The following is a 121,896-nucleotide window of genomic DNA, read 5'->3' on the forward strand; positions in this document are numbered from 1 at the left end:
ACTCCAGCATCCCAAATGAGTGCCAGCTCCAGTCCCAGCTGCTCCTGTTCTGATCCAGCTCCTTGCTAATGCTCCTTGGAAAGCAGTGGAAGATGGCCCAGATAGTTGGTCCCCTGCTATCTCCATCAGAGACCTGGATTGAGTTCCTGGCTCCTGGCTTCAGCTTAGCTCAGACCCAGCTGTTACAGGCACTGGGGGAGTGAACTAGCAGATAAATTTTCTTTTCTTTTTCTTTTTCTTTTTCGTTTCGTTTCGTTTCTTTTCCTTTTTTCTTTCCTTCCTTCCTTCCTTCCTTCCTTCCTCCCTCCCTCCCTCCCTCCCTTCCCTTCTTTTCTTTCTTCCTTCCTTTCCTTCTTTTCCTTCCTTCCTTCCTTCCTTCCTTCCTTCCTTCCTTCCTTCCTTCCTTCCTTCCTTCCTTCCTTCCTCCTTTCCTTTCCTTTCCTTTCCTTTCCTTTCCTTTCCTTTCCTTCCTTCCTCCTTTCCTTTCCTTTCCTTTCCTTCCTTCCTCCTTTCCCTTCCTTCCTTCCTTCCTTCCTTCCTTCCCTTTCCTTTCCTTCCTTCCTCCTTTCCTTTCCCTTCCTTCCTTCCTTCTTTCCTTCCTTCCTTCCTTCCTCCTTTCCTTTCCTTCCTTCCTTCCTTCCTTCCTCCTTTCCTTTCCTTTCCTTTCCTTTCCTTTCCTTTCCTTTCCTTTCCTTTCCTTTCCTTTCCTTTCCTTTCCTTTCCTTTCCTTTCCTTCCTTTCTTTCCTTTCCTTCCTTTCCTTTCTTTCCTTTCCTTTCTTTCCTTTCTTTCCCTTTCTCTCTCTCTCTCTTTCTCTCCTCTCTTTCTCCTTTCACATTTTAAATACATAAATAAGTCTTTTTTTAAAAAGCCAAAAAAAAAAAAACAAAAACCCAGATACAGACACTATAGGAGTGGCGGGTATTTGGTGCAGTGGTCACAATGCCAGCGGGGACATCTCTGTCCCCATCAGTGTCCTAGGGTGTGATGCCCAGCTCTGCTCTTCACTCCAGCTTCGTGCCAGTGCAGACCATGGGAGGCAGCAGTGATGGAGCAAGGGTTGGGTACCTGCCACCCATGTGGGAGACCTGGGAGACAAGTGGATGAGATATCTCTCTCGTCCTCCCCTTCCCCCTCTCAAATAAATAAATGTAAATTTTTAATGAAACCATAGGGTGTTCAGTCAAGCACGGAAGACTCCCATGTCCTGGATTCCATTGCAGGAATTTCATTCCAGCTCTTAATGGAGGAAGGCAGTGTAATGGATCAAGTAACTGGGTTCATTCCATCCCCCACGAGACACCTGCATTATTTTCCAGCTCCCAGGTCCAATCCCAGTCCAGCTTTGCCCATTGCAGGCATCTGGGGAATGAACCATTGGATAGGAATGCTGGCTGTCTCTCTCTCTCTTCCCCTGTCTCTCTGCCTCTCAAATCAATTTTAAAAAATAAAAAGATGACATAGCTCTTACAATAAGAAAAACCAATTCATAGAATGCTAAAGGCTTATAAAGTGAGCAAGGCTACTTTAAGAAATTCATGGAAAATGCCACTGAGGTAAGTTGATTTGGGTGCAAAAATTTTGAAATCTATGCATAGTGTTTTCATAATGCATGTTTCTAATGAATGTTTTGAAGACCCTCTGATATGCATGAATTTCAAAATATTTTTTCCAGAAAATCAATGATTTATAATTCTATTTGCCACAAACTTATATTTTGCTAAAATTTGACAAATGCACAGATATTCCTAACAAGGCAAATTCTTCTTAGTATTTATGCTGTTGATATAATGGGCAAGACGGTGATATGAAGAAATAATTTTTTATCAGTTTTCCAGAAACCCAACTCACCCTGAACTTCATAACTTCTGACGTAGTCCATCACAAACAGATGTGATCTAGATTTTGTATTTTGGGTAGAAAGATGTTCCTTGCAGTATTATGGCACGGTCAGATTATGGAGCTTGTATCAGAATGCAAATCAATTCATTGCTTTCTTCACTGGCAAACTTTTCAGTAACAAAAAGAAAGCAGCTGAACTAAACACCATGTTTAGTTAGAGTGAAAATTGTGACTTTGGTAAGGGTCAATATGTTAAATTATCTCTTTATTATGTGATAATATAGAAGCTGATTATAAATGATTGTTGCTGCAGGTAGAGGTAATTTTTGAGAAGAAAAATTTTAGGAAGAATATTTGAATTCTGGAATAAACTTCATTTTTCTGCAAGACAAGCAGCCATTTTGATCACCCAGACTTGTTTATTTGTCTGAAAGTTTGGTAATTTGGATGATCACAAGACTCCCCTGTGAAGAGGGAATCAGCACATTGTTTTCCATGACAGATAAGAGCTGAAGGCACAAAAGAGTTGGAAGCCTGGAAAGAGTAAGTTCCCGTGGATTGCTGGGACAAGTTCCCCAATGTGAGAACAATTATCATGAAGCAATGATCTTGTTTCTGCGTGTCTGTGAAATGCTATCACTGAACACTTACCACATTTGAAAGTATGCTTTAAAATTTTATTTCCACCAAGTGAAGACCTGTGCGAAGGCAATTCCTAAATTTAGAATCCGTTTCTTTTTATCGAGAGATCGATGAAGTTTAACCACAAGTCTACAGGTTACGTTGTTCTGCTGGCAGCTATCGGAGGACTGAAGATGAATTTTAAAAACACAGAATCACCTCACTTATTTTGTAGAAAAGGGAAAAAGGAATACGCATCCTTCCTGCAATTGCTTTACATCGTTTCCTTTTTCTGCTGCAGACACCTGGGAGGGTCTATACTATGAGTGTCAGGAAAACAAAATACAGAGCTTGGGTATAAATTGTTCTTTCTCGGTTGTGTGTTATCAACCTAATCTCGATTAAATAAGCTAATAAGGAATAAGCAGGCCTTTCTTTTTCACATTAAAAATTTCAGATATAATGGGGCTAGTGGTGTGGCACAGTGGGCTAAGCCACACCTGCAATACCAGCATTCATATGCGTGCTGAGTCCTGGCTGCTCCACTTGCAATCCAGCTCTCTGCTGTGGCCTGGGAAAGCAACAGAAGATGGCTCAAGTCCTTGGACCCCTGCATGCACAAGGACCAAGCTCCTGGTCCTGACTTCAGGTTGGCCTATCTCCAAGGATATTTGGGGAATGAACCAGTGGATGGAAGATGTGTGTGTGTGTGTGTGTGTGTGTGTGTGTCTCCTTCTCTCTATAACTCTGTCTTCCAAATAAATAAATTTTTTAAAAAATTCAGATATTTATATGGTTATATTGTTCATTCTAAGTGTGAGTGTAAGAATTGTTACAATTTTACTCATACTTCAACAGTTGCAATTATAGAACAAAAGTTACAAGAATATAATGATTTTTTTATAAATCACATTTATGCACCATTCCATCAACTGTAAGGTTTATGCAATTTTTCTTATTTCCTATGTCATGCTGGCTCTGATTATGTTGATTAAAATGTAACTGTGGAATCCAATCATAAAAATTGGACTTGTATCACATGCATTATTAAGTTTCTTTTTCTACTTAACTCACTTTTGGCGCATTTTATCAAAAGCATCATAAACACTCCTGGCCCTTCAGTGCAGAGGGTTTGAGAAGCACCCTTGGGGTCCTCAAAAGGGAGTGCAGTTGAGCTTTCGAGTGATCAAGGCTTTGAGGAGGGTGGTTCTCTTTTCCATAAGACATCTTGCTGGAAGAGCCTGCCAGCAGTGGGTTCATGATTCCACACACGGATGTCCTAACCTTGCACTTCACAATGCATTTGAGATGTGGCAGGCTAAGCAGAGGTCGGTATGCCTAAGCTATAGCCAAGAAAGACTAACAAGCAAGCAGAACTCTCCTCGGATTCTGCGCCTTCCCCAGGTCACCAGCCCCAGCCACTTCGCAGCCAGAAGCCTCAGCATCTCTCGAAAACTCTGTCTGACACTTGCTGCTTTCTCTCAGGTTTGCTCGGGGTTGTCCTGTCCCGCCAGCCTCACCCTCCCGCTGTACATCTCTGACGGCCGAGTCCTCCATGCACGAAGAGGCTGCTCCCTCTCCCTGCCCTGTGGTCTCACTGATTGCTTCCCTCTGTGGCCTTCCGTCACCCTCCCTTGGTTCTTCCCCGCATCTCTGATTGCTCATCTTGAGTATCCCTTGCTCTATGCCTCTTTTCTCTCCACCCTCTAGGAAGGTGTTGCTCAACCCTCTTCCTTTCTACCCCCTTGGGGACCTCATTCAGATTCCCAGGTAGTGCTCATCTCTCACATTGGTACCACTCATGCACCTGTGGACACAAGTTGTCTAAAATTCGCATTCTCATTTGACAGCTCAAATGTTGATGTTGAACCCCACCCCCACTCCCACCCCCCAAAAACAGGCATTTGTTTCTTTCAATGTGGCAGACTCACTTAATTCCCTTTCAAGAGGACCTCTGCCAAATGCCCAAGCCTGGGTAACTGTAGTTTGTTCACCTTTCAAAGAAAGCAGCTCCCCATGAAGACAGCATTCAGCAGCACTCATGACTCAGCCAGCGTGCATGAGATTTTCCGTGAGGTGTGGCCTCCTCAGGGGCCTTATTGGCATTTATCACGGCTGGAAAACGGTGCTTTCCTTCTCAGCTATTGCTAGACTTTGGGCCTTACACTGTGGCGACTTTATTTTCTGGATCTCATATCAGAAAACATAGCTTGAAAAAGTATTTTTACGCCATTTCAGGGTACAAGAGACAGGCTGAAAAGCACAATTCAAAGGCTTTGATAGTTTGTGTATTGATCAAGAGAATGCTTGAAACTGGAACAATCTCAAAAAACAAAACCAAACCCTGATGTATGCCACCATGTGGGTGTACCACTTAGAAACATCTAGACGTGACCGGGGGTGTTAGACTTAGTGGTGTCTAATTTATGTTGACAGTTCACTATGGGCCTCATCAACTCTATGAACAGCCTCAGACTCTGACATGTCAAGTCAAAGAACAGTCTGGTAAGTTGAAAACCACACCTGCCCCTTTGCACTCCCCACCGATGAGCATTTATACCAGACATTCTGGCCTGAATGTTTGTCTGATTTTGGAGGTGGATCTGATAGGGTCATGTGATCACAGGTACCACCTGTTGGGGAGACACGGCTCATAATTAATCCATGACTGTTGGATGGGTTAAAAAAAATGGGGCATTGTTACGGGAGGGAACTGATTATGGTCTAAGCTTCTCCCAGCTGGCTGCTTGTGGTGACATATGGTCACTAGCAGGAGAGAAGGGAGGGAATTACAAGTTCCAAACCATGAATGGACACCACCGATCCCTATGTGGGCAGTGTGCGAGGGTTTGAAATGAATTTTATTTTAAAATTCTTACTCAGTCCAAATTCTGTCTTTGAAACACTTTGGGGTTCTGGCCAAGCTTGCTAATTCTCCTTCCTCTCAAATAGATCTCTGGAACATTTCTACTCAGTTACCTTAGAGCAGTGCATGATTATTAATTGATGTTTGGTGATAGTTGGGAGATTGATAGAAGAGCTATCATGTATTTGAGCTATTATTATGGGATTGTTAGAATTTCTATCACGTTACTTATTTGGTGTAAGGGCAACATCTAATGTCAGCTGATGCAGAGCTGTGTTGTGCATCATTTCAAGTACAATTCACGTGTTAAGTCGTGTGACTCAATGAAATTCCGTAAGACGGAAACTACTATCATTCCCATCCTACAGAAGAGGAAAGTGAGGCACAAGTCCTTAAGGGACTCATCTAGGGGTGTGGGCACACAGCTAATGCATGGTGGAGCTGAGCCTGTTTCAACTCCGAAGCCAGTGTGCTTCACCATTTTGCTTCAGGGTGAGAGAAATGGAATGAACCTAAGGCAAGGAAAAGACCCAGTTCTACTGCCAGCCTCATGGTGAACAGTGTGACCTGGACAACTCACTCAATCCTTCAGTTCTCAGTTTTCTCATTTATAAAATGGGGATGGGGGCGGGGGGGCTGGTGCTGTGGCATAGCGGGTAAAGCTGCTGCCTGCAGTGGCAGCATTCCATATAGTTGCTGGTCCGAGACCTGGCTGCTCCACTTCCCATCCAGCTCTCTGCTATGGCCTGGGAAAGCAGGAGAAGATGGCCCAAGTGCTTGGGGCCTGTTAGGGAAATAGTGCAGTTTTATCTATGGTGCGATCTACACCCTGATTTACATCCTGGGCTCTGGACCCCGCTGCCATTGCTGGAAGCCAGGTGGCCACAGGGCCCAACCTCTGTTGTCAAGCTCCACCCCCATCCTAATGGGATTTGCTGCTCCTGCTTCCCTGCCCGCCCTCCGGCAACGTTTTAAAAGGACCTGTTCCTGAACAAGTGGCTTTCTCTTGCTCTCTGTCTCGCCATCTGTCTGCTCTCTCTTGGCTTCTCTCTTGCTCCCCTCTCTCGGCTCCTATCTGCTCTCTCTCTTCTCTCCTCGCTAGCTCCTCTCCTCTCTGTCTCTCTCTCTTACACTCTCCTTCTCTCTCTTTTTCCTTCTTTGCCCCCTCCCTCTGGTCTGCTGGGTTTTCCCTTCCCCTTACTCCAGTGTTTGGTGTGTTTTGTGACAACCTTACAGGGCCCTGCACCAGTGTGGGAGACTCAGAAGAAGCTCCTGGCTCCTGGCTCCTGATTGGTGCAGCTTTGGCCATTGTGGCTTTCTGGGGAGGGAACCAGCAGATGGAAGATCTCTCTCTCTCTCTCTCTCTCTCTCTGTGTGTGTGTGTGTGTGTGTGTGTGTGTGTCTTTGTAACTCTGCCTTTCAAATAAATAAATAAATAAGTCTTTAAAGAATATAGTTGAAGATGCTAGGGTTTCCATCTGGGAGAAGGGAGGAGGGAATGTGAGGAGTCAGATGAGTAAACAGGTAGTCAGGGGATCCCAGTGGAATTTGGGGTGTAAAATATTTGCTTCCTTCTCCAAAACCTTATCTTTAGCAAGAACAAACAGGCTCCCTCCTTCCTTCAGAATCTCCAAATTTACTATGAGAAGAGCAAGGGAGCTCTTACTGAGCTCACAGCTTATGGTGAAAACCTATCCCACCCTTAGCTGGCCGGACTGGATGGAGAATTGTAGATGAGATCTTTTTGTTTCCTCCTGGTAACTGAATGCTAATCTGATTTTTTTTTTACTTAAAGCCAATTGTCACCAGTGCCCTCTTTGGGTTTTCCTCTCCTGGAAGCCCCCTCCATGCCACTTTGGCTGGAGGTCCTTGATTTTAATAAATATTTTTAAATCTCAAAAAAAATTTAGTTGCCCATATTTGTATAGGTCTGAGTTTTCTATTCAATTGATTATGTCTTCCCCTTTGCCAATACCACACAGTCTTTACTGTATTATACATAGTATTGACTACGTATAGCTGTACATGAAGGAGCTTCAAAAAGTTTGGAAAGTGTAATTAAAGATGTCCACTTTCGGGGCTGGCGCCATGGCATAGTAGGCTAAGCCTCTGCCCGCAGCACCAGCATCCCATATAGATACCAGTTCATGTCCCAGCTGCCTCTCTTCTGATCCAGTTCTCTGTTAATGGCCTGGAAAAGCAGCAGAAAATGGGTCAAGTCCTTGGGCCCTTGTACCTGTGTGGGAGATCCAGAAGAAACTCCTGCCTCCTGGATTCAGATCGGCCCAGCTCCAGCAGTTGTGGCCATTTGGGGAGTGAACCAGTGGATGAAAGACCTTTCTCTTTGTCTCTCCCTCGTCTATAACTCTACCTCTCAAATAAGTGAATAAAACTTATTTTTAAAGGGCCGGTGCCATGGCTCATTTGGTAAATCCTCTGCCTGCGGCGCCAGCATCCCATATGGGCACCGGGTTCTAGTTCCGGTTGCTCCTCTTCCAGTCCAGCTCCCTGGAAGACAGTGGAGGATGGCCCAAGTGCTTTGGCCCTGCACCGGCATAGGAGATGAGGAGGAAGTACCTGGCTCCTGGCTTTGGATCAATACAGCGCCAACCATAGCAGCCATTTGGGGAGTGAACCAATGGAAGGAAGACTTTTCTCTCTCACTGTCTATAACTCTACCTGTCAAATAAAAAAATTTTTTTTTAAAAAGATGTACATGTTCCATTAACTTTTAAAAGACTATTTATTAATTTATTTGTTTACATGAAAGGCAGAGTGAGAGTGAGTGAGAAAGAGATAAGGAGTGAGAGACTGACCTTCCATCTCCTGGTTCAATCCCCAAATGGCCGCAACAGCTAGGTCTGGGCCAGACTGAACCCAGGAGCCAGAAACTCCATCCTGGCCTCCCACCTAGGTGGCAGGGACCCAAGTACTTGGGCCATCTTCTACTGGCTGCCCAGGCACATTAGTAGGGAGCTGGATTGGAAGCAGAGCAGCCAGGATAGAACCAAGACTAGAAACGGGATCCTCGTGTTGCAAGCTGCAGCTTAACCTGTTGTGCCATGATGCCAATTCCTTCCACGAACTTTTTGAAGACTGTGTAGTAAGTCTTGAGTTGGGATAGACTGGTTCATCCTACTTCATTTTTCTTTTTCAAAATTATTTGAATCGTTCTGGTTCCTTGGCTTTTTCTCATTTATTTGAGAATAATTTTATCTATAAAACATCTTGCAGAGATTTTGATAGGAATTGCATTAAACCTGAATACTAATTTAGGGGAATTAACATCTTCACTATGTTGAGTTTTCTACCCATGAAAAGAGTATATTTCTTCATTATTTAGGTCTTTGATTTCTTTCATTAGTGCTTTATAAGTTTTAACATATCAGTCCTGTACATGTTTTGTTAGTTTTTTTAGCAATTATAAATGGTATATTTTTATTTTAGTGTTCATTTCATACACATAGAAATATGATTGTCATGAGTGCCTACTGTCATGCAGCTCAACAGGGCTTAAGGGTGATGTGTTGGAGCACGGGGAAGAAGGAACACACAGACACAAGACTGTCTTTCCAATGGAAGGTTTTTATTGCCCACACAATTTCACACTAGGGCTTCACCACTCTGCATACCAACCTCTATAGTTATTATATTATAGTTCATTAAGCGCAGACCATAACACACATCTAGCATCAAAGCAGTCTCAAAGATAATCCAACTACAGTAGTATAAGCATAGCAAAGCATATAGCATTATTCTTAACATAGGGTTGAGGCACATTCCTTCATATTACACGTGGATAATATCATTATAAATGCTGCGTTCTCAAGGTTCGTATCATAGTCACAAAAAGTCAAAGTCCAGGGTCCAAACTCTCTGTTACCACTTGGAGAGATGGATCTCAGAACAGTCACTTATAGGCCAGATGTCATGCGATAACTGTCACTCTGGGCAGTGGGCTTGCAGTTCCCAGGCGGACGGCAAGGCCGGGAGTTGGAGAGGTCCCCTGCTGAGAGGTCTGGGTCTGGCTCTGCAGTCGGGTCGGGCAGTAGGCTGGTAAGAGGTCCAGGCGAGGTGGCGAGGCGTTGGCTCCACTGGAGTTGGTCCCGTGGTTGTCTTATGCCTCCACAGAGTAAAGGGCTGGCTCTTCAGCTCCAAGTATGAGGAGATACAGAGGTTCACACGTACTGGGCCATGATCCTGAAGAGGATGGAGAGCGGTGGAAAAGGCTCTCCTTTCATCCTTGCCCCTCTGAAGGGGGAGTCTCCAGTAGGGGTCCAGGCATCACCAATCAGTTGCGTTCCCTCTCAGAGTTTCCTGGGGCACCACCAATCCGCTGTCTAGGACAGGGTGTATCTAGAGTGTTCCTTGGGTGCAGCCAATCACTGTGCGAGTAAGAAGGTAACCTGAGGTTATCGTCCGTAGCACACACGTTATCAGACTGCCCAGGGATGTCTGTTCAGTCTGATGAGGAACATCTTTCTGGCACGTGCTGAGCTTGGCATAAGTGATGTCATCGGCTTCTGGCTTAGCATAAGTAACTCCATTTTTATTTCTTATTTTTACTTGTGTGTGGGCAGTGGTAAGCTATAGCTCTTTTTGGGGGCTACCAGTGGATTTCTCCACAGCCCACCTCCTTTTGATCTTTGGGTAAGCGGTGGTCCATGACTCGTTTTTAGGACTCCTGTGGGATTCCCCACAATGATAACTTGTACATTTCCCCCTGTATCTTATATCTTTACTGAACTCACTTATTAGTTCTAAGGTTTTATTTTATTTTGTAAATTCCATGGTGTTTTCTTCATAGGCAGGAAAATAAGGTTCAAACTCTGTGCTTTTGCTCTTTGCTGGCCTGGCTAGAAGTTCCAGTTCTCTGTTGACTATGAGTGGTGAGAGGGACATTCATGCCTTGCTCCCAGCCTTGGGGGAAGGCATTCAATCTTTCATCACTAACTTGTTGGCTACAGGGTTTTGGTAGTTCTTTATAAGTTGAGGACTTTCCCCCACCTTTGTTTTAGATTTATTTTTCATTTATTTGAAAGGCAGAATTACAGAAAGAAGAGGAGAAACACAGATATCTATCTATCTATCTATCTATCTATCTATTGAGAGAGAAAAGAGAGAGAGAGAGTGCGAGCCTGAGAGCTCTATATAGAGAAATATGCCATCTGCTGGTTCACTCCCCAGTTGACCACAAAATAGCCAGCATTGGGCCAGGCTGAAGCCAGGAGTTTGGATCTTCTTTCAGGACTCAGGTCTCCTATGTGGGTGCAGGGGCCCAAGGACTTGGGCCATCTTCTGCTGCTTTCCCAGGTACATTAGCAGGAGACCTGGAATGGAAATGGAGCAGCTGGGACTTGACCCAGTGCCCATATGGGATGCCAGCATATGGCAGAGGCTTAATCTGTTATGCCACAGTGCCCACAAGGAGGACTTTCCCTTCTAATCCAATTTTCTAAGCATTTAAAAAATTATGAATAAATGCTGAATTTCATCAACTTGTTTCCTGTGTTAATTGACATTATCCTTTGATTTTTACTTTTTAACCCACTTACATGGTGTATTCATTGAATTTTGAATATTGCACCAAAGCTGTATCTCTGGAATAAATTATACTCAGTCATGCTGTATATGCCTTTTTATATATTGGTGAATTCTCTTTGTTAATATTTTGTTAAGGATTTTTGCATCTATATTTATGAGATACTGGTCTATAGTTTTCTGTTTTGTACCGTCTCTATATAATTTGGGTATCAAATCTTGTTTCTGGAAGAAATTTTGTGGAATTGGTGTTCGTTTTTCTTTAAATGTTTGGTAGAATTCTCCATGAAGCCATCTGGGAAACTATATTTCTTCAGGTGGGAAATCTTTATATTAAAAAGCATCCTTGATAGTTGCAGTGCTATTCAAACAAGCAGTTTCCTATTGTGTGAGTTGTGATGGTTTGTGCTCTTCAAGGAGTTGGTCCATTTCACTTACATTGTCAAATCTATTTGTGTAGAATTGTGTACAGTATGCCCTTTCCATGATTTTGATGTTGAGTAGCCTGTAGTGATATTATCTGCTCATTCCTATTATTAATTTGTTTCTCTTCTTTTTCTTTGTCAGTCTTAATGGAAATTTGTAAATTTTATCAGTCTTTTTGGATACAAAGCCCTGTTTTATTGATTTCCTCTATTAGTTTTCTGTTTTCAACTTCACTTTTTTAACTTTATTATGTACTTCCTTCTATTTGCTCTGTTCCTTTTTTCCCTCTATGTTCTTGAGGCAGGAGCTTAGATTACTGATCCAAGACTTTATTTCTTCTAATGTATACATTTAGTGCTATAGATCTCCCTTCCAGTTCTGCTGTCCCACAAAGTTTGTGTCACAGATTTTGACATGTTGCATTTTAACTTTTCTTTCATTTTTTGACTTTCCTTAAGACTTCCTCTTGACTCACATATAAGAAGCGTGTTGTTTAGTTTCTTAATGTTTAGAGATTTTCCTGTTATCTTCCTGTTACTTATTTCAACTTCAGTTTCATTGTGGTCTGGGAATACAACACTCTGTTGTCGCTCCCCCTCTTCGTGGAGGAATGACACTAAACCCTGCACTGTTCTTTTGTCGGCTCGGCCCTTCCCGGGTTTGCTGCTGGTTCTTCCCGGGTTGGCTTCCAATCCTTCCACCTCCGTGGAAGGGCGGTTCCCCCTGCCACTTTCCCCACTTCCGTGGGGGAGCGGCACACCACCGGCCGGCTCTCTCGGGGGCTGCTCAGATGTTATTCGGATGTTCCCCTTAGATGTTCCTGGTGCATGTTGTCTCTCTCCTCCTTTATAGTCCTCTTCCACCAATCCCAACTCTGCTACCCACACGTCGAGTACGCTGCTCTCCTCCAATCAGAGCAGGATCAGCTCCTGCAGGTCATCACTCAAGTTGGCGAGAGGCAGCTGCGTAAAAGTTGTTTACTCCTCTCCAAGCACCATATTGTGGGAGAGCAGATGCATAGAATAAGTCTTAATTCCAGTAACTTAGTCTAGTCTGAGTTGCTTCCCACACTCTGTATGGTTCACTTTTTAAAAATATGTTGAGGTTTATTTTAGGACCCTGAATATGGTCTATCTGCCTTTGTTTCAGGCACATGTGAGAATATACAGAACATATATTCTGCTGTTGTTGGGTAGAGAGTGTTGTTCAAATATCAATTAAATCACGTTGGCTGATGATGTTGATGAGTTCTTCTATACTCTCATTGAGTTTCTGCCCAACAGTTCTTTAGTTACCGAATGAGAAGGTTGACTTCTCTCTAGCTATAATTGTGGATCTCTTTCTTTTTTTAGTACTATCGGTTTTTGCTTCACATATTTTTCAGTTCTGTGGTATGGTGCCTGCACACTTAGGATTACTCTTTCTGTTTAGTAGTACATTGACTCTCCTATCATTACATAATTTCCTGTCTCTATAAAAATCATTACCACGAAGTTCACTTTGTCTGATATTAATATAGCCATACCTTCTTTATTTCAATGTTTACCCATTTCTTTGTAGTACGCAAAACTACATTCCTCAAAGATGTTCATGTTCTGATTCTCAGAACCTGTGAATATGTAACCTTCTTCAGCAAAAGAGACTTTATAGATGTGATTAAGCTTGGGGCTTGGGAATGGAGAGATTATCCCAATAGAGTCAAGGCAATTACAAGATCCTTAAAAGCGGAAAGGGAGTCAGAAGTGGAGGTCATGTTGATGTGACATGATGTGAGTTAATGTCACATGATGTGATGCGACATGACTTGATATGACATGACATGATGTGATGTGACATGACGTGATGTGACATGACGTGATGTGATATGACGTGATGTGATGTGACATGATGTGATGTGATGTGACATGTGATGTGATGTGACATGACGTGATGTGATATGACGTGATGTGATGTGACATGATGTGACATGTGATGTGACATGACGAGTTATGATGAGACGTGGTGTGACGTGACATGTGGGAGAGCCCTCCATTGATGGCTTTGAAGGTGGAGGAAGGGAACCATGAGACAAAACCATGGAGTGCCTTCAGAAGCTACAAAGTTGGAGCAGACAAGGAAACCAAGTCTTTCCTAAGGGTCCAGAACTGAATGTGTCCCTGCCAACTCCTTGATTGTAGCCTAATAAGGCCTGGGTCAGAGTTTTGACCTACAGAACAGTGGAATAATAAATTTGTGCTGTTTTAAGACATGTAGTTTGTAGTATTTTTTCACAGCATCAACAGAAAACTAGTATAACATTCTTCATCCTTTTACTTTCAACTTGCCTATATTATTGTCTTTGAAGCGTTTCTTATACCTAGCATATAGTTGAGGCATTTTTAAAAATATACTCTGCCAATCTTTTTAATTGGTGTATTTAGACTATTACAGTTAATGTCAATGAGGTGTTATGGCTTAAATCTGCCACTTTATTTTTGTTTGTTTGTTTTCTGCTTGTTCTCTTTTGTTCACTTTTCTGTCTTCTTTTCCCTGTCTTCTGTGGATCACTTGAGCATTTCTTAGAATCTCATTTTGATTTATCCATACTGCTTTTAAGTATGTCTCTTTCTAGTAGTTGATCTAGGCATTATGTTATATATACAAAACCTACAATAGTCTACTGTGTCTTTATTGTATCAGTTCAAGTGAAATATGGAAACTTAGTTCCTTTCATATTCTTCCACCCTTCCTGATTATAATATAATCACTTTAAATATTTCCTCTAGTACACTTATTACTTTTTTTCCAGAAGGTAGAAAAGTGAGAGAGAGAGAGTGAGAGAGCAAACAAGTACATTTACTTTTTTTTTCAGAAGGCAGGGAGAGAGAGAGAGAGAGAGAGGGAGAGAGAGATCAACAGCTGGGGCTAGGGCAGGCTGAAGCCAGGAGCCCAGAACCCAATCCAGGTCTCTTACATGGATGGCAGGGACCCAAGCACTTGAGCCACAATCTACTTCCTTCAAAGGTGAAAATTAGCAGGAAGCTGGAATTGAGAGCAGAGCTGGGCCTTAAACTCAGGTACTCTGGTATGTGCTGCTGCTGTCTCAAGCATCTTCATCCCTGCACCAAGCACCCACCCTGGTCACAGCCGCTTCACTTCCTCATTCCTCAGGTAGGTCACTTCAGCAGCATCGCAAATGACGAGCTTACTAGGTCCATTTCGACTGTGAGTGCCCATGATTCTGTGAGCATCCCCCTGTTTTCCTCCTCTCCAGAGAGCAGTGAGGGAGGGGAGAAAGAATTTGTTCTGGATTAGGTGATCTGGGTCTGAGCTGTGCTTATGCCCATCTAGGTTCCCCTCACTGGCCTTCAGTGTCTTTGGGAATGAAGACCCCACCCTTCACAGGATGACTGCAGGAACTAAATGAGATGGTGTGTGACTAGCTCTTTGCAAACTATAAAATCCTTTGCCACTTTAGTGATAATTAACTTTGCTATACTCTAAGAACTCTAACTCAACCACTCCTGGGTTCCTTTCCCATAAAGTTAACCTGTGTGGCAGGAAGGCTGGCACTCAGGAAGGCACCAAAGACCCAATGTCATTATACCCAAGGAGAAAAGAGAATTGTTCTTGAGCGCTAATACGTAATTAGTAGTTGAAAATTAGATTAATTGTGTGGGCCTTTGTTCTGCTAAATGATACCTCTGTAGCTTTCCAACTTACTGCTGCGACGATGTAGTCAAAGGGCAAACAATCGACTTCTCTCCTGTCGAGCTACGTTCAGACAGACAACTGCCTGCTAAATAAGAGTCAGCAATGGAAAGAAAGCTGACTTTGAGGTGAGGCTATAAGGCTGTATGAACCATGTCAGCTGCTGCTTGTCACTATGGGCTGAGACCTCGAGCAGAATTCGATTCCATTCAGTGCAGTTTAGTCTGTGGTTTGGTTTCTTCTAGGAGAGAACACCACATAGCAGATGACTCCAGTGCAGCAGGAGGGCCTGGAGGCCAGGGGCCCTAGCCTTGGAGGCAAGGCTGATGACGGTGAGTGGCTCCCAGTCACCAAGCTGGGCCGCCTGGTCAAGGACATGAAGATCAAGTCCCTGGAGGAGACATCTCCCTGCCCGACAAGGAGCCTGAGGTCATGGGCTTTTCCCTGGGGATGTCTTTTGAGGATGAAGATTGTACCAGTGCAAAAGCAGTTGCACGCTGGCCAGAGGACCAGGTTCAAAGTGTTTATGACCATTGGCAACTATAATAGTCACGTCACCTGGCTGTGAAGTGTTCCAAACAGATAGCCCCTGCCATCTAAGGGGCCATTAGCCAGGCCAAGCTCTCCATTGTGCCCGTGTGGGGAAACTACTGGGGGAACAAGATCAACAAGTGCCACACTGTGCCTTGCAAAGTGACCAGACACTGTGGCTCTGTGCTGGTGCCTCATCCCTGCTCCCAGAGCCAGTGACAATGTCTCTGCTCCTGTCCCCAAGAAGCTGTTGCTGACAGCTGGCACTGATGACTACTACCTCTCAGCCATGGGCTGCACCACCACCCTGGACAACTTTGATGCCATCTCTAAGCTACCTATTGTATCTGACCACCGACCGCTGCAAAGAGACTGTGCTTTCCAAGTCTCCCTCCCAGGAATTCATGAACTATCTTGTAAAGACCCTTGAGCAGAGGACCCAGGCTCTGGCTATCACTACAACATAAGGTTTTACACAAGAACACTAAAGTGAAATCAGCCTGTTTTAAGACATAATAAACTGAGGTTTGCTACGTGCTGGATGTTGTGCCAGATGCAAGGGATCCAGAAAAGACCATGAGTCAGCTTCTGCTCTTCTAGAACTCAAGGTTGCCTGAGTGAGACAGACGCCAAGTCCAAGTTACAGTGTGGGAGGAGCTGGGCTGGAAGACATCCTAGAAGGGAACACACAAGGTTTCTACTTTATGGGCTTGCTCTCACTTGGGGTTCAAGGGAGGGGAGGAATCTGTAAGGACCGTGACATATAAAGTTGTTTTTCTGCTGTCTTTGATTTTCCTAGGGGAGGGTTATTACCAGTAGGGACCCCATCAGTCCCAATGTTATGTTCTTATCTTTTGATTTTTAAATTTTATTTATTTCCTTGAAGGGAGAGAGAGAGAAAGGGAGAGGGAGGCAGAGGGAGAGGGAGAGGGAGGGAGGAGGAGAAGGGAAGAGGGGGAGGAGGAGAAGGAGAGGGAGAGCAAGTGAGTGAGTGCTTCCATCCACTGATTCACTCTCCAAATGCCTGCAATAGCTGAGGCCTCAATCCAGGTCCCACATGGGCAACAGGAACCCAATTCCTTGAACCTAACTGCTGCCTCTCAGGGGCCACATTAGCAGGAAGTTGGAATCAGGAGTGGAACTGGGACTCCAGTCCAGGCACTCTAATATGGGCTGTGGGTGTTCCAAGAGGCATCTTCACCACTGGGCTAAATGCCTGTCTCTCCACCCCTCTACGTTAATAACTACTTTTTCCTTCAAATTGTGATGATGGCCTGATTTAAAAACATTTATTTTTAACAGCTTCATAAATGGGAACTTTATGAGTTTAGTGTTCATCACTTCTGTGTTTGAAAAATAGGAGAGCATAAGAAGGTTTCCTTGCTCAAGATCTACTTCTGTCAAGAAAAATTGTTGAAATGAAAAAGCAGGTTGTGGAGTGACCTGTCCAGTGAGTCCTTGCAGTATTTTCCTTTGTATCTGAGTCAATTTAAAAACTTTTTAAGTTATTGAAAAGGTAATAAAATGCTTCCTACCTCTAAAATGCAAATGAATTGTGTGGATAAATTTTGCATGTATTTGTAAATTTATTTCAATAATATTCCTATTGCCTATATACCTGTGGGTTTTTAAAATTCTCTTTTGAGCCATGTGTAACATCTTATTGGTTCCCTCATCAGTTAATTAATTAATAAAGTTAAATGTTAATTTTATATTTGCATGAGTAATGATTTTATCTGTTTTAATGGAAATTATTGTGCAACACTTCTCATTGGAAGAAGAATTGGCTGGTGATATGGAAGAATAGGAACAGAAGCTAAAATGTGTGGCATACCCATTAAACATCAAACCTTTGGTATATAATCTTATTTAATACACAACCTTGTACTTTTGTGTACCACTGCTCCCCAATGGCTTACACATTTTTTAATGTTGAGAGAATTATATTGGTATGGTTATAGGCCATGTCATAGGGTGAATTATGTTCCCCTCGATCAATGTTAAAATCCTAACTCCCAGTACCTTACAATGTGACCTTCTTTGGAAATAGAATTTTGATGGGGTGATCAAGTTAAAATGAGATAATTAAGGTGGGTTCTAATCCAATATGATTTGTGTCTTTATAGAGAAGGGAAATTTGGAGACAAACCTGTGGGAAGAATATCATGTGAACCCCAAGGCAGAGACAGAAGATACATCTAGAAGCTATGGAATACCAAAGATTGCCAGAAAATAACCTGCCATGGGCTGAATGCTTCTGTTCCCTCAAAATTTGTAAGTTGGAGCAGGTGTGTTCATGTGGTTCAGGTATTAAGCTGATGCTTGGGACACCTGCATCCTGTTTTGGAGTACCAGTTGAGTCCTAATACCTCCACTTCTGATTCAGCTTCCTGCTAATATGCTGGGAAAAGCAGCAGATGATGGCTCAGGTACTTAGATCCCTGTCAGCCATGTGGAGTTGCTGGCTTCTGGCTTCCCCCTGGCCCAACTCACACTGTTGCAGGTATTCAAGTAGTAAATCAAACGGAGGATCTCTCTCTGTCTCTGTCTGTCTGTCTCTCTCCTTCTCCCTCTCTTTCTTCCTCACTCTCTGTCCCTCTGCCTTTCAAATAATTAAAATATTTTTTGTAAGCTTTCATATGTTGAGATTTTAACCTCCAATGTGTCAGTATTAGGAAGACTTTTTGGAGGGGATTAGGTCATAAGGGTAGAGCATTCATGAATGGGATGAGTGCCTGAAAAGAGGAACCCCACAGCTCCCTAGCACTTAGCCCCTGTGAAGACACAGCAAGCAAATGACTGGCTGTGAACCAGGAGAAGGGCCCTCATCAGACAGCGACTCTTCCAGTGCTTTGATTTGTGAGAAGTGAGAATCTGTTTCACAGCCCGTCTAGTTCATAGTGGTTTTGTTAAAGCAGCTCTAATGGACCAAGACACCACCAGGAGCTAGAAATATCATGGCTCTCAGAAGAGACCACCCCTGCTGGTCTCTTGACCTTGGACTTTCAGCCTCCAGAACTGTGAGACAATACATTTCTGTGACTTAAGTCACCAAATCTGCAGAACTTTGTTACAACAGCCCTAGCAAACCAATACAGGCTATTACAAATTCTCTGTGTTTGTCTACTTTAAAGTACCATTTATATTTAATAGTACGTATTTAAATGATAAGTATTTAATAAGTATTTAAATTTAAATTTATTTAGTAAGAAGTGCAAGGGACTATTCCATCTAATGAATATAGGCAGGAGGACCCCCCCCCCCTTTTTAGGCTGATTTGATGGCCAGCTCACCGGTGCACAGTAAGAGCTTGGTCAAAAGGCCTAAGCAACCAACAGACATATTGATCTAAGACCAAGAGACTTCAGGAGGTGTTTACTGCCTAGCAGGACCAACAGTTGGGAGGCATTCAGGTAGCAAGAAAACCACCCATCTGCTGGTTGTCACCACCCTTCATGGAATACACTAGACTGCTGTTAAATCCAGTGGCACCTGCCTCATCAGAATGAAATAGTGTGGCCTTTTCCCTCTGGAGTGACTCAAAGGAACCAATTTCTTGGACAGGAGTCAAGATTGTATTCTAGGTGCACTAGGGAGGTGATGGAGGGTTTGAGCAGAGTTCCCTGGGCTAGCCCTGCTGTGTGGAGAGCAGAGGATGGAGGTGGATGGGAGGAGAGGGTGGAATCAGGGAGATGAGAACAGAGGCTGTGACCACACTGTAACAGAAAGGGCACTGGCTTGGGTCTGGAGGCAGTGGGAGAGATGATAAGAAATGATCAGGTTGAAGACATTTGGAGGTAGAATGGGGAGGCCTTGCAGAACTGAATGTGGCATGTGAGGGAAAGAGAAAAGTCAAGGCAGGTCCCTTTGTTGGGTTTTCTCTTTCTGCTGAAAAACTGCAAGGGTAGTGGACTAACCAAGAAGACAACTTGGAGGCTCAGAGTTTCTGCCCACCATGGAGGTGAATGTGCCCAGGTCTTTAGGAAAGGAGTTTCGAGCTGTTTGTAGAAGACAAAGAACTCTTTCTTCCCTTGGACAAGAAAGCTTGGGAAGACTAGGTGCTGTGTGGAGATCCAGGGCTCCCAGACACCTGCCTCCTGCCCTCAAGGAGCTGTCAGTCTCTTTGACAGAGATGGCAGAGGCAGGGGCAGTAGAGGCTAGAAAAGAGTGCCCTGAGTTCTGAGTAGGTGTGCAGGGGAGCCTTCAGCACAGCAGAAGAGAGGCAGGCTGGAAGGAAGTATTTTATTTTATTTTTAAAGATTTATTTTATTTATTTGAAAGACAGGGGTTGGGGGAGAAGTGTCTTCTATCCGCTGGTTCACTCCCCAATTGGCCGCAATGGCTGGAGCTGTGCCAATCTGAAGCCAGGAGCCAGGAGCTTCCTCTGGGTCTCCCATGTGGGTGCAGGGGCCCAAGCACTTGGACCAACTTTCCCAGGCCATAGCAGAGAGATGGATCGGAAGTGGAGCAACCAGGACTAGAACTGGCACCCATTTGGGATGCTGGCGTTTCAGGCCAGTCTTTAACCCACTGCACCACAGCGCCGACACCAAGGAAGGAAGCATTTTAGGCAGAGGGAGTTACTGGGCCAAGAGAAGCTGTCTCTGGTTCAGGAAGCTGGGTCCCTGGGATCTAATCCCACCTCTCCTTGCTGGAGGGAGTCCAGTTCCCAACTAGATTTCTTGCTTCCACCCCGTTCCACCTTGGATTTGGTATCACAAACTTCCTCCTTCTCTCACACAATGCTTCAAATAAGGAGGCACTCAACAAAGTTTGCTGAATAAATGACTGAATATATGCTATGGATATAATTATTTCTTTTTCTAAGGAGGCTAAAATAAGTGGATACTGTAGAGAAGGTAAATAGTACATTTAATACATTTGAAATAACTCTCCCAATACTTTGAGATTAGTGCAGAAATATCCAGAAATAAAAATGGCTTAGATGATGAGACACTTAGAGGATTCACTAAGTGTCAGCTTACTGTACAAAAGGAAGGCTCAGATTTAAATGATCCCACATGGGGCTACTGAGTGTCCTTCACGTGGCTCCATGCTAATTCTGATCCAGGATACTTCTAGCAGTGATTTGGGTGAACATGGAGAATGTTCAAAATCACTCAATTTGCAGCTATTTTTTTTTTTAATTTGACAGAGTTAGACAGTGAGAGAGAGAGACAGAGAGAGAGCTCTTCCTTCCACTGGTTCACCCCCCAAATGGCCACTGTGCCAATCCGAAGCCAGGAGCCAGGTACTTCTTCCTGGTCTCCCATGCAGGTGCAAGGCCCAAGCACCTGGGCCATCCTCCTCTGCACTCCCGGGCCACAGCAGAGAGCTGGACTGGAAGAGCAGCAACCGGGACTAGAACCCAAGGCCCATAGGGGATACCAGCGTCGCAGGCAGAGGATTAAAGTGAGCCATGGCGCCGGCCCCAGTTTGCAGCTATTTTAAAATGAGGAGGCTAGTAGATACCTAAGAGGCAAGAATCAATGTTCAAAAATTATCTAAATCTGATTGATTTGGATCCTGTACCATAACTAATAAGATTATACCTAGCAAAAGTAAAAATTCAGTGTATCAGAACATTGTCTGAACAGGAAGAGAATGGGAGATCCTGAGTTGTTTTTATTTTTATTTTTTTTTTAGGCAGTCCATGTGGAAAAGGCCTAGGCTGCTACCGATATAAATTCAGTATGAGCTCATTTATGAGCCAGGCTGTCATGAAAACTCTAATAAAAGGATGCATTATTAGAAATAAAATGGAGCATAGAAGGTGAAACTCCAGAGTATTCTGTACTGGTTGGAGAATCTAAAGTAGTGTCCTCATTCTGAGAGGTCTATTGACAGGTCTGCCAATCCTGGCCTGTTGCTAGCCCATCCTGGCTATTCAAGGAGTACATGCTCGCAATCTAAAATTTCAGAAATATGAAAAATACAAAAATCACACACAGTCTCATGACCCACAGACAATCTGGGGCATATTTCTTTCTGATTGTTTTCCTGTGTATACTTTTTCAACTGTATCATCTATGTAGGTTTGCATCTTGGTTTCCTTTCCTTCTTTTTTCTTTTCTTTCCTTTCCTTTTTCTTTCTTTTCTTTTCTGAAAGTCAAAGAGAAAGGGAGAGGGGCCAGCATTGTGGCAGTGGGTTAAAGCCCTGGCCTAAAATGCCGGCCTTCCATAGGGACACTGGTTTTAGTCCTGGCTGCTCCTCTTCCAATCCAGCTCTCTGCTATGGCCTGGGAAAGCAGTGGATGATGGCCCAAGTCCTTGGACCCCTGCACCGACATGGGAGACCTGGAAGAAGCTCCTGGCTCCTGGCTTCAGATTGGCGCAGCTCCAGCCATTGTGGCCAATTGGGGAGTGAACCATTGGATGGAAGACCTCTCTCTGTGTCTCTACCTCTCTCTGTCTTTCAAATAAATAAAATGAATCTTTAAAAAAAAAAGAGAGAGAAAGGGAGAGAGAGAGGAAGAGAGAAATGATCTTGTATCTGCTGGTTCACGCCCTGATGGCCGTTTTGGACAGGGCTGAGCCAGGCAGAAGCCAGGAGCCAGGAGCTTCTTCCATGTCTCCCACGTGGGAGGCAGGGGTCCAAATACTTGGAACATCTTCTCAGGCCATTAGCAGGGAGCTGGATCATAAGTGGAGCAGCTGGGACATGAACCCCCCACCCATATGAGATGTGGGGACGGCAGGAGGTAGGTTTACCTGCTATGCCACAGGACCTGTCCCTGCTTTTTTTTTCTTTATGTAACATTGTAACAAGCAATTTATTACAAATAATTAAGCATTTTGGTTCTGCCATCTGAGAAGCTGAAATTAGCATCTTCGTGCCATCATTTAACTAGCCAATTTGACCTAAGGAAAGTCACTTCAGTTTCCACGTATGTAAAATGGGGATAATAATAACCCCGCTTCAAAGAATTTTCTTTTCCTGCTTGCTAATCACCACCACCAGAATCATAACTATGAACTATTCTTTGCGTTTCCATTTGATAGCAAAGTTTTGTCTTTTTTCAAGCACTGGTTTCTAGTTTAATGTAAAGACAAATTTAGTTTAGTTACAAAGTCAAAATAAACTTCAATTGTTTTTTAAAAAACATATGAACAAAAACAATAACTATTCAGAAGTTTATGTAACAGAATCTTCATTTCTTTTGTATCCATGATTTGGTCTCTATCATTTTATGGAACCAACTATATTCAGAAGATTGTATTTTCTGAAATCCCAAGAGGAGACTGCTGTAGCCAAATGATGAGTTTCCAAGAGCAAGTAGAAATCTAATTTCCCAACCAGAACCCGGCAAGGAGCTCAGCTGATGGCCTGAAGGGACAGTAAAGGAGCAGCTGATGCTGTTCCTGGAGCTCAAGGAAATAGAAGTGCACCTCCTACCTTGACTTACATTGCCAAGGAAGTGTAAATGAAATTTCTAGTCCTGCAGCAATGCCAGGCCATTCTTCTGTTTTTCCCCAAAGACCGCCCCTCCCTCTTCCAAGACTTGAGAATTTCTCAGTACAGAAAGCCTCCAGTCCAAAAAAAGCAGTGAGTGGTAAGGGGTAGGCTTTCAGAATGAGACAGACCACACATTGAGCTGGGAAGCTTACTACCCACAGCACCAAGCATCTTTCCCCATGAACTCCACCTTCCATTTGCTCATTGGTATTGATAATAGTAAAATCAGTTTGCTAATGACTGTAGCGGCCTGTGGTAACAGACTGACGGGTACCATACAACCAAAAGACTGCATCATGCCAACTTCCGCCCACGCCAATTTCCATATGTCCAATCTACTTCTAGCCTAGTCATAAACTGTAGAATCTTTCACTGTAGAACTGAATGCTCTTGCCATTAGGCATTCTCCCACATTTCCTATTGAATTCTACTGATTAAACTTTAAGTCAAGGCTTAAGACTTTTCATAGGATGATACTACACTTCTAATAACATACTGACTCCTCATGTGGCCTAAAGGCTCTCATGATCTGGTTCCTGTCCACTTCTTCACCCTCGTCAGGCATCACTCTTCACACTAGTCTTTGGGCGCATTCATTTCTTCTGGGTTTTCTCAAACATGCAGAGCTTTCCTCCCCTACCCCCAATTATCTTATCCCAGACTGACCTAGGGAGGCCTGTTGCCAAGCAGGAGCCTGCCCCACTCACATGATGTAAGAAAAACAAACACCAGGTGCTGCTGTCTTCTGAGAAAGTTTTGTTACAAGCCCATGAGAAGATCTGTGTGTGTGTCTCCAACCCAACTGCCCATTCAGAAAGGAGTTTGGGAATTCACAGAGGCAGGGTAAATGAAACTAAGTGACAAAACACACTAAGTGCACAGGGAAGGGGTGTGGAAGATTCCTTGAGCCTGCCCGTGTTAACAAATCATGCTTGTATATGTGTCACGTGTTCAGACGGCTGCTGAGATGTCATCAGACGTGTGGCATCTGAGGTGACAATGAACTGTAAGGTAACTCTGGTAGTCTGACTTGCTCTGTACAAACTCCTGTCTCAATTTTGGTTGCAGCTGGTTCCTTCCTACTTTATCAGGGAGTGTGAAAACACAGCTCAGCAGATTTTTAGCAAAGACAACTATTATGGGATAGTTACTAAGTTACTAAGCACCAGACAGGCAAATGACTACTATGGGCTGTTATTGTGTTAGGCAGCCGTGGAAAGCTTGTTGTTAAGCAAGGGGAGGGGAACCCCTCGTTGTCCACAGGTTCACAGTGATACACATTTCAGGCATGAGCAGCCCAACCCTAGCATGTAGGAGGCACACAGCAAAAATCTGTGACATTGAAAAATGAAAACTTTTTTTAAGGTGACTGCTGGAATTCCAGCCACAAATCCCAGGCACAGAGTGAGAGACATCTAGGAAATCTGGGTTTCTGAGAACCAGAAAAAGCCAGAGGAGCTAGTGAGAGAGGCAAAGAAACCGCACAATGTGCTGTCAACAGTAGAACACATTTGGTGCAGTGAGGTGGCTCTTTGGTTTTCCTCTTGGCTCTCCCATCTCTTTCTTCCCTTTTTCTCTACCCACATCACCTGAGAAATACCATGTCCCCACAGTCCTCAACAACCTGGTATTTACCCTCCTGGAGTCTCATCCATACTTTGTTATATTCAGATACACACACACACACACACACACACACACAAAGTGTGGACTTCTTGGACATTGTTTCTTTTACGAAAGTGGAATCGGTGCTTTGTGTGTATCCGCCTTTCTTAAAATATTTTGCAGAAATTCTTCCAAATCAAGCATAGAGCCTGGGATAGCTTAAATTGATAATTTTAATAGCTGTATGATACTCTAAGGAGTGGAAATACCATTATTCAGCCATTTCCCTAGAATAGGCATCCATTGTTTAAAATGTTTTACTGTGGTAGGAATTGTCAAGCATACTCAAATGTAGAAAGACCAGAATAATGGACCCCTGTGTCTCATCACCTAGCTTCCATGATTATCAGTTCATAGTCTGCTTTTATTCCTCCACCCCAGCCCTGTGCTTCAATGTCTCCACCCTTCTGGAATATTCTGAAGCAAATTGCAGGAATCCTCTCATCTTGGGATGAGCAATCATCTTATCTAAGGACTTTTGCCACTAGGAGCAATGCCACTTTCAAGATCCTTTTCTATCAGTTCTAAGATACCGATCATTTTTTTTCTTCCTGTGGGAAAGATTCCCAGGAGTGGATTTGCTGGATCTATGGACATGCCATTATGCTTCCTCCAAAATCTAGAATTCTTTCACCAAAGCATGCATCCAATTTCACCGATTCTACCTCAACCTCTTGACAGCGGCACTAGAACCCCTTGTCCATGGCCCAGGATTTGGCCAGAAAGGCAATGGTATTGTCTTTTCTAGTTTTTTTTTTTTTTTTTCTCAACATTAAAGTCTGAGCATGCAAAAATGCAATAATCAGTTGTAGGATGATGTTGGAGCCATATTTAGTATGGAGCCATCTGTAAAATGGACATGTAAGGATAAAGCAGAAACATAGGTGTAGGAGAACTCTGAGTGCCGACACCAGTGGTTGTCGTTGGGATTGTTGCTATGTTTGTAGACCTGGGAAGACTTTCTTGAGGTGCATTTGCTGGCGCATCCTTCTTAATCGATGCCTCTGTCCACACAGTTGAGATCCTTCAGCCAGCTCTGACAGGGTGATCTCCGGTTAGCTACTTGGGAGCTTTTCTCTGCTCATGCAGAGGCCAGTGCAGATCGAAATGCATTCTCCCCAGGGAGGAGAAAAGCCAGCCAGTGGTGGCAGTGTGGAGCCTTTCGCCTGCTGGCATGGGCTTCCTGCCAAAGGCTCCTACTTCTTCTGAAAACCTTCGCACACTTTCTTTGTCCTGGTGGCTGAGTCACAGCCTTTGGAGGGCCGCAGGTATCTGGAAAACTTACAAAGGCCCAGCAAAGCCCTCAGTCCCGTTTGATGTTTGTGGAATGCTTCCTGCAGGGAAGGCCTGGTCCCAGGGTCCCAGAGTCCCAGAGTCCCAGGGGGGCTCCTGTGGGGCCAGATAGCAAGATCAGGGGACAAGGGGTACAACCGTACACCTGTCTAGTCTTACTTTATTCATTGTCATTCAATCATTCGCTGGGTCCCAATCCTTCCCTTTACAGATCAAGTGTTTTTCTCGCCTGCCTGGAAAGTGGGAATGATGGGACAACAGTGACACCGTGGTGCCTTCTAGAACCTCAATACGAATGGTGACCTTGAGTTTGTGCAATGCCTTCTTCATGGATTTTTGTCCTCCTGAGATCTGAAGCTTAATATGTACATGTGACTGGTAACCCTACATATTTCCTAAATTAAGTGGGTTTAGCCGTTGTTAACTAGGTCTTTTCATAGCCCAGAGTATTATTGCAGACCCAGGATGGACTCAGATGGAGTTGAATCCTCAGGCACATGACCAGAATTGAACAGCCGGGCTGCACCTCTGCTTTAGAGAGTGACAGTGGACAGTTACATCATCCATTCCCCCCAGGAGTCACAGCAGCTTCCTTTTTTTCCTCTAAAATCAGATACATTTATTTCTCCCCCACCCCAGATTCATTAGGGCATCACTGAGAAACACCAATTGTACATATCGATGGTGTGCAGCTTGGTGATTTGCTGTAGGTATACGCTGTGAGGGGATTAGTTCAAGCTGATTGACATATCTGTCAGCTCATGCAACCAGCAGTTTCAGTGTGGTGAGAACATTGCAAATCTACTCCTAGTGATTTTCCAGCTTGCAGTGTTATCTTATTAGCCGTGGTCACCAGACTGTGCACTCTGTCTGTAGAACATGCTCACCACGCAAGGCTCAGCTCTGTATCCTTGGAATGACATCTCCATAGAGAGAAGCTTCTTGAAGACTCAAGCCCATGCCCACGACACTCTCTGGCCCCCTTTGCAGCTCTCATAGCTGGTGTTTTGTTAGCCCCAGGGCATGCTAAGCCACGGTGGAGCCAAACACCTGTATAACCCCTCAGCTCTGAGATCCAGAGCCCTGGAGTCTCTGCACACTTCCACACTTCCTCTGCCCTAGCCACTCCCTGTTGTGTGTGTGTGTGTGTGTGTGTGTGTGTTTACAGGCAGAGTGGACAGTGAGAGAGAGAGACAGAGAGAAAGATCTTCCTTTTGCCATTGGTTCACCCTCCAATGGCTGCCACGGCCGGCGCGCTGCGGCCAGCGCACCGCGCTGATCCAATGGCAGGAGCCAGGTACTTATCCTGGTCTCCTATGGAGTGCAGGGCCCAAGCACTTGGGCCATCCTCCACTGCACTCCCTGGCCACAGCAGAGAGCTGGCCTGGAAGAGGGGCAACCGGGACAGAATCCGGCGCCCCGATCGGGACTAGAACCCGGTGTGCCGGCGTCGCAAGGCGGAGGATTAGCCTAGTGAGCCGCGGCGCCGGGGCACTCCTTGCTTTTACTGATCTTCAAGAAAGACTCTCAGGGACAGACTGCTGTCCACGGTGGTAACTGAAGCTCTTCCCTTTCAGCCAGACCTTTCCAAGTCAGCCTCCACAAGGAACACCAGGAAAAGCCACCTGAAGGGACAGGCCGGCTCAGCTGGGTAAAGGTTCTGTGTTAGCCACCCCAGAGTTTACAAAAAGCAAAGATGCTTGCTCTGGAGGAAGGATCTTTTACGTGAGATCACCGGCTGGGAGGTGTTGCGACAGCCCTGAACCCCTTCTGGGAAGAGGCGTGCTGTTTACCTTCGGAGCTCGCCAGCATGGTGGTGAGTGCTAAGGTGGCGGGCTCCACGCCCTTTCTGCATCGCTTCCACTCAACATGCAGCCTCTTGCTGTCGCGTCAGGTCCTAGCCTGCAGAGCCGCCGTAGGCTGCTGGACAGACAGCAGCATTGCTCTTCATGTGGTCAGCGTGGGCTGCCGTCCAGCACGATGACACGACATCCTCTGAGGCTTGGTTTCTTTCGTCTGTGCAGCTGCACCGAATGGTGTGCCAGGGAGAAGCCGCTGCACCTAAGTGTGTGGATGCTCTTGCCGGTCAAGGTCAAGGAGACTCCAGCTAGGACACTAGGACATGCCCCGTGAAAGGCCCCTTTCAGCTCTAGGGACATTTGCCTTCCGAATGCGGGTCCAGTCTGACAGCTCCCTGTGCAGCTGGAGCAAAATCCCATTCAGAACCAGACTTACGGAAGGTTGGGAGTGGAGGCACGGGTGAGGAGGGAAGAAAATCCTCACGGTGCACAGGCTCATTGAGGGGACACTCCTGGAATTTCTCTTCTTCAGGAATAAAGATCTGAAGAACGATAAACACACACACACACACACACACACGAAGGAAAAAGAAAGGAAGAATGAAAAATAAAGGAAACCATTACTTTCGGCCATTCTCCTCTCTGGGAATTTGGCTCTAGTTATACATACTAGAAAGTTCTATTTACTTTTTGCCAATACAATGGGCTGAATGTGAATCAAACTAGATCTCTGTGCCTGCCCCTGTGTCTGTCTCTCTTGCTCGCTCGCTCTCTCTCTCTCTCTCTCTCTCTCATGTGCGTGTGCTGCACATGCACTCAAGTGTATGAGTTCCAACAGACCATATCCAGTTCTGTTTTGCTTTTCATTTTGGTAAATGAAAAGTGCCTACTACACAAAGCTGACTTAATTATAAGCACCGCATCTACTCCTGAGTGCAGGCTTCAGAACTGACAGGAAGGGATTCAAATTCCACTTGAGAAACTTGGCAGGCCTGAGACTTTGGCTGATTCACATAATCTCCTCAAGGATCAGGTGAGAATTCCTCACCTATAAAATTGGACTAACAGGCCTGGTTCACGGTTGGGTGGTGACAATCAGAGGAGATAGCACCTGTAAAAGTCCCCTCATTGCTCAGGGAGGGATGCATGGGGTGAAGACTGGAAAACAAAGCAGGGACTCAGCCTGGCAGCCTTGGAAGGCACAGGAGGCATCTTGTCTTTCTCCCTGATGCAGCAGGAAATCAGCGAAGGTTTTAAATAAGGCAGAGAGCAAGGGCTTCCACGTGGAGAAGACACCAGGGGGGATGGGAAGAGTCCAGATTGGTGGTGGGGAGGCCAGCAAGGTGCTGCTGCAGCTGTCTGTGTGGCCTCAGACATTCTCTGGGCTTCAAGCTCTGACTTCCTGGCTTTGGGGGCTGCACCTGCCCCGACTTCCATGGAAGTCTTTGACCTTCAGGTGCTTCATTTTGGGCACATCCTGGTTACTAGGTTCACTCCTTAGGTGGAATGTGGCTTTGGTTCAGTTCTGCTAGATCTGTATTTATTAGGTACTTCTCATGTGCTATGCCCTCAAGAGCTCAATCTAGAGTTTCCCATGAAGATGACACATGGGCTTCAATTACTCACTGATGGAGTCTGTGTTGAGAGGTTTCAGGCCCGGACTGATGAGCTCTGCTATGAGCGAGGGCACTGTTGGCAGTGTGGTTGTCCCATGTTTGTCACCTCTGGTCCAGTTCCTCTCAACTCCTATATTCTCGCCTCACTTGATCCTGACTCTGCTCACTCATTTATTTTGACATAGCTCCCACTTACATGGACCCAGTGGTTGATACCTAAGTTCACTGAAGCCTAGGGAAGACTGGAGAAGAGGCATTCTGTGCTAGCAAAGTGCTGAGTGGCAGGGATGCCCATGCAGAGAGAGAGCCTAGTCAGGAACTCAGAGGAAAGCCGGATGAAAGGGGCTGAGCACGGTGATAGTTTGAGGTCCGAGCCTCACAATGCTGGTAGTGTCCACCCACGGGACAGGCACAGGTTAGGCCCCACGTGGTGAATCAGTACATCCTGGAGAGACACGGCACTCACTCCAGAGAGTGGGGCAATGGTTGGGTTAAGGCAGCAAGTTGAGTACACAACTGAGTACCTTAATGCATTTTTGGACATGTGAGTGTTTCTTGGCAGATTTTCAGAAAAAGCTGGGAAAGGGAAGCTCCAAACATTTAACTTTTTAAAAAGTTTATTTGAGTGTGTATTGGGGCAGGGAGGATGTGTGTGTGTGTGTGTGTGTGTGTGTATGTGTTTCCCATCCACCGATTCACTCTCCAAATGGCCACAATGGCTAGAGGGGGTGGAGAATGAAGCTAGGTGTGAGTGACTCAGTTCAGGTCTCCCAGTACTTGAGCCACCACCACCTCCCAGGATCCATAATGGCAGGAGCAGGAATCAGGAGCTGGAGCCAGGAATGGAATCCTGGTACTCTTATGGCAGCTTAGCCACTCAGACAGATGTCTACCCAAGACTTTCTATTGCATCAGATGGATGCTTGAATCAGTGTTTTTGGGAATAGGAAAGAGAGGGGTGGTAGATCATTCTGGTCTGGGGCAGTCAACACCGGTTGTTCCCTCCCTGTGCTCTTTCTTCCTGTTCACAGGGCTGTCAGTAACGGGTTTGGGAAAGGCAAGGCCTAGATGTCTTCTGGGTTCCTGAGCCATGTTTTTGGAAGAGACACCCAGCCCGTCTCCAGTTATGATGAGAAAGGAGACTTTGTGCTATGCCCTTGAGTGCATGAGGCTCCTCTGTGACCACAGCCTGTTGTACAAGGCCCAGAAAGGGTTAAAAAAAAAAGTCCAAGAATCTCATGCTCTGGACAGAATACTTATACCCAGGCATCTTCAAAATGCTCATGGAAAATGCATATTATGAAAAAATTACACAGAGATGCACCCAAGTAAAATTTTTAATTACATTTTCCAAGAATTTCTTGAAGTATTCTTATACTGACCATTTAAAAAATCTCCCTGGGGTGACCATTTGGCAGTTAAATGTTAAAACGCCAATTAAGACACCTATGTCCCACAACAGAGTGACCAGGTTCGAGACCTGTCTCTGGCCTTTCTGCCAAGGCTTACATGGGAGGCAGTGGGAATGGCTCAGGTAGCTGGGTGCCTGCGACCCACAAAGATTCGTGGAATGCCTCCATGGGCAAGACCTCTCACAGTCTGTCTGCTTCTCAAATAAATTATATTAAAAAAAATTTTAAATACAACATAAGAGGTAAGGAGTGTTTTATATTTTCCTGGATACTTATCCGGACACCTTTTTTTTTTTCCAAAAGATGATTGGACAACCTTTCATTTATATTCTTAGTTTTGTTGCAGAAAAAGTATTGAGAAGTATTTAAAAAAAACACTGTAGATTAAAATGCTATTTTAGGGCAAAAAGCAATGCATGTATGGAAAGGAAGTTAAAGTTTAAGGAGAGAACAGAACAGTGTTCAATATCAGACAGCTGAAGTCGATCTACATGTTTTAAAATGATGGTGGGAATTAAAGTGTGTGATATCGACATTCCGCTGGGTACATCTGGAATAATTGTACTTCTGTTCATTCTTAAAATTAGTGTTGACAATGTGCCACTAACACCATGATTTGTAGCTATTTAATGATCAAACATTCTAGATGTCAACCAAAAAGAGTGCAAATGACTACATGGTTTTTCAAAATTCTTTCAAGTGACAATGAAAGAAAATTGTGAAAACCACTTATCTAGGGACAAGGCTACGGAGCTTCTTGTCAACCTCAAGCTCCCCCGTATTCCCCCCATCCTGTTGGTGGAGACGAGGCTGGGGCAGAGTAGAGGGTGCAGATGAACTTCCTCGTCAGCCTGCTGCTGGGGCCCAGTGTCCTGACGCATCCCCGACTGTGACCGAGTGGAGGCTTCAGGTCCCTGGCTGCCTGCGTTATTCACACCTCCAGTCCCCTGCGTGAGGCCAATCCAGACTTGACAAAAAGGAAACGTGTGGGCATGTCTTCTGCTGGGATGTGGCACCACGTCACTCCACCATTCACACTCGGCTGGCTTTGCAGCGTTTATGACTTTCGGCTACAGGCAGGAACACGTCCGTGTGTGCAGTAATTGCTATGTGGCCAAGTGTGATGGCTTGATGGATGGCTGCGTAAGATGGAGAAAGTGGAAAATGGGTCAGTGGCATGCTTTTCTTCCCCTTTCTTCCTTCTCACCTTTGTCCCCAGTTCCAACAGTCCCTACTCTCCCTGCCCACAGTGTGGCACATAAGGCTCTTGTCACTGAAAAGCTTTTAAAAAAAGCCTTTTTTTTTTTTTCCAGTGAGTTTTCACTCTCTCAGGACTTTGGAGTGGTCTGCAGGTGACTTCTGGCTGCAAACTGTCTGGGTGTCCATGAATTAGAAACCCCACTGAGATCCTGCCATGTTCAAGTCTTTGTTAGGGAGCCAAAGCCCTCTAGGCAGCTTCCCCAGATGTCAGCACCTTGGCAACGCCTTGGTTTGAACACAACTTTAATAGCGACTAATTCCCTCGGCCGTGGCACTGCTGCAAATGCTCATCCCCTCACAGGCAAGTTTCAACAGCTGTGTAACCAGATGAAAATATTTTCCCAAACAATAGCACTGTGGCAGAAACAGCTAAGGCACGTCATGGGGACAGCTGTGAGGCCGGGAGCAAATGGAAGTGGGACGGCTTGTCTGCTGTCTGGAGTGACTGCTCCCTTAAGTCTTTAACAGCTTCTGCAGGAAGGGGATTGTTGCAACTATGGACAGATTTTTGTTTTGTTTTTGGCGTATTTATAACACATGACAAGGAATTTGTGTTCTGGAACTATAGCGCCATCGAGCGGAGGTTACTGGGAGAGTTACTCTCCAGTTCCAACCCCAGTTTTGGAAGGAGGGAAAAGTGGCCACCCAGAAACACCAGCTGGGCACATGCAGGCCTGGAGCAGCAAGTCCATCCTTTGTTTTTGATATGACCTCACCTCGCTGATACCACCCCCACCCCCACCCCATCACCTGCTCCCATGAGTACTCTGGTGGGTACCAGAACTAGGATGCTTAGTCTCTCTGATGGCAACCACTAAAATATATGCTATTACTCAAACACATGTCGTTTGCCTCAGAGTCTTTCATAAACTTACAGATTCATTTAAACCCAGTTTGACTCTATGTGTGGGCTTAGGGCTTAGCTTATGTCAAGTCTAACAATAAGAAAGCAGAGATGACAATGCAGGGAGTGGCACTTAGAAAAAGGCCACCTTTTCTTGCGTTCATTTCCCATGACACTCACAGCTGCTTGGTGACAGGCTCTCTAAGAAATCAATGTGAATTCTCATCATAGGGATGTGAGCAAATACAGACGTCCCTTTGTGTCTGTGGGGACTGGTTCTAGGACCCCTGCAGAGAGCAAAATCTGCGGATGTTCAAGTCTCTCATATAAAATGGCACATCTGCATACAACCTATGTACACCCCCTGTACACTTTAAGTCCTCTCTATTTATAATATCTAACACAATGTAAATGCTATGTAAAAGTTGTGGTAGTGTATTGCTTGGGAATACTGACTGGGGGAAAATCTAAGGCATGTTCAGTGCAGATGCAATTGTTTTTCTGAATATTTTCAGTCCACAAGTGGTTGAAGCCATGGATGGGGAGCCCTCCTGGTAAAGACTGGCTGTATTCCTGTATCCATTTCTCTGGATGAAGAAGCAGTATCTCAGAGATGAGTGAGTGGCTTGTGTGGGTCAGAACCTGGTCTGATACTGGAATCTGGGTTCTTTCTGCTACATTTGCTGCCATTAATTCTGCTTTCCCTGAACGTGGGTAATAAACACACTGTCCTAACTAAGTCCTTGTGATTCTTTGTACTTCAGCAGAATCCTCTCTGCGTTTTCCCAAACACAAGAGTACTGCTTGCCTGAGAATCCTTCTTCTTCCAGTTATCCTTCTCTAGAATTTTTCCAGCTCTGTCAAGTTGTCCTTGCATTTTGAGGGCCAAGCCTATAACGGGTGATCCAAGGGCCCTTTTGTTTCGTGCAAGGATAGGTACCACTTCTTGCTTGATTTTTAATTTCCAATGTTGACCACAAAATTCTAAAATTTTTAGAGCTGCCAGGAGGCTTAGAAATGATCTCTCACAGTGGGACTCAACTTCAGTGTGCATCAGAATCACCCTGAGGGCTTGCTCAATAGGTATCCACTGCTGGGTAGCCAACTACCCCAAAATTGAGAAGCTTAAAATGATTGCTAATTGCTATCTCACAGAGTTTCTGTGTGTCAGGAATCCAGAAGTGGCTTGGCAGTGCTCCTGGCTTGGGGACAGCAGTCATCTGGAGGCTTGACTGGCACTTCACAAGCCACTTCTCAAAGGACTTGCTTGTACGGCTGGAGGTGAAGCCTGTTCCTTACCACACAAGTCTCTCGGTAAAGCTGCCTGAACATTGTAGAGACCTGGCTTCTCCTTCCCAAAACTAGTGATCTAAGCCAGAGACCAAGAGAGTGACCAATCTGCAGTATATTCTGTAATCTCATCTTGGAAGAGAGATCCGTAACTTCTGATGTATTTTAGTCACCACACAGACAAATCCTGGGACGAGATGGGACAAGACTACACGAGTAGTGTAGGCATCACTGGGGACCATCTTGGAGGTAGGCTATTACAGCTTGTTAAAACACAGATTTCTGGGCCCCGTCCAGACTTTCTCATTCACTAGGTTCAGGGTGGGGCCCAAGACGTTCCTAACAAGTTCCCAGGTATTTCTGGTATAACTCATCTAGGACATATACTTTGAAAGCCACTGATATAGCCCATATTCTGATTTCATAAATGATGAAATTGAGTGCCACAAAGATGGAGGAAAGTTGGGTAGCAGAAAAGCATGATTAATTATGGAGTACCTGGGATGTTTTAGGCACCAGGCAGTAGTCTTTACATATATTTTTGTTTAAAACAAACCCTGTGTATTACCAACTTATGAACAAGGAAACTAAAAGGAGCTAGGTAACTTGCCCAAGTTCACATAGATGAGGGATCACCAAAAAATTCATGGAAAGTATTATGTAAAAATCTGTACATGAATTTTTTAATTGCAACCAAAAACTAACTTTTAATTCCATTTTCCACAAATATTTTGAAGATCCCCAGATCTGATTCCTGAGCCAGAGTTTTGTTCAAATGAATAGTCTTAAATCTACTATTCTAGTTTAAGTAAATTTATTTTCTTTGAAATTGTATTAGCTGTATTATTATGATCCCATCTCACAGTATTAGATAATCACCTTATAACTTGTACTCATCGAATTTCCATCCCACAAACTAAAAATCATCCTTAGTTTCATTTGAAGACGTGAGAGCTTCAACATTCACAGTACATTCTAAGTCTGTGGAGCTATGTAGAAGCACTGGTTCTGGCAGCGATCCTTGGTGGACTTTGATAATCAGACCAGTTACTCAGAGGTGGAAACCCCAGTCTGTTGCAGGGCTCAACTTGCACGCTGAAGTCACAGTTCCACCCAAACACGGGGCAAGTCTCCTAACAGCCTGACTTGGGTTCGTCATGTGAAAAACGAGGAAAAGAAGAACCACTTCCTGACCCATCTCACAGGGTTTACTGTGAATGAAGTAACATATGCAAAGTCTTTTGCAAGCTGCTAAGTGCCTTGCATGAAGAAGAGACAATTACTGCATTTTTCCATTCACCACCTGCTTATTTCTACTTTTTGGTTCTTATCTCATATTTTGAATGGCACTATGCCATTCAGGCATTTATTGAAATGATTAATTGATTTTTCTTATATAAAATATTTCTCTGGGAAGAATCAAGTTTAGGGTAAGAATTTTTTTTTTTTTTTGACAGGCAGAATGGACAGTGAGAGAGACAGACAGAGAGAAAGGTCTTCCTTTGCCGTTGGTTCACCCTCCAATGGCCGCTGTGGCCAATGCGCTGCGGCCGGCGCACCGCGCTGATCTGAAGGCAGGAGCCAGGTACTTCTCCTGGTCTCCCATGGGGTGCAGGGCCCAAGCACTTGGGCCATCCTCCACTGCACTCCCAGGCCACAGCAGAGAGCTGGCCTGGAAGAGGGGCAACCGGGACAGAATCCGGCACCCCGACTGGGACTAGAACCTGGTGTGCCAGCGCCGCTAGGCGGAGGATTAGCCTAGTGAGCCGCAGCGCCAGCAGTGTGGTAAGAACTTAGAACAATTAAAAAGGGTGGGGGGGAAGCAAACTCTTATTGTATGCAGGCCCCTCATCTAGGTGCTTAACTTTTAGCAAGTCTGTAAGGGTAAAGTCAATATTTCCATTTTTGCATAGAAATTAAGGAAAAGAGACATAAGGTCATTGCCCCAACCAGGGAAGCCAGGATTTGACTCCATGCTTCCTCAAAGTAGTTAAAATTACTCATCACAGGGTCTGGCTCAAAGTAGACATAGAATCAAGGGGGAGTCTTAAATGTTGCACTAGGTCATTCTTTTGGTAATGACCAGGACCTCCCTCCTGGATAGACCTATCAGAATCAGTGCAGGCTGGGTTGCCCTTATCCAAAATGCTTGGGACCAGAAGTGTTTTGAATTTCAGATGCTGGAAAATTTGCTCATACGTAAGGAGATATCTTGGGGATGGGACCCAAGTCTAAGCACAAAATTCATGTATGTATTCACATGTACATGACACTTCTAGCTTGAAGGTAATTTTATATAACATCCTCAAGAATTTGGAGCATGAAACAAAATTTCACGGTGCAGAATTTTCCACTTGTTGGTGTCATGTTGGTGCTTAAAAAGCTTCCGATTTTGGACATTTCGGATGAAAAAGTGTTGGATTAGGAATGCTCAGCCTGTATTTAGAGAACAATTTTATGAGGACTTCTCAACAAATCCTTTCTTAGCAGGAAAACTTTCCACAGTGGGGAGTCAGATTTCTAGGGCATCTGTTACTGCTGATTTTCCTTTATTATGGATGATAGTGGGAGCAGAATTTCCTGATGATGACAATGTTGTAATTTTAGAACATCCAGAACATGCAATGGTCACTAGGAGGCAGCATGGTTTAACTAAGAAGCTAAGAGAGGAAATCTTGCTTTGGGGGCAAGATTATCAGATATGTGGATTAGAAAAAAAAAATACCATAAGTGGCATTATAAATAACATCTTGGTTTTTACAAAATGTTTTGTGCCAGGTGGAGAGAAAGGATCTGGACACAGTCAAAATGCTTCAAACACCTGGTGAAAAATATCTCCACGGTTGAAAATAATTCAGTGACATGTTTCAAGTCTCCTTGGCCCTGTGCTCTGCAAGTTTAATTAACACCTTTTTCAAAGGTTGAAGATGGGCTCATCAAATCTAGAGACGATGTAAAGCTCGCAGATAGAGACTAAACCAGCACTTGTTACATTTCCTGGAACATAGTAGGTACTCAACAAATGTCTCCTGAGTCTTGTTGATTGCTGATTAATTGCTTAGGACCAATGAGTAGAAATGGCAGTGCCTCTCTGTCTTTCAAATGACTAAAAATAAATAAATAAACTTCAAAAGAAAGCCTGGATGAAGCACAATCCTGTCTAAACTCGGGATCACTGCTTAACCTTGGAGGAGCTGAGCTGCTAGGCACTGCCGGGGCTTCAGAGATAGGTTGATCTGTGAGCCAGGGAAAGACGCTAGAGCTAGATGAACTAAGAAAATGGCAAAGTAGTGACTGACCTCCAAGAGCAGAAAACCAACCATCCACATCACAAGATCCAAAGCAGGTGACACGTGCAGACTCCTCCGTTTATCTCCAAGGAACTTAACTCAAGGACCACTGGAATGTCATCAAGGGCCACTGAGTTTGGATCAGGAGCCATATAATGGCTATGAAGGTAAAAACCTATCCAAGCTGGCTAGACACAAAAGCACAAAGTAGGGGAGTTCCGCGACTTGTGGGAGGGACACAGAGAAGCCAACTGCTCAACAGAGGCACTCCAGGCTGGACCTGTCACAAAACCCATTTCACACTTGGTGGCAGTGGAGCAGAGATTTCTAATAGACCGTGTGCTCTGGATAGGGTTGAATTCATGGGCAGTGAAATTTCTGTTAGAACAGTTTTATACCTGGTGCACTAGTTGGTACTTTTCACATATTGCCTTAAAAAAATTTATTTGAAAGGCAGAGTGACAGAGAGATGTGCAGAAGATGGAGAAATGGGGAAGTGGGGAGAGAGAGATTTCATCTACTGGTTCACTCCCCTAAGAGGCTGCAACAGCAGGGGCTGGGCCAGGCTGAAACTAGGAGCCAGGAACTCCATCCTGGTTTCTGACACGGGTGGCAGGGCCCAAGAACTTGGACCATCTTCCACTGCCTTTTCAGGAGTATTAGCAAGAAAGTGGATCAGAAGTGGAGCAGCTGGGAACTAATAGAGGATGCTGGTGTTTTAAGTGACAGTGTAAGCTGCTGCACCACAATGACAGCCCCTTCGTACTTCATCTTTGATCTTCACAACAGCTCTATGAAGAAAGTGTTAGGAACCTCCATTTTCAAATTTGGAGACCTGATTGCCCTACGTCATTGGTTAGGGCAGGATTCACATACATCAAACACTCGCTCACTGAACAATACCATCTGTGGTCTGTGCCAGGGGAGTGGCGCAAATCATAATTGCTACAGGGGTGTAAACAGAAAAGGCAGAGGAGCCAAACCAGCTTGTGATAAATGAAAAAGCATCAATCATCCTCATGCGTTGCCCCCAGCGCCAGCTCATCAGGAGGCTGAGCGGCACCTCTCTCAAAGCACTTTTCTAGAGGTAGGAATGGAGTCCAGAAACTTCCCTGATCACACACAGAAATGCAGCTGGCTGGGGGCAGAGGAGGAGAAAGCAGAGCCCTTTTATCCACGTGAACGTGCGTAACCCTCTCATTGCCAGTGAGAAAGGGGTCAGTCAGTCTTCCTGGAGAAGAGATGGGAACACTGACTTGCCCAGACCTCGCCCATTCCCTTCCAGATGCCCTTGTGGAGCCCTCGGCCTCCTGTAAGTGGGAGCCTGGGACACAGAGAGGTAACGTGACTCAGCCACATGCGTGGCCCAGCGGAGTTTTACATTCTTACATACTTGAAGAAGTCAGTGTTGGCTGAACTTAATAGTTGAGTCTCAAAATACTCATGAAGCAGCCGGCGCCGCGGCTCACTAGGCTAATCCTCCGCCTAGCGGCGCCGGCACACCGGGTTCTAGTCCCGGTTGGGGCGCCGGATTCTGTCCCGGTTGCCCCTCTTCCAGGCCAGCTCTCTGCTGTGGCCAGGGAGTGCAGTGGAGGATGGCCCAGGTGCTTGGGCCCTGCACCCCATGGGAGACCAGGAAAAGCACCTGGCTCCTGGCTCCTGCCATCGGATCAGCACGGTGAGCCGGCCACAGCGCGCCGGCCGCGGCGGCCATTGGAGGGTGAACCAACGGCAAAAGGAAGACCTTTCTCTCTCTCTCTCACTGTCCACTCTGCCTGTCAAAAAAAAATAAAAATAAAAAAAAAATACTCATGAAGCAAACTTCCCTAAAAGAAATCGATTTGATTGGTCCACATTGATCCTGGGTTGGACATCTGGCTCTTCAAGTTTAAAAGGAACCTAACACTTACAGTACTTACTGCTGTTATTACAGAAACACATTGAATATGCGCTTTCGTCTAATTCCATAAGGTTGATCTTATATCCATTTTTACAGAGTAGGGGATTGATGCTAACTGAGGTGGAGTGTGTGCCTCTGAACTTGTGCTTTGTTTTACGCCACGGGAGCCTGCTCTGTGTAGTAGATGTGCCAAAGGTCTCACCCCTGGGTGCTCTTCTGCATGGCAGAGACCGACTGCCGAGCGCTGCACTTCCAGACTTGAGTTCTGGGTGTGAGTTAGGTACTCCCAACTTCGTAGGGTACTGATTGGGAACCTAATTCCTTCGGGAGAGAGATGGGTAGAAAGCATCCAATCTGCTGGTGCAGGATGCGGCAGGAGTGTGGAAGTTCTGGGGCCAGCAGGTACAAATGCAGTCTCCCACTTAAGCAGCAATGGGTGCCTCATGGTGTAGACGCCACAGCACCTTCAGACGGTGATCTCAGTGTGGCCTGGGGTTCATTTCTGCACAGTCAGGCTGGGGCTTGTCTCTCTGGCCTCGTCATTGATCCTGTCCATTTTATACCCTTACAGCTAGGTATAGGCAGAGCTCCTCTTTCTGTAAGTGAACACGGGCCTTACCTGAGCTGGGGCTGGGTGGGGGGTGCGGATCACAGCTAACATTTTAGGAAGTAAGATGGGTTGATTTCCCCTTGCTATGCATGTGCGTGAATTCTCTTCTCCTGTCTCACGAGTGGGCGGAACCTAAGGATGCTCATGTGGGAGTCTGACTCCTCGTTTGATAATATGGTATTCGATGCCTGTTTCCTTCCTACTATTATTCGCCTGGGAAGATCATGGCACTGCCCGGTCACGTGGAGGACGTGCCAGCACAATCCCATCCCCACTGCTGAGTTACTATACCCATGGAAAGCCACCTGCAACTCCCCTTAAGCTGACATCTATTTTATAGTGGAACTCCCCTCCCTCCTCTCTATGGGGGCCAAAGGAAGGCGTATGTCTTATTTATCTCTTTGAAATGATTTTTACATGATAATTTTCCTTAGTATGATCACAGCTTGGTTCAACATTCTCACAACCAAGTGTTTTTCTTCTCTTTTTGGGGGAAGTAACTTGGAATCACAGAGAAATATTAATCATTTGATGTGGTTTTCTTGATTAAAGGAATTGTACGCAGTTATTTGAAAAATTCAAGGAAGGCTCATTCTCGGATTAGTATCAGATAGAACTTGTATATCTATAACTCATCTCACAGAGCAATTGGCTTTTCATTACAAGTTCAAACACAGAAAAATAAAGAAAATGACAACAGTCATATGATTAAGCCTCCATTAGCAAAATGTCTCAAGGAGCAGCATTGTCCAACCATTATGTAATAAAAACTTTTCTTTTTTTTTAACTTTTATTTAATGAATATAAATTTCCAAAGTACAGCTTATGGATTATAATGGCTTCCCCCCCACCATAACTTCCCTCCCACCCGCAACCCTCCCCTTTCCCTCTCCCTCCCCCCTTCCATTCACATCAAGATTCATTTTCAATTCTCTTTATATACAGAAGATCAGTTTAGCATATATTAAGTAAAGATTTCAAGAGTTTGCACCCACATAGAAACACAAAGTGAAAAATACTGTTTGAGTACTAGTTATAGCATTAAATCACAATGTACAGCATATTAAGGACAGAGATCCTACATGAGGAGTAAGTGCACAGTGACTCCTGTTGTTGACTTAACAAATTGACACTCTTGTTTATGGCATCAGTAATCACCCTAGGCTCTTGTCATGAGTTGCCAAGGCTATGGAAGCCTTTTGAGTTCACCAACTCTGATCATATTTAGACAAGGTCATAGTCAAAGTGGAAGTTCTCTCCTCCCTTCAGAGAAAGGTACCTCCTTCTTTGATGACCTGTTCTTTCCACTGGGATCTCACTTGCGGAGGTTTTTTTTTTTTTTTTTTTTTTGCCAGAGTGTTTTGGCTTTCCATGCCTGTAATACTCTCATGGGCTTTTCAGCCAGATCCACATGCCTTAAGGACTGATTCTGAGGCCAGAGTGCTGTTTAGGACATCTGCCATTCTATGGGTCTGCTGTGTATCTCACTTCCCATGTTGGATCGTTCTCTCCCTTTTTTAATCTATCAGCTAGCTGAGCACCAAAGGGGAAACTTGTTGAAGTGAAATGGACACTATGAGAAACAGTGACTTGATCAGCTCTTGTCCTGACTGTTGATGTACAATGTAATACTTTATCCATTTTAGTATTTTTTTTTGTTCTAGTACTATTGGTTGAACTCTATAATTAACACACAATTATTCTTAGGTGTTTAAATTTTAACTGAAAAGTGATCCCTGTTAGGAATTTGGAAAACATCATGCTGAGTGAAATAAGCCAGTCCCAAAGGGACAAATATATGTTCTCCCTGATCGGTGCCAAAAACTTTTCTAACTTCTGTGTATATAATTTTGGTGGCCTCAAGAAAGACCCACACATCCAAAAACAATCCCACTTCCCTGGATTACAAATACTTCAATTTCTTCAGTTGGTGTGAAGGCTAATTTTATTAGCCAACGTTGGCTATGCCACTGAGTGCCCAGATATTTAGTCAAGTTTTACTTTGTATGTTTCTGGGAGGGTGTTTTTAGACAACATGAGCAATCTAATTGTAGAATGAGTAAAGCAGATGGCCCATCCTAAAGTGAATGGGGCTTAGTCAGTTATTTAAAAACTTGCACACAGCCAATAGGCTGACCCTTCCCCTAAGCAGAGAGAATTCCTCCTGCCTGCCTGCCTTCTGACCGTAACACTGGCATTTTCTCCTGCATTTCCACTGAAACATTAGCTCTTTCTGGTCTTTAAGCCTGCCAGCTTTTGGGCTAAAACTACAGCACCCACTCTCCCAGGTCCCCCATCATTGTGTGACCCAATTCCTTATAATAAATATATATATATCAATTTGTTTATATGTGTGTTTGTGTATATTCTTTTTAAAAAATAATATAGAAAGGACAGAAAACTACCCCTGTATAGCAGAGGGAGGCCCTACTTTTCCACCTGTCTGCTCACGGAAGACTAATTGACAGGTGCTCCTGTCTCTGAAGCATACATTCCTGAGGAGAGCCAGCTGCCTGACCCAAAAGGCAGAGAAAAAACACTTGTGAAGGAGGCACGTGGCATCACAGACAGCTTCATCTGATCATAAAATATGCATAAGGTTTTCAGCAGAATCTTGGTGAGTGGCAGAGGGGTAAAGGGAACGTTTCCCGTCGCGGGCTGTGGACCAGGAAGGCTGGTTCAGAGGGAGCCAGCGCCTCTCAACATAAGCTCGGCTTGAAGGCTTTCACGCGGTGAGATCCTCAGCATGTCCGTGACTTCCCGGGTGACACCCAAGTGTAGACTTTTTGAGTCAGAGGTGCCAATGGGCAGGTTTGAATGCTGGGCCGGATTCCCTGACTTGCCTGGTCATCGTCTCTTGGGAGGATCGTTGCCCTCTCTGAGCTGGGGTCGCCCACTGCTCAGATGTCTGCAGCTCCCATTCAGATTTCAGGCCTTGAGCCTCTCAGAGTCAGGATGGAACAAGACTGGGACGCGGGCATCACAGGAATGGCAAGCAAAGAGTGAAACAGACAAGTTCAGCTTGCAAGGAGGAGCCAGCAGCAACCACAGTCAAGGTCAACCTTGAAGATCAAAGCCAGAAATTCCTCAGGAATTCCTTTGGCCCAATACTCCGGTCTCCAGGTGGTACCACTTTCATCCATGGATGTGATGGGGCTTGCCCGTGCCATACAAGAAGTTCCAAGGGCAGGACTCTGGACTCCATGACCCTGGAGTATTTCTACTTCATCACCACATTTCTTAAAGGAAAATTTAAACTTAAGTCCCGGACCTTCTACCCAACAGACCAGGAGACTCGCCACTGTGACCCCGAGGGCAAGGGCCTCGGCCAGCCTGTGGAAGAGCAACTCTAGGAGGCAGGGGTGTGGACACTGGGTCCAGAATCAAAGCTGTGTAGACTGCCCACTTCCACATAGCTCACTTGTCCATACGTGGGACTCGGGAAGGGCCTGCCCACCAGGAGTCATGGAGGGGAAAGGACATGAGCAAACCCCACAATCTAGCTCTGTCCCTCACAGATCACTTCCTTCTTCTGTGCCTCAGTTTCCCCATCTGTAGAACACACTGGTCCAATTTCGTGCTCTTTAGTGTCATTGATGTTCTGACATTCTACAGGTAAAAAAAAAAAAAAGTGTCCCTTTATTTTATAATAGGATGCTTGGGACCCCTGCACCCCATATCAGACTGCCTGGGTTCGAGTCCTGGCTCTGCTCCCAATTCCAGCTTCCCACCGATGCTCACCCTGGGAGTCAGCAGAGGACGGCTCAGATGCTTGGGTCCCTGCCACCCAGGCGATCGATGAGGATTGAGTTCCCGGCTCCTGGCTTTGGGCTGACTCAACCCTTGATATTGCAGGCATTTGGGGAGGGAACCAATGGATGAGAAATCTCTGCCTTTCAAATAAATAAAATGAAAAAAAAAAAAAGATTTTCAAGCGCCCCCGTTTGAGCTAGAAAGAGGAACGTGCCACGCCTGTGTCAGAGGCAGAACCATCCTGTGCTACAGTCCGAGTGTAGGTGTTCTGGAATGAAAGGCCACAGCAAATGCAGATCTCTATTAAGATTGGAAGGGGTGTTGAAGGAAGGCAAGAGAAATAACACCCCCCCACACACCCTGGCTCATTTTGTTTTCACATTTCCAACACAAATTCTGAGGCAGGGCCTTTCCTCCCCTAGCCATGAACTTCTCCTCTCTTCCTGGAACACAGTTCAATGGGAGAGGCTGGCAGAAGGCTGGCTCTTCCTCTAGTGCATTCTCTCCCCTGGGCTTCAGGGCAGCAGCCAGCTTCAGCCCAAGGCTCTGGGCCACTTATTTTATTTATTTATTTTTGACAGGCAGAGTGGACAGTGAGAGAGAGAGAGACAGAGAGAAAGGTCTTCCTTTGCCGTTGGTTCACCCCCCAATGGCCACCGTGGCTGGCGCACCGCGCTGATCCGAAGGCAGGAGCCAGGTGCTTATCCTGGTCTCCCATGGGGTGCAGGGCCCAAGCACCTGGGCCATCCTCCACTGCACTCCCAGGCCATATCAGAGAGCTGGCCTGGAAGACGGGCAACCGGGACAGAATCTGGCGCCCCGACAGGGACTAGAACCCGGTGTGCTGGCGCAGCAGGCAGAGGATTAGCCTATTGAGCCACGGCACCGGCCACTCTGGGCCACTTATGATGGAGTTAGCACAACCCGCCACTTCCCACTGAGATGCAGAGCAGAGATCATTCTTAACAACGCGATATTTTTTTTTCCAAAGGAAAGTAGACGATGTTAGGCTTTGTAAGGAAAGATGTTAGTGATCCTGATGTTGTTATCCTGATTACAAAATGCCTTCTGCCTGGGAAAAGTAGCTGCTCTGGGGAGGGAGGTGCCCCTTTCAACATGGGGTCACAGGGCTCAGCGAGGCCCCACCCAAAGCCTTGAATCTTTGCACCTGTCCTTGGCTGGGTAAGTCCCATCCACCTCCAGGGTGTGGTATGACTTCTTCAGGAAGTCTTCCTCCACCTGTAAGGTTGGGTTAGGTGCCTATGTCACATGGCAATGCCCCACTGAATCCCTGTGTGTCCCAGGACTCCCGGTCATCCTCCTGCGTCCCCTCTTTGGAATGCTTTTGCTCCCTGCAGCCTGCACCCAGGACCCTTCTTCAGAGGAGCTGACAGCCTGTGACAGCCCTTGGCACAGGGAGCTGTGACTCCCTGGAGCTTCTGAGGTTTTGCTCACTACTCCGTCCCAGGAGCTATCAATGGACTCAATGGAGTTTGGGAATGAATGAAGAGACCATGAACTACAAGTCTCTGAATCAATCCTGATAGAAGGGTGAACCCAGGAACATATCTGGCGCCTCCAGAGAAGCACAGGTCTGCAACAGAAACAGGAGAGCATGTCTTCCCCATGATGGAGTGAGTGTTAGGGGACCCTAGAAGCTGGGCGTAGGCCCAGAAGAACCTCTTCTTTCTCATGCATCTCCCTTCACTGCACGCTCTCGGCCTTTGGCTGTCAATCACATCTCCCAACAGGCCTTCCTCCTAAACATGTTCTTGTGTGTTCCATCAGTCTGTCTTCATCTCCTGGCTTCTTGCCTCTTGTTAGACACTGAGCCACCCCGAAGTTCCACCCTGAACCCTGCATCCTCTCCGGCAGCTCTGCTCACTGGTGTTCCCCCAGCGTCCCCAGTCTCCTGTGGCCACCCCTTCCAGACGGCGGCACCTGGGGCCTTGGGCTGTAATCGCCACACTCCTGGCCCACTCCTCTGTGGAATGTAGTTGTGACACTGAAACCCGCTCTGTTGCCACAGCACTGTGACTAGCGCGTCCAGGCAGGCCCAGGCAGGTCACCAGGGGTTTTGTTGACACGAAGGGTAGCCCGCAGCTTTCCCAGAAGAAACCGCAGCAATGGCTTAGAGCTGACACTTGGCCCAGAGGGAGGCGTGGGCAGATTGGAGGCCTTTATACTCTGAGTCATGTTGGGGCAGGGGATGGAGGGCTGGGGGCTGGAGCATCCTGAGGAAGAAGAGCAAGACCCCTGCCCGGTCTAGTTGGGAGTGGGGGGTGGGCCACTGATGGACAAGTCACATAGCAGAAATGAGAGTGCCGGACAGGAGGCCTCTGCAGGGAGGGGAGGCCCTCTGGTTCAGAGAAAGGGCCCTCGAGTAGTCCAGAGTGGAAAGAGCCTTCAAGAGGCAGAGATGAGGCACCGAAACCTTAGGCTGAAAAGAAAAACTGCCCGGAAATGAACTTGGTAAAAGTGGGTTTCTTTCCCTGGCTAGAGTGGACAATGTTCATCAAACATTCACAGGTTAAGTTCAGAGCGCTTGGCGAGTGTGGCAGTGCAAGAAGTGATGGCGACCTCGGCGAGGCAGGCAGGCAGGGGTCACAGGGGATGTTAATGATTCACGCTCGGCCAGGAGGCTGACGGACTTAGACACTGACTACTGTAGGACCCAGGCACAGGGAGGCGCAGAAGGAGCACGAAGATGACAAGGCTTCATGCAAGGTGGTCCCAGGGGAAGGGCTGCTCTCACAGGTGCAGTTCCAGGTTTTCCTTGCTGTCTCTTTTGCCACCCCGCCCTGTCCAGACCCCCATCCACACACACATACCCCACCAACAGCCAGAGACAACAAATCTGCCGGCCTCCTTTCCCTTCAGCAAATGTGTACCTAGGGTCTTCCTCGCAGCGGGCACCAGAGAAACAGAGGAAGTCAATTGGAAAACGTCTCTGCCCCTGGGGTACTTGTGCGCCATGGGCGGGACACAGGCAGGATGCTGGCATGTGGACAGTGACATGCAGTAGAGGAAAACCCAGCAGAGAAGAGGCAAAGAGATCCTGACTAGAACAGGTCGGGAAGGCAGAGCCATGTTCATGACGGAGGGCAGGGCAGGCTCTGAACTCGCACGGGTTCTTCTGCGCCTTCTCTATGCCACAGCTACCCACAGAGAACACCATGAGTACAGTGACCGACAGGAGGACGTGGCTCCTGCATCTGTGTGCTTACAGGCTGGTTCCCTTTCTGCACACGCTACACCAAGGATCTTCTCCATCATGGTCACGGGCACGTTACCGCCCTGCTTAAAACCCTTCGATGACTCTGCAATGGCTCCAGGATCTAATTCTGGCACCCTAGTAGGTTTTAGGACTTCACATCCCTGTCCCATCTGTGTTCCGGTCTGGGTCCAGCCATGGCTTGCTTTCCTCCTCTCTTGAGAGAGCATCATGAAAGTCTAATTTGCCTGGGACAGTCTTGCATTACGCCTGTCTTCCTGCCGTCATTGCTGTGTGCTACTTTGCTCTCGAGAGCATCCCAGTGTGGATAAGAAATCATAGTCAAGGCTTCTGGGGTACCAAACACTCATTTTGTTCAGGACCACTTTCTCCTTTCCAGCCTCTGCACTTTGCTCACACTCTACTCAGTCTGGGTTACTCGCTCCTTTCTTGCTTATCTGATGAAACTCTCCTTTTTCTTAGGAGCCAGCTCAGAAACCACCATTCTGCTCTTTTCTGGGCTATCTCTGCACCCTGGCCCCTCTACCAGCCAGCACTCTCTTTGCCCTCCCCGTGTCCCTGCAGCAAGGAGCCCCCTCTCTACCACAGCTCTTGCACGGCATACCTCTGTCGTGGTGTCCTCTCTTCCTCTGCACTGGGATAGACCTGTGCCCTTGCAGCCCTGTGTTCCCAGGGCCTTGCACAGTGTCCAAACAGGGCAGGTCCTGAGTAAGCGCTGCCTGACTTGGATTCAAAGCAGTTGTGCTCTATCTGCAAATATAATGTCTTAAGGCCTAACTGCAGCCAAGGAAACTGCTAGAACTTAGAGACTGGGTCTCTTGTGCCTTTGGTTCTTATTTCCATGTTTTCCCATGTGGTGCATAATTTTTTAAGCACAGCATAAGGATGGTGGCCTAGGATTGGTCTCATTAACCTGCACCTTAATTTTCCAGTTCACAGGTGCTTGCTCACCTATATGACATAATGGCTTACCCTTCCGGCTCCCCTGCCTCCTGGAGCAGGGCCATCACCCTGAGCCTTGATCAGAGGAGCAAAGAAGCATATTCTCAGCCTATGAGGACTGGGCTGGAAGGACAGAGAGGTGTTAGGGGCAGGAGAAAAGCAGCCCTTCTCTGGAGCTGACATGAGGCGTTTCTAAAGAAGAGACCCAGGGGAACGTCTTGGTTTCTGCAGAAGTATTTCAGGCAGCTGACAAAGGCAAGAGTGACTGCGCGGTGAGTGGTCCTCACCCAGGGAAGATGACGCAGGAGGCTCAGCCCTCAGCCCTACAGACAGGAGAGGGGAGTGTTGAGACAATGGCAGGGACACACGTCATGACTTAGGAATCCATTTTGCCATTCATTCAGGCATTCATTTTCTCATTCATTTTCACTTATATCCGTGCAACATTTATGAAGGACCTGCCTTGGGCCAGGCACTGTGCTAAATATTCAAAATACAGCTGGTGAGAAAAACAAGAGACCGGCGCCGAGGCTCAATAGGCTAATCCTCCACCTAGCGGCGCCGGCACACCGGGTTCTAGTCCCGGTTGGGGCACCGGATTCTGTCCTGGTTGCTCCTCTTTCAGACCAGCTCTCTGCTGTGGCCCGGGAGTGCAGTGGAGGATGGCCCAAGTGCTTGGGCCCTGCACCCCAAGGGAGACCAGGAGAAGCACCTGGCTCCTGCCTTCAGATCGGCGCGGTGCGCCGGCCGCAGTGCGCTGGCCACGGTGGCCATTGGAGGGTGAACCAATGGCAAAGGAAGACCTTTCTCTCCGTCTCTCTCTCTCTCTCTCACTAACTCTGCCTGTCAAAAAAAAAAAAAAAAAAAAAAAAAAAAAAAAAAAAAGAGGGCCGGCGCCGCGGCTCACTAGGCTAATCCTCCGCCTTGCGGCGCCGGCACACCGGGTTCTAGTCCCGGTTGGGGCGCCGGATTCTGTCCCGGTTGCCCCTCTTCCAGGCCAGCTCTCTGCTGTGGCCAGGGAGTGCAGTGGAGGATGGCCCAGGTGCTTGGGCCCTGCACCCCATGGGAGACCAGGAAAAGCACCTGGCTCCTGGCTCCTGCCATCGGATCAGCGCGGTGCGCCGGCCGCAGCGCGCCGGCCGCAGAGGCCATTGGAGGGTGAACCAACGGCAAAGGAAGACCTTTCTCTCTGTCTCTCTCTCTCACTGTCCACTCTGCCTGTCAAAAAAAAAAAAAAAAAAAAAAAAAAAAGAAAGAAAGAAAGAAAAACAAGAGACGCCAGCCACATCAGGGCAAGCAGAACATTAGAAAATAATTAGGGGGCCAGTGCTGTGGTGCAGTGGGTTAAAGCCCCAGCCTGCAGCACCAGCATCCCATATGGGCGCCAGTTCTAGTAACAGCTGCTCCTCTTCTGACCCAGCTCTCTGCTATGGCCTGAGAAAGCAGTGGAAGATGGCCCAAGTCCTTGGATCCCTGCACTCCTGTGGGAGACCCAGAAGAAGCTCCTGGCTCTTAGCTTCGGATCAGCTCAGCTCTGGCTGTTACAGTCATTTGGGGAGTGAACCGACAGAATGGAAGACTCTCTCTGGCTCTACCTCTCTCTGTAACTCTCTTAAATGAATAAAATATTTTTTTAAAAAATTTAAAAATTTAAAAAAGAAGATAATTAGATGCTCATTTAAAATCTCAGCAAGTGCTAGGAAGGCTACATGCACCATGCTGGGGGCAGGCCTACGCTTTCCTGCAAGGGGCAGGTGCAGGATAGGTGCATTGTGATGGGGAAGGTGGGCCCTGGGGGTTCCAGTGCATGGGAAGATCTCGTTCCAGAGAGGAGCATGACACAGCCAAGCAGAGTTAGGGTTCAGAGATTGAGGAGAGAGTGGGACAAGATGAGGCTGTAGGGAGAGGAGGTGCCAGGTCATGTAGGGCTGTGTCCACTGCTCTGGGGGACCTGCTCTCGGGCTAAGTGAGTGGGGGATGACACGAGAAGACTGAGCACTGAGATGGGCACGAAGCATGTGCACGTGTCACCTGATGGTCTAGGCACCTCGAAATCGGCTCAAGCTCAGCATGAACTATTTCAAAGGAGAGGTTACTCACAAAGCCCCTTCGAGAACTCGTATGAGAGACACTGGACTGTGCATGTAGGAGAGGGCTGCGTGCGAGACTCACAACAAGCCGTCTTAGTCCAGCAGTGCCGTGAAGTGTCTGGGTGCCATCTGGGTGTGGTTTCCTTGCCTCCTGGGCTGGGACCGGCTGAAGTCCCTGGACCTGTTGAGCTCCACACGCTGAGATGCGTTTTGCTTTATTCGCAGAAGCAATCCCGTGTTTGTGCAGGGAAGCAGGAAGAGGAAGCAGCTCGAGACACATTGTAGAGAAGTTCCTTTCCAAAGCATTTTCAGGTGTGAAAACAGAGGAGCAGCTGTATAGGTCCCAGGAGTGGCACCGCCACACACCCACACCCACACAAACACAACACACACCAGCGCGAGATTCCTTAGGTAAAAATCAACATGGATCTCTGTTCCCGACACAGAAGGGCCCATGCTCCTGGCCAGCAAGGCTCCAGACCCCTGGCAGAGCTGTCATGCCTGAGCTTCTTGGGAAATTCTTCCTTTTCCTTGCAGCCAATCTAGCAATGCAAGTGGCATAGGCCTGTGATGCAGTAACCCAGAAAAAGGGCTCCTGTGTTCATCCTGGGGAGTCCAGTACTGGGTGACGTCCCTCCCAGTGGACGTGGAGTGGCCACCCTCCAACTCAGCTGAGAGGGAGAGAAAGCCTTGCCTATTTCAGGCGGTCAGCTACACAAAGCCCTCCCCGCTGGCTGGCCAGCTTACAAAGCTCCAGGCCAGAGTGAGACCCACACATTTGCATTCCTCGGATGGCATCACACTGAGCACAGGCAGAAATGCTTCTGGCCAAAAGGAAAGTGTCATTTTTGCCATTTTCCTCTGTCCAAGAAACCACAAGCAAGCAGAGAAGGGCTCAACTTGAAACTCGGAGAGCAAATCTCTCATTGCTAGAGATCCATTTGGCCAAGACAAGTTTGCAAAGCTGCAGCAGACATGATTCCCACCTTTCAGGCCTGTAGCCACAAAAGAAAATCACACTTTGTTTCAGTTCCTAAATAGCCGGGCATTAGCTCCAGACCGACCGCTGGAAGAGAGCTCCCTCCCAGGGGTCCCTCGGTCGTTGCTAAGAGCCCTCAAAGGGATGTGGCGGTCCAGGCCCTCAGCTGCGGCCGGGCACGCTGCCTCCCCATCCCAAGGCTCCCCTGCTCTTCCAGCCCGTCACGAGGATGCCAGCCACGCCGGTGAGGGGCTTTTCCACGGAGAGGCCAGGGAACTGCTGGAGGGTGCTGAGCAGAGAAGCAACAGGCCCTTGTTGCTGCTGGGTTAGAAACCAGCTGTAAGGGCCGAGAGCCTCCTGATGTGCAGGCGAGAGACGACTGGGGCTTGGCCGGGGCAGGGGCCGGGGCAGGGGCAGGGGCAGAGGAGGTGGGTGGAACCCGTGGGATGGCCTGATTGGAATGAAAGCGAAAAGAGCAGTCAAAGGGGCTCTGGCTGAGAAGGAACAAAGATGGAGCTGCCACCAGCTGACTTCACTGCCCTGAGCTGAGCATAAACCCTGCTCATTTGGTTGACCCAGCCGAGTCTCACAATTGTCGCCCACTGGCAACGAAGCCTAATTGGGAGCGGGGAAGGCGGGTTTCCCTCCTGATCCACCGAAGGTGAATTTCATTGTACTTAACAGACTACAGGCGCTTGTCAGGCTGCAAAGAAACCTTATCCAGAGATTTTTTAAGGGAGCAATTTTATAGGCAAAATTTATGATCCTAATAACATTAAAACTAACTTGTTAAAATGAGAACAAAATTTAACTCTTTTAAGAAAAAATATCCACTTAGTCTTGGGCTCAATGAGGAAATCAAAATGGAAATTTTTATTACTAAAAATAATAAAGTGAGGAAACACAAAACTGAAAACAGATGACCTGGCAAAGCCTGTCCTCACGGGAAAATTGATGGCTACCCACCAGGCCCTCACTGTTAGAGAAGAAAGAAGACGAAGTCAAGGAAGTAAGTTCTTGTCTTAAGGGATTCACGCTACGACAACAAATAAACTAAAGGCAACCAGAAAGAGGAGAGCTGTAAAAAGAAAGGGTAAAATCAACGAAGCATGAGCCCACTACGATTTCAGAGTTACTAAAACTAAGTTAATTAGATATAAGGTTTATTTGAAAGCTTTAACTAAACCTAAAACCTGGTTCCTTGAAATACCTAAATAACCAAAAAAGCTGGAAAACAAATTAGAGCTGGAGAGAGGGAGAGGGAGGGGGAGATGGGGAGGGGGAGAGGGGGAGGGGGAGAGAGGGAGGGGGAGGGAGAGGGAGGGGGAGGGGGGAGGAGGGGGAAGGGAGGAGGGGAGAGAGATGGTGGGAAAAGAGAGAGAGGGGTTCGAGCCTGTGTCAATTCATTCAAGAATTTGGAGGAAAAGGTGACTTCCTGCCACACTGCCTGTTGCTGACACTGACCCAAGAGGAAGAGGAAAACTTTAATAGACCAATTAGGGTGACTCTGAAAGGCGATTAAAGATGCACAATTGAAAAAGGTCTCAGATCAGATGGGTTCACAGGTTAGGAACAGAACTTTCCACTTCCTGCTCTATGACCTGGCCACACCATTTAGTTCTTTAGCCAATAACAGTTACAGAGTCATAGTATGTGATGTCTAGTCATTGATTTCCTATTTTAAAAATCAGCCCACAGACCAAGCAGACTTCATTACAGTGTCACAGCATTACAGATGTCACAGATTTCTTGACATGTTACAATATGGTGAGCTGACCAAAGTAGGAAGGATGTGGAAGAGAGAAGTCAACAGCAGCAAGGATGGGTTTAACAGAAAGTAAGTGTTTAAATGATTATGAATTTGATGGAGCCAGATATGGTTTCAGGACATTATTTAGTGATAACCATCAGAAGAACTCAAAATTAAGGCTACCATTTAGGCAAATCAAGAAGAGGAAAAGGGGAGCCAGTGCTGTGGCGTAGCGGGTAAAGCTGGTGCCTGCAGTGCCAGCATCCCATATGGATGCCAATTCAAGTCCCAGCTGCTCTACTTCCGGTCCAGCTCTCTGCTATAGCCTGGGAAAGCAGTGGAAGATGGCCCAAGTGCTTGGGCCCCTGCACCTGTGTGGGAGACCTGGAAGAAGCTCCAGACTCCTGGCTTAGGATTGGTGTAGCTCCGGCTATTGTGGCCATTTGGGGAGTGAACCGGCTGTCTCTCCCTCTCTCTGTCTGTAACTCTGCCACTCAAATAAATACATAAATCTTTTTTAAAAAGGGGGGAAAGACAATGAGAAAAGGCAACAGGAGTTGGAATAAGTATGCTAACTCCACCATATTTCACACTGCTGCAGTGACAGTGTGTAGGATGGCAACAGCACGAATATAGATCTACATGTTGCAACTGAGGCTGTGATGATAACTGTTAGAACTCATAGTTCAGGGCAGTCCTTTCTGGAGAGTAGGACTGACTGGAAAGATAATAAGGTACTTTGGTTTTGTACTCTTAGGGTCTGTTTACCTCTTAAAATTTTTATAGTTGGGGCTGGCGCCATGGCTTACTTGGTTAATTCTCCGCCTGCGGCGCCAGCATCCCCTATTAGCACCGGATTCTAGTCCCAGCTGCTCCTATTCCAGTCCAGCTCTCTGCTGTGGCCCGGGAAGGCAGTGGAGGATGGCCCAAGCGCTTGGGCCCTGCACCGGCATGGGAGACCAGGAGGAAGCACCTGGCTCCTGGCTTCGGATCGGTGTAGCTCCAGCCGTAGTGGCCATTTGGGGGGTGAACCAACGGAAGAAAGACCTTTCTCTCTGTCTCTCTCTCTCTCTCTCTAACTCTGTCAAATAAAAAAAAAATTTTACAGTTAGCAATACTCATGGGTGTGTGTGAGAGCTAGGGGGAGATGGGGAGAGAAGAGGGGGAGGGAGGAAAGGAGAACGAGAGAGAGAGAGAGAGAGAGAGAGAGAGAGAGGCCAACAGAGCATGGCACTCACTCTTTGGAGAAGAAAAGAAAATCCTCCCTTGCATGATGGCCCAAGGAGGGCACTGCAGGGGAAGACACGGGAGAATGTGGGAGGAGAAGCTCTCGGCTGTGTGGGGCGGGCTGTGCCGTTGGGACACCCTTCGACTCCCACACAGTCTGCATTGCTCCGTGCGGGATCAGAGCTCCTTGAGAGCTGTGGCACCTGGTACCCAGGTGGGCTCAAGATGAACACTTGCATTCCAAGTTGTGGGACAAGGGGACAGCCAGCACCGTGATGTCACCAAGATGGGTCCAACACTGTTTCTTCCGTGAAGAACCCCCAGCCCCCAGAAGGAAGCAAATGTGGAAACAGGCTTTTCCTTGGGGGCTGGGAGAAAAAAAAAAAAAAAAAAACCAAAAAGCTGTTGGGTGAGCATGGAAAAGGAAGGTGCTGGGCGGGCCGGGGAGGCCAGTGTGGAGAACGGAACCCCCGGGTTATAAATGGGAGCCTGCCTAGAGATGGGGAGGAGGGGCCCTCCTGGCAGAGCAGCACAGGGGCTGAGAGTGCCGGGCTCGCTGTTGAAGTGCTGGGTGGTCAGTGTGCCTGGACCACAGCCATGGGCTGCGGATGAGCAAGAGTAAAAGTCAGAGGAGAGACTGAGGCAGATCACGAAGATGCTGGGCATCAGCCTGGGGTGAGGAAGCATCAATGAAGAGCTCAGAGTGGGGAAAGCCATGATCCGCTGTGCAATTTAGAAGGATCACCTTGGCTGGGAGGCCAGTTAAGACGGTGACAAGCAAGGTCAGAAACAGTGATGGAACCAAGTCTGTGACCTGGGACTTGTGAGTCTCCCAGCAAGGCGTGATTGGCCACTTGGCAGGGAAGTTGGCTGGTTTCTCCACTACTGAGTTAGTTTTCAAAAAAAATATAGGCTAATAACTCTTTTTAAAACATTTACTATGGGCACCGGGTTCTAGTCCTGGTTGCTCCTCTTTCAGTCCAGTTCTTTGCTGTGGCCCAGGAAAGCAGTGGAGGATGGCCCTCTTCCTGTACCCGCGTGGGAGAGCAGGAAGAGGCACCTGGCTCCTGGCTTCGAATTGGTGCACCTCCGGCCATTGCGGCCATTTTGGGGGTGAACCATTGGGTGGAAGACCTTTCTCTCTGTCTCTGTCTCTCTCTCTCACTGTCTGTAACTCTGCCTGTCAAATAAATAAATAAATAAATAATCTTCAAAAAAACATTTACTTATTTATTTTAAATGCTATGAGACAGACAGAGGTGGTAGGGATGGGGGGCACAGACAGAGATCTCCCATCTGCTGGTTCACTCCTCAAATGCTTGCATGCTTGCATCTGCCAGGGCTGGACCAGGCCAACATCAGGAGCTGGGAACCCCAAAGACTCCACTACTACAGCCACTACCTGCTGCCTCCCAGCCGTTCATTAGCAAGGAGATGGGATTGGAAACATCGCTAAGACTTCAACCAGGTACTCAAATATTTGATGCGGGCTGTCCCAACTGGTATCTTAGCTATGCTGTCAAACATGTGCCCCCAAAGTTACTTTTTACCCCTTTTTAATATTCTGTTCTGTAGAAGATGGCATGTTTAGTCCATACTCAAGAGGAAAGGAACTAATTTCTACCTCCTATCAGGGGACACATCTACATATATTATTTGTATCCTTCTGTATAGAAATTTATTCCTCTCTCACTATATTTCATTTATTTATTCACTTTTATCAGTATAAACTCATGGATTTTTTTATTCTTTAAGTTTTAGTCCAATATTAATGTTATTTATTTCATTACTCCAATTATTCCATCTTTGGCCATGGGGAGCTCTTTCTTGTTGGATCCTGTGTATTTTTTTGTTGTTGTTGATAGGCACCCAACCACTTTTATTTCCTTACTTTCTAGCACTACAAGGTATTCCAAACTCATCCTATATTGTCCATGTTACCAAGTCCTGAAGTTAGCTATTTCTCCAGGATCCCCATTTCCTGAGTTGGAAGATGGTATTTAGAAACCAAGGTCCAGAAAACGGGTGTAGTCTTTGCTACTCGGGGTCACTGCTTTCAGGCATAAGGGGCATTTTTTTTAACATCTCCCTTGGTAGGTGCTGTTTCAGAGGGAAAATGAATAATTTACACTTGGCCAGCCATGCAGGAGTGTGTGTGCTAACAAAAGTGCAATCCATGAACCACCAGCCTTGGCATTAGCATCAACTGTCAGTTTGTTAGGCATGAGAATCTCAAGCCCCACCCCAGAACTATGGAATCAGAAACTGGGGTTGGACTCAAGAATCCATGGTTCAGTAAGGATTGCAAGGGATTGTTTCATACAAGACAGTTTGAGGCTGTGGGATGTAGGCTTAAAATTCTGAGTTAACTATTAGGGTATTTTGCATGCAGTCCAGTACCAGCTTCAGGTAGTACCCCATGGTAACTGTCAAGCTGGCTGGCTTCTTAATCCAGCTGTGACCTCAGTCCTTGGATGTTTACTGCTCCGATGACCTGGGCATTGCCAGACAAGAGCTCAGGGGCCAAGTAGAAGCAGCCAAAACCAGAACAGAAGAGTCAGTCCTCAACAAAATACTAGTAACATATAACATGTAATTTATCCCAGGAATGCAAGGCTGATTTTAAGATCTAAAAAGCAAGTAATGTAATACAGGATCAATATGATAAAAGATAAAAACCCACATATCATCTCAACAGACACAGAAAAAGCATTTGACAAATTCAGCACCTATCTATTATGAAAACACTGAAATCAGGAATGGAAGGAAACTTCCTCATCTCACAAAGGGTACCTATGAAAAACTTACAATAAATAACATACTGAATAGCAAAAGACTGAATATTTTCCCACTATGACAAAGAACAAGGTCAAGAACCATGCTTACATCATTGTTTTTACTTAGATATTAGCCAAGGAAATGAAATAAAAGGTATCCAGATTGGAAGGAAATGAATAAAACACCTCTATTTGCAGAAGACAAACCTGAAGGAATTCACAAAAATTCTATCAGAATTAATAGGTAAGTTCAGCGAGGCTGAAGGATATCAGATCAATGTACAAAAATTAACTGTATTCCTACATATTTGTAATAAATTATCTGATATGAAATTAAGAGAAGAATTTCACCTCTAACAGCATTGAAATACTCAGGAAAAAGTTTAACAAGAGAAGTATAAAACTCATACCTGGAAAATAAAAAAGATTGTTGAAAAAGATTAAGGAAGACCCAAATAAATGTCAAGACATCTCACGCCCATGGTTTGGAAGACTCAATGTTAGGATGCCATTACTCCCCAAACTGACCTACAGATTCAATGCAATCTCTACCAACATCCCAGCTGACTTACTTTTAGAAGTTCACGAGCTGATCCTAAAACTCACATGAAAATTCAAGGACACAAAATAAACAAAGCAATCTTGAAAAAGAGGAATAAAATTAGAGGAAGCAGTATTCTCAATTTCAAAACGCCATAAAACTACAGCAATCGAGAAAATGCAGTATTAGCATAAAGATAGGCATGTAGGCCCATGGAATAGAATTAGAATCCCAAAATAAGAGTACCAAGATAACTCATTGGAGGAAAGAATTGTTTTTTCACCAAGGGTGCTGGCGCACTGGATATGCAAAAGAGTGCAACCGAGGCCCTATCTCAGTCTACAAAAGGTCTTGTGGTGAGAGGAGGTATGTCAAGTTTAAGGAACCACAAAGCCAATACTGCTAGGATGCAGAGGTTAAGGGCAAGGGATGGTTCAAGAGAGATATGAAGGAATGGCCAAGGTCTGGAACAGATGATGCAACACATGTAAAAGTGAAAGTTTTCTATGATATGGAGAGACATTTTCTGGAAATGTAGAATGGATGTAAGGGTCCTAGAAACATGTCCTACTGCTGGGGCTCAAATCCCGATTCTACTTATTAGCTATTTGGTCTAGGCACTCATTAACTTCTCAGCAACTCAGCTTCTTTATCTGAAAATGATGGTATACTGGTGGTACTTTAGTTTGCAGGCTTGTTGTTAAGATTAAATGAGGAGGCGGGTGCTGTGGCATAGTGGGTAAAGCCGCCCCCTGCAATGTCAGCATCCCATATGGGTGCTGGTTCGAGTCCCGGCTGCTCCACTTCTGATCCAGCTCTCTGCTTTGGCCTGAGGAGGCAGTGGAAGATGGTCCAAGTGCTTGGGCCCCTGCACTGGCATGGGAGACCTAGAAGCTCCTGGCTCCTGGCTTCAGATCAGCCCAGCTCCAGCTGCTGCAGCCATTTGGGGAGTGAACCAGTGGATAAAAGACCCCTCCCCCCCTTCTCTCTCCCTCTCTCCTTCTCTGCCTCTAACTCTTTCAAATAAATAATCTTTTAAAAAATTAAATGTGTAAGTTGCCCCCCAAAGAACTAGATACATACTCTTATAATTATGGAAATATTTGGTGTCATTTCTTGGTACAGTTTCAACTTACTATAATTTCTGACAGTTATTAGCAGCATGATTAATGCTAGCTGTTAGTATTATTTCAATGCAATCCTATCTTTGGGTGAGGGAGGAGACACAGAGAAGTTTCTGCATGTGGGCAGAATCCTGGAGGGTCATAGTAAGAGTTACCCAGCACTCAAATTCTGTGTGGGCTGTTGACACACTGGCCAAATGGCCAGTTTATCTTGTGCTCCACCTGCAAGCACCACTGCACTGGGTGGGCATAGAGGGCACAGCATAAGTAGGAATTTGTAATTCTCTAACCAGGAGAAGCTGCCCTCCTAGAGGGAGGAATTAGCCAATCTCCTCCCCGGCCCCCACCACCAGCTCTGGGGTCTCATTCCCTCTAGCCTGACCTCAGCTCTGGGCTTCAAATCTGGTTTTCCCAACACAGCAGGCAGCAGCTGTGCTGGACTTCCTGTCCTGTGACACTCCCTGGCACAAGACCACTCCCAGCTGAGAGTCACCATCTGGGGGACAGGCCTGTTCAAACGACCTTCTACCCATCAGAGGCCAGGTACTGTTTTGCTTTGTTAATTGCCTATCAAGCTGTCACCTAGAGCTTAGTGAAGGGTATGAACATACCCATAAATTATCCAGTATTCAAAGGCAATTTTGATATTCCTATTGGGAGCCGTTTTATGCTCAAATGAGCGTGCGGTATTCTGCAAAGGTAAGCAATCCAGGGAGCTGTTAATCATTTGAACCTCGGGTGTCTGAATGGCTGCAGACAGCAATTGATAGGCACCAGGGGTGGTTCAACATGGGACATGAATGTGTACTTGCTGCTGGAGGACCCGCTTGGGAAATATTTTTCAAAACTGGAGTAACTCACTGCATTGTTTCACAATTCACAAGTGGCTTGCTGTGACAGCAACAGGGTTCTGTGGGAAACCTGGAGATCTCTGTGTCGCTGATAGGATGCTGAAGGTTAGCGTGGTGGCAGGAGGGCCACTCGGAGTCACAGCCACAGAGGGAGCCTTCAGAAGCCATGAGGAAATGCTTCCAGGCTGTGGGAGAAGGGGACATTCCATGTCAGTTCCGCCTCTTCCTCCCCCTCCTCCTGCTTTCTCTATTCTTTCTCTATTGCAGCCTGCTCTGCTGACGATTCTAACCAGACTCAATCATGTCCCAGATTCTGGGCCAATCTCAACAGGCAAAGTCAAGGCCGCTCATTCATTCAGCTTTCTTTGCTTCCATCTGTCAGCACACACACGATGACAGGCATTGTTCCAGGCATGAAGGCCTGGTACCTCCCTCAGCTCACTGCTGAGGGCTGAAAATGGACACATAAATAATCTTAATCTCCAATTTGTTCTTCCTGGCCCAGAGTCAATTGGTCCCTGACTCTGGTTTGCTCAAAAAATTTTGCTCCATAGGCTCTCCATTCTAGTCCTATGCTACGTGTTAGCTCCCAAGTTACAGTCCACTATGGAAGAACCAAACCCCATTCTCTCCCACCCCCACATGCACACTTTGGAGTGTTCCTTTGGTATTTAGGACCAGGCAAGGTAGGCAGAGCTACACTGGTGGGGCACTGCTTACAGATGGGATCTTCTTTGGGCTTGCCCTTTCTTCTCCTCTTCGGGATATTCTCTGACCTGCTACCGACCCATTGGATGGGGTAGACCAGATGTACCCTTTCCCCTTCCCAGGAGACTGGCCTGGCAGTCTGGTCATCTACTGGCTCCCATATTTCTTTTGCATGAGACTGAGCTGTCAGAGTAGTACTAACTTGCTGATTGGGATGACTGTCACCCTTGGACCACAAGAACTAGCTGGTGGTTTTGACTTGATGTTCTACTGCCAGCCACCAGGCTTCAGCTGTGTGCAGGTGCCTGTGCTTGGGCTCTTGCCCATCCATGTTCTGATCACGGTGGTGCAGGGTGACAGGCCTCCCACACCCTGTGCACCCTCCTCAGCCTTCATACCACGTGGATGGGCAGTCCTCCAGGGGCTCCTGGCCTGCCTCCTCTGGGGGCTTTTGAGATCAGCTGTTGTACTGCAAGATTAATGAGCCTTCTGACAGATAATCTTTCCTGCCTCCAACCAATGCGGCAACTTTTGCCCCAGGGTTGGTCTTGAACTGTCCTGCACCATGGCAGGACAGGATATTGTTGTATGATGGGACTGCTCTTCTTGCTCTGCCCAGAGACCCCACCAATTTTAGTAACATCTTGGTTTTATGCTTTAATTCTGGTCCATGCAATTGGAACACAGGGGAAAAGAGAATGAAATCAAAATGATCTCAGGAAATTAAGGTTTGAGAGAGAGAAAGAGAGAGAGAGAGAATGGATTTGATAAGAAAGCAGCTGAAGAATCAAATTTGTTTTCTTTGGAGAAGAGAAGGCAAATGAGTGGTTTAATCCTCGCCTTCATGTTCAGGCAATGATTTTATGCAGGGGAAATAAACAAATTATTCTTTATGTCTGCAAAGTGTAAAGACAAAGCGGACCTTCCAAATCATATGTTCCCCCTTCACTGACTAGCGTTTTGCTGTCTCAGAGTTGAAGGAAATTAGCAGAAATTTATATGAAAAAATAAATTATATTTAATCCTTGGGGAATTCCCAGCTCACTCCAGCCAAAATTCCACATGCCATGCTCTGGGCACACCAGATTCCCACCGTGCCCAAAGATGCCTTCTTCCTTTACCCACAGCATGTTTTTTCCCTAGACTGGGCTTCTCCGTGGCAGTTGAGGATCCTGTTGCTCCGTTAACGTGGCTTCCCAAGGCAGTACAGGACAATGAAGACAAGTAGGTCACCTGTCGAGGGTCTTGCAGGTGGAAAGGATGCGTTTGGTGGTCGGTTTATTGGATATGGTGGTGACTGGGAGGACTCAGGGGAGGCTCCCAAGCTCCTTTCTTGGACAACGTTCAGTGGGAGCATATTTGTTTCCTGGGACTGCAGTAACAGTGCTACAAACGGGTGGCTCAGGTCAGCAGGGACTCACTGCAGCATAGCTCTGAAGGCCAGAAGTGTCAACTCAAGGTGCCAGCAGGGCCGTGCACCTTCTGAAGGTGCCAGGGAAGGATCTGTTGGAGGCCTCTCATCTAGCTTTCAATTCAGTCCACCAAGACAAGTAGCTCAAGCAATAAAACTGGTTTGGTTAAAGAGAGGACACCTTGAATTTGGGGGCAGGCTAAGTGTGAGGGTGGAGGGACTGTGGAAAGCCCTTGAGATGTCTACAAAACTATTTAATATTGTATTAGCTTTCTGTTACTATAACAAAATATTCAAAGCAACCCACTTATGAAGAAAAGAGGCTTAACTCATACTTCTAAGGGTTCCAGGGTCCACATCTAGTGATAGATTTCTTGTTGGCAGAGCCCTGAGGGCACCACACAGCAAGACACAGGGAACAGGTATGTGTGCCTATCTGGTCTCTCTCCCTCCCCTTACAAAGTCACCAGGATTCAACCTCAAGGGCTCCATCTTAATGACTTTATCTGATCCTGAGCACTTACTTCCCAAAGCCTCCCCTCTAAACACCATGATCAGAGTGTTTCCATCTTCTCAATTTGATTCACATCAGACTTTGGGGGTTCAACTCTTGAATGAGATAAGGGAACACAAACTGTATTCAAACCATAGTAGATATAGCAGAGAGTTTAGGTATGGATGGGCTGGGATTTGAGAGCCTTCAGCATTTATGGTGGCTTTTTCTAAAAAAAAAGGGTGGATTTCAGTGACTCTTTGGGATAGGCCAGATCAATTCATTTTTGCAACCCCAGCACCTGGCCACACCCCAGTCCCTGCTGTAAATGTTCAAAGAATAACTGCCAGTTGAGATGAAAAGGTTTCTTCAGCTTGTCATTAGTTTGAGATAAGACGGCTTTGCATGGGCGATTGCTCACCCTCCTCTGGCTCTGAGACACGAAGGGAGTGTTCTCTGCAGGAATGAGAAACAAGCATCCTGAAGGTTTCACTCTTCATTCTCCTGGAGTCTAACTTAGTAAATCTGTCCAAAGCCTCCCACTCATACGCCCCAGGGAAAGCCAGGAGGTCAGGGGTGAGGGATCCTAGGGTTGTGCCCGTCTGCTGACTTGTAAGAACACGAACAGAGGAAAGGCGTAGGAGTGGGGCTGTATCTGCGGCCACGTCTCAGCGAATCTTCATCTTCGCCATCAGCCCGATACACTAGATGGTAATGAAGTTTCCAAATAAAACCTTGTCTATGTCACCTCCTGTGCCCCTCCATAGCCTGGGACTGGGGGTAATCTGATCTTGGGGTATCGGGGTAGGGGAGCTTCTGCCACCTGGCTGCGCTGGGGCACTGCTATGGGGGCGGGGGAGGGCCGTGGGGTGGTGTGATCATCTGCTGGGCAGTGGATCCAGCCCTCCTTTGTGCCTGTTGCCTGGTGACACCCAGGGGCCCCTCTCAGAGCCACCCTCCAGTTTGCCATTGGTCCACTGGTGCTGTTTGTTGACAATAGACACTTCCCTGGCTCTGGGTTATGAAAGAGACCTCGGGAGCTTGGGTTTCAAGCTGCAGGGCCAGTCCAAGTGCATTTCCTTAACTCTTTATGTCCCCTGCCAGGAAGGCGCCGCTGTAGCTGCTAGGGCCCAGAGCGTGTGCCCACCCCAGCCCGTAGCGCGACTCTTCCCTGCTTCATGGGGTGCAGCTGGGTGAGGGCTGTCTTCTCTGCTGGAGAGACAAAGCCTTCTTCCCTTCTCACCTCTGCCTGGGTCTTCTTGTAAGCCAGTTGAAGCAGACAGACTCTGTGAGCAAAGGAAGCCGTCCAAGCTGAGCTGGGAAGGCAGTCACATCAGCAAGCGAACGGTGTGTCTTGTCAAGGCTACGTTCTGAAACGCCTGCAGTATCAAAACCTCTTCTTGGGATGCCCAGTTCTGTGGGGAAATGAGCTAACTCTCCCTGGATGGGGGCCAGGGCCAGGCAGGAGAAGAGAGGACTGGGGGACAGCCCAGGGGACTGCAGGGAGGAAAATGAGACAGAAACGGGGTCCTGGAGGTCCCCAAGGTTGGATCCTGCTGGCCCAGTAAGTACATCCATGGCCCATCACTGTGGCACCATTTATGCAGCCCTGTTCTCTGCTTGGGTGAGCACTGGCATGTGGGCTCTTGAGGCAGCCCCCACACCCTCCCCACTTCCTGCCTCCTCCCTCCCTCCTGCTGCCCCTTGCAGTCAACTTCTATAACCCTAGCCTAAGCTCCAAGAGAAGTCCTCAAGAGAATTTCCAGACAGGAAGTATTGGGGTTTCTGAACCGTGTCCTAAGGGTGAACAAAGCTATTTCGATAGCAGCCAGCACCCCACAGCAAGTAGCATTTGAAGCTGGACTAGAAGTGTCGGGATCCCATAACCAGGGAGACCACGCACTTCGGGTCCTGGCAATCCACTTCAGCTGGAGCCCGCAGAGCCCAGCTATCCTGGAGAGCACCTCGTGCCAGATGTGAGGAAAAGGTCCTCTCTCCAACAGGGCTGTGGAGTCCTACTTAGACAGCATGGTTTCATTTTCTCAGTCACCTTTCTGCCTGCAGCAGTTGTCTTCAGAACTTCGAGTGTGACTCTCTTCTTGCATGGGCCATCTGAGGGACAGGAGCCATCATGCCCGTGCAGGTGTGACATGTCTGCACAGAGCACAATGGCATTTTGTCACCATCGGTTTCCTCATCCATTTGGACTAAGAATCAGTTGGAAATGTTGGGTACAGCTAGGTTTTACTTCTGTCTCGTTTTTTCTTTTGTTTCTAGAAAGAGGAGATGTGCTAATTCGAGTGCAATTACTTTCAAGCACTTTATACATTTCGAGTTTTGCTTGCAAGAATGAAGTATTGGGATAATAAATGCGATACAATTCACTCCCATATTAAAAGTGGACAAGTGGATTCCACAGTGCATGGACCAGTGACCTTGAAACAAATTCTAGAAAGATTCGGAAACAAAATCTTTGAGAGAGCATGAGTCTCCTGGGCTGCCGTGACAAAGTACCCCAAACTGGTGCCTTAACCACAGAAATGCATTGTCTCATGGTGTTCTAGCGGGCAGTCTGAGCTTGGGTGTCAGCTGGTTCTTTTGGGGGCTCCGGGGGGAATTTGTTCTGTGCATCTGGTGGTTTGCTGCACTCCTTTGTGCTGGCTTGTGAAACACCACCCTGCTCTCTGCCCCCTCCCCGTGTACATATCTCCGTGTTACTTTCCCCTTTTCATAAGGACACCAGTTATATTGGATTAGGGGCCCACCCTACTCCAGTATGACCTCATCTTAATGACTGTCATCTGCAATGACCTTATTTCCAAATAAGGCACTGGGGTTTATGACAGCAACACAGAGTCTCAGGGCAGCACAACCATAACGAAGGGCTTCTGAGCGTTGAGCATAACAATCATTCGTTTCTAGAAAACAGTGTGTGTTCACTGGTAACAAATCGTGCCAGTCTAACCAGATTTCCTGCTGTCACAGGGTTAAAGATGAGTAACCAGATTACCCGATAGATGGGTAGGGCCCACAGCACCGCCCCCTGCAGCCACCCCAAAGAGTGATGGATATGGGCCTCCCTACCTGTGAGGTCTGATTTCTCATCTGTTCCAGGGTCTCTAAAACCCAGAAGTGAAACACTTTGGTGAGGAAATGAACCCTCAAGCGGCTTCAACATTTTCCCTGGTGGTCAAGGAGCTGTCATAGTTACTATCACGGCAACCATTGTACATGCAGGCAGGCTAGTCTCAGAATCTTCTAGAATGAAACCTCCAAAGCTGGGAAAACAATCTCCTATCGTTTCCCTGTCATCATTCCACTTCCTTTTTATTTCCAAGCCTCATTTGCACCTCTTCCCACAGCGTCTGTCTGTGTTGGCCAGGAATAACAGTGCAGAGGAGTGTGGGTGGCAGGGCCCTAACACCAAGCTTGGGCCTCCATTTCCCGCCATTGTTCCCTCTGTCAGGTGTGGGCTGTCCCGGGGGAAGTTTTTCCAGATCAAAATGGCCTGGTTGTCTGCCAGCGATTCGGGCAGGTTCACAGCCCCAGAGCTCCTGATGGGCAAGAGTGATTCAGATGCAGACCCTGCTTTATCTCCCACGCTTATCACTTATCCTCAGCTGCTAGGAGACAGACAATGGGCACAGAGAGGCATTTTGGCTGAGGCAGGCCTTCGGTGGCCCCAAGGGGTTCTAGAAGCTTCCAAACAACCTGTGCAGGCAGTCTCACCAGGTCACTGTGGGTAGAGATTTCATTTCCCAGAGACCTTTCCATTCTGTGCTAAAGGAGCATGGATTCAATGCGTTCCCTTGGGAAGACAGCATTTCCTTGGGGCCAGAAGAACACAAATGGTTCCCTCTGCATCTGTGACTTCATCCCTTCTTCGAAGCTGCTGTTTCAATTCGCGTTGAAGTGCTCAGGGTTCATGGGCTCCAAAGGGCCGTTCAGAAGATTGCTTCCCACTCTGACCACTTTATTAAAGTAACTCTGATGCTGAAAGTGCTGAAATCCGAATAAGCCCTGGGTTGTACCGAAGCCAGTATCCTAGCCGTGATACACGTGCTATGGTTTGCTGATGTGGTTTCATTGCTGACACTGGGCAAGGCTTGTTTTTTTTTCTTTTTTTTTTTTTTTTTTTTTTTTTTTTTTTACGATTTCTTATGAATCTGTAATTCTTTTAAAGAAAAGTGTTTTTTTTAAAGTCATCTGGAGGGTTCCCCAAAAGCCAGTCAACATGCCTTGCCATTGGAAAAGCCACATAGTGTTATAGCTGGGAGCACAGGCTTTGTGCCAGACAGATCTCAATTCAAACGCAAGCCTCACCACCTACAAGCTGTGTGACCTTGGGCGAGTTACTTAATCCCTCTGATCTTCTGATTCCTTATCTCAAAGATGAGTGTTAGTGTTTCCCTGATGGGGTGAGTGTGAGGACTAATGAAGTAAGTCAGGAAAGCATTTAACAGTGTGGATGGCAGGTACTTAATAAATATCCCTCTAACATTGTCATCTGTTAACAGGAGAGCCGATGCATATGTTTCCAACAGTGTGTCACAAGCTTAGAAAATTGTGTGTAGCTGAAAGAATTTTATTGATATTGAGAGGCAGAGACAGAGCTCTCATTCACCGATTACTCCCCAGATGCTTACCACGCCCAGGTCTAGGTCAGGCCCAAACTGGGAGCTGGGAAATCAATCTGTCTTTATGTGGGAGGCGGGAACCCACTTACTTGAGCCATTACTGCTGCCTCCTAGGGTCTGCATTGGCAGGAACCTGGAGTTAGGAGCCAGAGCCAGGAATTGAATCCAGGAACCCCAACGTGGGACATAACGTCTTAACCACTAGGCTACAGGCCTGCTCCCTGAAAGAATTTTCCAGCAGCCTGAACGAGTCAGGAGGTTCACACCAGAGTCGAATGTGAGTTGAATGTCCATGGAAGAACTGCTGGAATTCTGTCCTATGTTTTTCCCTAAAAATTTTCCAAATTCCTGTTTCATAATGTGGAATTACATGAAACATGACAGTAGACGCAACATTCTATTTCCACTGCAAATGAGAATTGACTCAAGTCTACAATCCAGGTGCCTGGGCCAGGGGTGGGGTAGGAAACAGCAAAGGTGGGAAGGGGAGGAGCCCTGTCACCTCCTGACTGGTGGGTAAGAGCTACTGGAAGGAAACATATTTTTGGTGACATTTCCGAGGTTCCTGCACTCCAGGGAGAGAAGGGCCACCCTGTTCAGGGAAAGCCTCTTGGCCACCATCCCCGCCTCCTGGAGGTTAGGTCCTGAGGCCAGCTCTCGTCACGCCCTTTCTCGTCCTCCTCTCCCTCCCCAGCCCTATGGCCCAGACATCCTGGTTAGTCATCATCGCTCAGACACCATCTGCACTTCTCCAACCAGGTTGTCCATCACCCCTGGAAAGCCCCTCCCTCCACCCACGCCCTCACTGCCACTCCCCTCTGCCTGTCCTACTCCACTCACTTTTCAAGTCTTCCATCAAATGCTTTATTTCCTTCAGCACCATCCAGAGCTCATCTCTCCTCCACTGATCTCACAGCCTTTACTACAGCAATCCAGTGGAGGCCTACTGTGTTCTGGGGGTCACATTCTGCACTGGGCTCAGGCCATGCCAGGGTGGACATCAGAGTTGGGTGTGCCCCTATTGGATGGAGTGGGGGACAAGCACTGAAAAACAGTCCCAACAGTAACTCTACATTAGCAAACAGTGACAAGTGCTCTATAGGATCAGGGGATAAAGAACTGTGATGCGTGTGCCAAAGGAAGACCAGGAAAAAATGTCTGTCTGAGGGGTGAACCTTATTACGGGCGGGAATTGATGGCTCCATGGGGCTTGTCTTGTGGCTGGAGCTGTGAAGACAGAGCAAGTGTCAGAGGCCATGGGAGCGTAGCTGGAGGTCCAACAACAGTGGGCCGTGAGGTCACAGTAGGCATTTTGAGTTTTTTACCCAAATGTAATATAAACCATTAAAGGCTTTTAGATAAATAAGTAGTGTGGTTTAATACAGAATTTTAAATACGTCTCTGGCTGCTTTTTAAAAGCAGAAATCGGAGTAAAAAGAGGGCTACTGAGGAGGGACTGCAGGGTCCCATGGGAGTGGTGGCCATGGCAATGGGGAGAAGAGGAGAAATCCATCTGTTGTGAAAAGCTGGAAGTTTTTTGGCTGCAGAAAGTGAGGGAGAAGTAGATGTTAAAAGTCACTCCCAGCAGAGTGTGTTCGGCTGAATGGCTAAGACCCCAGGTAAGACGCCACATCCCACGTTGGAATACTGTGTTCAGTTCCTCACTCCAGCCAGCTTCCTGCTAATGCAGACCCTGGGAGGCAGCAGGTGAGGGCCCAAGGAGCTGGGATTCTGCCACCCATGTGGGAGAGCTGCATTGAGTCCCCGGCTCCTGCCTGTGGCCCTGGCTCAACTTCAGTCATTGTAAGCATTTAGGGGATGAAATGATGAATAGAAGCTCTGTCTCTGTGCCTCTAAAATAAATGATCTTTAAAAAAAATTACTCCCCAGTGAATGGCTTGATCACCTGGGTGACTTACAATGCCACCCATGAGGGGAATCCTGCCAGAAGGACAGCAGGTGTAGGAAGAAATGTCCAAGGTGCCATTTCACAGGTGCAGATGTCAGGTAGGCATCAATCCAAGTCCAGAGAGGGGTCAGGGCTGGAGAAACACACTTCAGAAGCCACCAAATGTGGCTTTCAGCCATGTGGGTAAGCGAGATTGCCTTGAACCACAGTGTCAAAGGGAAGACAAGGGTTAAGGAGAGGAAGAGAGCGCATTCGGGACAGGGATCCCAAGAACCTACATTTCTGCCTTGTATCAGGACTTCCTGTCCCCTGAGGGCAGGAACCACGTCTTAAACCAATTTGCAGCCTGGTTTTGCTCTCCTAGGGTTACATAATTTGAAGTTAAAGACTTTGCTGGGTTCTGAAGTAAGGTTGTGAATGATAATATAAATTCGTTCATGGTTGACTGAGCATCTCCTGTGCACCGGGCACTGTGGTAGAAAATGAGGATAGCCTCCAAGTAAGACACAATCTCTAGGGCTGGCATTGTGGCTCAGCAGGTTAAGCGGCTGCCTGCGACACCAGCATCTCATGTGGGCACTGGTTCGAGCCCTGGCTGCTCCACTTCCAATGCAGCTCCCCCTCTCCCCCTCTTCCCCCTCTCCCTCCCTCTCCCTCTCCCTCTCTCCTGGCTGCTCCACTTCCAATGCAGCTCCCTGCTAACGTGCCTGGGAAAGCAGCAGAAGACGGCCCAAGTGCTCGGGACTCTGCTATCCACGTGGGAGACCTGGATGGAGTTCCAGGCTTCCAGCTTCAGACTGACTCATCCTTAGTTGTTGTGGCCATTTGGGGAATGAACCAGCGAATAGAAGATCTCTTTTCCTCTCCCTCTCTTTCTGTAACTCTGTCTCTTAAATAAATAAACCTTAAAAAAAAAAAAAAAAAGACACAGACTCTACTGTACTCAGGGACCTCCCAGGACAGCAAGAGGAACAGATGAGAAGAGACACATCGCCATAACATCTACGTTCACAATGCATTAGGTACAAGCCTTGAGATTTCTATAGGCTGTTTCACATTTCATTGAAAATAATGCAATGAATTGGGTGATGTGATCCTCATATTATAGATAAACTAGACAAAACTGAGAATCTCAGGTATTTGTTCAAGATTACACAACTGGCTGATGGCAGAACAGAGATGTGAATGCAGCCTAGCCTGGCTCCAATTCTGTGCTCCGGGCCTCACCCCCATGGCCTGTTGTGAACAAATCTTGATGTTTTTTCCCTGCCCTGTCCCTGCTGTAGAAATTCCTGGCTTGCCAGCCACAGAACATGGCTCCATGGGATGCAACCATTCCCGTGATGTGGGAACAGAAGCATAGGCTTTTCCCCCAAGAGCTGACTCCCCTTAAAATTTTTTTAAGACTTTATTTATTTATTTGAGAGGTAGAGTTACAGTGAGAGGGAGAGGCAGAGAGAAAGGTCTTCCTTCTGTTGGTTCACTCTCCAAATGGCTACAACAGCCGGAGCTGTACTGATCCAAAGCCAGGAGCCAGGTGCTTCTTCTAGGTCTCCCATGTGGGTGCAGGCCTGCTTTCCCAGGCCACAACAGAGAGCTGGATCAGAAGAGGAGCAGCCAGGACTAAAACTGGCGCCCATATTGGATGCCAGCACTGCAGGTGGAGGATTAACCACTGAGCCATAGCGCTGGCACCTCCCCTTAACTTTTGCAAGATCCCTTCCCTCAAGGAGCCTTAAGTCCAGGAGTAGAGATCTGACGCATAGGCATAAACATCCGGGTTATGAGAATGACCAGTCCCTGGTGTGTCCCACAGTTTCTAGACAGTGTTAGCGGCCATCTTTCCTGTCCTGTGATGGTGTCTGTTCAGTCTCCCTCACAGGGTTGCTTGCTTTGCCTTGGCCTTCAGTTGTGAACACTGGCTACGGGATGATTCTCGGCTCTGCACATTTCTTACCCCAGCCTATTCAATCCTAGGCATGTAGAGAGGAAATACAATTTCTTCTCAACTCTCACAAGTTCATAGTTGAGGTAGACCCATATATAAAGGGCAGCAATAATAGAAAAACAAGTCTTGCTTATTAATGCGCTGTCTTAGGTCATTGATGGTTGCTATCATGGAAATTTATAAGATGTTTATTCAGTCCACGGTTGGTTCTAGAGGGCTCTGCACTGCATATAATGTGATAGAAAAACAAAAAGGCAGGCAGGTATGTGCAGAAGAAGGAGGGACAAGGAGTGGATGTAGTGGCATAGCGGGTTGAGCTAGTGCTTGGGACCCCTGCACCCCATATCAGAGTGCCAGTTCAAATTCCAGCTGCTCGGTTTCCAGTACAGCCCTCTGCTGATACACCTGGGAAGGAAATGATGGCTCGAGTTTTTGAGTTCTTGCCAACTGTGTGGAAGACCTGTATGGAATTCCTGGTCCCTGACTTCAGCATGGCCTAGCTCTGGCTGTTGGGGGCCTTTGGGAGATGAACCAGCAGATAAAAGGTCTCTTTTTCCATCTCCACCTCTCATTCTCTCTCTGTCACTCTGCCTTTCATATAAAGAAAAAAAAAATTAACGGCCTGGCATTGTGGTACAGTGGGTCAAGCTGCCACTTGTGACATCTGTAACTGATATCAGACCACCAGATGGAGTCCTGGTGCTCCACTCCCAATCCACCTCCCAGCTAATGTGCCTGGTAAAGCATCAGAGGATGGCCCAAGTGCTTGGGCCTGCCACCCATGTGGGTAACCAGATGGAGCTTAGGGCTCCTGGTTTTGGCCTGGACCAGCCCTGGCAACTGAGGCCATCTATGGAGTGAACCAATGGATGGAAGATCTCTTTCTCTCTCTGTCTCTCCCTCTCTGTGTCACTCTGCCTTTTGACTAAATTTTTAAAAATCTTAAAAATAAGATGAAAAAATTCCTTATTAAAAGAAAAGAGAGGGGCCATCATTGTGGCATTGTGGATAACGTCATCACCTGGGATGCCAGCATCCCATATGGGCAGCAGTTTGAATCCTGGCTGCTCCACTTCCTATCCAGCTCCCTGTTAATGGCTTGGGAAAATCAGCAGAAGATGGCCCAAGTGCTTGGGCCCTTGCCACCACATGGGAGACCTGGAAGAAGTTCCGGGCTTTTGGCTTCGTTTTGACCCAACCCTGGCCATTGCAGCTATCTAGAAAGTGAACCAGTAGGTAGAAGATTCTCTCTCTCTCTCTCTCTCCCCTCCTCTTCTCTCCCCTCCCCTCCCCTCCCCACCTTCCTCTCCCTTTAATTCTGACTTTCAAATAAAGAAATGTTAGACCCTCTGAGTGCGGATGCTGACACGTCGAGAGGCACGCCCCAAAGACTCAGAGTCCAGACCAGCTGATGCAAAAGCAAGAGGATTTATTTGGTGTCTGTGCAGACGGGCCTCCTGAACTCAGGAGTCGAGAGTGCTCCCAGCACAAAGCCACATGGTTTATATACCTGCAGCAACCAATCAAAATCACTATAGAGTCCATGCACACAGCAGTCCAATCCGTGAGCTGATCATGTGAAGGGCATGCGTCTTCTATCAAATCAGCTACAGGATCACATGGGAGGCCATGCACCTCGTTGCCATTTTGTTGTTTACTTCTTTAGCAGTTCCTTTCCCTGCCAGCACTATCTTGTTCACCCTGAGGGGGACGACGTCTTGCTCCCTTTGTTCCCCTGGTGGGAGAGCGGGGTCCCGCTTCCCACACCGTTATTTGAGTATTAGGAGGCATACAAACTGGGTTAGGTCTTAGCACAGCCAGGCACAAGTGTCGCAGCTAACTAAGCATAGGATCCCTTATTTTTATAGCTGCACCTAATTTTAGCTTTGGGGGAAGAAGTTTAGGGCTATAATTTTTAAATTTTAATTTTATTTGGGGCAAAGGTAACATTGTTTTTAATGGTATTGGCTTAGGTCACTCCATCTTGGTTTGATTTTTAAGGTTCTTCAGAAATAAATGTTTAAAAAAGAAAGGAAGAAAGGAAAGAAGGAAGGAAGAAAGACAAGAGAGAGAGAGATGGAGAGACATAAGGAGCTCGGTGAGTTTTATATTATCCTGCTCTCATGACAGCTAACCCAGTCTCAATTATCAACGCCCTCCCACAAGGAAGGCATTAAGCACTGTTAAGGACCTCATCACCTCCCAGAGGTCCCATTTCCCAACACCACTACATTGGCAAGCAAATTCCAAGATGAGTTTCAGAAACCACATGCAAACTACAGCAGACACGCGGTGCCCACCACATGAGAGAGAGCTCCATGAAAGACAATTCAAAATGGCTGCTTCGAGAAGTGACAAGATTCAGGAAAGCAGTTTCAGACTTTCAGAGGCAGAGAAACGGTGGGGTGGTAAAAACACGGGAAACTAATGGCAGAAAAGGGTCAGCGAGCAAGGCATGTTATGTAGGCTCTCTGATGCTGTCCCCAGCCAATGAGACTGCAGTGATGAGCTTCTGTCCTTCCTGGGAGGGAGAGTGGGGAGGATCCCTTTACACATTTGTGTTCTGCTTGTAGGCAGACAGCAGAGGGCAGAGAGGTTTTGTGCATCGTCGGGTCAACAATCCCTGTGATCGGGGAAGGCATATTCTGTTCTCCCACAGGCAGCTATCACCACCCTCACACCTCTTGACTTGGGTATGCCACATCCTCCTCACAATTTCCTGCTTCAGATCTCTCCCTGGTTTCATCCATCCTTCGGCTTGTAATCTTGAACCAAAAATCTGGATTCAACCTGAGACAGGGAGGTAGAGGGAGCAGTTGAGCAAATTGGGGTCGGAGGGAGTTCCTATTCTCCCATGACCTACGGGATATAGGTTTCAGTTCTCCTTGCTCTGAAGATAAACAGACTCCCCCGCCAGGCTCCCACCTGGGGGTCAAAATTGACCTAGATTGCCCTATAATTCATTATAGGCTCATTGTAATTCTTTCGCAAGCTAAAGGACACACCTAGGAGCCTCCATGAAAGGAAACATCAGGTTATATAAGGAGCAAAAAGGGGCAGCAGCTAGATTCCCACAAATCTCCACCTACTTCCCAGAAAAGCCAAGACTATTTCTCCCCCTTATCAGAATGCATCTCCTGTTTGTTAGAATGTACCTCCCCTTTCATTTATCGACCCATAAAATGTAAAACACAGTTCAGAGATGGAGCCACTCCCATCTTAGTATGCCCCACTCTTTCTGTGGGTATGTACCTTCCCTTTCTCAATAAAATGCTGGTTGCTTGCTCTTCACTATCCTCCAATTTGCTCCTGAATTCTTTCTTGAAACAAAATCCAGGAACTGGGTACTGGGTAGCCTTCACTGTCCAGTGCCAAACCCCTTGCTGAAGACCCTCAATGGGACAACAGGAAGAAGAGACATTGTTAAACTGTTATCTAATGCCTTCCAATATTTTCTTGTGAAATCAGTGCTTTAACTTCACTCTCTGCTCCGGCAACACTTGGCTTTGGACCTCTGTTCTTCTTGTCCCTCCCCAAAATACGCTCTCTCCATATTTTTGGAGCCATCTTCTACTCATTCATCACAGAGACCCCTGTGAAGGGATATGCACCTATCCTACTGTTAGGATTAGCACCTCCTGTGTCAGGTTGCACCGCTGGACGGAGATTTTTGGGGTTAACCAAGGTGTCTTCTTCATCACCGTATCTACTACAGTGTTTGGAAAATAACAATCACTCAGCAAATACTTGTTAAATAAATGAATGAGCAAGTGAGAGATTAATTATAAAGTACTAGGAAGTATTAAGTGCCAAATGAGTAGTTCAGACAATAAGTGTAAGAGAAAGGAGGAAGTGGTCACTTCCAGTTGGGGTAGCCCCAGAAAGCTTCACAGATAAGACATTTCTGCTGGGCCTTGCAGGATGAGATAAAGCCTGTGAAAGTGCTGGCCCAGGCTGACCTGCATTTGGTGTTGAAAAGAAGAGAAATGAATCTGCTTTGGCTAGGTGGAAAGAAGTAGGTGATGGAGCAAGGACAAAAAAACCTTAGATCCATGTTGACCTCCCACCTGCATAACAGCCAGCAGGCCCCCATTTCTCTACCCTACTAATACAGCCCCCCTGCCTTGTCCAGTCCTCCCCACCTGGACTGCCTGGACTTCTGAATAAACCTGGTTTGGCTGTGGCTCCCATGGGGGCAGGTAGTAGGGCCAAAGGTTTTGAGGTGGAAAAACAACAGGCAAGTTCAGGGAACAATCAAGAGATCAGTTTGAAGGATTTACAGTGGAGAAGACAACTAGGTTATAAGAGGAGGAAGGGCAAGCAGTGGGCAGTGCAACAAGATGTGTGCCTCTGGTCTTTTGTACAAAGTAATCAATGCACAAGAGACACAATGCTACTTGAACCTGCCTTTTCCATCAAAGAGATGTGAATTTGAACTTGATTAAGAGAACCTTTGAACAATGCAAATCAAATAAGCAATGCCTTCCAGGGTCGTGGGATAGGGGCAGAACGGGTGAGGTGCAGGATTAGGTAATTACTTTGTCTAGTGTCTCAGTGATGTGAACTGAGGCCAGTTTTCACTGTGCCCTGCATTCTTAGTTTTGACCGAATCAGAGAGCATCTGAGTCGACCTAGGGAAAAGGGTACTTGGAGCAGGAAATACAACAGGGAGGAGAATGGGAAATCCTAAAATCGAGCCAGGAGAGGAAGCAGTCGGTGCTGGCCAGGCTCAGAAGAATGGGGCTCCCTAGTCCTCTTGGCTCCTGGTCTGCTCTTGGGCAGAGCCCTCTCCTAAGGTACATGACAGCACCGGATGGGGACAGAGGGTGTGTGTCATGGCAGCCACCACTGACATTACACCATGTCTGGAGAAGGCACACAGGAAGTGTGGCTAGACAACACACAGGGATCCCGTCCTCTCACCAGCTACACGGGGCCCTGGGGGCTTCTCAAAGGAGGCAGTGCTCTGCTGTGAGAGACTGCAAAGGGAGGTCAGAGCAGGGGCCTTTAGCGTGCATCTCTGCTATTGACGTTAGGGTCTGGGGGCCTTTAGCGTGCATCTCTGCTACGTTAGGGTCTGGACAAGCCAGTGAAACTCTTTAAGACATGGTCTTCTCTCTCCTCTATCACCCTAATGAAGGAGTTGGGTTAAGGATTCTGGTGAATACAGGACAGAATCAAACGTGGTTTCTCTAACTCTCTCACTCAACAATCAACACTGCAGACTTCTGAGACCAAGCGTGTATGGGTTTTTACCCTTTGTACCCAGCAAGCAAGTAATTCTGCAGCAGGCACCTGCTGGGTACCTTCCAATCCCATGCCATCTGGCTCTCTCCACCTGCAGCCACAGCCCACAGGTTGAGGACTCGGTACCCCAACATTGCCCCATCATCAGATGCCATTTGCGAGCACCTGTGCTTCCGAGCAACTAGGCGTTAAATCCTGGTTCCCACAAACCCTTGCTGGGGTTGGTTAATTTGCTAGGGTGGCTCACAGAACTCAGGGAAACACACACTTTTAGTAGTTTATTATAGAGGAGACTAAAGGCACAAAATTACTGTCCAGCCTTGTAAACACACGAGGTCTTTACTATTTGCAGGCATGAAATGTTGCCGAAGGACAGTTCTGTCCACGTATGATTTTTGTCTGATAACACTGACTGTATTCAGAACCTAAAGAGTTACTTGGATTTGTGGGTTTGGTTTTGACCACTAAAACTTCCTCCTTGGGCTATTGACGCAGCCCTGAGAAGCAGCAGGGTCTGCACTAGTGGAGGGCGAGTCTCCCTCAGTCTTCTTGCTCTGCCTCCACTTTCAGTGGTAGTCCACAGTGCCAGTGCGGAGGGTTTAGCTCTCTCAGAAATGCTCCAAGTTCAAAGCTTTAAGGGAAGGCTTTCTGGCTGAATTACTCACTGTTTAGCCTTTGTATTTCAACAGCTTGCAAGCCTTTCACTATTACGGGGAAATGTAAATGCGGGACTCTGGACCTGCATGGGGCCAATGCCTAATGAAGTGGGTGTCACCCAGGAAAGAGGGCTGCAGAGAGGCAAATGGCTGAACTGAAACAAAGAGCGACCTTTTGTGGTGCCAGGGTAAGTGGGACAGCTGGAGGATCCTGGATACAGTCAGAAAGGAAGAGGGAAGGGGGAGCCCAGCCTTTGGAAATAAAAGTGGAGGTTTACCCGCTCCCCGCTCGGCCCCAGGCTCTTGTGTACTACCTTTTGGAAGATGCCTGGAAGTCTGCTCAGGTAGAGAAAAAACTGTAAGAGTTCAGTATCTGTGCTATTTCCCCATGTTTGCAACTTGTTTTCTCTCGGCCTGGTCTCGCTGTTGGGAGCAGCAGCTACCCGTGACCGTGTCTTTAAGAAGGGCTTTGAGTAGACTGCTGGAGGGGCTGCCTCTGCCCTCATCAGGATTGGGTGGGGAAGAAAGGGGCCTTCAGGTGTCCAGTAGTGGAGGCAGCCACCCACAAGGCCCTGTCTAAACCACTGGACTGCTGGTCAACCAGCAGAGACAACTGACCCGGCAGGCCTGTGCCTGAGAACATCCGGGGTTCTAGACAGCATGAAGTCCTGGTAAGTCTCCCAGCAACCACTACAGCCTGAACTTAAAATATCTGTCCTGGCCGCCTACAGCCCATGCTAAAGCCGTTTTTATACACGTGTGCGATCTGTTCTGGAGAGTCTAGGCCACTGAGGGCAAGAAGTGGCCTTTGTGTCGTCACTCCCAGCAGCTGTCACAGAGATCAGCATGCAGAAGGCACACCTTAATTCTCTCATGCTGTGTAACAGCATCCCGAAACTGAGTGGCTCGAAAGGAGTCATTTATTATTTCCCATTGTTCTGCCTCTAGGACTCTGTTCGCCTGAGTAGTTTGTCTGCTCCTCCTGGCACCTGCAGGGGTCACCCATTAGGTTGCACTGCTGATTTGGCTGTGCTGGATGGTTTAAGGCAGCCTCACTCAGATCTGGCACTCAGATGCTCCTCCATATAGTGTCTGTCTGTCTATGTCTGTCTCTCTCCCCCCATTCAGGAACCTAGCCAAAATGCTTGACAGCCGATTATGGATATTCAAGAATAAAAGTGGAAGTGGCCTTGGCTCCCTACAGGCTGCACCCAAAACTGGCATGGCAATCCTCTCATCATACTCAATGGACCACCCCAGGTTACAAAGCTAGCCCAGATTCAGGAAAAGGCACTTGTGGTGGGCACAGGGGGCACGCTTCTAAAGGGAGGGGAAGAATTATAGCAGCCATATTTGTAGACTACCACCTGTTTTTGGTCAGTGTCTGTTGAATTTGTTTTCCAGCATAAGGACTAGTGGTCAGAATGGTCTCATCAAGAGAAGTTTATACTTTTCTTCCTTTCATGTCATGTGTGTGTGTGTGTGTGTGTGTGAGAGACAGAGAGAGAGAGAGAGATAAACCAATAGACCAGACCAGCACTATCTGAAAGAAACAATGTAAATTGCAAACATGAGTCAAGTATATAATTTTAAATTTTCTAATAGCTATATTCAATCAGTAAAAAGAAAGGTAAATTTAATGTTAATTAAATTTTATTTTATCCAATTTATATTTGTATTAGCTTTTTATCACTATAAAAAAACACCTAAGACAAGCTAGTTATGAAGGAAAGAGGTTCATTTTGGCTCACAGTTTTAGAGATTCACAGTCCAAGATTGACTGGCCTCAATGATTTAACCATCTCGTGAGGCTGCAGGAAGGCAATGACAAAGCATGTGCAGACGTGGGAACCACACAGAGAGCAGGAGACAGAGAGATCCAACCCAGGCTTGCACGACCAACTCTTGGATGAGAACTACCTGCCAAGGGCATGCCCTTTAGACCTAAGGACCTTCCCCTAGGCACACATCTTACATACCATAATCGGATCAAGTCTCTACCCTCTCAGTACCACCAACACGTGACCCTGGGGTTTAAAGTCCTATATGAGAACAGGAGCCAAGTCATGTTCAAACTATACCATTATTAAATCCAACATGTATCATTTCAGCATGTTAGCAACTAAAAATTATTAATAAGATATTATGTGTGTGTTTTTATTTTTTAACACAGCACATCCCAATTCAGACTAGCCACATGTGACTGGTAGCAACCACAGTGGACAGGTCATGGATAGACAGTCCATTAATTTTCCTTAACTCTAAAGTGAAGATAATCAACTAGAATGGGTAGGCACTGTAATGCATAACTTTTAGTGTCATTGTGAATTTTAGTTAGAAATAATCCATAAAGTATAATTTAGTTAGAAATAATCTATAAAGTACTCAGTAAGTACTTTGCCCACAATAAGAGCTCATTAAACGTTGGTCCTACTTTGTTGTTTATGGGTATCTCATTATTAGGAATAGAGAATCTCTTAAATTTGCTCAAGTAGGACTGCATGTTCCTTGACCTAGAAGAAATTTTCAATCTGCTCTTAACCAGGTTTCTTATTTTTCTCATTTCTTAAAGTGTCAGTTTTTGTGTTTCTGCTCCAAAGTCTCCTCCCCAGGGACCAGCATCCTCTTCTTACACAAGGTAACCATGGCTTCCCCAGCTCTCTGACTCTGACATGACCTTTGATAGACCATGACCTATTGATCACTGGCTTGGGTTCTCCATGTTTTCCAATTCATATTCCCAACAAGGGAGGGCTAATTGACCTGGTTCATCTCTGCACGCTAGTTCGAGCCCTACATCACTGGAGCAGCGGCTGCCTCAGCCCAGCCCGATCTTGGTCCCTCAGCTGTGCGTGGGGAAGGACCTTCTCACGGTATGTAATGAGGCCACCTGAAAATCAAGGGTTGTGGGTGGGGTACTTTCCTTTAGAGGCAGTGCGGCCAAACAGATGCTAACTGATATCCGGACACTCCCTTTCTGTCACTGGGACTTCCCAGCTGAGCTCATCAGTCTGGCCCTGACAGACGGAAGGCTTCCTCTCTTCACTTGCTACTACCCTTGACCGCTCACCACCTAACCTAGCAGCGAGACGTATGACTGGAGCCCTCGGGAACCCTGGCTGCTGAGGAAGTTCGGCCAGGCACAAGGTAATGCTCAGTCAGTGCAAAAGAATGATGGCACTCACTGCTCTCTTGTTTCTCACTGAAAAACCCTTTCTTGGCCCAGATTCTTATCAGACCACGTGGCTCTAAAGGCTTACTGTGCCAATACCCCCAGAAAGCGGTGTTTTACTGGTGGGGTTTATTATGTAATCTCTTGAATTAGACTTAACTTGAAGTGCTCATAAAAAACTCAGATTCCTAGTCCCCATTCCAGACCTGATCAGAATCCTAGCGAATGCAGCTCAAAACTCTGCATATTTATAAGCTATAGAGATAAGTCTAATGCACGAGTTTGAGAAGTGTTGTCCTATGCCTATGATTTTCATTTATTATTTCTGACTGTACTGCCCCATCCCCTGGCCTTGATGAGAACTCCTTTGCATATGTGTGGAATCTAGAATTTGTCTAGAACTTCACAGGGAATCTGAGGTTCAAGTATCCTCAGAGGTAGCAGAAATAAGACAAAGCTCCTCTCACCATCCATCCCGACCCAAACCTCTGAATTCAAACAGGGAGCACACACACTTTGCCCCTGACTTGACATTTCCCATGGGATGGCAAAGGGATTCACCTGGCAGCTCTTGTGCAATAAATCAGCACAAATCCCCAGGCACCACCCTGGATAGAGGCCCTTCTGGCTGGCAGCCTGAGTCACAGCTCCACTGGATAAGCTCAAAGAAGCCCCAGGCGGGGAGAAAGCAGTGCGTGTGGGGCTGCGACCCTGCAGAATCACAATGGAGCCAGTGTTTGCGTTAGAGCTAGACAATGACTGATTCAAGGGACAGGATGCCAAGGCTGAAGGGTGCTCTGGGTAAAGGGGAGGACCTTTCTTGGCTCAGTCCCTGCCTGGAAATGATTCCTTTTTAGTTTGTAATCCTGCTCGTCTTTTTTTCGTATGTCTAGGAGCGTGAACAAATGGTCATATGTCGCTTCCAGGGTAATCCCATCTTTTTCACATTTGACCCAAGAATTCAGACACTGCACTGCTCCATTCTGTCTTGGCTGCACATGAGTAAGACACAGCATTCTGCAGATTCTGAAGAAAATGAAGCAGTTTCTGGAACAATGGGGCAGAATTGACACGCGGCCCGTAACGGAGAGCAGTCTCCATTCCGGCAATGCCTCCCTGCGGAGTAGCTTGGCTTTCTAGCTCTAATCACTCATGATATTTTAATTTCTACTCCAGGACAGAAACCACCATTTGAGTTAATGGATAATTATTTCACTGTGAGCCTTTGCCCTAAGCACCTGTCTTTAACAGTGTCCAAGAATCTTCAAGGTAGCGCAAAAATACAAATGCCAGTAGTGTTCTTGAACGGCACCAGCTCATTCCTTCAATAGAAAACCTACTATCCTTTCTCTTTCCAGCCTGCAACTGGGGAGATTGCATTTCTGTCTCCAGTCCTTGCCTGAATATAGCTCACGGTAAAAGATGGTCCAAAGAGAGAAGAATTAACACAAGTATATGACAATAAAATAAACTTTGACTCAAGAGAAGGAGAAAAATGTGTTAATATTCTGGAGTTAAATATAGATTTTTCTCCTCTAAAATATCTATATTTTTCATATGAAATAAAAATGTTTTTAGGAATTATTTGCTTTTTTTCATAAGCTGAAATTATCTGATCAAATAGGAACAATGCTTCTTGTAAATACAACAAGCTAAATTGGAAATGATTTCATGGAATTAAAATATAGTACACATGGGCATTCATTTGGAATGTAAAAAACAATAAATATATAACAGTAATGAAAGGGCAAACTGGAGAAATTATACTAGAAAACAAAGGAGTAAAGATATATAAATTAGAGATAATAAACAGCTAACATGAAAAATAGAGACAAGGATCTAGTTTTATTGATACTACTGAGGCAATAATAAATGAAAATATGCTTAACCTTACAAACAAAAGCAATCTGAGTATATATTCAACCTGTTTTATCCCAAATAATCAACTGTTGAACAAATTCTGGCAATTAAATATAAATTTCAACATAAAGGATTATCTAATTTTAAAAATGAAAGAGGCTACAGATAAGACAAAAACAAAAAATTGGCATTCCTTAGACCTTTCTTTGGCAATAATGAGTGATAAAAAGTGATAAGAAATGTCTCAGAGAGCTACAGAGATGAGGCCATGACCTATACATTCAGAATTAGGAATTTATGTGACCTAACCTTAGAAGGACATTTTTAGAAATGCAAGCACTAAAAAAATGTATGCCTCACTTACGCCTCCTGAAATTTCCCTCAGAATGTTTACCAGGGCACCATGAATTGAGTCCAAAGTGAGATGTTAAAGACAGTAGGAGCAAAGAACTGGAAATAAACAGTGCCCCCCCCCCACTCATGAGGGATACTTTCCAAGTAGATGTCTGAACCCGTGGATACTATGAGCCCTATAATATATCATGTTTTTTCCCTACACATACATACCTATGGGAAAGCTTAATTTATAAATTAGGTGCTAAAGAGAGTAACGGCAACAACTTTAAATACAATGGAACAATTATAACAAAATATGGTGATAAATATTGTGAATATGGTCTCTTTCTCAAAATGTCATAATACACTTTTACCGTTTCACGTACAGTAAGCACTGGATGACTTCTCTTTGGCGCATCTGAGTTGCCTGCACCACTGCTTTCTGTGTTTTGGAGCCATTATTAGGTAACATGAGGTTTACTTGAACATAAGTACTCTAATACCACCCAGTTGACCTGTACTGAGACAGCTACTAAGTGGCTAGCAGGCGAATAGAATATAAAGCATGGATATGCTGGACAAAAGGATGATTCACATCTTGGGCAGGATGGCACAAACATTACCATGCTTTCAGAATGGCGCACAATTTAAAACCTATGTATTGCTCATTTCTGGAATTTTCCATTTGATATTTTTGGACTAGAGCTGACTGCAGGTCAGCTTTTTGTTGCCATAACAAAGCAACCGACACAGGCTATTTATAGAAAAGAGGTTTCTTTTGGAGGGTCACAGTACGAGACTGGACAGCCCCCCTGTCCTGATACCTGGTGATGACATTCTTGCTGGCAGATTTCCGAGGCGACACAAAGTATTGCATGATAAGAAGGAAGGGGTACTTCTATGTTGATGTCATCTCATAAACCACCGGAATTTGGGCTTTACCCTAATGACCCAATCCATTCACTTCTCAAAGGCCCCACCTCTAAACGCTGTATTTGGATTAAGTTTCCATCCTCTTAGTACCACTTGGGGACCAAGCCCACGGACCAAGCCTTCAACGTGGGCCTTTAGGGGACATTCAATACCCAAACTGATATCTAAACCATATCAGCAGGTAATTAAAACCACAGAAAATGAAGCAATGGATAAGGCGGAGCTACTGTTCAGAATCTAGTCATACATATGCACACACTTATTATAGATGAGCTTATAGGGACTTGTCTTTTTAAATTTAATTTTATTTATTTGAAAGTTACACAGAGAGAGGGGGAGACAGAGAAAGAGATCTTCCATCTGCTGGTTCACGCCCCAAATGGACAGAATGGACAGGGCTGGGCCAGGCCAAAGCTAGGAGCCTGGAATTCCATCAGGGTCTCCCACATGGATGGCAAGGGCCCAAGCATATCAGTCATCCTTGGCAGCTTCCCCAGGCACATTAGCGGGGAGCTGGATCAGAAGTGGAGCAGCCAGGACTCAAATTGGTGCTCATATGGGATGCTGGCATCACTGGCAGCCACTTAACCCACAGCGTCACAATGCTGGGCTCAATAAGTTGATTATTAAAAATACGCTAAAATGGATAAGTATATCTCAAGTTGTTCAGGTAAAATTACTGGAAATAATGGTAGCTGAGAAAGGAAGAACGTTTGATTTCTCATTCCATATAAAGAAGCACAAAGTTAATGTCTATTTGTAATAAAACAATAAATTAATCCTTCTGGTATCTACCATCAACTCACTGTCACCCTCAGTCACCTTCCCTGCACAGTCCTGGATTCCCTTTAGCCAGGGGAGAGGTTTGGAAAGAGACGTCATTGCTCTCTGGAGACAGTGTTTGCTGCCTAAAAAGTCGACGGCTGTTAGCTTCACAGCGCTTCCCCTGAGTCTCCAGGATCACTTGCCTCAGAGCCTGGGCTCAGATCTTGATGGTGGATCTGCTGGCTGTCACATCTCTGCCCTCCCAATGTTTGTGCCAGCCCCTAGCCCCTGTAGTCACCCTTTCGTTCCTGGAACAAATGGACAGTTGTTTTTCTGATTTAATCCTGCCTGAATCACTTGAGTTTTAGAATCACATCAGGGGTGAGCATTTGGCACACGACACCACTCAATATGACTCCTTGAAGTGTTGGGGTTGAGTCCCAGCTCCTGTTCAAATTCCAGCTTCCTGCTTGTGTCCACCCTGAGAGTCAATGGGTGACGACTCAACTGGCTGGGTCCCTACCACTCACCTGGGAGGCCTTTGTTGAATTCCCACCTCCTGGCTTCAGCTTGGCTCAACTCTGGCTAATGTGGGCGTTTGGGAAGTGACCCATCTCATGGAAGACCTTTCTCTGTCTGTGTCTCTCTGTCTCCCCAGCTTTCAATTAAGATGGAAATAAATAACTCTTAAATAAAAAGTGCTAAAACCAAAATATGATTCATTCATAATTTAGTCACCATAGAATTTAAAGCAGGAGGCATAGTTTCCAAATCACTGCAGAAGATAAATGCACACAAAATACTATACAGATAGCAAAAACAACAAAGAAAACCTTAGGCATAAAGCAAGATGAGAGAAGTAACATGAGGTTTAAAACACTTACGTCAACAAATGTCAACACTTTTAAACCCCCTTTAATAACAGGCAAAGATTTTTCCCTGGAGTAAAAACAACAAACAAGCCAGTGACTGCTTACCAAAGAGGACTTAAAATCACACTGGAAGTTCAAAATCAAAGGATAGGGGAAGGATATGCCAGTGAAACGTAAACAAAAAGAAAACAACCAAGTACTTAGGGTAATAAGGGTTAAATTGGGCAACTAGAAACTTTTTAAAAAACTTCTTTGAAAGTTGACACAGTTAGTTAATGAAAATATTTCCATTATGAAAAAGTTCAAGCAGTATAGAATTAAATAGCAGGAAAGACTGTTAACATTTTGGTGTTTGTCTTTTTAGTCTCCCATCATCCGGCAGCAAACACAGACTTTATATGCGAATTTCATAGAAACACCAGAGGAACAAAAAGGACTGTATTTTCCTTGATAATTTTCTTAGAAACAAGAAAATCTTTTCCCAAAGCTCCTACACACTTCTTGTGTCTTTAGTTTCTCCCCAAAGAAATATGTTTACCCTGATTGCCTTTTAGTAATCCTATAGAGTGAATCCATGATTACCACAAACACCCTGTGAAATTTTCAATGTGTATTAATCTGAAATATATTTATGTATGGTGCTAGGTAAAGATGTAATTTTATTTGAGAAAGATCTAATTATTTTCTTAAATTTATCAATTTTATTTATTTGAAAGGCAGAGAGTTAGAGATCTCCCATCTGCTGATTCACTCCCCAGGGCTGGGCCTGATTGAAGCCAGGAGCTGGGAACTGAATCCATGTCTCCTATGTGGGTGGCAGGGACCCAAGTACTTGAGCCATCACCAGCCACCTCCCAGAGAAGCTGAAATTGGGGAGCAGAGCTGGGTCTGGAATCCAGGTGCTCCAGTGTGGGATGTAGGCATCCCAACTGGCACCTCCACTACCAGGCCAAATGCCCAACTCAAGACCTAATTATTTTAATGAAATGCCACCTTTGATATACATGCACACACATGCACATGTACACATCAGCATATACACATGTGACTCCCTGGACTCTCTTCTTGGTCAACCTATCTTTTTAGGCACCAAAGTCTCTAACTCTGTTGTGCTTTGCTATGTGGGAAGACAGTCCATCCATATCCATTGTTTTTATTTTCCAAAATAGCTGTGTTACTGTCACATAGTTTCTTTGGAGAAATTACCAAATCTGCTTGTCAGGGTAAAAGGTCATCCTTTGTCATTTTGAATGGGGTTCCTCTCAACACCCATTACTCTGGGAGAAAACACCTTCTTCACAATACCAAACCCTCCAATCACGTAGGTCACATGGGTCTATTTTCTCTCAAAAAACAGTCATGGTTTTCTTCATAGTAGGCCATACATGTTAGTAGGTATAATAGGTTTAACTTGGGATGAAAAAGTCACAACATGGAACAATGGAAATTTATTTCTCCTGGATCTGGAGCTGCAAATCCAAGATGCTGGTATGTTGGGTGTTCAGCGAGGGCCACTTCTGTGGTCATGAATAACTTTCATCTCTTTGTGTTCTCACACGGTATAAGGGGCAAAAAAGACTCTCTGGGACTCATTTATGAAGATGCTAATCCCACTCATGAGGGTGCCACCTCCCAAAGGCCTTACCTCCAAATATCATCATATTGGGGATTAGGTTTCAACATGAGTCTTTGAAGGAGACATAAATATCCACCCAGAGGCACCTCCTGAAGACTCTCTCTCTACATACAGTTCCACTGGAAATTAGGGCTCTAGCATATGAATTTGGTGGGGGTGGTGGAGCACAATTCAGTCCACAGAATCAAGTTCATCATTGGTATTTCATAATGTTTGAAGCTAGTGCAGGCACAGAATGAAGTATTTAGTTGACTTGGTTCAATAGGAGCCATGGGGAAGAATGAAAGTTTACCTCTGTTTTTACCCTTTGAAGTGCACCTTATTCAATCAAGGATTCCTAACAGATTCATTCTCCAAAATGGCCACCAATGTATACTTCCACCAACAGACCTCCTGTTGTCCCACACCACTTCCTTTATTTCTAAAAGTCTTTCCCACACAAATGGGCTAAAACTTGATACTTACATTGGCATTACCATGATTGACAAGTGAATGTGAGCATCTTTTATAGTTAATGCTCTATTCTGTTTTTCTCTTTTTGTGTGTATTATTTGTGTCTTTTCCTGTTTATCTATGGAAAAGTAGAAGTAATAGTATGAGCCTGGGGGATGGGCATTCGGTGGAGCAGTGAAGTCTCATATCAGAATGCCTGGTTCAAGTCCTAGCTCCTCTGCTTCTGGTCCAGCTTCCTGGTTATGCACCAGGAAACAGCAGATTATTAAGTACTTAAGTCCCTGCTGCCCACATGGGAGACCTTCATGGAGTTCCAGGCTCTTGGCTGTTGGTGCATTTGGGAAGTGAACTGATAGATAGAAGATCTCTCTGCCTTTCAACTAAAATGAAAGCAAATAAAAATTATAAAAAATAAAAGTGTGCATTTATTTTGGGGTAAAACTTAGAAATCCATGAATAGTTTTTCATGATACACATTTTCTACTTACTATAAAAATTTTTACATCAAAATAAATGCATACTTTTAATGTCATTTTCTCATGGCTTTTTTTTTTTTGAAGTAGCCTCATACATGTACAAAGGTTTCTTTCTCTAATCTTTTGACTTATCTTTTCATGTCTTAAATATGTCTTTTGATGTGTCAAAGTTTTTCATTTTCATATAGCCATATTTATCACTCTTTCCTGATAATACATCTTGTCAAGAAATTCTTTCCTACCCCAAGGACATTAAGAGATTATCAAATATTTTCTTTTCATAGGTTTAAAGGCCTGTGTTTTACATTTGGGACTTTAATCCTTCTAGATATTTCTTTGGATAAAGGGAAAAGTAGAAACATAATAATGCTTTTTTCTACTTAGAAAACCCAACAGTCCCAACATCATTTAGAGACTACTGTGTCCTTTCTGCTCTTATTTGTCACATCACCTCTGTTATATGCCCAGTTCCCTTCTATTTGTGTTTCAGTTTCCAGGATCCTACTCTGCTCTGTCTTTTTCTGCATCTAGAAGCAACTTTTCCCATAGCAAAGTTGTGCATCTATGCATACACATATACGTGTGTGTGTGTGTGTTAGGGTTGCAGGTTGATCTTGAGGTAGTTTGGGATCTGAAAGTTTTTGTTATCAGAGAAGACTTATGGTAAGGGCCAAATGGGCCAAGAGCTAAGAGTTGGAGCAAGCATTTAGCCTAACAGTTACGATGCACACATCCTACATCAGAGTACTGGATTCAGTTCCCAGCTTCATCTCTTGATTCCAGCTTCCTCCCAAAGCAGATCTGGGGAACAGCAGTGATAACTCAAGTAATTGGGTTTCTGACATTCACCTGGGAGAGCTGGACTAAGTCTTTTGATCCTTTCTTCCACTCAGAGCCAGTCCAGCTGTTGCAGGCATTTGGGGAGTGAACCAATGTTTGGGAGTATATTCTCTTCCTCTCTCCCTCTCTCCCTGCCCCTCCAAAGTAAGTAAATAAATATTTACTTATCTTTAAATTGGGAAGCAAAATAAGCCACATCCAGTAATCTCAGGAAGTATTCAATTGCTCTAAAATTTCACAAATTCAGTCCCTCCAATGCTATAAAATCCTGGTGTATTATCTTTTCATCACTATAACAAAATAGCTGAGGCAGCAAACTTTATAAAGGAAAAAGGATTACTTAACTCACAGTTTTGGAGGTGAAAATCCAAGATCTGGCAGCCCCACTGTTTGGCCTCTGTGAACGTAGCTGATAGCAATCGCAGAGCTCACGGAGAGGAGGGGTCACAAGGCGAGCTAAGAAAGATAGACAGGCCCCACTCAGGCTTTTATAATAGCCCTCTCATGAGAGCTACCTTCCTAGGGCATGGCCACCAATGGCCTATGACATTCCCACTAGATCCACCTCCTAAATATCAAAATTAGATTATGTTTCTACCCTTTTAGTAGATTAATAATTAACTTTGGACTTTGGGGTTTACAAGTCTGCATGAGTAGAGAGCAAATCATATTGAAATCATAACACCCGGGCTTGCAACATCCAGGTTTCTTGCAAGGAGATGATGTGAAGAAGTCAAACTCATCCTCTGGTGCTTTGTGTGTAGAAGCGTAATTACAGTTGCCATGCAGTGGTCCAGGGAAGCTGGGTTGGAGAGCAACTGAAGATGTCCTTCTCATTCTGTGACAGTCTATGTTTCAGGGTGGTGAGACTGTATGACTTCCTCTGCTACTTTCAACTTTATTTTATAAAATTTTTACAGAGGACATGTATTGCTTTTATTTATGCATGTGTACTCATTAGTAGTATGCCTTGATAATTGCAAAGCTGACCGACAGTGGCTTAAACAAATAGGCATCTGTTTTTCCCACGAATAAGAAGTGCTTGACTAGAGAGCCCAGGGCTGAGTTCTACAATACTAACAGGGACTCACACTCTCTCTCTTGCTGCTCTACCGCCCTTAGATGTAGACTTTCCTCTTCATCCTTGTCACCTCATTATCACAAGATATCTGATGTCCTCCAGGCATCAAGTCCATAGTAAAGGAGAGAAAAAAGGAAAGTGAAGATGAAGAGGCAACTCCTTTGTTAGGGAATCAGAAGTTTTCCTACAAATCCCACCCATATTCTGTGGATGTCTCGGTAGCCATGACCTACCCCTAGGTGTGAAGTGATAAGGGAAGGTGAGAATTTCTATAGGGGCATGTGCTTCACGGAGCATCCTAAAACAGGGGCTGACAAAGGGAGGCAACTGATTTGGATGGTCACTGATTTGCTTTTGTAAATAAAGTTTTAATTAGCATACAACTATACCCACTTATTTACCATAGCATTTGCTACCACAGAATCAAGTAGATGTGGCAGAGATCTTATGGCCACAGGCTGAAAACATTTGCTCTCTGGTCCTTTACAGAAAAAGTTCGCAGACTTCCAATTTAAGGCAGAATGAAGGAAAGGATAGATACTGATAGGTAACTAGTAGGTAAGAAAAAAATAATCCAGCCTTGCGTTGGCAACCAATAATCTTTAAGTAACAACTCCTACCCTGAAGAGAATGAGCTGTTAAAATGCATGTATCCTAATACGAAGAGAATGACAGGTGTTGAGAAAGAAAAAAAAAAAAAAAAAACCTAAGTTAGAAAAGAATTTACCGGAACAAATACATTTTTGTCCAGCTTCCAGGCTTTGCTGGGCACCAGCCCTGACAGCTGCAAGGCAATGGTTTAATCTCCTAACCTCATTATTTTCATCATTTCTGCTCATTAGGACAGCAAGAAATCTCCTCAGATTTCCTGGGTCCCTTCTTGGGTTCCATGTGAGGAAAGAAGTAAGATGAGAAGGCTGCATGAAGTAACCTCTGCTCCTTGCCCTCAGCCTGCAAACAGAGGGGCAGGGAACGTGGCCAAACAAGTAACACCAGGAGGAAATGCCTCCCACTGTATGGGAGGGAGTGTGCGGTGGTGGCAGAAAAAGAACTACAGGATCTGGGGGAATGCGCTTTCCGAGGTTTTGTACAACTCCCAGTAGCCTCTGGGTAGATAATATATTAAGCTAAAGCCAGCCATATACCTATGGCCCACAGGGAATCCACTTTTCATATGAATGCCACAAGGATCCATTTGCAAATGCAAATCTGATAAGGGACGCTGGTGAGCTTCATCTACTGAAGGAACTGGGGTCAGCCAGTGGTCACTGCTGGAACACTTGTGTGAAGATGAGCCCGAGTCCACGTCTGGCTCAGTGTCGCTGATCTGAGAGACACACATGGGCATGAAAGGACGAATGGTGTTGGAACACCGGACAATGAGCACGATCCACTACAGCACAGAATTCAACTCTCCTGCTATTTGACTCTTGCCAACCTCTCCAGTCTCCTCCTACTTCAAATTTACCAAAGCCTCCTTCAAAACCAATTCAAATGTAATCTTCCCTGTCATACATTTTCTGACTACAGGGATCCACGTCTGTATTCCAATAGCACCAAATATTTTTGCAATAGCGCCACACTGAGGTAGTCATCTATCTTGCCTTTCTGGGTCACCAACCAAACTAAGTTAAGAGAAGCTGTGATGGAAAGCCAAGACACTCTGGCAAAAGAAAAAAAAAAAAAAAAAAGAAGACCCAATGAAAGATGTCTGCGAATGAGATCCCAGTGGAAAGAACGGGGCCATCAAAGAAGGAGGTACCTTTCTCTGAAGGGAGGAGAGAACTTCCACTTTGACTAAGACCCTGTCTGAATAAGATCGAAGTCAGAGAACTCAAAAGGCTTCCATAGCCTTGGCAACTCATGACTAGAGCCTAGGGAGATTACTGACGCCATAAACAAGAGTGTCAAATTGTTAAGTCAACAACAGGAGTCACTGTGTACTTACTTCTCATGTGGAATCTGTCCTTAATGTGTTGTCCAATGTGAATTAATGCCATAACTAGTACTGAAACAGTATTTTACACTCTGTGATTCTGTGTGGGTGCAAACTGATGAAATCTTTACTTAATATATACTAAACCGATCTTCTGTATATAAAGATAATTGAAAATGAATCTTGATGTGAATGGGATGGGAGAGGGAGCGGGAGATGGGAGGGGTGCGGGTGGGAGGGAAATTATGGGGGGGGGAAGCCATTGTAATCCATAAACTGTACTTTGGAAATTTATATTTACTAAATAAAAGTTAAAAAAAAAAGAGAGAAGCTGTGGAAGTTCTGTGTTCCCTGCACTCTTCACATGTACTTGACACTGAAAAAGGTTTTGCATTTTAGCCCAATTCTCTTGAAGGCAAAGGGACTCTGGGGTCCAAGTAAAATAAAGCAAGGAAAGGGTCATAGAAAAGATGCTACTCTGGCTGAGTCGTGACGACCAAGGAGTGGCTGATTTGTTGAGAGAGGAGAAAGAGTTTGCTGGGAAGAGAAAGCAGCTGTGCAGATGCTCCAAGGAATGAAACTGTATAATGTGTCCAGGAAACTACAAAGAGCCCCAACAAGGGGAAGTGGAAGAGGCAGAAGGCTCTGGGCTAGCCCGGATGGTGGAGAGTCTTGTGAGCTAAACTGAAGACTCCAGACCTCACCTCCTCACCTCAAAACCGAAGAGAACCATGAGAAGTTGTAAGCAGGGGAACACCACGGTAATATTTGAATTTAAGAGCAGTCACTCTGGTTGCAGACTAGACTATGTGTATTCGCTTGTCATCACTACAATGAAATACCTGAATAAACAAACTTCACAAAGAGAAAAGATGTATCTAGCTCACAGTTTTGGAGGTTTAAGCCCAAGATTGGGTGATCCTATTGGTTGGATCTCTGTTGAGGGTAACAATGGCAGAGCATGGAGCTTGGGCAGAGGATCACACAGCCAGCCAGGGAGCAGAGAGAGAGAGAGAAGCAAGACCCAACTCAGCTGCTTTTGTAGCAGACCCTCTCATAAGAACTATCATCTTTAAGGCATGTCCCTCAGTGACCTAAGGAACTCCCACCAGGCCCACCCCTCTAGACACCATAATTGGAATAAGTGCCCACAGTCTTGTGCCATTAACTTTGGAGTGTGAATGCCTGCATGAGTTTGGGAGCCAAATCTTCTTCAAACCCTAGCACCACAGCCTGGTGGGGCAGAGACTGGAGGGTAGGACTACTTCCTTGCAGTAATCCAGAGGACAAAAGCTGAGGAGCGAAGGACAACTGCTCAGAGTTTTCAAAGGTAGACGCTATGGGAATCAGCGCTGCTTTGGATATTAAAGATGAGGGTATGATCTGGGTGACTCTGATTTGGGGAACCCAATAGAAAGTGGTGACTCTCATCAGGATGGTGCCTCCAGGAGAGGAACCACTATGGAGAGTGGAGGTGAGGTAAGGTTTACTATGCTTTGCCATTGACTTTCTGGGACTGTGGGAATGAGGTGGGACTGTACAATAATGGAGAGCTTTCCAACAAATGCCAAGTCCATTCTCTTCTAGCATCATGACTGCTGACGAGAAGCCTTATGCTGGTCTGATTTTCATTCCTTTGTCTTTTGACTGTTTGAGTTCTTCAGAAGTTTTTATAATGTCCATAGGTGTACATTTTTGGTTTTTGTCTTGTTCAGGGTACATAGAATCTTCAAATTTTAAATCTCACATCTTTCTTCTACTGTGGAAACTGTACAAATAAGATTTCTCTATTGGGGAGGCTATTATGGTGCAGTGGGCTAAGCCTCTGCCTAAACACCGGCATCTCACAAGAGCACTGGTTTGAGTCTTGGCTGCTCCACTTCCCATCCGGCTCTCCGCTAATGCACCAGGGAAGGCAGCAGAATATGGCCCAAGCGCTTAAGCCCCTGCCAACCAAGTGGGAGACTCAGATGGGATTCCAAGCTCCTGGCTTCAGCTTGGTCCAGCCGTGGCCATTGAGGCCATTTGGGGAACCACCAGATGAAAGATCTCTCACTCTCTCTCTGCGTAACCCTGCTTTCAAATAAATACATAAATAAACAATTTTTTTAAATATTTATGTGCTATGGGCTGAATTGTGTGCTCCTCAGAAATCCTATGTTGAAGTCCTAACCCCCATTGTGATGTTATTTGGAGATGGGAACTTTAGAAGATAATTTGGTTTAGATGAGGTCATTAGCATGAGGCCTTCTTGGTGTGATTAGTATCCTTACAAGAAAACAAAACAGGAGACTTAACTCTCATTATTTCTCTTTTGTGTGAGAACACAGTAAAAAGGCAGCCAATGGTAAACCAGAAAAAGAGCCCCCCCCCCCCCGTCAGATCCAAACCCTGATGGCACCTGATCTTGGAATAGCAGCCTCTAGAACTGTGAGTCATAAATTTATGATAATGCTTCCAGTCTAATTTATTATAATAACTTGAGCTAAAAAAACATTATGCAAAGATCTAAGGGATAAAAGAACCAGTAAAAACAGAGACCATGAGATGGTGACCAGGTTAGAATTTCAGAACAGCCAAAAAACTAAGGCTGCATTGGAATGAGTGAGAGAAAGAGGAACACCAAAGCTCTTCCAAAATGCCATTGAAATGCATATAATTTAAAAAATACATGTACGTCAAAAGTATTTTGTATACAAATAAGCTTATCTTTAATGCCATTTTCCATAAACTTTTTGAAGTATCCTGAAAACATGTTGGAATTTCAAACAGCTGCTTTTCTCATGCTTTGAACAGCTGCTAACCTATTGGAAGAATGTCTCTAATTTATATCCTGTGCGTATAGAAAACCTACCTATATATTAAAACTCTTGTTTGGAGCAACTTGAGATGTATGCGTAATGTAAGCCTGGATAAATGTTTTATTGTGCACAACAGGGAAAAAATTTAAAATGAAAATCTATATGGAATATGGCAATTCCAAAATTAGCAGGAACTAGATCTTCTGTCCTACATGTGCTATATAATATCCTTAAATTCCTCCCAATGGAAGCATGAACTTATTATACATGGTCTTGTCGTGAATGCAGTGAAAGTAATATCATACAAATTCTAAAGTCAAATTCTCAGGTGGAATATGCCTTCTGACTGATCTTCTAAGGATGCTTAGTATGGAAATTCAGGCACCATGGTGAGAAGCCCAAGCCACATGGTGGCATGTGAGAGACATCCTTCCAGCTTAAGTCATCAAATGGCTGGAACCTCATACAAGAGGCCAAGAACCATTCAGCTGAGTCTGGTCAGTCACCAAGGACACGAAAGAGAAGAGTAAAACAATTATTATTATCATTGTTGTTGTTTTAATACTTTAATTTTGTGGTGGTTGTCATGCCATGCTAAATAACGAATAATAAAAATGAATTACTTATAAAAGAAATGCTAACAAGTTAATATAACCATAAATACATTTCTTTATTACTTATCTACCTATTCCTTTTTTTCTGTTTGCTTTCTGGGACATCTGGGACACTGGAACATCTGGAACAATTCTCTATGTCCCTTTTTTTCATTCATATTTGCTATAATTTTAACATTACTTATGTTTTAAGAGATTTTGAGATTTTTGATATAACCTTTAAAATCTTTTTGTTGTTTTGTCAATTTTTTTCAGTTTTCAAATATTTCTTTCTCTTTGGTTGTTCCTTTTGTAATGTCACTCTTAAAATAATTATTTCATGAATATAATATCCTCAGTTTTTCTAAGGAACTAATTAGAATTTCCTTTTCAAAATAAGTTTACTTCTGTTTTCTAAAGAATGTGTTTCCTTTGAAGTAAGTTCACCGGTAAATCTTGGCCCGTTTCATGTCAGGTTCTTGAATGTCTGTTGTATCATTCAGGGTCTTTACAGGAAACCGAGGACAAACTGGGACTGAATATTCAAGGAGAATTTGATAAACAGGTTATTTGTGAAGGTGTGAAGAAGGGTTTAGAGAAACCTGTGAGGGATAAGGCAGCATCTTGGAACTAGCAAACGCTGGAAGCCATTACTTTCCCTAGGGCAGCCAGGGCAAGAGTAGGGACCATTACAAGAAGCCATAGAAGGCATAGAAGGCAGTGGTAGGGGAGGGCTGTGACAGGGGCTATAGTCTCTTTGGGAGAAAAGCAGCAACCCACAGCAACTCAGAAGGGTCCAGGGAAATGCACCTCCTGAGCTCACTCTTCCCCATTCTCCCATCCACACCAGTGCTTTCTGCTGCCATCAACCAACAGAAAGTTGGGGGCAAGGAAGGTCATTGACATGGTCCATACGGGCTAGTTTCCTGAGCACAGAGCAAGGAGGAGAAGGCAGGGAGTGGATCTAGAGGAACAGGCAGAAGAAAACTGGCTCAGGATGTCTTTAGTTAGCTGTTGACACTGAAGCAGTACAAGCCTGGGAGTTTGGGGGGACAAGTGTGGGTCTTTTTTAATGACATCCCACGTTGATTTAAGTCTGAGAATATTACTGTGTAAGTCAACTTTTCATTACCTTAACTAAAATAACTCAGAGGAACTTCTTGGAAAGAAAAAGTTGATGTTGGCTTATAGTTTGGAGGTTCATGGTTCAGGACTGGGTGGCCCCATTTGTCTGGCACATGTTGAAGACAGACCACAGCAGAGAGGAGGAATGACTCCATGGTAAGCCAGGAAGCAGAGACAGACACAGGAAGCACACTTGGCTTATGAAACCAATCCTCTAATGAGAACTACCTTGAGTATAAGTCCCCACTGACCTAACGACCTCCCAGCAGGCCTACCTCTCAGATCCAAAGTTAGATCAAGGCTCCACCCTTAACCTGTCAACCAATAACATAAGACTGGGTTTAAGTGTTTCCGTGAATCTGGGATGTCAAGCTTGTTCAAGTATAACCCATATATGCTGCTGTACAAATAGAAACCTGTACAACCTTTAGAAAGATATTTGGCATCATTATTTACTTTAAAATTGCTATAACTGATAACCTTGATTAAATCAATTCTATCCCAATGAGTGTCTACAAACGAAATAATTAAAGTCTACAGAAATATTCATGTACAAGAATGTTCACTGCATCATTATTTATAATGGCACAATTTTTAAAATAATTGTTGGGGCCAGCGCTGTGGCACAGTGAGCCTGTGGCACTAGCATCTCATATGGGTGCCAGTTCATGTCTCAGCTGCTCTTCTTCCCATCCAGCTCTCTGCTATGGCCTGGGAAAGCAATAGAAGATGGCCCAAGTGCTTGGACCTCTGTACCCACATAGGAGACCCAGAAGAAGCTCCTGGCTTCAAGATGGGCCCAGCTCCAGTTGCAGCCATTTGAGGAGTGAACCAGCAGGTGGAAGATCTTTGTCTCTCCCTCTCTCTGTTACTCTACCTTTCAAATAAATAAATAAAAATCTTTTAAAAAAATTGTAACATCAATAGGAGATTAATAGATCTATAGGACAAATTGTATATCTCTATATATTTATCTATAGGGTAAATTATAGTATATCCACAGGACACTAAAAAGCATGTTTTAAATTTATGCTGCCCAGTGTAGTAAGCACGAACCACACAGAGCTCTTGAGCACTTGCCATATGGACAGACTAAACTGAGTTGTGCTTTAAGTATAAAATATTCACTGCATTTTTGAAGACTTAGAACAAAAAAACAGAATGTAAGATATCGTATTAACAATTTTTATATTGATTACATGTTCAAATGGTAATGTTTTAACTATATGGGTTAAATAAAATTTATTATTAAAATAAATTTGATTAGAAATTTTAAAATAGTATGTGGCTTGCAGTAGGAAGCTATTAGACAATATTGCTCTTGAAAAAAATGGCAAGATGGGGAAAAACCTTAATTTTTTTTTTAACTTGAGAGGCAGAGAGACAGACAGAGAGCTCCTAGCCACTGGTTCACTCAACAAATACCTTCAATGGTTGGGGCTGGACAGCAGTCAGCCAGGAACTGGGAACTCAATCCCTTTTTCCCACAAAGGTGGTAGGAACCTAATTACTCGAGCCATCACCTGCTGCCTCCCATGTTGCATTGGCAGGAAGCTAAAACAGGAATTGAACCCAGTAGTCTGATACGGGACACAGGAATCTTAACCAGCATCTCAGGCACTAGGCTGAATTCCCACCCTGAAAGGCATATTTTCCAACGATTTTACATGACAGGATGTCTTTATGGTTTAACGTCACATGCAAATCAGTGTGCAGATGGATAATGGGACTAACTCACATCATGGGCCCCCTGATGAGATTCACCAAGAACATAAACATTACTCAGGAAGCGTTCCTGCCCAGAGCGCATGACCTGAACCTAATCAGGAATAAACATCAGACAAAGCCCAATTGAGGGACATTTGGAAAAACACCAGCCTGCTCTATTTTGGAGGGAAACACACTCTAACTCAGTTTCCCCCACCTACCATACTCACAACATAGATCACCTCTGATACCAGATCCCTGGGAGCTTTCCCCCAATCACCAGCAAGCCAGCAGTTCTGCAGTGGGCGTCAGCTGCTGGCCTCTGGTTCAACACAGCTCTGATACTATCTGTCTGGGGATCAGGTCACATCCCACAGGTTGAGAGCTCCAAGACGGTCCGCCCCCCACCCCCACCCACTTCAAGTATCAATCACGAATACCAGGTGCTTTTACTTGCACTTCTGCCTGGAATAAATAATAAATCAGGTTTCCAGGACTCCTTTCTTGGGTTCAGGTGCTCCAGTGGCTGACAGCGCTCAGGGAAACACTTGCTTACCATTCACTATGAGGGATGTTCCAGAGGAACAGGAGAGAGGAATAGGCTGGGGCACCCAGGAAGGGACAAGGTGCTCCCCCAGCCTCCGCGGGAGCCACCCCCCAGGAACCTCCATGCAGCCTGCACTCCAGCAGCTCTCCGAATCCTGCGGAAGCTTTGTTACATAGGTGTGGTTGACTGAATCACTGGCCAACCCAACTCCCAGCCCAGTACTCTCCCTGGAGGTTGGATGCTAGGGCTCAAAGTCCCCATCCTCTCATCTTACCTTGGTCTGGCAGGTGACCAGTTCCTATCCTGGAAGCCAACTAGGGGCTGTCAGGCACTAGTCAACTCATTAACGTACAAAAAGACATCATCATTTAGGAGGTTTTATGTCAGGAAATCAGATGGAGACCAAATGTGTATTTTCCAAGGTCGCACCTGTTCTCTACAAATATATTAGCATCACAGAAAGAAAAGAAAGAAGAAATTGTAGCTTAAAGGGGCTTAAAGACACAGAACAATTAACACCATGCATTTTAAGTCTCATGAAGAACAATACTGGGACAACTGGTAGAATCTGAATACGGGTTTTATAATAGGTAATTATGTTCTTTTACTATTAGAGTGCCCAATCTTGATCACTGTGTTTGTAGTAAGAGTGTCCTTGGCATACAAAGTCTACCTGGAAGGATCTGGAGCTAAATGGTCACAATATCTTCACCTTATACTTAAGTGGTCCAGCAAAAGTTACGGTGGACATATGCAGGTATTTTCATATTCATAAAGAAAGTAAGTTGGGGTCCATTGAACTCTTTTTTGCATCTTTTCTGTAAATTTGAAATTGAGTAAAATGACTTTTAAAGAAACTTTAAGTACACGTTTTTTAAAAGCATATGAGAAGCAGCACGGTGGAAAGTGCTAGAAAGGTGTCATTCTTAAACAGCAGCACCCGGGACAGAGGCAGAAAGGTCCCCTGCTCTGGGCTGCTTCCACCCTTCTCCAGCTGTGCCCGCCTCCCCCCAGCCTTGCTGAATCTGCAGGGCTACAGGAATGTGCCCACCCAGAGAACACTATGGGTCCCCAGATTGCCAGGGTCCATGCTCCAGAGAGGGACATGCACTGAGGGTGTACACACCTCCCCCCAGGCCTCAGGGACAGAAGCTGGAATGCAGAGGCCAGGGTGTATGTGCAGGACACCTCTTAGTGTGCAGGACACCTCTCAGTACGCAGGACGGAGCCAGGAGTGCTAAGGGAAGGGCTCCAGTTGCAGTGGGGGAAACAGAGGCCAGCACTGCTCATGCCGCCTGTCCTGGTGTGGATCCCAGAGTTGGAGGAGTCTGCATTCAGGCCTGACCTTGCAGGTCATTGTGAAGCTGTTTAAGTCAGAGGCTAAAGCACATTTAGACACTGTGTGCCAGCCCGCTGCATGCCTTTTACATATTTAGACAACGGGGTGGAGGACCTCCCTTTGTGCTCTTGTTCCAGGTCTTTGCCAAGGAGGAGACAGAGCAGGAGGGGAGAAGAGAGAGTGGGCAAGAGGAGAAGGAGGGGTGGGGAGGGATTTAAACAGCTGCAGGAAGCCAGGAGAAGCTAGTCCACACAGGCCCACCACTGCTACCTCCTCCTTGTTCTCCATTAAGGGGGCTTTTTCCCTGCAGCGAGACCCCAGGGCCCTATGATGATCTGGGGAGGTTGGCAGGTACCCGGACTGCACACTTGGGAGACAGCGGGAACCCAAGAGGCCCCGCAGGGAAAACAAACACTTTCCAAGAAACCCTCCCACAGGTGTGGACACGTCACCGAGAGAACAGAGTGCCTTCTGTCTAGCGGGACCTAATCTCTATGAACTGCACGGAGCAGCTGGGAAGCTCTTCGGAGCGGGATCCTAATGCTTCCAGCCACCTGGGGTTGGTTGTGGGGACCAGCAGCCCAGGTGCTAGGAGTGAGCTCAGAGCCCCAGCGTGGGACCTGGAAGCCTCCTTGGAGATTTACCCCTGCTGGGCTCCCCCCTCCCCCACCCGCCCTCTTCCCCCACCATGCACTCAGGAGGACTCATAAAATGCTATTTAAGTAAAACTGACAGGCTAGGAAAATTGCAGGGTGGCTCTCTCTGGCCTGACAAACCTCCCACCACTGCACACCTGGGTCGAAAAACCTGGGACAGAACGGTTCAGCACGGGGATGCCACGGGCATCACATGCAGCCCAGCCCGAGGTCAGCACATCATGTGAGCTTCTTCCACTTTTGCTGAAGTTAAATCAAAAGCCACGGCCCGCCCTCATGGAAGAATGTCCTAGACTTGGGCAGAGCCGGTGGCAGGATATACCAGGGCATAGCACAGGCCTCCACATCCGGCTACCCTCTTCCGAGCGTAACTCACAGCACGTTAAGCTATCGTTGTGACCATGGGTACGCTTGCCAAGTGCCTCTGAAGCACAGGGAAAGAGCAGGAAGGAAGGCCCTGTCTGCAAGGGTCTCCTGGAGGTTCTGGAAGGCAGGGTGAACCGAGCCACAGGAGAGGGGATGGAGAAGGACGCAAGCTGTCTGCAAATATCCTGGGCTCTCCCTCTCTCCCTCTGGGCACCTGCGCCCGTTGCATTTTCCTGCTATTGTTTTAGAACTGAGGGTGGGGGATGAGGGGAGATAAGAGGAAAAGAGAGTATCTTTTTTTTTTTTTTTTTTTCTCAGTCTGCTTCATAGACTGTGAAGAGAGAAGCCAGGGGTATGGTTCTGATGGTGTGAGGAAGGATCAGGGGAGTGGGGGAGGGGAGAGAAAGAGAATGAAGGAACGAGAACAAGTGTAGCAGCCAAGGGGCCTTCAAGAGTGGCTCAAGGTAAGGAACCAGGCTGAGCAGCAGGCAGCTGGGAGTCTTGTCAGTGCGGAGACAAAATCAGGCCATTGAAGCCATAGAAGCTTTGAGTCCAGGCGTCCTTTCCCCAACTGTACGTCCTTGAATCATATCCCACCAGGTCAGAGTCACAGCTATCCCACCACAGAGGTATTTTCGCTAATATTAAGGCTTGCTGAGTTAGCCCCAGAATCTAGAATGTATTAAGTCCTTTTCTTAAGCACTTTGGATCCCATCAATGCCACTGACTTCTCCGTGCAAGAAACGGACACAGAAAGAGGAAGGGCCAACACCCTCCACCACGGGTGCAAGACTGCACAGGGAGTCTGCAGCTCGCCAGAACCCGATGGAACTCACCGTGGGATTGTTCGGAACAGAAACAGGTCTCAGATAGAGCAATGGCCCCAACACCTTGATTACCTGTTTGTGTTCTGACCTGAATAGCCTAATCTGTAATTAACCGTGCAGATTGGATTGGAATGGGATTAGCAAGTCATCTAATCAGGTTCTAGGATGATTAGCTGTGAGATAAAACAAAAACCTTGGGCTTGCAAATTCTTTAGCTCCTCCTGGGAGCTTTCACTCCCACAGTTGCCTGCCCTGGGCATTTGGATGTTCCCTTCCCGTCAGCCAGCCCAGAGAAGAGACTCTCATGAGGGTGATCGGAAGGCCAGAAAGAGGAAGACAGGGAGGTGGGAGAGAAGAGGGCAGGGAAGAGGTCATGTTTCTGAACAAATAATCTGGGTATTTTGTAAATTATGAGGAATCATGGGAAGGGAAATTGAGAGTCTCCAATCAGCATAAAAGAATAAAAAAGGAAGGAAACGGATCCTGAAAGATCTGGCCCTGGGACCCTTGGAGTGTCTTTGGGTTTTCTCTGACATTTACCATCCTGCTCAGAGCTTGAAGGGTTCTGGGACCTTGACGCCAGGGAGAGGAAGGCCAGGGAGTAAGTCCAGCCTGCGTGGCAAAGAACGTAGAAAGCACAGCCAAGGCAGCACACTGAGCAAGGCAGGTGTGACCCACATAGGCCTGGGTGGAGAGTGGGGAAGAAGAGACACTGAATGGTTAGCGCTAGGGATTGAGGAGCTGGCTGGCACCTGCACCAAAAGTGTCAGGGGCTGTGTTCTGTAGAACTGGGCGCCAGGGCGTGGTATGGTTTGTCTCCTAAGTTCATGTTCTGGAAGCGGGGTCCCCAGTGTGCAGTACTGAGGTGGTGGAAGCTTTAAGAGGCCAGGTGGAAGGGAATTAGGTCATGGCAGGGGGTGGAGGGGTGCCCCATTAGTTCTCCAGAAAGCAGCTTGTGACCAAACAAGGCTACCCCATGCCTTGGCTCCTTCTGCGTGCAACTGGTTCACTTTCCACTTCTCCACCGTGTCATGACACAGCCAGCGCCGTGCTATTTGGATCTGCCAGCCACTAGAATCATGGGCCAAGCCAACCTGTTCTCTTTATACATACCTCAGCATCAGGTGTTCCATTAGAGCAAGCAACTAAGACGCTGGGGGAAGTCGTGTTCGGCTCCACCACCAAAGAGGAAGTGAGCCTTTCTAGTTAAAGAGGAGTAAAACTCTCTCTCCACTGTCATGATGTGTCCTGTAAGACACAGTCCACAGAGAAGACAGGGATCCAAAGCCAGCAGAGAGCTGGCAAGAGGCAGCATTACAGAGCAGTGTTGAGCACAAGTGACATTCATACACTCCTTCAGCTGGACCAAGTTTCTGAAGCAAGAACTTTCTAACTGATCTGAGTCAGCAGCAGGAAGGAGGGACTGTCATTGTGGGGCAGTGGGCTAAGCCACCACCTGGGACACCTGCATCCCATATTGAGGTGCCAGTTCAAGTCCCATTACTCTGCTTCTGACCCAGCCCCCTGCCAGTGCGCCTGGGAAGCTGCAGATGACGACACAGATGCTTGAGTCCCTGCCACCCACTTGGGAGACCCAGCTAGAGTTCCCGGCTTCTGCTTTCAACTTAGCCCAGCCCCAGCTGTTGAGGTCGTTTGGGGCGTGAACCAGCAGATGGAAGCGCCTCGCTCTTTCTCCCTCTGTCACTCTGCCTTTCAAATAAATACATCTTTTTAAAAATCATACTGAAAAAAAAGCCTGGGGTTCCTCATTTCATTTACAGCTGATAGGCACATGGCCTTTGACCTAGTTTTGGGACATCCTCCAGTGGATTCTGATGTGAATAGGGAACCCAACACTCCATTTTCATTTTAACTGCCTTGCTCCCTGGACCTACCCAGGACCTCAGAGACCAGATAATTTTCTTTGAGAGAGTAGATTTGCCCATCTATTTGTTGATCTTTCTGTTCAATGTATGATCTCCATGACCGACTACGTATGAGACTCTGGCCTGCAGAATGCTGTCAACCACACTGTGATGTAAGAATGGACGTATACCTGAATTAAAATTTCTGGGATTACACCTCGTGACATGTATGGTGTTGATCTAATCATTAACTTTCTGAGCTTCAGCTTGCTCATGCATAAAAACAAGAATAGTTCCTAGCTCAGGGGGTTTCGTTATGCTTGACATATAGTAACTGCTCCATGTCATTTAGCTATTATTTTGCTTTATGCCAATCTCACTCGGGTTACCAACCATTCCCTACCATGAAATATGGGAGTCTCAGTCAATAAAGCAACAAGAATTAAAAAAAATCATGGACATTTCTGTGCCCGAGACGCCTGGCTGGTGTGGAAGCTATTTGCCACCTGGCTTTCAGTTCTATCACAAAGGAAACCAGCAGCTCCATTGGTTAGGGAAGAATGGGAGAGGCTTTTAGAGGAACTTTCCTCCGGGATCTTGGCAGGCACAAGCCTCCTCTTTGCCCTTCCCAGTGTGTCAGGGTGGGCATTTCCATGCTACCTCAGAACTCAAGCTCATCTACAAAGCAGCAGGCTATTTACCAGGGGCCCCAGCCCAAGGCGCTGCGGATGTGGTTGCTAACCCTGTCCAGCCCCATGTGGTGGAGCCTCCTTGCACCCCCTGCTCCAGGTCTGCCTTTATGCCCCTGAGACCCAGGATCTGCTGGGCTGGAGTAGTTCCAGGCTCCCATGCATCCTCTGTATGCTATGACACAGCACGTCACCTACAACTCTCCCGGTGTCATCCCACTCCACAAACTGAGCCTTGGCTTAATTCTCTCTCCTTCATTCTATGTGGGCCACAGCTCCTCCCTAAGCCACAGGCCCTGCTCTGCATCTCAGCCAGTGGCCAAGGCCCCAATTCCTGGCCTAGATTCTGAATTCTCCCTTTTGAAACAGAAGTCTCTTTCCCATCTCTCTGCCCACTTGCCTACTTGCATGCCAATGACTTGGGTATAGGGTTAGACCTGTTCCTCTCCACCACCTACAATAAATTTGGAAATCACCTGCCACCAGATTCCATCTCTGTTTTCCTTGGAGCTAACTGAGCCACTTGAGCTTGGATTCCTGTGTCTTTGTGTCAGGGTAGTGTCTTCAACCCTGGGCCCACTCAATACAGATGATGGGCTGTACAGTCCAGTGCTTACTAGTACCTTGGCAGAGTTATTGAAAATGTCTATGCCCTATTTTTTCAAGAGTAAAATGGGAAAATAAGAACTATATCTGGGCCAGTGCTGTGGCACAGCAGGTTAACGCTCTGGCCTGAAGTGCTGGCATCCCACATGGGCACTGGTCGGAGACCCAGCTGCTCCACTTCCAATCCAGCTCTCTGCAATAGCCTGGGAAAGAAGTAGAAGATGGCCCAAGTCTTTGGGCCCCTGTATCCACGTGGAAGACCTGGAAGAAGCTCCTGGCTCCTGGCTTCTGATCAGCGCAGCTTTAGCAGTTGTGGCCAACTGGGGAGTGAACCAGCGGATGGAAGACCTCTCTCTCTCTCTCTCTCTCTCTCTCTCTCTCTCTCTCTCTCTGCCATTCCTCTCTCTGTGTAACTCTGACTTTCAAATAAATAAATAAATCTAAATCTAAAAAAAAGAACTATCTCAAAGGCTATTGAGAGGATTAAATGAGTCATACGTGTAAACCAGCTCAATGCCTGGCACCGAGTAAGCCATCAACAAAAAGCAGCCAAAGAGTTTAGACCAACAGGATAAAAGGATATTTGGGCTTTAGGGGGTACTTGGTCTCATATTCACCCTTAATTGTGGCCTTGAAAACTGTAATGGTGCCTCCTTCTTCACACAGCTCTCACATCCCCAGCCAGCACTAGGAGCCCAAGGGGGAGTCAGAAGAACTCTGAGGTGGATAGGACAGAGCTTGTACCTCCAGGTACTGGGCAAGCAGCCTGGAGAGCCAGCCACCTCTTGGTGACCTGAAGGGCAGATGCTGCCCAGGACTCCAGCCTGAAGGCCGTAGGTGTAACCACAACCCTTGGAAGAGAAGGTAGGGAAAAGGATGGAGGTAGGAGGGCAGGCCCAGACACGAGAAATGACAACACTCTGCAAAGGAGGCAGAGGACAAACTGAAATGCTCTCCTGTTCTAGGGCAAAGTGGACATAGCCAACACCCCAAAGCCAGGGACTATGTCACTCCCTCTAGGCTCGTGGGTGAGGCTGGGCTGGGAAGATGCCCGTGCCACCCCCATGCTCTGCACTCCCTCAGCTTTCATCATGAGACCATAACTAGACTTCCTAACATAAGCACACTTCTGGCCCTCACAGATGGAGGCACTGAGGAGGACAATTAGCCCTGGCCCAGGGGTCGACACTGCCTGGGATCCAGGCCTCTGCCAGCCCTGCACCTGCCCCGAGGAAAACAAGCAGAAGGGATGTGCCAAGCTGACAAGCCTGGGGCAAGCAGACACCCAGCAAGCTTCCAGAATCATCCTCCTCAGTTCTCAAGGTCAACTTCTACAGCATTAATCTGGGCGTTTTTCTAATGACTGCCATGATTGGAGGCAACAGAAGATCCCGCCTGGATGAGTAACCGCAAGACTTGAGTTCAAGGGCAGGTTCTGCCTCAGACTCCTGATGTGAAAACATGAATCAACAACACCATCCCCAGGCCCTTCATCAGCCCACAACTCTGGGGTCATCCCAGAGCTCGGAGCTGTTACTCTCAGCCCCATACCCTTTCTCCATGCCAGGTTGGTTCAGTAAACCTTTGTGGGTGGAAGCTTGAAGGGAACAGATCCTGGTTGAATGCCACATCGCAGACTCCCCCAGTACGCTGAGCCTGTGGCACAGGTGGTCAGCAGCCACCTGTGGGGCAGCGGTGGACATCATCAGTGGTGAGCATGCTTCACAAAACAGGCAGCCTTCAACGCCCTCACGTGAGATCCCCACACATCACTCACCTGGGAGCCAGGAGCAGGCTTGCCTAGCTGCCACCTGTAGTTCCCCACCCAGAATGCCCTTCCTACCAGAATGTAAGTTCCACCGGGGAGAATTTTATGTGTTATTCATTCTCTGTCCACAATACAAGGCACACAGTGCACACTCCATAAGCACCTGATGAACAAATGTATGTGTGCACTTGTCCTGGTCAGGCCCCAAAGTGTGACCTGGAGCCAGGCTCCACGGATCTTTGCCTCCCCTTCTCCTGTAAATGGACTCAGCTGGCCTCTGCTTGACATTCTACTCAATTTCTTGGACCTTAGCTATACATAGGAATCTCCAGGGGCAGGTGTTTTGTGTAGTGGTCAAGATGCCACTTGGGACCCCTGCATCCCACACAGAGTTCCTGGGTTTGAGTCCTGGCTCTGCTCCCAATTCCAAACTTCTTCTACTGCACACCCTGGGAGGCAGTAGGTGACGGCCCAAGTACCTGGGTCCCTGTCACCCATGTTGGAGACTTAGATTGCGTTTTGGACTCCTGGCTTCAACCAGGCCTAGGCCTGGCTGTTGTGGGCATTTGGAGAGTAAATGAGAAGATGGAAGTATGATCTCTGTCTCTGTATCCCTTTCTCTCTCTGCCTTTCAAGCAAATAAAAAATAAAATTTAAGGATCACAAGAGGAGCTTCTAAAAAACAATATGCCCATGACCCATTTCCAGAAATGGAGGTAAGACCTTCACATTGGGATATTTTTTGAAATTCCAATGTTAAAAACAGTTTCCCAGATGACTAACATGCAGCTAGGGCCCAGAACCACTGCTCCAGACAGACAGGAAGGAAATTTCCACAGGGACAAAATGGGAGTGGCTAGGGAGACTAGACAAGGCAGGTGTTGGGTGTGGGGCAAGTTTACCTGCATTCTTGCAGAGTCAAAGTTCTTTGAGTCCGCTAATCAAGATGTTGGAGCAGAAGTTGGGGGTTTTTGTTCCTAAGTAGGAGCCAAGCTCCTTTGTGTTTCCTCCTGTAGACACCAGAAACACATAACTTCCCAACACTGCTACTGCCAGTTCATTCAAGACAGCTGCACCTGTTCTTCCCACTTGAACTCCCAGTAGAGGCTGCAATATGTATTGCGTTCACCTGGATGAGGGCCTCACCCTTAATGTTATCTAGAGGGATTCTTTACTCAGGGCTAGAAATTAAAGACAGTGAAACTACTTGTTGCTATGAAATAAGCCCACACTCCAGATGAACCATGTGTGGCATTTAAAAACACGTGCACACCTACACACACACACACACACACACACACACACCCCAGTGATATGCATACCTGTGATGTAGATCTGATTCCAACTTTGTAAACTGGCTTATTGAATAGGCTCCATTCAATGGCTGCACAAACAGGAAACAGCTTAGTTTTTCTCTTATCACTGCCTTCAACCGCGCTGCCACCTGCCGCCCCATGGCATCCTGGCACGTTTGTGCGTCTGATATCAAACTAAAACAGTCCAACTTACTCCCAATTCAAAGCATCTCCCATCTACTTTCCTTCCTAGGTCTGAGCTGCGGCCATTAGATGGGCAATGGGGAGGAGGGGGCTGCTCTGTTCTTTCTGCAGGTCTCTCCTGCTTCCTGCTGTTGACTCCTCGAGGGCTGGGCATGGAGAGAGGGCGCCTTCAGTCTCCCCTGCTTTTCTGTTGGGAGTTGACAACCTCCAGGAGCTGCAGGTGTCCCAAGTCTGGCTTCTCTGTGTGTTCTCCACATGGGGATGAACCTGCTGGTCAACATCTTGCAACCCTTTCAGCAGCCTCCCCTAGCAATACCTCCTGCAGCCTTTTCCGGTCACCTCTACCCTGCAGGTGACCCTTTGTGGCACAGTCCTAAGTCCCTGCTTTGGGTCCAGTCATCTTCCCCAGTGTATATTCCAAAGGGAAACCATGCATCCCTTTCACACCAAATCTGTGTCTCAGTCTCTTGACCTTGTCTTAGTGACCTCAGCCACCTCTTGCCTTCCAAATTCAACGGAGGGTAAGGCTGGGTCTCTGTGTCCAACTCCAGCAAATGGCACTTTCTCCCCACCACTGTCCTCAGAGGGAGCCAGGATTTCTGCAGCTCCTCAGGACCATGAGAGTCCAGCCCTGCTGGGTTTTATGCCCCGTCTTGGGCATAAAGCTCGCTCCTGCTGAGTTCACAACTCTCCTTAGTGACTCGCCTTAGAGCCCCCTACAAATGTCTTACTCTGCACCTAGACCCGGGTGGCTCAGGAGTCGCTCGTCTTATTTTTGCTCAACCTTGGGAAGCCCTGCATGGGTACATTTAACATCTCTTCTCAGAGCTCGTGAATCCTCACCACCCCCCGGTCCTCGACTTCAGGGCTTCTTTGCCAAATCAGTGGGTCGACAGAATGAGCTCCGTTGCGCACCATTTCACACTCTCAAATCCAACACCTCAGCAAGGATAGGCTGGTGGTAACACCCAGCCAGACCGCCTCCTTGGGTGACACGCGGGCTGGGACATGTGTCTGGGACAGCCATTGCTGTCAGCATCCTCCTGAGTGCTGCACTGATCCCAGACGCCACCGCCAGACTTCTCAACCACGTAGGTTTTAGGATGTCATTGTTCTAGTAGGTTTGTGGACAGTGAGAGAGAGAGAGATAGAGAGAAAGGTCTTCCTTTTGCCATTGGTTCACCCTCCAATGGCCGCTGCGGCCGGCACATCGCGCCGATCCTAAGCCAGGAGCCAGGTACTTCTCCTGGTCTCCCATGGGGTGCAGGGCCCAAGGACCTGGGCCATCCTCCACTGCACTCCCCGGCCACAGCAGAGAGCTGGCCTGGAAGAGGGGCAACCAGGACAGAATCCGGTGTGTTGGCGCCGCAAGGCGGAGGATTAGCCTAGTGAGCCACGGCGCCGACCAATCTAGCAGTTTCTATCCTTAATTGCTAACTGTCTCGCCATAGCTATGGCGAGGCTGTAGCCCTCTATGATGGATGCTTATGCACCTCCTTGGGTTTAGCCAGAAAAAGAAAAGGAGCAACGTCCTGGGCTGAATGCTGCCTCCGCTCCACTCGCCAGCTCCTTGGAAATCAGCCACAGCAAGGCTGTCTCTCATTTCACCTTCCCAAACCCCCTCAGCTGCAGCACCTGTGTGACACCCCCTCCCCCGCTGCCTGCCCCGCGGGAGTTTTGTTGGTCAAATATTGTATGCTCACTTTTCCACGGGTCACAGAACTTAAGCTTTTCTTTCTGTTCTGTCCTCCTCATTTGCTTCTAATTTGATCATATTTTGGGTTTTTTTTTTTTTCTGTTTTCTCACCAGTATCTCTGTTATACGGGGCTCCTGAAGACTGCAGCCATCTCTTAGCCCTAAATAAAACACAAAATGGTTGAATCTGTGAGTCAAATTGCTCTGTGGTCTTACTTCCTCCTGATGGACAGGGAACTCCGTGCCCAAGTCACCTTGGCAAAGGCTGTTGACGTCCACCCTGTAACCCCTCTGCCCCTTCTGTCTCTATGCCTGTCAGCCTCTCCCATCGGCGGCACCTGGCCCTGTGCCTGCTAACCAGCTGCTCCCTTTCCCTGGGAGCAGCTCTTAACCAACGACCGAGGAGAGTAGCAGCTAAAGAGGTCATTTTGCTTGCTCCTTTGCTAGGGGAACCCAAGCAAGAAAGTTTCCTGAGCAAGAAATTGACATACCATGGACAGATTGACAGGACCAACACACTCCAAGCCAGGTCAGAGCAGCCTTCCCAGGCAGGTGCCAAGTCTCGATCTCACATCTCAGTGGAAAGCTGTGCCTGGGCAGAAGTCCCCTCCCCAACCCCCCGTTCCTCTTCCTTCTCCTTCCTTTCCTGTTCTTTCACCTGCCCCCCCCCCGCTCTGCTGCTCCTCCTGTTACAGTTCCACCTGAGGCTCCCAGCTTGGAGGCCAGCTGGCAGGAGTGACTGCCTCCCTGCTCCAGCCCTGTGCGTGGTCCTCGCACGCAGCCACTATGCCACCATCTATGGGTCCACCCCAGCGTGCCAACCATTGTCTCAGGGCTTTGGGAAGAAAGTCAGCAAAGATGATTCCCTGGTGAAAGAGCCTGGTGCTAGGAATTGGGTCCAAAGTGAAACTCAGGCTTCCTTCTGAGTCTCTTATTGGATAACAGGAAGCTTCTCTGTCAGCTGTGTCAAGAAGGCGAATCAGCCAAACTGACTCAAGGGCTTCAGAAGAGGCCCCGTGTGGCGGTGCCGGGGCCAGGAGCAGGCGTCACCTCACCCCATGGGTGCGTGAGGCTGTGCAGAACCCTGGCAGGTCCTGCGAGAGGGGAAGCACCTGTCCCCGCAGCAAAGCCACTCCCATGCAGAGCCGCAGGGGCTGCCTATACCAGGCTGCTGTAGCCAGGAGTAGAGGAATCAAGGGGAGGCTGACACACTTCCACCTGAGCCACTCACCACCGAGCAGGTGCTGTCAGAGGCCCACGCCTTGCGTGGACTCTAGGCTGACTTTGGCTTCTGCTCCAAACATGAGGCTGGACCCAGAGTGTGGAGTGAGGCTGGGGCCAGGGTGGGAGTGTCACCCTTGTCCCTGTCTGCACTGGGTGGCTCCGAACACAGCTAGCTGCCTTCAGAGCTCTGTAGCCAGAGGGACGCCTGGCCTGCACATTTTGCCGACACACTGGAATCTTCTCTACCAAGCAGCATGATTTATTTGTATGTCTTTACCGAGGGCAATTTTTTAGCACCTTGTGGGGCATGCTGGGTGATGTCATCACAGGGCAGAGCCTACGAGTGAGGGTCCCCTTCTCCCAGTCTCTCCCAGCACCTTCGCACAGACATCAGGAGCCTGTGTGTCTGTCTTGTGCTCTTGAGAGCCCCAACTTTGCCCAGAAAACCCCTCCAGCATGATAGGTGAAAGGCACCTCCCTTTTGAAGAGAAAAAAGGGTTTCTTTATGAGAGAGAGCAAGGTCGCTGGGGCTCTCCTGCCTTGTGAGTTAACAACAAGAATATATCTTAGACTTCCAGATGTGGACAGCTGTGGGGAGAGGGGGAGGGGAGGCCAGGAAAAGAAGAGGGACAGCGGCAGGGCCCTGGGAACACAGGAGATGAATGAAGGGAAATTGAAGAGGGAAACAGAAACCAAGGGGAGAGGCGTTGGGGCAGAGTCTCCTGGGGACAGACAGAGCGGAAGCAGGGGGAGAGGGGCAGGCTGAGGGTGCAGCCCCCTCCCAGGCCTCCTGTTCTGCTTCTCCACACTCAACAGGTTCTCTAAGATGGCACCAGTCTGACTTCTCCCAACTCCTCACCCCACCCCCACCCCTCTCCACCAGCCCTCTGGATCCCGCTCCCACTGACCCTGCAAGGCTTCTAGGGACCCGATTACGGCCACTTCCCCAGGACCTGCCCTTTGATCAGTCCCAGATTAGACCCCGGGGCCCCTCCCCACACCCGCGCTCAGACGCCCACCCTAGCTCGGCGCACAGCTCTTGCCTCTCGGCGTTGTTCTTCCTGGAACCTGGCAGCAGGGATGACCACCGTCAGGCTGCTGCCTCCCTGGATCCCTGGGCGGGTGGGCTCAGTATGAGAGGCCAGAGGAGCGGAGGACTCCCTGGGAGGGACAGAGCACCACAGAGGTGGGATTGTCACCCGGGTTCCCCAGCTCTGCTATCCCTTTCTCTGTCCTTGCTGCTCTGCCAACTGTCCCTTTTCCCATGAACGACCTTTCTGCATCTGACGGTTCCTTTGCACGCTGTCGCTGTCTCTTCTCTTGCTCGTGCAACCATCGCCCCCCGCAGAGGACCCCAAGCCATGTTCTCTAAGGCCGCAGGCCAGGCTTGTCTGTCCCTGTACCTCGGTGGCACATCAGATGCTCATGCCCGGGAGGAGATGGACACAATGCCTCACCTTGCCCTCCGCCCAGATCTCTGTGCTAGAAAGGTGGAAGAAGCATGGGTCCTGGGGGAGACTGGCTCGGCTGCAAGTCCTAGCATCGCTGTGGGTGCTCACTGCTTTACACCTCTATTATGGGTGAGCAACTTAATCTCCCTGTGCCTCGATTTTCTTGCCTGAAAAGTGGGGATGAGAGTAGTGCTCTTCTTCACGGAGTTGTTGCGAGGACTGATTCAGACAAGTTGGTGTGGGCTGCTTACAGCAGTGTGGCATAGAGAAGTGTTCTATGACGATCTTATCGAACAGCTGCTATGTTGGCTACAGGTGACATCGTTGATCAATGTTCGTTTCTGCTCAGGAGGCAGGAGGGGACCTGTGGCTTCTAGAAAGCCAGAGGCCTGAGGACAGAGCTCTCTGTACCTCACGCCAGGCCTCGTTCCCCGCTCTCTGGCCCCATAGTCATCTCCTGCTGAAGGGACACCAGGCAGGCATTCTCCCTTCTCCCCGGCCTTGGAGCCCTGGGAGGAGCCACTGTCTCTGGCCTCATCTGCACCCGGACCAGCGACATCACCAGGCGAGACAGGCATGCTCGTGCTGGCAAGGGGATGACATGAGGGAGGGATGGAACGTGCCTCCGGGTCTCACTCTCGTGTCCTTTTGATGTGGCCATGGCATATCCAGGTGACTCAGCCGTGTGGCATCGGGGTCACTCCCAGCACTGTGACCAGGCGGTGGGGGAGGGAGAGTCAGGGCATGGCGAGGGAGAGAAGAGGAGGGAGGGGCTGGGGTCGGGGAGCTGAGGATGGGATGGCGGAGGGGCCCCTGCCCTGCGGGCGAGGCTGGCCTTGCTGCTCAGAGACAATGTTTGTAAAGCCCACATCTGACAAGGGATTACTCTCCAAAATAGGTAAGAAATTTGACAGCAGAACTCCACAAAAAATGTGATTTTAAAATAGGGAAAGGACCTGAAAAGGCACTTCGTAAGAGAAGACACACAAATAGCAACAGGGGTATGAAAAAGTGCTGAACACCGCTCATCATCAGGGAAAGACGAACTGGAACCAGCACGCTCCCTCACTGCTCACCTGCTGGGATGGCTGTTACCAGAAAGACTGGAGACAACAAGGGTTGACATGGCGTGGGGAATAGGAGCCCTTGTACAGTGTTGGTGAGAATGTGAATTAGCAAAGCCATTATGGGAAGTGATACGGAGATCATTCAAAAAACTAAAAATACCACTCGTAACAATCCAGCAATCCCACTTCTGATGTAAAGCCAAAGGAATGAGCTGAGAATCCCAAAGAGACAGTGGCACGTCCGTGTTCGTTAACAGCACTTTTAACAACAGCCAAGATGTAGACTGCACCTAAGCATCCATCAACAGGTGGAGAGATAAGAAAAAATATCTGTCCATCAATAGATGGACACACGGGCATATCTGCACCCACAGTGGAATATTATTCAGCCTTAGAAGATACCGGCACTTGCAGCAACATGGATGGACTAGGAGGAGGACATTATATTAAGTGAAATAAGCCAGGTGCAGAAAGACACTTGCCACCAAATCTCACTGACACGTGCAATCTAAAGATGCCAATCTCATAGTCATGGACTGGTGGCAGCCCCGGGCTAGGGGCAGGGTAGGAGAGAGGGAACAGTGTTGATTAAAGGCTCCAAAGCTTCAGTTACACAGGAGGAGTAATTCCTGGAGACCTTATGTACAATGCGGTGACTACAGGTAATGCCACTGCACTGTCACTGGAAATTTAGGAGAGTAGATCTTCCGTGTTCTTACCATGCACACAGTAACGATGTGAGATGAGAGACATGGTCATTAGTTTCATTGTCCCAATCATCTTACGGTGTGTACATATGTACTTCTTAGATTTACACATTTTTTAAAGAAAGATTTATTTGAATAATGGAGTGACAGAGACAGATAGACAGGCAGACAGAGAGCATCTTGCATCTACTGGTTCCCTCCTCAAATGGCCACAATAGTTGGGGCCGGGCCTGGCAGAAACCAGAAGCCTGGAACTCTATCTGGGGCCCAAGCACTTGGGCCATGCTCTGCTGCCTTCATAGATGCACTAGCAGGAAGGTGGGTCAGAAGCAGAGCACTTGGGGTTTTTTGTGGTAGAGAGACTAGAAAATAAAGGAGCATACAGGGCTGTGACAGAGGAGGCCTGGGAGGTGACGTAGCCTCAGTCTGTGCCACTGGCATTGCCCGTGCAGTCTTGGCCTGGAGAGGGTTCAAGATGACCAATGAAGAACCCTTTCGCAGAAAGATCTGACTAATTGAAACTGACTTCAAAGTTATGGCATGAGATGAATTAATTCTAAGATAGAAACAGTATGAAGCTTATGTCCAAGCTTTGGAGGGCAAGTACACAGATCTTAACTCAAATGATGTAACTGGCTTAAGGGAGTCTGGAGAAAAACTAAAACAACAACAGCAGGAGTCTGCACGGGGAGAAAACATCCTTGAAATGCAACTAGCAACCAAGGAACAGGTACTACTCAAATCCAGTACCTCAAGACGCTCCAGCAGCCGAGTGTCGCCCAACTGAGCTCAACAATGGTAGACCCAGCGATCAACTTGCTTTTCCTAAAAATGAAAGGTGAGCTGGAACAGACAAAAGACAACGTGGAAGAAGCCCAAAATGAACGGGAGTGCCTGGAAGGTTATGCCTGACGGGTAAACAAATCATACTCCCCAGTCAAGACTTCCCTGACTGCCCCACTATGAGAAAACTGTGGTGGGACAGCCAAATACTTGTTTCCTCACCAAGACTCAAACTTTTTGAGCCAAAAAAAAAAAAAAAAAAAAAAAAAAAAAAAAAAAAAAAGAAGAAGAAGAAGAAAGGAAAAAAAAAGCCACATTCTTACACTGTCCAGCTTGCAATGGTTAAATGTAAAACGTGCCAGATGAGCCTGTGTGTCAGCTTTGCTCTCTTCCCCCTTCCTCTTGCCCCAGAGGCCTGATGTCATTGGACTATTCCAAAGAAGCAGCCACCTCCGAAAAATTCCCCTTCTAAAACATGTAGACTCTCGAGTAATGTTTGTTTGAAGAAAATAGGAGAAATAGAAGTCTTAAGTCTGTTGTTTGTTTGTTTTTTTTTTTTTTTTTTTTTTTTTTTGACAGGCAGAGTGGACAGTGAGAGAGAGAGACAGAGAGAAAGGTCTTCCTTTGCCATTGGTTCACCCTCCAATGGCCGCCGCGGCTGGCGCACCATGCTGATCCGATGGCAGGAGCCAGGAGCCAGGTGCTTTTCCTGGTCTCCCATGGGGTGCAGGGCCTAAGCACCTGGGCCATCCTCCACTGCACTCCCTGGCCACAGCAGAGAGCTGGCCTGGAAGAGGGGCAACCGGGACAGAATCCGGCGCCCCAACCGGGACTAGAACCCGGTGTGCTGGCTCCGCTAGGCGGAGGATTAGCCTAGTGAGCCGCGGCGCCGGCCAGAAGTCTTAAGTCTGAGGCACACTGTGTCTGCAGGCCGTTTGGAGGGATGAAAACCTAGAGCCTTAAATCATGAATTGAGCATGTAAAATTCCAGTAAAATGTAAAAACGGACTACTCATTACTCTTTTTTTTTTTTATTTGACAGATAGATTTAGACAGTGAGAGAGAGACAGAGAGAAAGGTCTTCCTTCCATTGGTTTACTCCCCAAATGGCCGCCACAGCCAGTGCTGCACCGATCTGAAGCCAGGTGCTTCTCCTGGTCTCCCATGGGGTTCAGGGCCCAAGCACTTGGGCCATCCTCCACTGCAGTCCCGGGCCACAGCAGAGAGCTGGACTGAAAGAGGAGCAACCGGGGCAGAATCCGGTGCCCCGACAGGGACTAGAACCCGGGGTGCCGGCGCCGCAGGCGAAGGATAAATCAAGTAAGCCACAGCAAAGGCGCCACTATTCATCACTCCTAACCTTGAGCGTAGCAATTTAAAGACGCTGTATATCAGTTTTGCCAATAAGACTGTGGACGTCATGATTGTTGTTGAACCTCTGGGTCAAAACTCAACTGAGGTGAATTTTGCCTTTAAAAGGTTTTTTTGTTGTTGTTGTTTGTTTTTGGTTAAGAACCAACTTTGAATAGTCATGAGAAAATCAAGTAATAGATGTCAGTACAAGTTGTGCATAAATTTAACTATTTAGCTTGGGGCTCTATGTTTTTTTTTTTTAATTTGTTTTATTTATTTGAAAGAGCTACAGAGAGAGGTAGAGAGAGAGAGAGAGAGAGAGCTTCCATCCACTGGTTCACTCCCCAGATGGCTGCAACGGCAAGGGCTGTGCCCAATCCAAAGCCAGGAGCTTTAGGTCTCTCACGCAGGTGCAGGAACCCAAGGACTGGGGCCATCTTCTACTGCTGTCCCAGGCCATAGCAGAGAGCTGGATGGGAAGAGGAGCAGCCGGGACTAGAACCGGCGTCCATAAGGGATGCTGGCGCTTCAGGCCAGGGCTTTAACCCCCTGCGCCACAGCGCCTGCCCCGGGGGCTCTATATTTCTTGATGGAGGCTTAAATCAATGTGGTGTTATTAAAAAAAATTATTTATTTATTTGAAAGTCAGAGTTACACAAAGAGAGGAGAGGCAGAGAGAGAGAGGTCTTCCATCCGCTGGTTCACTCCTCAGATGGCCGCATCAGCTGGAGCTGTGGCTGTGCCAATCCAAAGCCAGGAGAAACGAACTTCTTCCAGGTCTCCCACACGGTACTCTAACCAGCGCCCATATGGGATGCCAGCACAGCCCCGGCCCCTCAATTTGGTTTTAATCAATGGTTTGTTCTTGGAATGGTTGCAAAAACTGTAGATAAGCTTACTAAGGACTATATAAACAAGAAGGTCTGGTATCAAACTTCAGGTCTAAATTGTTTGAAGCATTATAAACATTCGTTTCATAACTAGATTGTATAAGGATATTGGCTGTGATGAGACTCACTGCGTTACTTGTTCCAGCAGTGAACATTATGAAACCCCATTCCATTCAACAGGCACATGTGAGAGGAGCATTGTCGTTGGTGGTAATGGGGGAAAGTGTTCCTTCATTGTACTTGGGCTTTTTGTATTGAACTCTTGATAGTAAGTTAAATGTTCCTTGAAATAGTTGTTTTTTTTTTTTTAAGTTCAAGGAATAATATGATTTTGTTGTACTCTTAAATATTTTAATTTTGGGGGGCTGTAGAGAACAGATTCATTTTGGAAAATTGTTGGTGTGCCCTTCAAAGTGAAGGAAAAGTGCTCTTATTTTTTAAAAATTACTTTATCCCAACTGTATAATAACAGACATAGAGATATGACACTTGTTACTTGATGTTTTGTCCCAGGATATTACAGGAAAAGTTCATGTGGGACAGCCTCACAGGGTGCCTGCCTGGGGAAAGGGTATTTTGGAACTATGGGTGGCCTAAGTGAAACTTTTTGTGAATTGGAAAAAAGTATAGTGATCATTTCTAGCAAATTCATTTGATCATTTAGATAAATGTGGCATTATTTTCTTCACACTTCCATCCAATCCAGGAGGTGAATTTTTTTCGTCAGATCACTGTATAAGTCACCAATTTGAATTTTTCGCTTGGTGATAATGGAGCCTGAGATGAGTGGAAGATAAATGTTCCAGCTTGTCCCAGTGCTTAAGTGCAGTTTTAACAAGGGTGACTTAAGTTCTCTCTTAGTCATTCAAACCAGTTGTAAGTATCTTGCATGTTTGTGCTTTAGGCAGAGGGTGGGTTGAAGGCATGGTTTGTGTGACTATCAGCAAGAAGTCCACCTCTAAAATTCTCATTGTTTATGGGGGTTGCAGGGGAAGTAACCGAATGTGTTTGAATCAAAATCAGCTTAATGTGTCAAGGCTTTTATATATATCGAAGATCACAGCATAAACAGCCTCAGTGGATTTTCAGTAGGTCAAGAAGTAATTTGTAAAACGTGTTATTAACATGTACACACATTTAGCCAGCATCTTTCTTTGCCATATAACGTTAACAGCCACATTTAAAGTGTGTGGACTCTTTTATTATTATTATTATTGTTAAAGGTTTCTCAAGATACGCTTCTGTATAAGATTGAAACAGTGTGGAGAAAGATGGAGATGAAAAGTGTCTCCTGGATGTGACCTTGACCTTCTCCATTTCATTCTCCAGGAGCAGTAACTGTTAAATTCCTTCAGTATCATCAAGATAATTTCTGTGCATATACAGTCATTTTATGTATATTTCCCTTAAGACAAATGTGATCATACCATTCATGTAGATGATTTTTCCATTTTATCTCTGGTATTTGTTCTATTAGTATGTCTAGATTACTATATTTTAAATGGTTACATGCTGTTTCCATTATATTAATGAAGCATTTATCCGATCACTTATAAATAGATTTTTTTTTGTCCTTTAAAATTATGCTGTAAGTCAGAGTATGCCAAATACCAAAAAGTATATTACTAATTTGAGACAACAGTCAGTACTCTGGAAAAATTCATGTAGAATGAGTTTGGTGTTTTCACGTCCCCATTTTTCTCACTTTTAATTGTGAAGGAGGAAGTTTCCTGAATTTTCTTGTTCACCTTAGTTAAAAACTTTCACTCATTTAAAATGCATGCATTTTGGCCGACACTGCAGCACTGGCACACCGGGTTCTAGTCCCGGTTGGGGTGCCGGATTCTGTCCCAGTTGCTCCTCTTCCAGTCCAGCTCTCTGCTGTGGCCCGGGACTGCAGTGGAGGATGGCCCAAGTGCTTGGGCCCTGTACCCGCATGGGAGACCAGGAGAAGCACCTGGCTCCTGGCTTTGGATCAGCTCAGTGCACCAGCCATAGCAGCCATTGGGGGGTGAACCAATGGAAAAAGGAAGACCCTTCTCTGTCTCTCTCTCTCACTGTCCACTCTTCCTGTCAAAAAAAAATGCATGCATTTTAGGGTGGTTATGAAGGTGTGTTTCAGTCTGCATTGAGATAATTGTGTACACATTTCCCCAGAACAGCCTGCTGCCCTTCCTCTTGATAGCAAGAGCAACATGCAATGTCATTCCTTTTCTTACATCTTCTCTTGAAGTATTTCCTACTATATTTGCTTCATGAGTTAATCGATTTTGGGAACAGGCTGTTTTTTTTTCTTACTATTAATTTTTAAAAATTACTTCAAAAACAGTGGGAATTTTTAGTGTCACGTGCAGTACGTGTTTTACACAACATAGTTAATGTAAAACTACAGAATATTTAAAGAACAGTTTTAAAGAACAGTGGTTTTATTAAGATTTGTTTTAACCACTAAATTTAGCACAATATTAGCTTAAAATGGCATTTGTTTATTAAAAGGTAGGATTTTTTGAAAACAAAACAAAAGCAGAGCATTTGGGACTCAGGATGCCGACATCCCTTAACCCACTGTGCCACAATACCAACCCCAAATTTATACAATTTCTTCATTGACAACAATGCTTCAATAAAACATTGAGGTGAAGGGGCTAAAGGAATCAGAATGAGGGAGGAGAAAGGAGCCTCCAGCTGTGGGGCCTGCAAAGCATCAGAGTAGCTGGTGGAATTCTCTCAGACCTAGGAAGGGAGGTCCCCGGTAGCTTTGGGATCCGCAAGGAGAGAAGGCCTACACTTCTGGGGATGGAGAGTCCTTGTCAAGGTCCCCACAGGTGCCTAAAGGCCAACCAGTGAGGATCAGACCTGCCTCAACCTTTAACCCGCACGCCATGTATCTATAAAAGGAGCCCTCCCAACCTCTGACTCCCAGGCCCCCGCTCTGTTGGGACCGGGGAACCTCCCCTGGGAGCGGAATCCCAATAAAAGCTTGTGAATTAATTGATTCGTCTGCCTGGGAAGATTTGTTATGCGCCAGACACCTTCCAGATGGTGCCGAAACCTGGGAGCTGAGGGTATGCGCCTCCCCTTTCTGGGTTTGAGGCCCCCTCGCCCTTGAACCTGTCTGGTGGCCCAGGCTGACTACGGACCACGCTTGACCAACTGTAAGTAACTCCTCTCCTGCTCTCCCTCCCTCCTCTGGGTTGGCCCAGTCTCTGCGATCTCTGGCTAGCTTCACCGTCCAGAGACCTCCAAATCGTGCACACGGGGCTCTGTTCTCCGCTGATTAGCCTCCCAGTGACTGTGGAGACATCCCGCTGCTGGCTTGGCCCAGTAGAGGACTGACCTCTTTCTTATCTGTCTACTGAAGTCCAGGACAGGGAACACCTTTCCCAAATTCCAGTAGATCCTGGGCTGCCAGAGAGTCCATGGGATCTGGCCAATCCCAAGGGTGGGACTCAAAATGCCCCCTGGCCTGCCTCCTAAAGAACTTGAAGCAACTGGGACTGGCCCAGGATGCCTAATCTTCTACTCCACCCAGGCATGGCCTAATTATGTACTTGACAATGGATCTAAGTGGCCCCCTGAGGGAACCTTTGATCACAATGTCCTCATCGACCTTGAGAATTCCTGCTGCAGGGAAAGAAAATGGTCAGAGGTCTCGTATGTCCAGGCTTTCTGAGACCTCCACTCCCTCCCCATTCTCCTCTTCTCCTGTTCCACGGCCCAGGTCTTGCTGGCCAGGACCACGGCCTCACCTCCTAAGGACACCTCTTCTGTGTTACTGCCAAACTCTCTACCCTCCACCCTTCAGATCCTCCTGAGTTCCAGGGGACCCCACAGCTAGCCAGGAACTTCTCACCCCGATATGTGTATTCTTCCGCCCCACCGCCATGTTCTGCCCCTCCCTCTGCCTCCACCCTGCCATGTTCCGTTCTGCCCCCTGAAATTGGTCCTTCATCTAACCCCACTTTCACCATAACCTGAGATGACCCCCTTTCCCCATTACCTATGACCGGCACCCAGGTGACATCGCTGTTGCCCGTAAGCGCGCGCATGCGTTCACATGACCAGAAGCCCCGACACCTCTTCCCACTTTGAGAAGTGGCTGGAGCTGAGAGTATTGTGTGTGTCCATGTTCCATTTGTACTACAAGACCTTGCACAGATCAAGGAAAGACTAGGGTCCTTTTCAGAAAATTCAACTAGATTCATAAGAGTTTAGATACCTTTCTCAAACATATGACCTCACCTGGAAAGACCTTGATATTATCCTTTCCTCTCTCACTTCTGGGGAATAGGTACAGGTCCAAAAGGCTGCCCAAGATAAGGCTGACAAGGCTCGATATTAACTGATCCCACTCTCCCACCAGGAGCCCAGGCAGTACCAGAGGTGGAGCCAGGATGGGGCTACCAGGAAGGACAGGTGGGAAGACAAAACATGGCCAATATGATAAGATGCTTACTGGCCAGCATGCATACTGTCTCCCACAAGGTGGTCAATTTTTTTTTTTAAAGCTACCTTCACTTATTTTTATTTTCTTTTTTTTTAACTTTTATTTAATGAATATAAATTTCCAAAGTACGGCTTATGGATTACAATGGCTTCCCCCCCATATCGTCTCTCCCACCCACAACCCTCCCCTTTCCCACTCCCTCTCCCCTTCCATTCACATGAGGATTCATTTTCGATTCTCTTTATATACAGAATATCAGTTTAGCATACATTAAGTAAAGATTTCAACAGTTTGCTCCCACACAAACATAAAGTGAAAAATAATAGATGATTTTTTAAATGATGATGAAATCAGATCAGACCTATTGTCATGTTTAATCCCAGTGAGATTCAAGTTGGGAATTGATAATTTCTTTTTTTTTTTTTTTTTAGAGAAGATCAGTTTAGTATACATTAAGTAAAGATTTCAACAGTTTGCACTGTTTGTCAATTTTTATAGGCTTCGAGAGGTCACCCAGGACCCGGGAGAAAACCCGGCTCTTTTTTTAAACAGGCTCACTGAGGCCCTAACTAAGTGTACCAAACTGGATCCTCATTCCCCATCAGGGGTGGCAATTCTGGCCTCTCATTTCATTTCCCAGTCCACCCCAATATCAGAAAAAAACTAAAAAGGGTGGAGGGTGGTCCAGAGACCCCCACTAGAGACCTTGTAAAGATAGCTTTCAAGGTCTATAACACTCGAGAAGAGGCAGCTGAGCAGGCACAACAGGCCAGGATGCAGAAAAAGGTCACCCTCCAGACTCAGGCCCTGGTGGCAGCCCTGTGGCCGGTGGAGGGAAGAGGGATCAAGAGCAACCGGCCCCCCGGGGATGCTTCAAGTGTGGACAAGAGGGACACTGGGCTCTAGCATGTCTCAACCCTCGCACACCCACCTAGCCATGCCCACATGTGTCCAACCAGGCCACTGGAAAAGTGACTGCCCCAGGGGAGGCCTGACTCCTGCGCCTCTATGCAGAAGCCTGACTCCCCAAGAGGACTCCACGCTACAACTGCTGGGGATGGCTGAAGACTGACGGAGCCCAGACCTGAGGACCCCTTTCACCCTTGCCGAGCCCACGGTAACACTCCAGGTAGTGAGTAAATCCACAGAATTCCTGGTGGTATGGATTCTGTCCTGCCAGCCTATGCGGGCCCACTCCTGCCCTCTTCAATTTCTGTAATGGGGATCGATGGGACTCCCTCCCACCCTAGGTGCACACCAGACTTGCCTTGTCAATTGGAAGACCACCAATTCTCCCACTC

General features: G+C 46.6%; 2 long non-coding RNA genes and 1 pseudogene across 6 annotated transcripts; 2 read left to right on the top strand and 1 right to left on the bottom strand.

Annotated features, from left to right (window-relative positions):
- Positions 1-31,238: 31,238 nt before the first annotated feature.
- On the bottom strand, positions 31,239-107,731 carry LOC149128398 (uncharacterized). Of its 5 annotated transcripts, none has more exons than XR_016212746.1 (3): positions 106,381-106,549; positions 87,922-88,028; positions 31,239-31,896 (listed from the first exon to the last, which is right to left on the bottom strand). It is a non-coding gene; the product is annotated as an uncharacterized LOC149128398 (long non-coding RNA). The 5 variants fall into 5 exon arrangements; XR_016212754.1 differs by lacking the exons at positions 31,239-31,896; positions 106,381-106,549 and adding exons at positions 59,147-59,405; positions 106,801-107,731; XR_016212744.1 differs by lacking the exon at positions 31,239-31,896 and adding an exon at positions 59,147-59,405.
- Positions 78,802-79,370, top strand: LOC127492337 (uncharacterized). The gene is made up of 3 exons (XR_016212757.1): positions 78,802-78,867; positions 79,015-79,102; positions 79,227-79,370. It is a non-coding gene; the product is annotated as an uncharacterized LOC127492337 (long non-coding RNA).
- Positions 107,732-113,597: 5,866 nt separating the features above from the next.
- LOC100350546 (pre-mRNA-splicing regulator WTAP-like) lies at positions 113,598-114,377 on the top strand (annotated as a pseudogene).
- Positions 114,378-121,896: the final 7,519 nt, after the last annotated feature.

This window comes from Oryctolagus cuniculus, chromosome 1 (genome assembly GCF_051225735.1).
Source record: "Oryctolagus cuniculus isolate XC-2025 breed Fujian yellow rabbit chromosome 1, ASM5122573v1, whole genome shotgun sequence".
Lineage (NCBI taxonomy): Eukaryota > Metazoa > Chordata > Mammalia > Lagomorpha > Leporidae > Oryctolagus > Oryctolagus cuniculus.